The sequence below is a fragment of the Serinus canaria genome, chromosome 1A (assembly GCF_022539315.1).
Source record: "Serinus canaria isolate serCan28SL12 chromosome 1A, serCan2020, whole genome shotgun sequence".
Taxonomy (NCBI): Eukaryota; Metazoa; Chordata; class Aves; order Passeriformes; family Fringillidae; genus Serinus; species Serinus canaria.
Genome location: NC_066314.1, coordinates 23,498,503 through 23,605,499, shown reverse-complemented (window position 1 = coordinate 23,605,499; position 106,997 = coordinate 23,498,503). Strand labels below are relative to the sequence as shown.

The window sequence follows — 106,997 nt, the reverse complement described above, 5'->3', positions numbered from 1 at the left end:
TCCTTCCCTCTAATAAATCCCTAATATTTAAATGGCCATAGTCCAGCCTCCTGTGTGCTCATATAGAATCATGTTTGTACATAGGATCCTGTATATCTATCTGCAGCTTTTCCTTCCTAAGTCTCTAACCACTGACATAACTCCTTCATGCAAGTTGCTGTTGCCATAGATATAACAGTTCTCTTGTTACAAAAACCTAATTAGTTTCAGTGCATGAAATCAGCAGGCACTAGTATATGAAAAAGATACCTTCTGTCTAATAGGTGCAGTAAATACTCAGCAGTTCCTATCTACTTTGATACTGTAAAATTCCCTAAGTACTAATCATCCTATATACCAGCACTGTCTAGGTTATTGAAGACAGCTCCTTCTTGGTTAATGCAGCTGTATAAGCTGCCAACAACTGTTTAATATCAATTTCTTTCTCATAGTCCTTTCCTACAAAGCCTAATTTGCACTTAAGTTTTGGAAACCCAATTGCATATGAGACTCTGCAATAAACAAATTTGCCTCTGTCCCATATAGTTACTTTCTGTGCTTTTCCTTGAAATACCCATTTCTTTATCCAGATCATCCAAACTCATCATGGAATATGTCTGAAATCCAGATGTATATGGGGGAAAAATGGACCATATGGCTTGCACTAAAGAGCCATGATCATCGGTTTCCCTGTCCACATCAGCCAGTTGTAACAAACCTCCATTAACCCTTTGGCCAACTTTCTGCAAAATCTCCACGTGCTCCTTTGGCAGCAAGCTCTGACTGGTCATTTCAAGTTGACAGGATTTTGTAATAGGCAAATATTCTCACCAAAATGCTTCATAATTTGCTAATATCTCTACTTAAATAATTCATGATATAATAGAATTAGCTTGCAGGAGTGACACTGGTGGGATTCTTATTATTGTCAGGATCTAGAAGAACAGACAAAAGACATCGTGCTTTAAATAAAATTTTCCTGGTATCTGGAAATTTCATCTGGGTGTCAGGATATCTAACCTCTGATTCTGAATTTAGGAGAGTCCTTGGGAAATCAGTGGTTCTAGCTAGCATCTTTATTTTGTTTGGTTTGATTTCCTTTTTGTTTGACTTACTTCTTACTTCTTACTAGCCTTTGAATTTTTCAAAGTCAAACACTGTATATAAAAATAGTTATAATAAATCAGAAGACTTTCATGGAGAGAATAATACACTGCCCTTTCACCTTGCTTTTACCTAGCCTTATTTTCTGTTTATTCCTACTTTTAACCTTCCTTATTCCATTCCAGCTCTGAAGAACAAGGCATGCTATTCCACTTCCTCCTGTACATGGAAGATTTTTCTGCCTCTACAGTTTATCTTGCTTAGTTTTACCAGGAGCTAAAAGTATCAGAGCAAGCAAGAAAGAAAGCTGTGTTAATGATACAATATCAGTTAAGTTTGCACTAAGACTTAAGCAAAGGGGAAAAAAGACAGGGTAGGGATGGGAAGTAAGTTGCTCTTTGCAGTCATCACGGAGGTAGGTAAACCTGTGTTTTCTACCAGAGGGCAGAGAAAGTTCCTTTTGTCAGGAACAGGCCAGAGGACCAGGAAAACTGTGCAGTTCAGTAGTGCTGATATTTGGAAGACCTTTTGAGACTTTCTCATTTTTTAACAAGTCATCACTTTTTCCTTGAGCCCTTTGTTACATCATTAACTAACAAAATACCATTAAAAATGGTAGGCTTTGCTTTGGCTAAAATGAAGTGAGATCAATACTTTAAAAATGGAATTTTAATGTTTTACTAAGCTGTGTTTATACTGAACTGAGAAGGCCTTTACATACCAAATCTTTTACAGGAACAAGCACTAAAAGAAATACAATACTGAAAAAACATTTAAAAAATGTTCAATAGGTTGTGATGATAGAAATATTATGGGTACATACCTCTTACTCTGTCACATGTTTTTAAGTATGTGTTCTATTGAACAGGGAACTATTAAAACCATCAGTGTACCTGTTTAGAGATAGGGGAAGACATATTGAGAAAGAAAATACATTATTGAACTTGTTGTGTTCTTGGGCTAATAATTTCTTTGTAGCAAAAATTAGCTAGTGCTGAAAGTAACACTTGAAATGGCACATTACGTATAGGTTTAGGTGGCCAGTATGGGAAAGTTCTATTTTTCCATAAGCCTTGACTCTTTTCAGGACTCTTTTCAGTCAGTTTAAGTTAAGATTTGTATTTTTTTTCCTATGGATAGTTGGTGTTCTATGTAAAGAAGACATGATTGGAAAACAGGTTTTAACAGAAGTGTTAGATGGGACAAACCTCATCTAAGTCTCATCCACATTACCTAAGCAGCATAGCAAGAGTATTTACAAATAAATCTGTAGATGACAGTGTTTGTTGAAAGAAACGACTTTTTTAGGGAATTAATGTGACTTTTTACGCATATTTTATCTTGAGCAGCACTAGTCTGGGAAAAAAAAAGAAGTCAATTTCTTCATTACATTTGGAAGCAATCTTAAGTCTGTCTATGCTTTCAAGTAATTTAGAATGATTTTTTTTTTTTCCTCCTGCTTGCACTGTTTGTGCTTTTGGTACATAAATGCAAGTTCTGTTTAACATCAATTTGTTATTCTGGCCTCTTTATTTGTATGCAGTAGCAAAAAAGTCTTGTTTTATCTGCCCATGACACAGCTGATCATTTTGCATCACCTTCTAATGTTACACCTTTGAGCTTACATAGCTGTGAGTCACTGTGTGGAAGAGAGTATCACAGTCAACAGCAGAGTCACATCATGTTGTGTTGTGGCTATTAACTGGCAATGAACTGGCCAGAGCCCTGACAATTCGGGGACCATAGTGCTACAAGTGGGTATTGAGAATGTATATTCCCGCAGTGAGTCATTGCAACTCCACTTATTGCATCCCTCTTTAGATCTGTCAGAAGCATTTCCTGGATTGGTACCAAGATATTTTGCTTTCATCTGTTCTCAGGGTATGTGAGACAGAAGGTGCTGCAGTGATACAGAGTCATGGTAAGAGCAAGGCATTAATGATTGACATGGTGTGCTTGAAGGGCAGGATCCCTCTGAAGTAACAGTTCCTAGATGGTTTCTAGTGTGAATGCTTGATTCTAGTATCCACACTGTCTAAACTCAGACTTTTCATTTTTACTTGAGAAAAAGCAATAAACAATCTTTTTGGATTAAGGACAATTTTCTTGATTGTAGTTTTTGCTGACATATCTTAATTTATTTGAATACTGCCAACAGGAAGTCTTCTGCCTTATCTTGCTCAAGTGTGTGGCCTTTTTCATGCAGAGGCACATAGCTTTAATTCCTATACAAATTCTTTTTGTCTAGATGTCTCTGAAATTTAGAGTAATGGAGGAAAAAGTTTACAGCCTGGGAACCTGTCTAATCTATTACCACCAGGTCTTGAGGAACCATGTTAAATTTTATCATCTTTGTTAAAAGATGATAAATACAGATCTTGGCTTGGGGAGTTTTTTTGTGAAACAGTAGTAGCATGTGATTCATTACACTTTTTTTTTTTGGGAACTTCTGGGAAGGACTGCTTTTTATTACAGATTCTTGTAATGATTTTGTTATGAACATCCACTTGCTCTACTGAACTGTTACTCTCACTGCTGTACTTGTTGCAATAATTTTAGGAGACTGTTAAAAACTGCAACTATTCTTGAAATAGTGTTAAAAGTTTTTAACAGGAAATAGCATAAAAAAGAAATTTTTTTTTCCAGAAAACCTGAGGAATCGGGAAGAATTTTATACTAAGGCTTCTAGAAGCAATGAGTAATTATTAAGCCACTTCTAGTGATACAGTTAATGATCAAAACAGCAGTGACAGAGGCATAATGAGAACAGTGGATTAAGTATAAGGAAAGGCATTTGATAATGTAGCGTTCAGTTAATGGCATTGAAACTGCTGTTTGAAAATAAATTTAATCATGAGCATAGCATGTGGGAGTAGTACATCTAATTGATCCAGAGATGATTAAAAGGCAAAAAAAAAGATTTTTGATTGATCAGACAGATGGATCACATGCTTCATCCCTTACTGAAACTTAAGGAACATCCCACTTACTTTGGTTGGGCTGCTACTATTTACCTTTCTCTGCCTTCATTGTTTTAGCACCTATATATAAATAATTGCAGGAAGTAAGACCTGGGGGCTCTTTTAAGATAAGTGATATCTGAAGCATTCTGAGTTTTGCAAGCCTCTGATGGGTGTGGATCCTGGCTTGGGTTAGGCTGAATGATTAAGGAAAAAAGCCAACCTCCTAGAAGAACAAAAAGGATATTTTTTAAAATAGAAACTCAGTACCTGAAAATCATAGTTCAGACAGGGAAATATCACCAAGTAGTTACTTCCTTGTCAGGGCAGCACTGGTCCACACCAGTTTTAATTTAGTTTCTCATGAATATGTTATGGGGGGGCATCCCAAATGGGAATAAGTTGGTCTCTATGTGTGTACAACTGATATACCTACACAGAAAATTTTAGCACCCCCTTCTCATGAGCTCTGTTATATGGAGGATATTTCTTCTTCACTGTTCTAGTGATCACCTTTTATTCTGATGTTAACAAGGTTGTTGCTGGGGGTCAGCCAGGTCCAGATAGAGGTAAGTTACTCTTTCTGTGTTTCCTTTTTAAAAGGCTGCCTTTTTGCAATGCAATCTGTTTGCTGTTCCTGTCTGCCCAAGCAGACTATTTGTGACTAGCTACCAACTCAAGCTCATTGGGTATAGACAATGTGCTCTACTGGGTGTAGGCACTTGGTGTTCTAGCCTCTGTTTTGAGAGGGAACTTTTCCCCAGGCATTTGTAGAATAAGCATTTTTATAATTAGGCAAGAAGGTGCTGGAATGGTCCCATTGCTTCAAAAAGCTGCCTCCCCATATGCTCACTGTTCAGAATTCCTGTGCTATATCTCAAAACAAATATCTTGTTTGCCATTTTGGTGTTTGGGATTTTTTGTTTTACTATTTTTTTTAATCGATGCATACATAAATTGAGGTGTGTCAGCCATGCCAGTGGTTCCATCTGCATTTTTCAGCATGGTATCAATTTATAAATTCTCTTCTTATTTTCTTTCCTAGCTTAGTCTTTGAAGAATAAAATTTAATTATTTCTCTTAATTCCTTTTTCTAGTCTTCAGTGTTTCTACTCTCAGCTTAGCATCTAGAATTCAGGAAACACAATTTTTCAATTTTTTTTCCTAGTTTTTGGTTTTTTATTGGCATTCTTAATAATTGCTTAAGGAAGGGAGTTAGGAATCTCCCCACACCTCTGTTTAACTACTTATTTCTAAAAATCATAAATGTCTACTTTTCTTTCTGACTTCTCTCTACTTATAAACCCCTGCCCACCTTCTTCCCACCCAGGTATAACTGGGTGAACCTGCTCTTTCAAAAGTATGCTTGGTCTGCTTGACTGAGACAAGCAGAAAGAGAGCTGAGGTTGGGTAAAGGGTGAAAGAGAAGCCTTTAATATGCATGCTGGCTCTTCTTTTTACAGGTTTTATCACAATCTAAAAGTTTGTCTCACTTATATATTTTATCTTACCTTCAGAATGATAGCAGTTTGAGGAGAGTGACTAGAATCCTGATTTAGCTGACTTTAGGTAGCACTGCAATAATAGGGAAAACAGCTTACAAGGTAATAAAGTAAATAAATGGAAAATATATCTTATTTCTGATTTCCAAAATGAAATTATTTTACATCAAATAGATGCATAAGTGTTCATGTTATTTCATTTTCTTGTACTTGTACTTTTCTTGTACATCTAGTACTCAGATGTTGCTCCTTGTTTTCCAGCTCTAAAAGAAGCATCTAACACCATTTTACATTTTTGTCAGAATGAAATTGTCTTTTTTGTATCAATAAAAAAATATTTCATTTCCTGCTGCCAAAAGTATATGACAGACCTCTCTACTGTGGTTGCCTCCCCCAGCCAGGATCCTGTCCAGGATGTGACAGTGAAAAAAGTAAAGCTGCAGTAAGAGATGCTTTGTGATAAACAACATGTACCAGATTTTGCCTCCTAAATTCACAGAAACAGAGATTGTCTCAATAAAAAGGCATTTCAGATTTTAATTTTTTTAAATTTCAGATGTTAATAAATAATTTTTGTAAATGTGCTAAATATTTCTCTTCCTCTGTACATGTCTGTTTGTGTTCTGACTCCTTATGAGTTTAACAAAGCTGTGGGTCACTGACTTTCACAGCCTAACCATCATCAAATAAAAAAGCATTTCCCTTTACTTATGTATTAAACAAAAATGTAAACAGAAGTCTTGATATTGTCTTTCCTGATTATTATTTCAAACAAATAATTTTTTCATTGTTGTCTAACTTCTATGCTATTGTTCTGAGAAAACATGAATGAGACTGAAACAAATATTTGATGAGAAATCATTTAATTTCTGTAGAATATAATTCAATATTTTAATTATTAGTTTCTATCTCATAACTTACAGCTTGTGTTGTCCATTCTTCTTTCATTGTGCTGTTTGCAATTAGACCCACAGAGGGTTCTTTCCCTCAATGGTTATACTAATTTAGAATCTGTTAGTGTGCATGAATAGATTGCATTTTTCCTTCCACACAGGCACAGGGAAGTGTAAATTAAGTTTTTATTAGCCAGCAAGGTATAATACTATACCTATGTAAGGGTATAGTATTAAATTCCTGTTTTTAATTTCTGTGGTAAATGCGCTTAGAAATAAAAATGCAATTATTTTCCCTTTCTTAGGTAATAAGCCTAGTTTGTTAGTTATAACAATTTTCATGTATACCTGGCTTTTAAAACTCTGCTGTAAAAGTATTGTTGGTCAGTGCCAGCACTGACCAACTTAATAGTCCTAATTGTAGCTAGCTAATCATAGAAACCCCTGGGTAGGGAAATAAAATGGAACTTTTAAAAGAGCCTTTTTGATTCTAGAGTCTAATCTGAAAATGCTTTCTCTGATAACTCCTCAGAACTGCTTGAGTCTATCATTTCAGTGCTCAGTGTTGTTAAATTTGTCCATTTTTTCTTGTTTTCTCTCAGAACTCATTATTACCATGTCTCTCTCAAGCAAAAAAAAAAAAAAAAAAGAGGTTATCCATTCTCCCATTCTTCTGTGGGAAGAAACTGACACCTGAGAAGTGTGATGTATTTGGTTTTGTTGGTTGGGTTTGTTTGTTTGTTTTTCTTATATCAAATGACACATTTCCTTTCAGAAAAAAAAAGCAAAACCAAAAACCGAACAACAGAGGAACAAAACCAAACCAAAAAAAATACCACATTGTGCCTCATTTGAAAGATAGAATTCAAATAAAGGATTGCAGTTTGGGTTCCATAAAGCAGCTCATGACTGGGTGCTTGACTGTCTTCAAGTCAAATAACTTTAGCAGAACAAACTCAGAAAACTCATCTCAGAGTTATCATCCAGGCAGGTCTCTTACCAGACATGGGAGATGGTGGCACTAGTTCATGGGCAGAACTCAGTGGAACATGAATCTCATCACCAGTTTGTAAGTCTCTGTAAAGGGCCTCAGCCTTTTGTGGACCAGCTTTTTTTCCCTTTATATATGTTATTATATCAGTATGTAAAGTTTGGGGGTCTTTATTAAATAAGTCGAAAGTCAGGAACCTGAGTTGCTTTAAATGTCCTTATACTGCCTGCTCCTTTATTTTTGTAGTATTAACAACGACAGCCAGTATTTTACAATAAGCATTAATTTCCTACAGCCCTGGGAAGTATTTTTTGGTCTGCATCACCTAGGGGTGTGTAGGATTGAGTTGCTCTGCAGGTTTACTTGCAACGGTGCCAGACTAGTGATCAAAATTTTTGTTCTGTCAGTTTAGCAATTTTTATTAAAAAGTGTCATCTTAAAAGATCATTTCTTACATCTCAGGAATTCCTTTTTAAGTGGAGGAATGAATTTTTATCAGCCAGTTCTGTGGACAGCTTAAGACTGATGCCTGCTTTGTCATTGATAGCACACACCACTGTGCTGTGATTGTCTAGCATGATTCTTATCCTATCTAACATGATCCTTATCCTGTAGTATGAACTTTTTTCTTGCAGAGAAGTCATAAGGTAATTTGAAAATAAAGAGGGGGGAAAAAGGGAGTTCTCACCATAGCTGTACAATGGTGGGTTTCTCCTGCTGTCCCTTGTATAAATCACAGCTTGACATAAATCTACATAATTTCAAGAAGTCTTGCTTTTAGCCTTGAAATTCTCAGCTATTCAAAATACAGCTGTACCTATTTGGTTTAGCACAAGTACCTTCAAGGTGTCATTAAGAGAACTTTTAACCTCATATAAGTTTTTCACCATGTCCATTGTGAAAGGTTGCTGATTAAACTCAGTAACTCATGATATTCTGCTGACAACTGCCATTAAAAAAAAAAAAAAAAAGAAAAAGGAAAGACATCACTTCTCATTTTGACTGGAGAAAGCCCTTTGTGGAAAATGTCAGTCAGTAACCCAATCCTTGTTCTTTTGTACTTGAAAAGATTATTGGTTTTCTGAAGCTTCACTAAATTCAGGGTTTTAACCTACTAACATGGATCTCAGCATCGCCTCTGGAAATGGTCTGGATGTGGGCTGAGAAGGCTGAGAGGAGTGCATGGAAAAGAGGGGATTGTATGCTGCCCCACCCTTTGTCTTCATGTGGAGCCCTGTCTGCCCTTTCACCACACCGTCATCTCAAAATTCTTGGGCATCTTTAGGGGGAACAATTATCCCACATTTTATTTTATTTTATATTTTATTGTATATTTTATTTTATATTTTATTTTATATTTTATTTTATATTATTTTATATTTTATTCTATTTTATTTATTTTATTTTATTTTATTTTATTTTATTTTATTTTTTTATTCTGAATATTAAGGCAACTTCCTAATTGAAGAGGCAATTGCAGAGGCAATTTTAGACTATTTCAAGACTAGAAAAAAAGACCAAGTCATACAGTTCTTTTGCAGTTGGAATAATGGTGGTTTGCTTCCACCTTTTTCCATTAAGTTCAGAAAATATTTAGACCCACATTCAGTTGTTTTAGGCAAGAGTAGCATACAGCAAACTAAGCATATTTTCAAAAAGAAATGGCTAAAGGATCCATCGTGCTGCATGGATTCACATGGTAGAGTTTATACCGCATGATCTTTGCAGTAACATTCCAGTCAAGATGACTCCAGTCTCAGGGCTCTGACAGGAACTCAAGCTCTTTCTCTTTTAAGCAGTTGTAAATAATTAAGCACTTTTTGTTATGCTCTAGGTAGTTCAATAATCTTTGTTGCTCAGCTGTTTAAGATTGCTGGCATGTGTCTTTTATTGAGTCACTAAAGGTATCAGTCTTGGATTTTTGCCCTTTTAACTTCAATAATACCATTGTTCTGGGATTATTACATGACAGTATGAAGAGGAAGAAGTTTGAGCTGTCTTTGGAAACATAAACCTTGCAAGCTTGTCTGACTTGGATTTTCAGGCTCTTAACTCCCCTCACTACTTCTAGACTGAAAGCAAAAAATTCCTGAAGTTTTTCAGAAAACTATTTTCTACTACAACTTCCAAAGAACCAAATATATTTTATCAAGTGAAAAGTGGAAAAATGTACCCTACATTTGGTATCTGTTGTTTTTTCCATTAGCTTCAATATTTGTCAAAAGTTGTCTCTCTTTTTTTTTTTTTTTTTTTTCTAATGCAGACACCCTATCTGCCAGGACAATTAATTATTGTTTTCTGATTAAGCTGTAAATAAATGGTTAAAACCCACTACAAGTCTTGATATTATGAGAGTTACTAACAGAGCGTTTTCATCATTTTAAGAAATCTCCTAGAAAAATGAGCAGTATCATTTTCTTATGTAATCAAGGCCAAAGTCTGAACTTCCTCAGTTCAGATTCTAGGTCCTTTAGGACTTTATTTGACATAAACTTAGTCAGCAAGATTTCAGTCAGTACTTTGATAGATCATGAAGAAAGGCAGATCAGAATGACACTTCATTAGGTCTAAAAGTTTGTACTTGTTTTGAGGCATTGGAAAATAGATAAATAGAAATAGGTTCTCAGAGAGTCATGTGCTTCTGAATGAAATAATACATTTACATTTCCCTTATTGTGTGTTGACAATTTCAAAAGGCTTAAAAATACCTTCCAGTTTAAAAAGGTATTCTTGTACTAGTTATTAACTCCATAGACCAAATGACAGAAAACATGAACATATCTGACTTTTGTCTGGTGGTTCCATGTAGTAAGATGTTACAATTTTTGTTGAAAATTGTGTGGAATTTGAAGTGTTTTGGAGAAGTGAGTGTGTAGTGCCTGAAAAATCAACCTCTGCAAATTCAGTATGAGTTGCACCCTACTGGACACCAACACACAGCTATTCTGCTATTCCTTCATCAAGCCTGTGCTGTATTCTTCACTGTTTTCCCTCTTATTATTTCCATGTAAGACCTTACCAAAATGGGATCTGCCCATTTTACCTGTCCAGAATGAAAGGTCTGATACTGTCACAGTACTTCACCTCCCAGCTGCATGTGTTGTACCACAGAAGCACATGCCTCATAAAAGATCTGTTTCATTTCTCTGGAATATTAATCTGTTTTCCAGAATTTTTGAGACCAGGTACTGAATTAACATAGATACTGGTGAAGCATACTTAACTCTGCTTGCCAAAAGCATTCAGTGTGCACAGATTAAGAATGTTAATCTGCAAATGCTTGAAGCATTGGCTGAATCAATTTTAGTAGTATTAAGACAAGGTACTAGAATGCAGTTTTTGCTTGTGGAAATGGATCCAACAGCTGTCAGTCTGGCATTTTCTGCATGTCCATCTATATTCTAGAAGTATTATGAATGTGGACTCAAAAAATATTTGTCTGGTAAATATCTGAGAATAGTTTACTTTGCAAGTGAATGCTGCTATAGCTTTTATCTTGGTTAAGATTCAATTTTCAGTATATTTCCCAGAATAGAGAAGCTCTTTGGAATTCATGGTGGTATAAGCAAAACTGACAAACAGGATGTAAAGTAAGATGTTGCTAATTTGTCCATAGCTAGAGAATGCTGTGAGGACTTCAGCAAGTAGGAGTAGATAAAAGTCATCAGGTAGAATGCTTGTGCTGAATAATAAATTATACATTTACTTGAAACTGTAGTTGATCTTTCATTGTTGCTGCCTTGTTTTGAGTAGTTTATTAATGTGTGCAAGAAGCTCTGAGACAGAGTAATCAATTTTTTGTAACAGACAACTGTAAGGTAGAATAAAGCCCTACCTATGGAAAAGTGGCCAGACTACTTTCCCAGCTTGTAAGAGATTTGAGGACCTATACCTGACCCATATGTTAAAGTCATTCTTTTAAAAGGATTTGAAGTAAGGTTTCCCACCATTGTTGAAATGTCTTGGAATGATGAAGGGAACCCAGGTCCAACTGACTGTACAGGGAAGCTTGAGAGAAAGACAAGTGTCTGATTTGTGGATAAAGTTCTCTGCTTTTATTTTAAAAAACAAATATAGAAAATAAACCAGATTTCTTTGGGGTTGAATGAGACATTGCAAAGTAAAATTATTAATTACAAAAGAAGAAGTTTCCAGTGAATTAAAATATTCAGGAAAAAAAATGAGGGTTTAGTTAGAAATGTGATTGATAGGTCAGTGCAGCACTTTTTTTTTTTCAGAAGATCAGAATTGAGAGACTGAACAAAGAACTTTTTTATTTTAAGCAACAACAGAAAAACAGTGACTAAAAGTGTTAGTTTTGACAGTTCTTTAGCTTCATTTTCTGAGGAGATTGTATTTAATGTGAACATGCTGTCTACTAAAATATTCTACCCCTTTGTCCAGTAATAATAATAATAATATCCAAATAATTATATTTGGATATTAATCAAAAATCCAAATATAATTATTTTTTTTAGAATCATAGAATCATTATGGTTGCAAAAGACCATCCAGATCTATCAAGTCCAGTCTTTGAACAATGACCACAAATCAACTAAACCATCTTCTTTTCCACTTCTTGAAAACCAGTAGCTGGATTAAAAAACAAACAAACAAGCCCCAGACTGCCAGGGTATTGCTGTACCTAGGGAAGGGAATGCAAAGCTCCTTTAGTGACTTCATGGCATGTAAAGCAAACCCATGCCCTGCCTTTCTCTGCCTTGCCCCTTGCCATGGGTTTGTACTCTTACTCAGCATGGCAAAGAACTGAGTTCTCCTCCTCCTAAGTTCAGATCCCAGTAAAATGTTTCACTCTGGTGGGGTTCTCAGCTAGATCAGAAGCCTTACACAGCTTTACATGCAGTCTGGTGGCTTTGGAGAAGAATGGGAACGTGTACCCAAAGGCAGGAGAGAGGTCAAGGTACAGCCCCCAGGGCAGAAATCACTTTAAATTTGCAATAAACATGGAAGCATCCTAACCAGCCAGTCTTTTTCCCACGTGTGTGACTTCAGACTGCCCACAGCCTGTTAGTTCTCACCTGGCTGAGTTACCCCTGCACTAGTGTGGGAGCCAGGGAGCCAGCTCTACTCACATACTCATCCCTGCGATGGCACAGGGAACCAGCTCTACTCACAAACTCATCCCTGTGATGATGGCACAGGGAACCAGCTCTGCTCACATACTCATCCCTGTGATGGCACAGGGAACCAGCTCTACTCACAAACTCATCCCTGTGATGGTACAGGGAACCAGCTCTGCTCACATACTCATCCCTGTGATGATGGCACAGGGAACCAGCTCTGCTCACATACTCATCCCTGTGATGATGGCACAGGGAACCAGCTCTGCTCACATTCTCATGCCTGTGGTGGCACGGGGAACCAGCTCTACTCATCCTCCTGTTCTTGTACCTGGCTGTCTAACTCAGCCTCACTGTGTTTTCTTCTGAGCAAAGTCCAGTAGATGGTGGATGTGGATACATCTAAAGGATAAAATAGCTCTTGTCTCAGTGTATCAAGCTGCATTTCTGTAAAAGTGAAAAGTTCATTTAATTGAAATGCATAAATAATACTTAAGTTGGAGGCATTTCAGTCCCTAGAGAAGAACAGAAATATTACAGTTTATTCCTGCTCACAGTAATGCTAATGACAAGTTTTATGTTCATGTCAGCTGAGTATGTTCAAGATCCCTGGGAAGGCTAGGACTCTGAAATAAGCAAGGAAATGTACCAGTGGAAATTTTGTGGATACAGAGAGAAAAATGACAAGAAATATGTAAAGCAAAACCAAGAGTTTAGGAATTTAGGGATGTGTGAATGTGAAAGCATCTGATTTATTTGCAAAACTATTGGATCACAGGGCAGGGAAGTCATCACTCCATGGGTTTTGATGAACCATACCTGTACTTAAGAAAGTAGGCAAAGAAATATTCTAAGTTTAGAGAAGTAGTGTTCAAAATTAGGGAAAATTCGTGGAATTTTTCATGTAAGAAAAATTACATAATCAATGATGATTGATGGGATGTCTTTGTTAGTCCCAAATTTGCTACGTGTGCAAATCAGCTCTTATGGTAATAGCCACAGGGAGATACTGCTATGAAGAATACTTCATTACCAATTGACATTTTAACTAGTTTGGACCTGATCCACTAATGGTTTCAAATGACTAACATACCTCACTTTCTAATGTAAATTAAAAAAAAAAAAAAAGTCTAATCTCCAGCTCAGTTTCTGCTTTATTCACTTGTACCAGAGATCCAAAGGCTAGGAAAGGGAAGAGCCTAAAGCAGGTTAGTGTGTACTGTTTAGAAGATTGGGTTTCCAGTCTGACTCATTGATCTCAAAGGTCTTCTCCAACAAAGTTTATTCTCTGATTCTATCCTTAAATTTAACATTTCACCATTTTTTAGTGAAGGGAAAAAATTTGGTAGATTTGGATGGTCTGCATGTCAGGGCCTACCCAAAGAACTTCTCTCAGAGGCCAATGGAGCATGTGGGATCCCAGCCTTGCCCCGGCTCCTGCAGGGGAAGGATCTGAATCCTGGTTCGCGTTCCTACTTAAGCTCCCTGAACTCTGGAGGGGCTGGGGGCTGGCGGGTTGTAACTGCAGCCCCGGGCGCGGCTGGAGGTGCCTTTCAGGTGGCCAGCGCCGAACGCCGGAGAAGTTGATCCAGCCTTCTCCTGGCTGCCGCGGTGCGGTGCGGGGAGCTGTGCAGTGCGCGGTGCCCGGTGCAGTAGGGAGTGTATTGCGGTGCATTGTGGTGCGGTGCCCGGTGCAGTAGGGGGTGCATTGCGGTGCATTGTGGTGCGGTGCCCGGTGCAGTAGGGGGTGCATTGCGGTGCATTGTGGTGCGGTGCCCAGTGCAGTAGGGGGTGCATTGCGGTGCATTGTGGTGCGGTGCCCGGTGCAGTAGGGGGTGCATTGCGGTGCATTGTGGTGAGGTGCCCGGTGCAGTAGGGGGTGCATTGCGGTGCATTGTGGTGAGGTGCCCGGTGCAGTAGGGGGTGCATTGCGGTGCATTGTGGTGCGGTGCCCGGTGCAGTAGGGGGTGCATTCCGGTGCATTGTGGTGGGGTGCCCGGTGCAGTAGGGGGTGCATTGCGGTGCATTACGGGGCGGTGCGGGATGCGCTGGCTCCCCGGGTCCGACTCCACTAGGTGGCAGGATGCCGAAGGGCTCCGCGCTGCTGTCCTGGAGCCTGGGCGGATTTAGCCCTGCCTCTACGTATTGTCTGAGGACATGATAAAATGCGGACAGTTTCCTGGAGTCCTGCCTGCCCCGCGTTTCTTACTGGTTTTGTCATTAATAAAGCAGAATCGGGAAGGATTCGAGGGAGGTCTGAGACACAAAGGAGCCCGGTGAGGTGACAGGGTAAGAGGGCGCTTGTTTGTTCGGCAATCTACGAGGAAGAATTGCCAAGGCAAAGAGAAATTCCTTCGGAAAGCACAGCGGGGTGTAGCGAGAAACTTGAAATAAAAAGTGTCTGCAAAGTTTGCAAAGAGTAACAGCTGGTTAAATTGTAGCGCAAGCTATAAGTCCGTGGAAAAGTACGTTCGCTTCTCTACAGAGCCAGTTTAGAGGGCAGCGTCTGCATGATTAAGAATGCATGGTCTTTTCGATTGGTACTTTTTTTAAGTTACAGAAATGAAAGGACACTGGAGTGTGTAAATATCAAAATAAAGTAGCAAATAAAATAAAATCCTGAATTAAATCACATGTTCTTTTTTCTCTCTTCTTGTCATCTTTGTCTCTCTCAAGTATGCTTTCTGTTGTGGGCCATTAAAGTAGTGATTTTGTTTGTATGTCACACATATAAAGCTTCAGAAACAGCCTTAGTGTTAGATCTGGGTGTTTGAGCTAAACTTACTAGAGATAAAACTTCAGTTCCCATTCGTCTCGGTTCAGGTACGGGCCTGACACAGATCTTGAAAAACTGAAGCAAGTGTATTTTAAAGTTGATGGCGTACGATCAACTTTATGATCGCGCTTGCCCTGCACCCTTCCCTGGGTTGACCGCCCGCCCTCTGCCTTAAGCCCGTGTGCCGCTACGCTCGCCCTCGGGGCCGCGCACAGGCACAGGGGCGGTGAGCGGGGGCTCCTGGCCGCGGGTACCCACCGAGGCCAAAGGCCGCCTCTGCTCCCGCGGGTCCCGGTGGGCTGCAAGCAGCCCTGTGTACCGGGACGGGCTCTGCGGAGAGGAGCTGCGCGCTCGGGAGGGCGAGGGGGTGTCCACGCCCCGACGGGGCTGTCCTCGCTGCGCTGTCCCCGCTGCCCTGGACAGACGGTAGAAGGCCCATCTGGAGGGGTGCTTCCCCACCTCGGCACTCGTTCAGAAGAGATGTTTAGTGCTGGGAAGAGGCAGGGGACCGGGGTGGGGTGGCTCGGGAAGCTGAGTCGGCAGGTGGAGGTAACGGGCTGGGCGAGAGCCGTCGGGGAGCCGGGGAGGAGAGGGTGCGGGGGGAGCGGCGGGGCGCGCCCGGTGCGCGGTGCCGGGCGCGGCGGGGAGGCGGGGGAGGAGCGGCGGCGGCGGCAGCGCACGGGCTGGGGCCCCAGCCCGCCCGCCTTTGAACCGGGGCAAAGCAGAGGCGGGGAGAGGGGCCGGGGCAGGAGGCGGACGGTGACATCAGAGCGGCCGGGCGGATAAGGTGGGAGAGCCGCAGGAGCGGAGTGGGCGAGCGAGGCGTCAGCGATTAGCGGCTGCCTCCGGTTCCCCGCTCACCGCATCTCACCGCATCTCACCTCACCATGCAGAGATCTCCCCTGGAGAAGGCGAACATCTTCTCCAAACTTTTCTTCAGGTGGGAGCCCTGGTGCGGCGGGACGCGTGCGGGCAGGGGCAGCGGGCCGGGCTGGGCAGCGGCGGGCGGGGAGCTCAGCGGGGGCTCCGCGCCCCCCGCCCGGCCCACGCTGCGGAGAAGGGAACCGAGCACCGGGAGCCCGTGAGCTCTGGAACGGTCTGCGGGGAGAGCGGTGGGAGTCTCGCTTGTTGATGAGATCACTCTTTTTTGTTGTTGTTGCTGGGGTTTTAGCACCAGGAATGGGCTCCATCAGGTGTCATAAACCTTTGCTGGACCCGAACAGATGAATTTATGACATAATTTGAGCAACCTTTGGTAGTTGCTCAACTAGTTAATCTGTTATTTCATGTAAACTTTGAGAACACTGTGGCATGGTAAGGAGCAGAGGGGAAATGCTCTCAGAACAAGGATTCCTTCTGTTTGCCTCTTTGAGTGTTTAGCATTTGCTCAATGTGCAAGTGTAATATATGATCTTACTGGAAGCACTTCCTTGCAAGCCTTGAAAATGTTCTCTTACAAACAAAGTCCCTAGTGCCTTTTCTTTCTAAAATCTTCAAATGAAAGGAGAAGGAGCCAATACCAGTGCCTGGGCACAATGTACTTTGTAAGACAATATGGAAGCTGAATACGTCTTATGTGACATCACTAGAAATGACACTGTGAACTGGAAAGAACAAATAATCTTTTTGGCATTGGCCCACACTGCACTGGTTTTGCCAGAGTACTGGTTCCCCCTTTTGTTACTGGAGGGTCTCTTGCATGGCAAGGAAGGGAGGGAGGAAATCTTGTGTAAGATGTGAACATGATGACTGAAGTGAGAGCACATGGAATAAAACTGTAACATTGTCATGAAGTCTCTGCCTGAAAAACTTAGGGCTGTTAGCTCACTTTTAAATCCTTTTGGGATAGCTTTCAGCAGGTTGGTGTGTATGTTTTAAAAAGTTTCTTAATGGGACTCTGTATGAGTCACTGCTTGCCTGTCTCTTCCCCTTTGGCTCATTTTAGCCAGATATAATAGAGGGGAATAACCCCAAATATAACCTGTTCCTAAAGTTTTACAAACATCAGGTAAATGTAGTGGTCTTATCCGTTTTCTCCAAAGGTGCTGCAGTGGGAAAGAAGCCTTGCTTGCTGCCAAATACTGTTAAAATGAGAGAGTATGCATGACAAGGGTGTAAGCAATTATAAAATCTCCATAAGTGATGTTTCAGTCAGTGCTCCTGTCAAGTAAAAGACAGAAAGCTGTAGGAAATTATTCTGTATCTTAATGTGGTAGCTTGATGGGACCACTTTCTCTATTTAATTTTATTTATTTATAAACTTCTATAAATTTATCATCCTAGAACCTAGGGTGTTGAAGGTGTGAAGAAAAAACCCCAATAAATAGAGCAAATACACTTCTGATTCCTACCATAGTGAAAATTTCCATGTTTGAAACCAGATGCAGTTCATGCTCAGTAAGTACATAATTAACCATCCTGAGGCCTGAGCTCATCTTTTAAATCACAGTCTTTAAGTCAATTGAATGTTGTTTTAATCATGTTTATCATGCATGGTGCATTATACTGTACCAGCTTTGGTCAGGTGACTGTAACCAAAGTAATAATAATAAAATATGTGACGTTAAGGAGATATTCATGATGATTATAAACTAGAGCAAGGAAATGGAAAAAAGATGTATGGAGAGAGATTGCTTTTTTCAATGATAATGAAATAGATGTTATAAGTACAACACAGTACATGTTTCAGTGAAGTAACTTTTATAAGAGCGTGCAATGCATTTGTGTGTCAAGTACCAATGTGAATATAATGTGACAAGTTGAATATCATGTTAGCACAAGTGATGTTAAAATATTAGCTATGATTATTCCAGGAATCTTGCTGATAATATATTACTATTTAATATTGTACAAGCTGTTATCAGCTATAGGTGTGTAAACATATTGGCAAGGTTTTATTGCTTCATAATCTATCCTGTTTGGGTGGGAGAGATAGGTTTTACATGTATTAAAGTCAGAATGTATTTCTCTGCTCGTAAATGAATAGTTTATAAATGTTTCAGTATGGTTTGGACCTTTTTTCTTAATTTTGTATGCAAAAAAAAATTGAGAAAATGTCTTGGTATAGAAAGAGTAGTATCTTATAGAAAGTGTTAACTTTTGTTGTATTACTGATAGTGATACTACTGGGCCAAATAAAAAAAAGATAATTGCTAGGAGTGGTCATGATAGAAAGTATTTAAAATTAGAAATTAACTTTCACCCTAAATTTTAAATAGTTTTGGTCCAAAAACTGAGCTTTGGTGGTTAAGAAACAAGGTGTGAAAACAAGTGGTTTGAGATCTTCCATTAGGGGACACTTAGAAAACAGAAAACACTAGATACTGTGTTTGGGGTTCCAGAGATTCTTTTGTGTTTTGCTGTATTTTCCTTATTATATTTTCAGAGTTGATCTCTTTTGTTCCCAACCTCATGCAAAACATTCTTTCTGTTCATTGGCAACTTTTGACCTTGCTTAAAGAAAGCAGAGTTTTATGGAGAAGCACTCAGATCATCATGTGCTTAGCTCCATATTCATTGTGAAGCTTCACTTTTGTCTTTATAACCATTACATATTTTCTTTTGGAGTTTTGGGGTTATGCAGGGTCAAGGCCATACCTTCTGTCACTAACAATATCAGACAACTTTGTAGTCACCTAGTTTTTATTGAAAATTAACTGAGATGAGGAAGTCTTGTTAATTAATCAATTTTTATCTGAGAAGTGGCACACAGAGTTATTGCTGGAGTTTCAGAAATGGCTGCAACTATGAGACAATTCTGATTTTATTACTATTCTTTTACAAGCAACTTTAGATATAAAAATACAAGTTCTCAAAAAGTAATCCTTGTGTCCAACTCTTTAAGCACATACTTTTGCTTTGGTACCTATCAAACGTGACAACACTTGGCAAGACCTAGTACTTTAGTGCCTGGTTCATTATTAAATCCCAATGAGGAATACAAACTAACCCAGCTTTTGTGTCAAGTCTTCTCGTGGTCTTTGTGTCAAGTCAATCAGATCTGCTCTAGTTGCTTCTTACTTTCCAAACCAGAGAAAAAGAAATCTGTACATTTACACAGCTGTCCAGGGGTTCCTAGAACAATTTAGCCAGTATGGGGTAAATGTTGGATTCATTCTCCAACATGTGAGAGCTAGGAAAAGGAATTCAATCCTATACCTCACCTCTTCTTGGAAGTAGAACCAAGTGTTAGCATTGTTTGGCAGTGAAGATGTTTTAGTTACCTATCTTTGGCTCAGCTACTTTTTAGAGCATAAATCAAGAATTACTCTGTACTCTTCTGACTAAAAAACTTATTTGCAAGTCCTAATTCCTGGTGTGAGCTTCTTATGAAGTCTGTTAATAATCTTTAAAGTGGATAAAAAAATTCAGGAGTTAAGTTTTGAAAGTACTTAGCCTGTACACTACAGAAATGCCATTCTATCACTCTTTGTAGCTTATTTCAGTCATAATTTCAAGTTTAAGAGTGCCTTGTACAAGATAGTTTCTGACATTTTCATGAATTAAATTGATTCCCTTCAGAAAAAGGAGCTAAAGCCAGACCTTCCCTGGGCAGTCCCTAATCTATCCTTGAACTGTGTATCTTAGAATTCAATGACAACAAGTTACTTAGGATTTTCATTCTTGAATTGAAAACTCTTGTGTTTTCCTTGCAAAGTTTGGCATTTACTGCATACATTTTAACTCAAAGTTTGTCCTGACACTGTTTTGAATTCCTAAAAGTTCCAGATTTTGTGTAGGAAGCTTAAATACCTAACTCATGTCTATTCATTCCACTCTGGGGGGCAGGCGTTTGCAAATTGTCATAACCAATATATATTTGGACCCTCCCTTATCAATGCTTAGCTGTAGCACTTTGGTCATCTTTCCTGTTTGAATGAGGAGCCTCTGTGTGCAGTAGCAGGTGAGTGGCACAGTGTCATGCCTCTCCTTCTGGACAGCCAGCTTAGACACTTACACCAGGCAATGTTTCTGTGCTGTGTTCTTAGGGCCCTGGTGAGCTGCCTTTCACTGAGCCCAGGATTGTAAACCCTGGCTGTTTGTGATAACCAAGCACAGATGCAGCTGCAGCACAGGTAGTGGCTCTGTGAGGCTGCTGATCATTGTCTGGTGCCACAAGTGGTCCTTGGAGACCTGCTGGTCTGCCAGTCCTTCAGAGCTGTCGAAAACAGGAGGATGTCACCTCCTCAAAGTCACATGGTTCAAACATGTGCATGCAAGCTTTGGACTCCTCCTGAAAAATCTGACTTCTATTGCTGTTTCCAAGGTAAAATATGAAACTTGAAGTGATCTGGAGAAAGGATGTAGAGTATTCTACATTTCAGGTGATTTCAGTCAGGGGAATATCTTCTTTAACAATAGGGCTAAATTGTGTCCTTGGCTCAGCCTGGTACTGCATCCTTGGACTAATGACCAAAAAGGCAAACCTTGTGTTTGCCAGGGTTCTTCTCTGGCTGCTTTCTAGCTCTGCAGCACAGATGCCTAGATCAAGTTGCATCTGACTTCTGAAATATGTTTAAAGTCTGTTTTCTTCCTACAGGAAGAAGACTTACTATCTTGATACTCAAAATAAATTATCAGGCATTTGAAATATTTGCAGACCTGTCTGTACCTTGTTATTTTCGACATGCTTGTTTGATTTTGGTGAGATAGAAAGTAATCCATCTAATTCCTTGATATTTTTTTTTAACACTATAGGCAATGATATGGTTAGTAGATTTTTTATCTGTATTGTAGAGGCTTCTAAATGCACCAACAGAAATTTCAAGTCCTCTGTACTAAGCAAAATATTTGATAAGGAAGTATGTTTTGAAGATCTTGAAGTCTAAGCAGATAGCACAAAGGATGTGTTTAAAAGAAGTTTCCTTACTGATTCTTTAGAGAAGGAAGTGGGGTACACAAGGATTGTGGTTTGTCCTTGAAGCATGTGGTGGAATCAGTGCAATCTGCCTGAAATCTCCTGTCCAGAACTTTGATTGCACAAGGGTATTTCTGGTGTGACAAAGTTATTTCAGAATATTTTTGCAGGGAACAATTATCACCTCTTTCATACTGAAGAATCTGAGTCTCTCAGTATTTACATTTTTGGATATGCTACATTTCCAAGTGGTGGGAATAGTGTGACTTATTGCAAGAGGTCAGAGGTTGCTGTTATCTTGGTTTATGCTTTTTCTCTTCACCCACCTGCCACCCCCAGCTTTGCAGCATCCATGTGTAGGTATAGTTGTGGAGCCAGGATGGTGCCAACTTGACATCCAGGTAATGATGTGTCACTTTATGTCCTCTGGAATACATAAGTTGAAGGTGAAAATTAACCAGTATACAAAGAGACATTGAAACACTGCCAAATTTTGCCATGTGAATTTGTAGATGCAGTTCAACTGCCTTCCATGGGAGTGGGGATGTGCCTGGGTGAGACAAGCAGGAATTCAGAGGCTGTTTATGTACTAGTCCCTCTCTTAGAAGCAAAAAGATCTGCATGAGCTCTTTCAGTCAGCTAATAGCTAATCCAAAGATGCATTGTTATGAAACTGCTCAAATTAGGAGAGAATAAGTAGGCATTTAAGACGTATTTTGAAACAGCGTTTTTCAATTTAAACCAGAAGCTTCCAATTTAAACCAGAAGGAGAAAATCCTAAGTGACATGGTAAAGGTACTTTATTTTAGTGGCTGTATTTATCCTTTATTTTTTCCCCCAACTTTTAAAATAAAGGATGTGAACCTTGGTTGTATTGAAGTGATCCTGACATCTCACTTTAACTTTTGCCTTAGCTATTTTTAAAGTTAATCTGTAAGTTCTGGAATGCCTTTATTTCTCTATAGGTAATAAATACAAAGAAAACAAAACCACAGAGGTCCCTCAATGTTGCTTTGCTCAAAGCCCAAGATTGTTTTGGAAATCAAAATATATGAGGCATTTTCTCATTAATTTGCAAGGATCATGCTAAGGAGTAGCATCATCAAATACCAGGATAGAGAGAAAATGGCAAAGAACAAGTAGTAAGAGAAGCAGCACCTAATTGAAGGTTGATTCCATATTACTGTAATAGTAATTTACATTTTGACCCTTGGTATTAAAATTAAATAAATGTGACTGTGTTCACCTGTTGGTTTATACCTGACCAGATATCAGTCATTGGGGTGGGAACAAATCATAGTTTTGGAAAGGGCCATTGCCCCTGTTGATGTTATTTTATTATGAAATATATCTTAAAAATCCATGGCTAACACAGTGATGTGCTAAATTGGGTGAAATGTGTTGCTGTCACTTAGTGACACATCTGGAAGATTTTAAAATTCAATTAAATCATGAATAGCACTGCTCTGCCACAGTTTTGCTGATGCAAACTTTCTGTTATGTTCCTTGCTCTTTCAAAGGACTAGGAGAAAAGAAATCTTTCTCTTATTCTAGCTGAGCAATATAATTGAGAAAAAGAGTGAAGATGGATGAATATCCTTACCTATCCTCAGTCTAACTGTAGGTAAATGCTGAAATAGCCTTGCAAACCTTGTTTGTAGCACATTATCACCACTGTTTGTTGGCTTTCTTAAAGAAATATTTGAAACATATATTACACTTTACTTTGGTACCTGAACAATTGACAGGTCGCCATACAATTATTATATTCTGTCCTTCCATCTTGCACAATCTATCCCCTGATGTGTTTTTTTCTCTCAAATATGTCCCAGTACTTCTGCAAACTGAAATATTTTGACTACCTTACTAATTGTAAAGATTAAAAAGTATTTAATTTCTGTTAAAAAAACATTTAGCAATTAGATAATAATTTGAATAAAAGTCACTTCACAAAAACTGGGCATAAAAGACAAGACTTCCCCAAGAATTGCTGTGGCATAATCCTAATTAAGATTTGCTATTGAAATCCTGGGGTTTCAGCAGAACATTGATTATTCTTAAAATGGTGCTGCTCACAGCTAGTGGCAGAGTCAATAATATTGCAGCTAAATACTTTCCATGTCAAATAACCCCTCATAGGGAAGAATTGTTTATTAGTGAAGAAATTAAAATCTTAATTTTTGTGATCTGGGGGAAAACAACTGCAACAAAAAACCATAAATCAGGAGGGTCTGCATTTACCTTTTGTTGAGACGCTGCAATAATTATATTTAAATATTAAACTATATTACATTTTTTGTTGTTATTTACAAATAACAACATGCTAAAGTTAATATAATTGTCAGAACATGCTATTTCAGTATGGTTACTATTCAAACAAAATATCTGCAACCCTACTCTGTTGAGGTAACCAAGGGGCAGGGGGCAGGAATAAGGCTGTTGTGCTCCATGGGCATGCTGACTTGTCCCATCTGTTAGCAAGGATCACAACAAGCTAGGGCCACCTTTTACAGCTGCACTATAGGATGCTCAGAGAGGACAGCTGGTGGTGCAGTCACTCTTCTGGAGAAGCAATATTGGGTGTAGTAGAGCCACTTCCAGTATAAAGTAAGCAAGAATTTACAATTTGCTGCCCCTGGAGTGATGGGTATCTCTTTTGGCAGGATGGGAGTGCAGAGCCTCTGACATAATCTGGTCAGAGGAACTCTTTGGGAATGTCTGATATCTACATGGTACCTCAGTCTTTTGTTGCAGTTGGTTAGAATTCATGGCTCTACAAACATCCCATAAAACTTAGGCTCTAAAGCATCATAATTATGGCTTGATGATGTTCCTTCTTCCCTGGCCTTGCCCTACCTCCCCCTTAATTGTTAGGGGGAAGGATAAGTTAAAGCCAGAGGCACTCTTCTTGCTCTCTCCATTGAGTTTTAGGTCCAGTTCCCTAGAAATTGCAGTCACTATGCCCAACTGTATTTTGCACAGGTATTTATGCTTTGTAGAGGGGAGGAAACCACGGTGACCTCTGTGCTGCTCAGTAGGTGTTGCTGTGTTGTGCACAGAGCACCTGTTGAAATGGCACCAGTCTGGTCAGTCACCCTTGCAGGAGAGCTGCTCTCTTTTGCTGCTCTTGGGTAGCCCAGCACCACCGTTCTGTTACTGTCTCAGCAAACTGTGCTTCTTGATCTGAAAAGCCCGATGGAGCTGGGGTATTCCTGTGCTCAGGAAGAAGATCTGAGCAGTTGGCTTAGCAACACAGATGCTCCTGTCTTCAGTGACATGTAAAGCAGCCTTAAGGGAGAGTCAAATCCTATTGACAAATTGTCTGTGTTAATACTCTCTGGAAAGCCAAAGACATCTGTCCCATTGATACAATTTGAGTGGGATGAGTCTGAACATGGAGCAGAAAGCAATAGCTGTAATAAGAAATCTGTTGCATACTGCTTAAGTAAATGACAAAGAAATGGTCATTAGAAAGCTACCAAACAGTGTGTTATATATATGATACTTACATATCAATTTCATCATATATGTTTTACTACAGGCAGTAGTTGATAGATGAGGAACTTGCCTTCTTTTCTTTTTTCTTTCTGTACACCCTTGAAACTTGCTCCCTGCTGGGTTTCATACGTGTGTACCCATAATAACATTCCTAGTTAGTGGCAAAACTCTCACAGCACTACAGGTTTCTCTGTGAAAGGGTTCATTAAATGCCAGCAAGTAATCCGATGGCATTTGCCAACATAATGCCGTAAAGCCAATCTGTTTCCCTTCCTTCTTGCTCCCTTCCTTTCAGAATAAATTTCTCAACAACCTCAGGAAAAACCTCAGCATTAACACTGATAAATTGTTTCCAATAAGCCAAAAAAAATAGAGGAGCCATATTCATTGACAAACTCTAACTGAGCCATGTCACCTAGTGTTACGGAAAAATGGATAACTACAGATTATATTGCCAGTTAAAATAAATTTGTAGTCATTTTGAATTTCACATCTTTGCAAAGAATCTAGAACATAATGGCTATAGGAATCTGGCAAAAAATTTGTTTTCATGAGATATTTATGTGTTTTATGTCTAGTATATTCCTTCCAATAGAACACAAACTGTCTCCTGCAGTTCTTGACTGCACAACTCAAGCAGCTGTTGAAATTCCACCTCGAGACAAACATCACACATCAGGCCAACTCCTCCCATGATTACCACTCCATCCTGAAGCCACTTGGCACAGTGCACAAATTGGCCAGGTCTAGGTAGGGTGGAACTTCCAAGCAAGGCCAGGACAGCTGGGAGATGAAGCTCTCTGTGCTGGCCCTGGCAGCAGCTTGCAGAAGGAACCTGGCTGCAGACTAGGAGGTCCCCAGGGAAGGGGTCAGCACTGCTCCTTGAGCTGGCTGGAGGAGTTTATCTAGCACAGTTGCAGCTACCAGATGAGCAGTGAGATGAAGATGAGGACTGCATAAATCTGTATCAAACTCTGACTTGGGAGAGGAGGGTAGTTTAGGGACCACATAATTTTGATGGCAATGATAAATGCACCTGGTTATCACGGAGTTAAGCACAGAGTAAAACAAGAGACATTTCTAGAGATGCAGTAGATCTGCTAAGTGTGCTGCTTTTCCCAAATGATAATACAGCCACTCAGCTCTCTTTCTAAATGCAGTCACATTTTGTTAGTTCAGGCTGTGGCAAAATGCCAGGGTAGGTGCTAATCAAAACTATAAATAAAATCAAATATGTGGAGGGAAACAGTGCAATAAAAAATGTTTTCTCAAAACCTATAAAGTGAAACTGTAAAGCACTTATCTTTTGTCAGGTTGGGAATTGCTTATTGCAGTCTCAAAGCATTATTAAGGGGCTTAGGAAGGTTATTACTTAGCTACAGTGTTGTGAATTAAAGTTGCCTAGGAAGTACTGTTACTTCCTTGCATTAGCTGCAGTAGTGGTTTTGTGTCCCATAACTTGTATTCATTCTGTCATTACTGGAATATCTATGTACCTGGGACATAGGGGAAGCTGAGAACAGAAATTAATGAAAGTTTCTGTTCCTGAATGACAAGGATTAGCCAGCTCTCCACAAGATGTACACAAAGCCAATAAAAAAAAAAGAAAAAAAAAGCCAATAGCAGCTGGTCCTTTCTGTCTTCAGGAGCTGGTAAATTAAAAATCAATACCTGATATAGCACTTGCAGTAATCATGAAAGTCTTTAATGTAAAGTGTTTCATGAAACTCAAAGGTTTTCTTCTAATCCATTTTATCTCTGAAAAATATTAGCTCCTGTTTACAGTAGTTGTAAAGTTTATGGATGTTTTATCATCTCTACATGGTAAAACAAGAGTCCAATGACTCTCCAAAGTGGACTCTCCTAACTCCCTTGCAATAATGTACCATGAATCAATTGTTACTTCTCAGCTACAGTGGTGTGAAAGACTGAGCTACAAGTCATATGATTAAACTGAAACCACACTATTATTGCAAAAATGAAGGATACTCCTTCAATTTCTTAGAGCATGTTCTCTTTCCAGTGGGTGTGATATAACCATGAACTTGGGAAATATCTTGGTGCTTTACTGCATTATGGGGATGATAGACTGCTGTCTCATGCAATTCAAAACGTCACTAAAGTAAATATTAAAGTGTGCATGTGTGTACACACAGTTGCCCACAAATAGTTTTAATCTGTTTTGTTAAAGCCTTTTTGCACTTTTGTAGTGTTCAATGATGTTCTTTTACCCTTGTATCAACTTCTTTGCACCTTCAGAGGCTGCAATTGAGAGTGTGGATTACTTTGTGTGTATGACATTTGTTCTACAGGCATACAGGTAAACATGTCCAATAAGCTGTTTGCATTTTCTGAGTGACTGTGGAAAATGTTATTGCAAATATTTTGTGGTTTTTTAGCTGTTGTATACAAACAAACACAGTTTAAAACAAAAATTTTGAAATTATTGAGGATTTGCTGAATTTTGTCATAATCATGAACCATGCTGGGTTTTTTACAAACACTGGTTTACATATGGAAGTATGATAACAATCAACCACAAGCTACTTATTTTGCAGGCACTTAATTTTTAAGGAAATATTTTTTATTGATGACAGTAAAGCAGAAATTCAAGTAGTTTCAAAATACACCATTAGTATTAGTATACACCAGTAATTCAAAACAGTTTTTGTAGTTTAATCTAGTCCTTTGCTTTCAAAAAGATTTCTGAACAGAACCTGGTGAAAAATTTTGTATAAGTTGATCCCTGGGGATTCATAGGCCTTTTTGGAGCTGAATTGTTTGATAAAATTAGTCATGACTTATAAAGGTTTTCTCTACAGAGTAGCCTTTTGGAGTAGCCTTTTCCTGCCTTGTTTTGTCCCAGCATGCCCTATAAATTGATATTAAAATTTTAAACATGACCTTGAAAAAACAAATGCAAAATATATGTATATAATGGACACAATGAAGATCTCAAGAGGAGTCCTGTGCAAGATTTTTGTTGTTAAGTGCATATTTCAGTGTAAGATGTCATAGAATCAAGGAATGGCTTGTGTTGCAAGGGACCTTAAAGATTGCCAGGTTCCACCACCCCTACCATGGGCAGGGACACTTTCCAATAGATCAGGTTTCTCCAAGCTGCATCCAGCCTGGCCTTGAGCACTGCCAGGGATGGGACATCCCCAGCTTCTTTAGGCAAGCTGTTCCAGTGTCTGGCTACCCTCACTGTAAGGAATTTCTTCCTAATATCTGATCTAAACTTTCTCTCAGTTTAAAGCCATTCCCCCTTGCTCTGTCATTACATGGCCCTGTAAAAAGTTCCTCTCCAGCTCTCCTGGAGGCCCACTTTAGGTACTGGAAGGCTGCTCTCAGACTTTGCTGGAGCCATCTATTCTCCAGGCTGGGCAATTTCAGTTCTCCAAGCCTTTCTTCATAGGGATAGGTGCTCCATCTTTCTAATCCTCTTCGTGGCCTCCTCTGGACTTGCTCCAGCAGGTTCCTGTCCTTCCTGTGCTGAGTACTCCAGGAGGGGTCTCCCCAGAGCAGAGCAGATAGGAATGAAACTTACATGTCCACTTTACTGTAGTTCTGACTTATTATTCATTTATATGGACATAGCACATAGTGTATTTGGAAATACAGTACAAAGGTTTCAATCTTATGTTCATTTGTCTCCTGCTGACTCAGTAGGAAGTTTGGGGCATGATCCGACCTCAAAACTTATAAAAAGCAGGAGTTTCACAATTATTCTTTTAATATTATATTTGTCAATATAGTTTTGTAAATATAATGCAGGGCTGCACTATATTGTGTCGTATATGTGTATGTGTGTGTATGTGAGTGCATGTGCACTTAAACATATTCGGGTGCTGTGGAGAAAATATTCAGGGTGAGACAAGGTAACTCCAGAATTAATGCTAGACTATTTTTAATTCTAACTTTTTTTTTTTTTCTTCAATATTTTTTAGATGGACAAACCCAATTTTGAAAAAGGGTTACAGACGACGGTTGGAGCTCTCAGATATTTATCAAATCCCTTCTGCAGACTCTGCTGATAATCTTTCTGAAAAACTGGAAAGGTATGAAAGGTTAATTAAATAAATTTGTTTCAGGAATGACAATGCAATTTTCATTACAAAGTTTTTGGATGAAATGTTTAAATAGCGTTGTGTGCAAGCTGATTGCACACAGTTGTACTTTGGGCATGACTGTGATCCCTGGTGCAGATGGACAACCTAGATGCTCTAAATTACTATATACAGGTACCTGTGATATCTGCCATTGATCACAGAATCACAGAATATACTGAGTTAGAAGCTTGTGCTGTGACCACTCTCCTGGGGAGCCTGTTCCAGTGCCCAAACACCCTCTGGGTGAAGACCCTTCCCATAATATCCAATCTAAACCTCCCCTGACACAAATTCAGGCCATTCCCTCAGGTCCTGTCACTGGTCACCTCAGGGAAGAGATCAGTGCCTGCCCCTCCTGTTCCCCTCATGAGGAAGCTGTAAGTGCAGTGAGGTCTCCCCTCAGTCTCCTCCAGGCTGAACAGACCAAGTGACCTCAGCCACTCCTCACATGGCTTCCCCTCAAGGCCCTTCACCATCTTCATTGCCCTCCTTTGGACACTCTCATAGCTTTATATCTTTCTTATATTGTGGCACCCAAAACTGCCCACAATATTCCAGGTGAGGCTGCAGGAGTGCTGAGTAGAGCAGGACAATCCCCTCCCTTGCCTGGCTGGTGATGCTGTGCCTGATGCCCCCCAGGACAGGGCTGGCCCTCCTGGCTGCCAGGGCACTGCTGGCTCACATTCAACTGCCACAGACCAGGACACCCAGACCCCTTTCTGTGGTGTTGTTTCCAGTCTCTCATTCCCCAGTCTGTCCATACATCCAGGGTTGCCCCATCCCAGGCAGAATCCAGCACTTTCCAACATTGAACTTCATATGGTTGGTGATTGCCCTGCTCTCTGTGTTGTCAGGGTCTCTCTGCAGGGCCTCCTTGTCCCCAGAAGAGCCAAAAGCTCCTCCCAGTTTTGTACCATCTGCAAACTTGCTCAGTGTCCCTTCCTGTGCAATGTCCAAGCCATGTATGAGGATGTTGAAGGGCACAGGGCCAAGGCTGGAGCCCTGTGGAGCCCCACTAGTGACAGGTCACCAGTCTGATGTCACCCCACTCACTGTAACCCTTTGTGCCTGACCCATGAGCCAGCTGCTCACCCATCACATAAAGTGTTTATCCAGCTGTGGGATGGACATTTTGTCCAGAAGGATCCTGTGACTGACAGACAGTATCAAAAGCTGTGCTGAAATCCAAAGGGATTACATCAACTGGCTTCCCTTGGTCAGCTGGATGGGTTACCTTGTTATAAAAGGAAATCAGGTTTGATAGGCAGGACTTTCCCCTCATGAAGCTGTGCTGGCTGTAACCAATGACTGCCTTGGCTTTCAGGTGTTTTTCCAATACCTCCCAGAATAATCTTCTCCATAGTTCTGTTGGGCTGACAGGCCTGTATTTTCTGGGGTCCTCCTTCTACCCCTTCTTGAAAATGGGGACAACATTTTCTGGTCAGCTGCTTTAGATTCCCAAGACTGCTAAAAAATTGAGAGAGGTTTTGCAATGACAGCAGCCACCTCTTTGAATCCCATGAATCCCATGAATCTCCTATGAATCCCATTAGGCACCATAGATTTGTAGGGATCCAGCTGGAGCAACAGATCCTGCACAACTTCAGGGTGATGAGCAAGGCTAGACTCAGAGTATCAATGTTGGTTCCCTGAAAAGGGAAACAGCAGAAATGCTGTTCTTTCTTCCCAAAATAACCTTGCAAAACCTTGGTTTATTTTTCCTTCAATGAAATAACATTCTTAATTTCCTTTGATACCACTCTTGACAGACTAATTGTTTCTGCAGATATCATACTCTGACTTTCCTCATTTAGGTTTCCACTTTCTTTACCCAATTTCAGTGGGTCCTAATTTTGAAGTTGTGCTGCATTTGTGACTAACTCTTACAACAGAGGTGCCTAAACCCATAGACTCCTGTATTTGCTTCCCCACCAACTGATGTTGTAGCTTTCACTGATGTGCCAGGGCAGCTTACATGTGCACTCTTGTGCCAGCCCAGTCAATTTTAATTGCAGTGAGGCATAAGTATTCCAAACTATGGGAGATAAGAGGGTAAAATGGAATGGATAAAGCAGCCTGATATCTTAGGCCTGATTGAGCAGAAACCATGGGAGAGACAGACAGAGATAACTGCTCCCTGGGGTAGAAGTGACCCAGAGACATGTTATGAAACTTTGTCATGATTACCCAACTGATGTCCTGAAGAATATGTAAACAATGGGAAATTGTTACCAAAAGCAGAATCCTATATGAGTACCATACCTGTAAAACCATATATAAACACTTTGTAGTCTCAATAAAAATCGGCTTCTGATCCAGCTCAGTTGTCCCCGTCTCTCCAACACCCATAAAAACCAGTGGAAATTATAGAGAACGTTGATATGTTAAATGTGTTTTGATAGTTTATAAATGAAATATTCTGGTTATCTAATATTCTGTTGAAAATTTGATAAAATAGTGAATTGAGGCTTTTCTCTGGAGTGTTTTAATCTGTGAATTGAATTTTGACAAAACATGTTCTCTGTATGCAGCATTGCTTCTGGTCTACAAGTTATTATTGAAAAGAAGGTTATTGTCCCAGCAACAAGGTTTAAAATAGTGCTGTGCAATTGAAAAGTCACATTTTTGATGCCTAGTTGGTGCTTTTTTGCAGACTGGAAGAGCTCCAAAATGTTTATTTGCCTATTATTGTACTCTGGTTTTAAGTACAGCAGGTTTCTTTAAAACATACAATGTGACCTTTTCATGAAGTAATTCCCTGCAGGGTGATGTATGACTGAGTATTTAAAACTACCAAATATGTGGCTGAACTGGGTTTGAACTTTTATTGATCTATCAAGTGCATGAAGGCCAGATTCTTGGGGTTTCTGCAAAGCTTTCTTTCATTAGCCACCTTTGCTAAATCTCCTTGGATATATTTGAATCACTTGAAGTATGTCACAGCCATAGCCTCATGTATTTGCTCATATAACTTAATAGTTGTGGTTTTGGTTTCTTTTCAGAGAATGGGACAGAGAGCTGGCAACTTCAGAGAAGAAACCCAAACTCATTAATGCTCTTCGACGATGCTTCTTCTGGAAATTTATGTTCTATGGAATAATTTTATATTTAGGGGTAAGAATTGTTCTCCTCTTCAGTAAGCTTTTAGTGTTCCTTAAATAGATCCAAGTTTTAGGGACTGCTAAATTAATAGAGAGTCTTGTGAATAGCTACAGATTTTTCCTCTGTGTATTGCTTACAGAGGTGATAAATACAGAGATGTATTTTCATTTAAAAATGTATTTTCTGATAATATCTTTATATCTTTTTTAAATGTTTCCAGTGTTTCTAGCACTGTTAGTGCTCCCAAGTGTGTGATTAGAAACTTGATGTGAAAGCCTGAACTGATTATGTTTATCACCTTTCCAACATGTTAGGTAGGATTACCTTGACTTACCAAATGCCCCCTGTTTGTTTGACAATCCTATCACTGGGGTTAAGAGCTGTGAAAATAATTTATTGCTAATGGTGTCTCACTAGGCATGTGTAGCCAGACTGTAAATCTGAAAATTGCTGTTAACCAATATGCACAATAAATATCTGTGTTACTTCCAAATTTCTGTGATTTAGTAGTAAAAAAGAGAATGCATCACCTCTGTAAGGAGGGACAGGCAAACTGGGACCAAAAGGATGTTGTGAGGTTAGGTAGGAAGAAAATTAGAAGGGCTAAAGCCAAATTTTAACTAATTTGAGCACTGCAGTTTAAGACAGAAAAAAACAATTGTTTCTATAAATACATTGGCAGCAAAAGGAAGGCTAGGGAGAGTTTCCATTCTTTGTGGATGCAGGGGGCAGTGTAGTGTCAGGAGGATGCCCTTTAGGTACCCACTCTGTATTGTCTTTGTCCAGGTAAGGCAGTTACTGTCCAGGCCAGGGCCTCTTGCCATGTAAGGAGCTGCCTGGGAGCTGTTCTCTCTCTACTCCTTTGTCACTTTTGCCAGCTCTTTTTTGGGATGACACCTTGTATTTGCAGACCCCTACTCAAACGTGTCTTTTATGTGTTCCTGTGATCTCATCACTGCCTTTAGATTTTCTTTTACTCACCAAGCCAGCAACTCCTTATTCATGATTTCGAATCAGGTTTGCTTTTAAAAAAACCCACTGACACCAAAGCAGTTCTACAAATGTAGCCTACCACGCCCTGTACCAGCTGTTCCTGCAGTCTGCCAGCCAGAACCTTTGCACTAATGCATTCCTGCTAAAAGTTAAGCAGTGTCTGAGGGCTTTTGCAGGCACTCTTGAGGATAACACTCTTTCCCAAAGTTTAGGCAATGTGTGTGGGCATGCATGTGCAGGGTTGATTTCTCCTTATGCACTTTTTCAATGGAGTACAATTTTAGATGGGGTGAGGACAGAACAAGACTGCAGGATTTTGGGGTCATATTCTTTGGTTGTGGGAATTATTTTTTTTAAATTTCTTTAAGAAATCACAGATATGTGCAATTAAACACATAGTAAACGAAACTGCACCTTCCACAATGAACATGGAAAGATTACATCTTAGTTTAAATTCTTTATTCTATTATCATTATTATTCATTTTATTTAAAGCAGCTTCATTTTATTGAAAGAGGAATTGTAAAAAAACCAAATTGCTCCTAAAGCTGCTGGCATTCTTTGCAGGCCTTGCTCACGGAAATTAATGGGAGCTTTGCCATAAATTTGAAAGGGACAGCATGTAGTGCCGTGCTGGCATAGGTGTAACCAAGCTGTGTGTTCTTTTGAACTTCATTTTCCTTTTAGCTCTTTACTTGTCTAATCTCTGAGCCGTTTGCATGGCATCTTTCTTGGCCTGTGGTTTAAAGTGTGCTGACATCCCTGCTGTTTGTGGAGTTGTCCTTTCAGCTGGCATCACAGCTTTGCTCTCATTAAGTCTAGCCTTTTTTCCATCTCTCCCTTGTCCCTGATGCACTGTAGGTACTGATGTTATTGCAGGGTGGACACTTGTGCTCTGGCCCCCTAGAGTACTACAACTCCCCCTCATAAATAGTGTTATGTTAGGCACGTTGGGTTACTGCACTTAATGTATCTGCTCCCCTGCTGTTTGAGATGGTTTCCATCCTTCATCCTGTCAGAATATGAATCTTAGAATTTAAAGAAAAGGTGTTATGGTGGTGAAACAAAAATCTCGCTTTTAGCTTGGTACTAGTTAGCCAACTAGGTGCTTTGCTGTGAGGATCTATTGGATTCTATTTGTATTTCGGTCCTATATTTATTGCCATGAAATTTATATTTCCACTCAGGCACAGCAGCTGCTAACATTAACTTAGAAGTGGTTTTAGTATCATATCCCAAGGGACCCTAATGAGGATTTCCTGAAGTTCTCGCATATGGGTCACGGGTGTGAGTGAGGAGGCAGGGAGGGAAGTGCTCCTTGGCCATGTGCCAAAGAAGAGATGGGCATTATTGTCCTCAAAGGCAGAGTGTTTGAGCATATGGGGGATACACGTAACATAAAAGTTGTTGTTGCATAAGAGTAATCATACCAGGTCAGATTAGCAAAATATGCTGTGTCATAATCCTATTTCTCTCCAGATTTTACTCTTTTAATTAAGATCACTTAAGAGTGAGGGGGACACTTACGGGTTTCTGAGTGGCCTATGATGGGTGCAGGAGGGAAAATAAAGACAGGAAAAGGCAAAATATGAATGTTGAAAACTGAATTTTCTCTTAGGTGTACAAATGCCATTCTTTTTTTTAGGCAGGTTGCTTTAATCATTTTATTCATATCAGTGGGTAATTTTGAATTTACAAGAGAAAAAAAAAAAAACAGGCAGGTCTGCTTTGGTTTGTATAGACTAGATAATTGGGAAGCAAGCTGATAAATCTCCATTGTAAACCAGTGGACTTTTATGCCCCATGAGATAATGTATGACTTGGCTTGTTGCCAGCCACTATTCTAGTCTGTAAATCTTTTTTTCCAGCAAGCTCGGAATGTATACAATACATTTATAGTCACAACAAACACAGCAGCAGAACATGTCATTTTCACTGGAATAAAAGTAAACACACAAAAAAAATGTTGCTATTTTGAGCTGATATAGAAAAGCTTATCTTGGAATCTCCAAGAATATGAAAGCACTGTATTGTCCTTGAGAGGTGACTGGTGTGTATTTTATGAGTTTTGGGGAGCCTTGGTTCTATGCTTTGGGATGCATATGGTCTAAGCACAGCTGTCTTGGGTCATGTGTTTTTTACTAAACACTCCTCCCTTTGCCTGCTAATAACACTGAAGTCTTTGTCAAAGCTGGCTCCAGATTCACAGCAGAGTGGGTAATTTGAGTAATGTAGCACATAGTACAGGTATGCTGTTTGAGATGTAAAATTCTACATCTTCTGTGGAAAAAGTGAGTAATGAATATCAATCCAGGTTATAGAAGTACCTGCAATTGCTTTTGTATAAGAGAACCCAAAGGAGAAGAAAAAAAAATACAACTAAAGGGGATTTTCCCAATCTATTTATAACAGTAGAACTTTAATCACAGCTGAACATCACCAGTTCCCTTCTCTGAGTCTCTGTGGTGGTCTGTGTGGTTTTCATCTGGAAGGCAGTACTGGTAACTTTTGGGCAAAATTTAACACATCTCTGTACAGAAGAATTCAGTAATGTCTTGTTACTTTGGAAGCATCACATGCTTTCTGCTGCAACACAACAGAAGGAAGAATAAAGAGATTCATGCAAGTTCATAGCACTGTGTACTTTTAAACTGACCATAACAGTGAAGCAAAGGAGCCCATGCTACTTCATGTCCTTCTGAAGCTCATGCAGTAGATGAAGCAAAAGGTTAACCCCAGCACACAGGTGATATTTGCAGTTCTTTGGGAAAGACCGGGTAAGGAAAGGCAAGAGGCAGAGATGGGAAAAAAATGAGATTAGAGGAGTGAAAGGATGAGAATGATGAGGCAGGGAGGGAAATGAAAGGCAAAGGTGAGGTAACACTGTGGGATTCAATCACAATGGAAAAGGAGTCTGAGGACAAATGTAATAGCAGACTGAAGTAAAGTCAGGGCTTTAGCAAATCATTTGGATACCTTGTAGTTTAGTGGTTTGACCTTACCTCTTTCTCTTACCTCTCCTACCCTGGTTCTCTATCCTGCTGCTCATCCCTGGATGGGAAGGGCTGGGGCCTCCAGTGTAGGAGGGACTGTTTTCTCTCTGGGACCTTTATTAAACTTGCCTCCCCTACCATTTACTCCCTCTCCTTCTGCCTTTGTTACAAAACTGGATGTAGCGTCTAAAACTGTTGAGTAGATGATCCAATTATTTATACTTTTATTCTGTTCCTATTTCCATTTAGTTTTTGTTTTGGCTATATTCTCACTTCTTGTGAGAATGGTAGTGTTCATTTTGGTAGTTCTGAGGCTTCCCTTGTCCTGTAAGTCCCATAGAGTGCAGTGAGAACTGTTCCCTAGGGCCAAAACAGAGGTCCAGCCTGATAAACTAGATTCAGTCATATGATAGGGCTAATCCATTACAACTATGTAAAGGAAATGTGGAAGATAATTTCAATTGTCACTTTTGTGGAAAATGGTCAAACAAAATTTATGAGCCAGATTTGCTTTGGTGCAGTTGCAGGAGCATCACAGACTTAAAACACCAGTCAGTTGTCTGTTCTCCTGTGCAATTACTGCAATTTTCTGTGGTTTGCAGAGCAAATAGGTCTGATGTCCTCATTTAAGGTATAACATTTCAAGTCTCAGTTGGTGGGACTTTGAACTGAAATGTTTGCCATTTTGGAAAAAAATGAACCAACTGCTGACCAAAATTACTTTTCTTGTTTCTCTCTACAGGAAGTCACCAAATCTGTGCAACCCCTTCTGCTGGGGAGAATAATAGCTTCCTATGATCCAGACAACTCTAATGAACGATCCATAGCTTACTACCTGGGAATTGGCTTGTGCCTCCTCTTTTTTGTGAGAACACTGCTGATACACCCTGCTGTATTCGGCCTTCATCATATTGGAATGCAAATGAGGATAGCAATGTTCAGCTTGATTTATAAGAAGGTAATTGTTTCATGTACACCCCAAGCCAAGCCTCTGTCTGTAGTCTATGTAGATTTTAGGCTAGCTGGTTGAAAGATTGATAGTTTTGTTAAGGTACACAAAGTACATGGAAGAATATTGTGGCTAACAGTTTCTGACAGCTCTCAGTTTCCCAGCCCAAAGAATTAAATACCTGTCTACTGCTGGTTTGACTGAAATCAGCCTCTGTGACTTCAGACTTGCTGTGTGTGTTGTGAGATGCTTTAATTGCTTTATCACTGTGCTCCTGTTAAAAATGTGTACTGCAGAGGAAGAATAACATGCTGGTGGCCAAAGAATATCTTCAAAAGAGAATTAGAAGAATTAGAGAATGTGACATTGAAGGGATTGAGTTTGAATGATACTCTGTGACATTGCTACAGTATGAAGAATCAACAGATACTGACCTATCACATGCTAAAAAATACAAAGCTTTAAAAATGTCTTTGTTTTACCAATACCCAAAGAAGATAATTGAAACAAGCATGTTAGTTATTCTAGTATAAAGCTCACTGTGAAAGCATCTTTCAAAAATATTTGTCAAGAGAGGCAACAGTAGGAGATGTTTGAGGATACACAGCAGCACACAGCATGCGTGCTTAATTAAAACTTGCATTTGCATATATATCTATATCCATAAAATATTCAACAGAAAGCAAGAACTAAGTCAATACATCAATATTTTTAAACAATTTAATGGCTATATTGAATTCAAGTGACATAAATAACAAGTTTAATGAGACTTTTTTCCTAGCATAAACAAATAAGTGCATTATTACGTATATTACTGCATCATTGCCTATAGTTTTCATCTCTATTTATTGTTTTATGGACATAACTTACATGACAATTTTTTTATGGTTTGGTTTTCTTTTACAGATCCTGAAACTGTCAAGCAGAGTTCTAGATAAAATAAGTACTGGACAATTGGTCAGTCTTCTTTCCAACAATCTGAACAAATTTGATGAGGTGTGTCATTCAAATACAAATGTCAAGCTGTTCATGACAGATATTGAGGAAGGAAGGAGCATAAATGGAGAACTGCCCTGAGTGCTTATTGTAGACTAAATACTCATTCATTACTTTAAGAAAATGTGTTGGCACATAGTCATAGAAATGCTCATTCTGATACTTAGGACATTCTTTATCTCCTATGCTGATTAGAAGAGGAAACCTAAAAAGCATTTACATTATAAAAACATGTTTGTTCTTCAGTCCAGTGATACTAAGGTCGTTAAACAGCTCATTTCACAGACCTTGTTGGTTCAATCCTTACATCCTACTTCCTGATGACTGTATCTTTTTACTAAGGTGATCCAGCCCATTTCTGTCATTGAACAAATTCCTATTATTACTCAGTCCACTAAAAAGTGATTGTTCATGTAAGACTGTGTTAGAGTCACAGACTCTAACACAGTCTTAGAGAAAATCTTACAGAGTCTTCTGTAAAACTTCTTTCTGTTAGAGACTACAGCAAATCCCTGCTATTGCCTTTAGGAACTTCTGTTTTTCAAGTGTGTTTAATTGGCCCTTTGGTGTATGAGATTTGCCTCCCTTGAAAGACACAAGATCAGAGAGACTGTAGACACGTGGCTGGAACTGCAGGGTGCACTTGAAGCACTGCATGACTGTATAGGGTAATGTCAGCTGGTGCTGCACAAGTTAAGACAAGTGGTCTGTCATGGCAGCAGTGCAGCTGCAGTAACACAGACCCCAAAATCTCCTGAATGAGAACTGCATTGAACTAGTTGTGCTCATACAACAGTCATCTCTTCACCAAAGGAATATTTGCCTTCTATATCAGACTAAAACACTCAGAAGATTCTTAAAAGTATTTTTCTCCTCTTACAGTGGTTGAAAAAGCCAGCATTGATGCCAAATTCCATTTACAAAGCTGTGACTTTTCCTCATGCATATGCATAACAAAGAGACAGCTGCAGATTGAACTTTGCCTTAGAAAAATCAAAGTTTAGGCATGAAATCTATATGTATTGCTGCACTGTCATCATAATTAACACCCAGAATGCTATGTACTCAGAATCACAAGTCCTCCTTTATAAACTTGTTTTTTTGCTGGAAATATTTGTACCATTCTTCACTATCTTTTTCAAAGTGTCACTTTAATGGCTAGTTCCTTTTCATGTAGTTTTCAGAGCACACCTCTAACTTTCACTATTTTTTTTCTACTGTGGCCTTCCATAGGGTCTTGCTCTGGCTCATTTTGTATGGATTGCACCATTACAAGTGGCACTGCTGATGGGATTGCTCTGGGATATGTTAGAAGCTTCTGCATTTTCTGGACTTGCTTTTCTAATAGTTGTGGTCTTATTCCAAGCCTGGCTGGGACAAATGATGATGAAATACAGGTGACAAGAATGTTTTAAAATATTTCAATATATTTCCTAGAACACATTGGTTTTAAGAAGTTTATATCACTTGATTAAGGGACTCTGGTTAGGACATTATGTAGGATGAGTGTTCAAAGAGTGTTTTCTGTGTAGGAAAAGTTACAGACAACATTTCACATATTTAGGAGCAGGTCTAAAGTCTAAACTTAAAAAAATTGAAAGTCTAACATGGAGTAAATAGTGTTAAAATTAGATTTAGCATTAAATTTAGAATTTTTAGAAATAAAACTACTTGTTAGTTACTTAATCCATTCTTTTTAGAGCTTGTATTTTCTCCTTTTAAAACAATGGTTGGATTTCTACTAATTTCTTCTTAATTCTCCATAATAATTCTGTTTAAGTAAACATTTTAAGCAGAGGCACATATAGAAGCTGTTTTCATTACATACAATGGGATACAAGTTACCCATATGGGATGAAAATGGTGAAGATTGACCTAATGTCTTTTTACTTTGTAGGAATAAGAGAGCAGGAAAGATCAATGAGAGACTTGTCATCACCTCGGAAATAATTGAAAATATACAGTCAGTTAAAGCCTACTGTTGGGAAGATGCAATGGAAAAAATGATTGAAAACATCCGTGAGTAAGTGTACTCATTTGTCACACAAATTTTTTTATGTGCTCAGACAAAAGAATATTAGGTGGCTATGAACATCATCTGTGGTCATATTAGTTAAGAAGTAGAGCAACAACTATTAATCCTCAATAAACTCAGCATGCATTCCCACACTGCAGCTTGGGTTTTTTCCCCCTTTTTTTTTTTTAAAGTTTACTATGGAGGTGAGATTTTAAATTTTTTTTATTTACTTCCTCATTTGTTATAATGATGTTTCAGGGGTTAGTTTGCACAGGTAAAACAATTGTGGGATCTGTGTTTGTTTCTGGCCAGCCCTGTCCTCATCTTAAAATAAAAAGCCCTTTTGTGACGGTTGCTTAAGGCTTAACAGACATCCCTATTCTGTGGTGGAGGAAACAATATGAATCCTGTGCAGCCATTTTCTGAGAAATGCAATAAAGATGGTTATAAAATTTGCAAACAACCTGTGGAAGGAGTAAATTAGATTCATGTACTTATCCTGCACATTTACATTAATATTTATTGTCTGTAGATGGCCTTGTAGAAGGCTTATCTTCTCAATTAATATAAGGATTAAACTGTAACTGCCAGACCTGAAGGAGAAAGGAGGTAAAAGTTAGCTGAGACCTGTGAGAAGGAAGTCTTTGTTACCAGCAAGGAGTTCAGGGGAAAGGGAGGAGAAGTGACATATTTATTGATGGGTGATGCTGCATGAAAACTCTCCCATGTGTCCTGTGTGTTTGTTTAGTCTTTTACAGAGAAATAAAGTTCTGTGCCAGGTGTGTAATTGGGAAAATAAAAGAAATATAAGTGTCATATTATCATATAAATAACAGACATACAATTATATTGTTCCGCAAACACCTTCTTGTTCAGCTGCTTTCTGAAAGACAATCCAGGGAAAGTGAAGTGTTCTTTACCATTAAAATTTGTAATTATTTACTATAAACAATCAGAGAAACTCAGTCTGAATCCAGGTCATGAGTGCCTGCTGAAGGATGGAACCAGTTTAGTATTCCCCTGATGTCACTAGTCACATGTATTGCTTTTAGCAAATTTGAGAACACATCATGCTAGCAAATCCTCTAGAAATTAATTAAATAAATTGTAGTCCACAAGCTGGCCATAGAAACCTGGAAATTGGACTGTTATTTTATTAGCCATATTTACTATAATAATTTATAATAATTTTTGTAATGCTGGAGTTAATTTTTACTGTATGATGCATGGATTTTTAAAAGACAAGAATGGAAGCAATATTACAAGATCAGAGAACTTCTCCTATGAAGAGAGGCTGAGATAATTGGAATTACTCAGTCTGGAGAAGAGAAGACACTGGGTAAACCTTGTTATGGCCTTTCAGAACCTGAAGGGAGTCTACAAGTTATAAGTGGAGGGATGTTTTGCCAGGGTACACAGTGATAAGACAAAGAAGAATGGCTTTGAACTGAGGGAGGGTAAATTTAGATCAGATATTAGGAAGCAGTTCTTCCCTGTGAGGGTGTTGAGGCACTGGCAGAGATTGCCAAGTAAAGCTGTGGATGTCCCATCCCTGGAAGTGTTCAAGGTCAGGCTGGATGTGGCTTGGAGCAGCCTGGTCTAGTGGAAGGTGTCCCTGCTTATGGCTGGAGTGTTGGAATTGGATGATCTTTAAGGTCCCTTCCAGCCCAAACCATCCTATAATTGTATGATTCTTCCATTTTTTTAAAGTCATCCAGAGGATCACTGAGTGAAGACACCACCAGAGCAAGTCAACCCAGGAATATCAGAGTTTCCATTGAATTTGGGTTGTGGAATCAGCTCTGCAGGGCCTCCCAGTCATTTGGCTTGTTAAGTGGTAGCAGACAAGACCTTGTGTTTGAAGCATCCTAATTCACAGCCATTAGTGGCTTGCCATGCAAAAGAAAATGACCTTATAATCAGACTGTCTGTTGTAAGGTTTTTTTATGGAAACATACAGCAAATCTGGCATTTCAAAGTATCTTTTTTTTATAGTAGTTATGCATCTAAACGAGTATGGGATGAATGTTCTGGGAGCACATCACATACCACGGTGTTAGATGCTTGAGGTTGGTTGTGCCAGGAATTGTAGAAGCTTGTGGCTCATTCAGTATGTAAATCATGACAGATTATTGTTACTTTGTCTGACATCTCTGAACATTGATGTCAAAATTTGACTCTAACGACATTTTAGGCCCAGAAATAGTTTGGAGTCCTCCTTTTCAGTTGCAATTCTAGAAAAGAAGAAGGATAAGTGAGCCTCTGTGTTAATTGTTATGCCAGCAGTTCCATCCAAAATATTTGTAAGTTGTAAACTGTGAAGTCCTACACTAATTATTTGTACTTTTTTTTTTTTTTCCTAACAGAACTGAACTGAAGCTTACCCGAAAAGCTGCTTATGTGAGATATTTCAACAGCTCAGCCTTCTTCTTCTCAGGCTTTTTTGTGGTGTTCTTAGCTGTGCTTCCGTATGCTGTGATTAAAGGAATTACTCTCCGAAAAATATTTACCACCATTTCCTTCTGCATTGTCCTTCGAATGACAGTGACCAGGCAGTTTCCCGGCTCTGTGCAGACCTGGTATGACTCTATTGGAGCAATAAACAAAATACAGGTACAGTGCACAGACTAAAATCTTCCCAAGTACGTAAGCTAATTCTTTCGATCGTGTTATCTGGTCAGCTGATCAGCAAAAGCACACAGCAGTTATGCAGACTTTTTCAATATATGTTGCTTTGACTAAACACCATGAAGTGTCATTATAAATCTTGATATTGTTCCCCAGGCAGCATAACCACACAATCTCATGCTACCAGCTTGCTGATTTTATTTATTTATTTTTTAAACCATTTTTCTTTTTTTTAAACATTTAGTCAGTTATTCTCATAGCAGAACAAGAAACTTAATAAAAGCACTGGCTTGTGGTGCCTTAGAGATGTTTTTCCTTCAGAAAAGGAAGTTCAAAATTAGCACATGTTTTATATAGCATGGCTTCCAGGAGCTGCAGTCACAGATCTTCTGTTTTTCTGGACATTTGTGACAACAACAGCAGAAGACTGTGCATTTTATGCAAATGTGCATCTTGTTCATTATAAGTAGCAAACATAATTAAGGTATCAGTCAAATAATTATTACCCACCTTACCTACTGAGATCAATTGCTCATGTACCAGCATGAGAGGCTTATCTGCAGAGTAAAATCAGTGTGGATTCTTATTAACTCTATATATTTTACCTGCTGTTCTGAAATTACTCCCTAGGAAGAGGATTCTTACACTATTTGGGGTGAAACCTTAGACCTTTTTCATTGTATATTTACAGATATGGGGTTTTTCGTAGAACATAGATTTTATCAATTTTAATGGGGTAAAAATAACTAATACAGATCCTAAAGTTCTTAATCAGATGTCTGAACCTCAGTTTAGGATAAGAAATAGGTGTAGGATTTTTATGATTTTCAACTGGGCAGAAAATTTAAGAAATCTAGCCATAAACCTTTTCATTGGACATTCAGAAGGCTGCTTTGTTAGGTTCCATTGTAGGCTTTCCTTGTGCTCTCAAATTCCCTAGGCACTAGTGGAAGCATCCTGTCTCTCCTGTTTCCTGGAAGAGTGTGTCCAGTGCCCTGGACACAGTCACAGAACTGGCAAGCCCAGTGGTCACATTGCCCACACTGCACTGAATGCTTGTCTTTGGAGATATCAGCAAATGGGTGCTCCAGAACCCATAAATAATCATCTCTTTGTGGCAGGCTCAGTATAGCTCCCATAGACAGGCAGGATAGAGTCCCAGAACACCAAAGCCCTTTACTAGTCTTGAGAAACAAAAACAAGAATATTAAGCCACTCACACATCTCTCTGATTTAATTTCCACATCAGTTAGAGAGTTGACCAGGGCAGGTATATCCCCTGTGTTATTGTATTTTCATATGCTTTTTAGACCATGACATTTCAGAATCAGTGTGCTCTCTCTGACTACCACTGCTACAGGAGCTCCACTGGATGACCCCTTTGTTATGAAAGCATAGCTTCTTGGTTTTTTTTTTTTCATAAACCATGTGTGTCATGCCTTCCAGTTTTTCAGTTCCTGCCCTTTCAATCAGAATTGTTATGCCAACAGAGCCCTTCTTCTTGTTCTCCTTGGGGAATTTGCAAGTGTACTGTTGAGAGCTGATTTCCCCATGAGCCTGCTTAGGTTTTCCATTGTGTTGCCCATGTAGATCTATTTGCTGACACATAATTAAAAAAGAGTAGAATTTGGAGGAGACAATATTTACAGACTATATACCCTTAATAAAATAATGGAATAGAGAGGCTGCCTTTCCTACATTATCACAGCCTTACTCTTATTTCCAAATGCTATTCCCAAAGGCAACATGAGCGCCAGGTTGCTAACTTGTGTCATTTGAAATTACACTGCATCAGTGCTGCACTTGCCAGGATCATTATCTGCCTTTTATTTTTGTTGGTGGAGAGATCATTCCAAGTCTTTTAAACTCTTGCAGTTTTGGAAAAGGGAGGTACCAGCATGTAGCTGCTTTGTTTCACTGTTTACTAGAGTGCAACCCTCTACATCTTACTCCAAAACCAAAGCTTTATTTGTAAAGGGATAAACTCAGAGGGATGATCTTGCCAGATACAAGTCCTGAAAGCAAAACAAGTGCCAAGTTTCAATATCCTTTCTAAATCAGAACCAAATACCTTTATGGCTATGTTTTCACTAGCAATGAAAAGATTGGTAGTTTCAAAAACATTTCCTGTTGCATCAAAAAATGTTGTATGATTTATATTTATGCCTCTTGTTGAAAGCACTGAAATGCAAAAGTGCCAGCTGAAATATTAGTGCTCTGTGTAGGCAAATATAGACTGCTTTGTGCAATATGACCTGTCCCTTACTGTTTCATCTGCTTTTATGGTGTTTCTAGGATTTCTTGCTGAAAAAAGAATATAAAGCTCTGGAGTATAATCTAACAACCACTGGGGTTGAGCTGGACAAAGTAACAGCTTTTTGGGATGAGGTTGGTACCTTTACCCAAACTATATTAAACCACAGAGTGTATATATGTATTTATATGTATTTTAATATTTGCCATGATGCTCTCTAAAAAGAGCAGCCTACACTCTTTCATTCTAACTAACTTCAGCTTTCAGCAGGTAAGGAATACTTAGCAAGTAAGTAATGCATGATGTCAAATTATGCACATGGAGAAACTTGGGAAGAAACATTTTAATAAGTGTTAAGGCCTGTATTAAGTAGTTATTACTGACTTAGGCCAGCCTGAAAACAGGATCAGGCTATGTCATGTATAAACACTGGAAAACAGTTCTATAATAAGCAAATTTTGTCTGTGTCCACAGATTTGGCACAAGTCCAACACAAACATTTAAAAAAATATATATTCAATAATATAATTAGTATTTTATTGACAGGAAAAGTAACATGGGAGAAATAAGTTTATGTTTTCCTAAATCCATAGTATGATATACATGATGTATATCTGTACATATATACTCTGTATATGCATGCTTTATTTATTTTTTTATGGACATCAAATATATATCCACGTATGTTGCAGGGAATTGGAGAGCTATTTGTAAAAGCAAACCAGGAAAACAACAACAGCAAAGCTCCTAGCACTGACAGCAATCTCTTCTTCAATAATTTTCCCCTTCATGCCTCTCCTGTTCTTCAGGATATAAATTTCAAGATTGAGAAGGGGCAGCTATTGGCTGTTTCTGGATCTACTGGAGCAGGCAAGGTATTTCTGTTTCTACTTGTTCAACTAGAATCCTAATAACTATAAGGAATAATATTGTGTTATTACCTGTATTGTTACCTCTATTTTTACTGTATTTTTGCTATCCTGTGCTTGCTGCAGAAATGATGGCTGCAGGAAAAAATATGGATAATCTGCAACTTTCACTGAAATAGTTACTTGAAGTTTTATACTGTGGCCACTATGAGGTAGAGTTTGTTGGATATTTTTTGTAATAGAAGGTTACAGAATTATAAGGAAATAGCAATTTAATCACAAAATTTTTTCCCCATTGGAAGTAAAAGGAAATTTTACAGGAGTAATGCATACTGAAATCTAAAGTTAAGGCTCATGGTGAGAATCTCCTGGCCTTTAAAAAAATTAAGATTATAGGATAGATACACTGATGGCTCAGTGTGCTAGAAAGCATTTTTTTCTCTGCCTTGCTAACATTTTAAGGAAAAAAACTGAAGACAAGATGGTTTGTAACCTGAAAAGGCTGACAGGAATATAGCCAGGCATGTGTGCCCTGGACATGTGGTGTACCTGATCACTCAGCTCTGGTTCCTGCAGTGCCTCACTTGGGCTTCCTGAGACCCACGTGGAAGCCTGGGGAGATGCTGCTGAAACTGGTGGCTTCCTGTGAAAAGCTGTGGTTTAGATTATTCATCATTTTACTACCCCAAAATATTATCAATGCATTTAGTTTGCAGATGACACATCCAATTAACATCATTAATATAAAATGAGTTGAACTGTGATACTCTTATTCTCTTTGAACAGCAAGTAATTAGATGAGTCTTGACGAGTCTTTCATCTTCGCTGTGACTTTTGAGGAAATGTGAAAGTTAAAAAAAATGCTCATTATGCTTCTCCTGTTTAATAAATTGTAGGTGAAAATTTCTTTTACTTGCATGGGGTAAAACCTTTGGTCTGTTGGAGTCAATGACAAAGGACCCATCAATTTCAGTATGATCAAGGCTTCTTCTTTTTCATTAATGATCCCCACAAGAGAGAGCAGACATTCAGACCATGAGATTGTCCTCAAGATGATGTGTTAAGGTGCATTTTAGTGTGATGATTTTGAATTAGCAGAATAGTTTATTGCTATAGCTAATGCTGGGAATTGTAATGTAGAAATGTGAACTGGAAAATGCTGAAGGATGTATGTATATCTCCTTTAATCTGCTACATAGGAAATTGTGGAAAATTCGGATTACACTGAACAGTCTATGGGAGTATATGCGTACAAAAAATTTGCACTTTCCAAGACAATAAAAACAAAAGCCTTGTAATGTTAACTCAAAAAAGTTAATATTATAAAAGTAAAAAAATAAGGTTCACCTCCCACCTACCACCCCCCCCAATAATGCTGCCTTTCCTTTACACATTCTTCATGTAAGGATTCCTTCATGGTGCTTGAGGCTGTTACTCTATGTTCCAGGAACTGTCAGGCCCATGAAACAGACTGCACAATTTTATCTATATTAGCTATTTAATCTATAACAGGTATGAAGCCTGACATCAGCTGTTTAATATTGCTTCAATATTAGATAGAGTTTGTTTCAGTTTTGTTTTTGTTTCTTAATTTGTGTTATATGGCACAAGATGCAGTGGTTTAACATCCAGAGTGCAAAATGTACCCAACAGCTGTCCTTTGCAGGATGGGGAACTTCTCACTCAGCATTTTGGAAAAGTCACATTCTGGTATAAGGGAAGGAATCTCCTGAGATTCCCCCAGGATATTGCATAACTTACAAAAGGATCTCTGGGCTTGACAGCACAAAACTGTGGCTTAGACAGATTTTTTAGATCTTTGGCTGTTACGTCCCAGCTTTGTTGACTGTTTATTAATGATAAGAACACCACTGCAATGGCTCTGCAACAAAATTTTCCGTGTATTTCTCAATTCCATTCTTTGATCTAGTAGCCAATGATGTGTGACAAGGTTACTACAAGCTACTCATTAACTTTGAAATTATAACATGTCAGTACTGAAATTGCAATCAATTCTTTTATGAAGGGAAATAGTAAATATACTTAGGTCATGCATTCACGTAAATGAGTTAACAGTTACAGAGGAAAATTCAGATCATACTGAGTAATTGTATATACATACACAGAGAAATTGCATTTTTCAAGGCAATGCAGATAAAACACTTATAAGCACTAGCAAAATAATAAACATGAATTATGTTGTAGAAAGAACAAACAAAATAGTCACTGATAATGTGAAAATCAAATAGAACTCTCTATAAATACTAGTACCTTATGTCTGTATGTATTTCACAGATAGATTTTTACCTTGTAAGATTATTGATAACTTCATTAAAATGACATACTTTTGCAGCAGCATGCCTTTTTTACAAGATATCATACACAATTTTTATCATTTATTAAATTAAGTTTCTCTTCTATTAGAGGCCTTTCAGAATCAGACATATCAAGAAAGTGTCCACTAATTGTAGTTTGCACTAATTGTCACTTACAGGGACACTCTTGATGGGACAAATGTGCCATTTAAGTGCCTTAGCAGAGTGACTCTCACTATGTGCAACATTTCTTTTTGTTGAACAGATATCTGATATATTTATCAAGTGTTAATGTTTTTTCAGACTTCTCTTCTGATGTTGATAATGGGAGAATTGGAGCCTTCACAGGGCAAAATTAAGCACAGTGGAAGGATATCCTTTTCACCTCAAGTCTCCTGGATCATGCCTGGAACAATAAAAGAGAACATAATTTTTGGGGTATCCTATGATGAATACCGGTACAGGAGTGTCATCAAAGCCTGCCAACTAGAAGAGGTTAGTCATCTAGGACTTTTAAGACCTGTGACCCAACCCAAGTGAAAAACCCCAAAAAAAGGTATAGGAATGGGGCTTAAAGCAAGTGAGAAATTTCTGATATTTAAGGAACTCAGCTTGACAACCCAGTTTTGTGGGATTGCAAGTCACCTAGTTGCCAGCTGCCTGGGAGATACACTGACAGTTCTGGCAATTTGCACAACAGAAGCTGGGTAAGCTGGCTCAGCTATTATATTGTGTCTGCCTTCTCAGCCTTCCTTGCTAGTTAAAAACATGAGTAAACATACTGATGCTGAAGAAATTGTGTACAAATATATTATTCCTAATTTTTTTGTCATATTTCTTCCACATAAAGAAGCTTTTCCTTGCAGTTTTGGAAATTAACCTGTTTTTCTCCTTTCTTTTGCATTTCAAAAATGGCTGCAAGGGTAACCGGGACGTTGTGGCAGAAATCTGAATTATTTAGTAGAAAATCTTGACTAAATTTGGGAATTTTTCTATGTATACACTAAAAGTTCTTACGCTGGAAATAATTTCAGGATTGATCCTCATGTGTTATGTAGTACAACCACATTAAAATGTCCCTGTATATGTTTGATGCTGACAAAAGGTAGTATAGTGAAATATATTTTACACATGGCAAGATACAAAAGGAGCCAGTATTTGAGATCTTTGCAAAATCTGTTATGGCTTAAGATTTTGTCTGTAATACACAAATAAAACCAGTAAATATTTAACTGTGCTGAACAGGATTTTTCTTTTGGCCACATAGTGAAACGTATTTTTCCTCAGCACCGTCAAGCAAGAAACCTTAAGCAGTCTGTTTAAAAATAAGGTGATTGCTGCATTTTATCTCATTTAAGCAATAAAGAAATATTTCCTTGTATGTTTCTGGCCATTTAAGCTTATGTTTGGATTTTTAATTTGTTTTGCTGGAAACCTCTTGGGAAGCTCCTGAAGACGGGAGAATTAACAACCTCTGTGTCAGGCTTTCTGTAGAGCTGTCCTTAACCCTGGTTGTGAAAGTTAAATCCAATGCCAAAGCTCCAAGAAACAGCTGGCCTCAGCAGCTCAAACCTGCCCTTGCTCAAGGAGGCTTCCCAAGGCAGGCCCTTCCTGGGGCAGCAGGTGATTGCTGGTGGCTGTGTCTCAGTGCTGGTGGCACAGCTCGGGGTCTCAGTGCTTGGGGCATGGCTCGGTGTCTCAGCAGGCTGCAGCTCTTTTTTTCTCCAGGCAGGCTCAGTCAAGCTAGCTTTGATCTGTGTTGGTCTGTGCAGAATGATATGCTTCACCTCCTAGCAGGGCTTATTATTTGAGATCAGGCCTGATACTTAGGCATATTTTTTTCTCCTGGACTGAGTAAATTGGGCTGCCCTGAAGAGAAGGCAGAATAGTCTGGAAGGAAGCCAAATGCCTTACCTTATTGCTATTATTATGCTTTCTTGTCTTGCTAGCTTTCATGTGTTAGTTACCAAACAAGACTCAGTATGGCAGATTGAAGGATAGATTTCAAATATTAATTCCCTGTTTATTCCCAAGTGTGACCTTTTAAAGATTTATTATGTTAGTGCTTTGCATTGGAGTTTGTGTGTGTGTTTTCTTGTTTTCAGAGAGGAGAAACCAGAGGAGTTTTTGCCTCACTGAGTTCACTCTGCCCCCTTCTCTGCAGCCTTCCTAGGTAGTTATATATTCCACCTGAAAACAGGCCTGCTGAGTCTAGTTCCTATGTGGAGCCCTCAAGAAACCAAGGGTTGGTGGTACAGAAGAGTTTCTTTCCTTATTGTGCATATGCTCCAAGTCAGTTTATACAGAGCTCTTAACTATGGATAATTCATATTTATTTCCAAGCTCTATACTCACCAAAATGCTTCTGGAATACAAAGACTTCTTCTTTGACCAAGTGGGCAAATGGATGTATTAGTAGGATGAAAAGTAATACCTGTCAGGTGCCCTTTTAACTTTGCCATTTCCTCCATGAACCTATAGAGGAAGCAAACTGAAGATCTAGCCCAGCTTGAAATATTGATGTCTTTTCCCCTTTTTCTTTATTAGTGCCAATGAGATTCTGCAGGTCACTCTGTGTGGGTCACAGACAAACTCATTGAGGTGGGTTTGAGGCTCCCAGGCACACAGGGAAGCCTGTTCTTGTAACACACAGCCTGCTCCTGTCTGCTGCAGGACAGGATGCTGAAGCCAGCTGATGTTGCTCAAGGTGTCTCCACTTTGCTTTAGAGATATGGAAATGGTATTAGAGAAATGTAACTTATATAATTTGGGGTGCATGAGAATGTTCACAAAATTCACTGCTACATTCTCCTGCCTGACTTTTTTGATTTAGTATGTGGTTAAATTACTAAGGAGGTATCACTTAGACCCTCTTTAGAGTTGCTAAGTGTGCAAAGTAGATGTATCTCTAAGCAACCGTGAAAGATGGAAAGAGCAAGTAAATATTTCCCAGAACTTTCCATATTTTTAAGTGTCCAAGGATAGAATTTTCCCTGTATGGGAAATCAGATCTTCAGAGGTAAGAATGTGTCTTTTGGTAGATTCTGTAAAGTTGAAGAGAATGGCAAACCTGGTTCTTGTTAGCCATCATCTAAACAGCAGGTTTGCTTTGGTAGGTTTATCTGGGAGGGAAGAATTTTTTATGTTGCTCTAAAAGGGTGTTCTCATAGATTTGCATTTTGTTCTGTTTGTGTATGGAACCACCAAAAAGAAAGTTAAAAAGATGATTTCTTCTCCAAGTAAATTTGATTAATCACAAAAAAATATTACTGAAAAGCAGTGAAACTATGAGCAACAAAAGGACTTTCTTTTATTTCTTTTCCGAGCTTACACAAGTTTATAGGAATTTAGAGCACTGAAATGGGACATTTTTTTGTCCAAGTAGTTCAGGTACCTACATTTGTACTTCCTTAACTCTCATAAGGGAGTTCTCCCTTCAGCTTCTTGATCTTTATGCCTTGATGCCATTCACCTACCCTCCAGTTGTGCCATTGTACCTGTTCATGATGTACTGTGAAACAGAAGATAGATGAAGATTAGGGAGAAAATTGTAATGCTGTATTGGAGATCTGCACACTTCAGAACTGCTATGCCAAGATAGTTTGACAAAGCATGTTTGTGTAGGGCACAATGCATTAGGGTGTCAGTCTGTGCCTCAGCTCACAAGCCTAATTAGGGTGTACATGTCTCTCAAGAACCCTTTTTGCTCCTGCACAGCGTGGCTGTTGTCCCAGCCAGTGCCCCTGACATGGCTGTGTGACTGATGGGCAGTCAGATGCAGGGTATGCCTTTGTGAGTCCACAAAAAGTCCCCATGTGTGGGAAGCATGTGTTTTAATGGTGCTCCTTGGAGTGTAGTCCCACTGGATGACACATGTGACAGCAGTGCAGAGGTTTCATTCTTGGTCCCTGGTCCTCACAGCTCTTCTCTGTAGTGTTCTCTGGCACACGGGGAGAGCAAGGGCAGGGACACCAGAGTGCAACCCAGCCTGAGTGCACGAGATGTGAGCTGTAGAAATGATCCATGATGAAAGACAGTCACGTTTTGAAGGCTCAGTGGGGGAAGTTTGTCAGATCCAAGTACCACTGCTCCCCATCATTTCAGGCTGTCACTCACATGTACATCACACTGAAGAATCACGAGAAGGGTTCTCAACTGCATCTCTGTGCATCAGTGAAAGTATGCCTAGGATGCTTTTTAAGCTTATCTTTTAATCTATATTTTTATGGTAGTGTAGACGGTTTTATATGTGTAAAATGATTCAGAACTTGATTGCAATCACATTTCCTGATTATATTTTTCCTTTGAGAGTAAGTAGAGCATCAGAAGAGTTAAAATCATGTTTTACAATGTTGTTCTCATTACTGCAGTTCGTAAGTGGGAAGAGGTTAAGAGAAAAGCAGGTAAAGGAGAAAGAACAAAAATTAGTGCTTTGGGGTTGAGATAAGGGGACTGTAATTAAGAGTTTCATTAGTGTTCTTGATGGCCAAAAGAAACAACCTTACAGGCAAAAAAATTCTTTCTGAATGCCTGGCACACACTGAATATGACTGCAATGAGATGTAAGTTGTGTGTAGGCATTGCCCATATTTTTGTATGGTGCTGAATTCAAGGGAATGCCAATGCATTTAAATTACATGACACACTCTCCAAAACATCACAGTAAGAAGTTTTCAAGATGCATAGGAAAAGGGCTACCTGTTTCTTCTCCACTACCTTCTTGCTTTCTTTGCCTTTTCTTGACAAACAGGGATTATTTTAGCAAGCAAGAAAGCTGGATGCATGCTTAATTTAATATGCTCGCTAAAATTAAGGTCCCAGTAAGCAAATAAGAAGGTGAAGGTTTTAACCTCATAGGTTAAACCATTCCAGCACAGATCAGTAGTCTTTATCATTTGTCCTTTATTTAGGAGCTTTTTTGATATGAATTGTTTTAATACTAGTACTTATGAGTTTGTGGGTATTACCTCAAATCGATTACCTCTGTCTTATATTGGTGTGCTATAATAAAGAGTAGACAAGATGTAATTGGAATGGATTCTGAGCATATTTTCTATAGGCAGTCCCACAGGCAAGTTTAAAGGAACTCAAAAAGCAAGATAAAGTGAATTGGTGCTGCCTCAGCAGCACTTTTGACAAAGTGGTTTACCCTTTTTATCAAGTACCTTTCATCACATTCATAATAAAAAATCGTAGCAACGGAGTCTGAACTTTTGCCAAACACATCAAGTTAAGGACCAAGCATATTGTAAAAGCCACAGAGAGATGTGAATTTCCAGAGTTTGTATGCCAGTGGAAACTTGCCACTAAATTTGAAGTAATTCTAAAAATGCAGCTTCCCTAAAGATTGTATTAATTGGAGTTGTATTAATGTAATGGCAGGGATAACATGGATATAAATTGAAATTTGTAGGATTTAGTTTGTAGGTGGTATTTGGGTTTGCAAAATCCTTTTTACTGATGCTATGAAAAATGGGAAAAGAATGGGACCTTAATATTCAGATAGATTGAAAAATCAACATTAATAGTCTGCTATATGCAGGGTATGGGATTTTTTGTTTGACTTTATCACAGTAAGTGGTAACTTAAATAATAACTTGAAAAGTTAAACAGATAAAACGTCTGGACAGTTGAAATGGGAATTTTCATGTTTGAATGCTTTAACATTGAACAAACTCATCCTAGGAGAAGGCATTCCTCCAGTCAAGACTACAGCAGCAGGCCTGTCACAGTTATTTGTATTTAGAAATTAACAAGCATTCTATCACATTTGAGTGGGTCCAGTAGTTCATGAGTTTTGAAGTCATACTTCCATAACTTTCACTTTTACCTTTTTGTTATGTAAGATAGATATTTTTCCACCTAGTTGATTCATGTGATCCTTCAATAATTACTTGAGTGTCCATAAACACATAATGGCAAACTACCTTTGAGAGATTACCACTCTTTAAGTAAACACATGCTCTGATTTGAGAGACACCAGCTGCTCATGAATGTAATGTTTAACATGGCAGGCAAATAGAGGAAGTGTTTCCCTGTGAAATTAAATTATACAATAGTACCAAAGAAGTTTGTGGTCAGATTCTGTAGGGTTTTGAGCTGGGTTTACTGGGAGTGCAGGAGATTAATTTTCATCTAATAACTAGGTTGTGGAGAGATTAACTATAGAAAGAGACACTCAAGGGCCAAGTCCAGGTTTGTGTTCTCTTGTGTTCAACATCTCTTCTCCCGAGAGGAGAAGTTGACTGCAGTGCTAAGAATGCTGTAAAACAGAAACACATCCTTGCATCCCATATACTGCTCCAGCTCCTTTTATTTGTGCTGATTTTGGGTTGGTTTTAGTTTGGTTAGCTTGGTGGTGTTTTGGTTTTTTTGGTTTTTTTTGGTCACATGACGAGGGAAATGGGCAGATTACAAATTGTGTGGAAGAGGAACAATAAAGGGTTCAAGTGTGGAACAGAGTCCCTTGTGGTATGTAATTCTCCACAAGAGGTATTAAATGGTAACTTGCTTATCTAATCAGGTACATGTCTATGGTGTAAATTATGTGAGAGCAAGTGACTTAACCTGCCTTCACAGCTGGGGAGAGCCACTGGCATGTCAAGGTGAAGTTTATCACATCCTAATATAAACAGCTGAAAGAGTATAAATGCCTCTTTCAGGCAGAAAGCCCACGTAATATGTCACAAATTCACAGAAGGGACCCACAGTGACCACCAGGTCCAACCCTTAAGGCCATCTGGGGGTTGAACCCACAACCTGAGTGTTATTAGCACCACATCAAGCCTCCCACTACCACTGCACATCAGACATGTGGCCCCCACAGCTGCCTGCCTTTGCTTTTTCCATCCCTCACTGGTGTGATCTGCTGGCTTGCACAGACTAAAATCCTTCTCTGTGGCCCAAAATCACTGGCAGATCAGCTGTGAAGCTGCAGACAGTGAGTTTTCTGGGTGAACTGGAAATTAAGAGGCTAGCACGGTTTCTTCATAGCAGGGGAACTTCTTGATTGGAGACAAACTCCCAAATAAACTTCAAGAAGTTTATCAGTGATCACATAAATACGTATAACAGACCCACCCCCCTCTGCAATGTTCTCTTTTGATATAATTTTGTTAAAAAACTGTTTCAGTAAACACAGGTCTTCCCACCCCTTTCCCTGTCTTAGGTACAGGGCTCTGGGCTGCTTACCTTGGGTGTTGTCCTGTCTTCTGTGACTTTTCTGGAATCATGTTTAATTCTCTTACCCTGCATTTAACCTACATGCAGTGCATTGACTACTTCACCTTTCAAAAATCTGTTTCAAGGAAATATTTTGCCATAGAGAAAGCGAGTTTTGCCAGCATTTGTCTGAGTTTTGGGTGAGCCTGACACTCTGTTTGAGGTCACAAACCACTCAAAAAAACAAAGTGTATGCTTTTGGATCAGAAATCCTTCATAAATGGTTCAGCTAAAGTCTAACAAAACCCTTGGCTTACAGAATCATGGGCAGAGAGAAGAGAGTTACCTAAATAAAATAAAATTAAAAAAACTTATTTGAAAATAAATAAATCTGGTTTTCTGGGTTATTCCCAGGAAAATGAGGATTTCATTATGTTCAGGCTGGTTACCTAAAAGCCAAGATACAAAAAATTATTGAAAATTATTCAATTCTTCAATTAAAATTGAAATTTTAAAAATTCATAGAAGTATTCTGTAGTAGGTATGAGTCTGCAACACAAGTCTGGATTTCAAAACTTTAAAGATTCAAAAGATGATGATGATGATGAAAAAGGAAGTACTTCAGTAACAATGAGAGTAGGGAGATTTTTTGGGAACTGTGAAAAAAAGCACAGGGAATGTTAATGTCAATGAAGAAAAGGAAGGGGATAAAGACTGCTGTAGAGGTGACTAAAATAAAAACAGAAGGTAAATAGAGAACTGAAATAGAATGAAGATGAAATGCAGAGAGTCAAGACTGCTGCTCTGTTCCATCAGTTTCATGACTGTTTTGTCTTTTATGAGAGAAGGCAGAAGAGAGATGATCAAACCCCACACAATTAAGGACAAATTTAAGTAAGAAAAAGAAGTCACATAAGGAAAATACTTAGGTTCTATCATTAGAACTGCTTGAGTAGTTTGAGTAACTTTGGACATATTAAGCAACTCTTGGGTCTTAGAGACCATTTTCTGACATGCTTTATTATCTTCATTGTTGCTAATGATTTATCAAATGATTCTGATAACAATTAATCTCTACAGAAAAGATTTGGAGTGTGAAGTCCATTCTGAGGTTTCCTTTTTTAATAACAAGATCATATTTCCTGTTCACCCTGAACCTATCCTGGCTGTATTCTTCCTTACCAAGCCCAAAGGTTTTATGAGGGCCATCCCTTTGCTGCTGAGGTAGATGAATATGGCATTTTCACTGCAAAAAATGCAAATAGGTATTAAAAAGGGTGCCTTCTCCTTGAGTGTGCAACTTTTTAGCTCCTGCTGTTAGAAGCATCCAGTAAAGTAATTAATGCCTGTGAGAACTGTAGGGGTTTTCATAGATGACTACTTAACAACCTGTTTCCAAATTTAAGCATTTAGAAATAGATGTGTTAAAGAAAATCCAGTGGCTAGCTCCTATTTCATTAATATGTGAGTCTTGTGCTGTTCAGCATCGTTGCATTAGGTTTGTCCCTGGCTTGATTTCACTTCCTGCACAGAATGACAGCAAGGATGTGCTGGGACCAGCCCTATGTACTTTCTTACAATAGGTCATGAGTGTTCCAACAAATAGCATTGTGTGTCTATTGGACTTCATTGCTTTGTTTACGCCTTTGAAAGAAATTACTAAACATTTCTTAATTAGTATAATTACAGCCTGAAAAGTCCTTTGTCTGTTCCATGCCATATATTATTTTGAGGTGAAGGGTAGAGGAGAGCAGAAGGGGAACTCATTAAAAGGCTGATTAAAATTCCATGTTGACACACCTGCAAAGAAATATATCTGATGAAATCCCACAACATTTAAAGCAGTGGGAACCCTGGAATGAATTTCAGGAGAGCTGAATTTTTACCCCGTTTGCAGGAGAAGACATGCTGGGCCCAGTTCTTCACCTGGGTTTTTTGGGAAGGAGTAGAATCAGGAAACAGCAAGGGCACCAGAACTTTCACAGGCTGCAGTACTGCTAGAAATGGGAAGCAGCTTAAATCAGCTTGGAGAACTGGATACTTAATCATGCAAACCCCTATGTTAAGGCCAAATTTACAGATGGTCAACATGACTCCTGCATACATAATGAGACCACGAGTGATCAAACTGGGTTGTCTCAAAGAAATGCCAAAAAACTTTTTATGCCAGAATTTCACCTGTTCTCTCAAAATGCTTCATGACTTATAGAAAGGTGATTTTGTCACATGTAGAAAATTTTTCTTTGAAACTGTTGCTGGCACTGTTTTTCACATTCCTCCTCTTCCTGCAAATACTTGAGCTGATATGTTAATATCAGGGATTTGCTTGTGTGACTCCACTTACGAGAGGGAAAGAACTAGTTAATGTGAGAATAATTTAAAAATCACCTGCAATAGATTTTCCACACATAAGAGCATCTTGATTTTAAGGTCAGAATCCTCTAAGTCAGGAAGCAAATGCTATTACCAAATTAAAGACTAGTGAGAATCTCCCATTTCCTGACAGACCGGGCAGTCAATTTCTAGCTCTTGAGCGGCTGGACCCTTCAGCTGTCACTGTTCCAAGTCTGAACAGCATTGTTCACTCTGTTCCTGAGGTCAGGGCAATTTGCAGGGGAGGAAGAAGGAAACATTTTTTGGTAGAACTTTTATTTATTTATTTATTTATTTATTTATTTATTTATTTATTTATTTATTTATTCTGCAAAACCTCAAAGGCCTGGAATGCCAGTAGGCTGCCCATTAGAGAGTGATTAACCATCAAAATCACAGCAGGGGCCATCAAAATTGGGTTGTATGTGTCTTTGTATGAAATACAAACTTACAGAGAGCTTACTTAGAATCCCAGACAGTATTGCCCTGATAGTGCTTTGTGTGTCATCCAGTGTGGAAGCCGTAGGATTTCTGTGGGTGCTGCAGAGAGCATGCAGACAGCTGAGCTCCTGCCTGCCTCTTGGCTGCCTGCAGGATGAGACCCCAAAACAGGATACCCCCTCCAGATCACAGCCAAAGGTCCTTCTCAGAAGCTCAGGTTCTGAGAGATAATGCATGGCACCCTTTTTTACCTGAGAAGCTGCACTGAAAGGAAAATATGTTTGGTGCATGAGAACACTGGAGCTGATTTTGTCTGGCACTGGATGCCTCAGTCAGCTTCCCTGGCTGGGGGGGGATCCCTGCCTTGGGAGAGGGAAGGTGTGCACAGGCAGTCTGGTGCTGCTGGGCAGTGAGCACAGGCACTGGGAGCTCCAGGCACAGTCAGGGATGCCCACTCACTACATGGCAAACTGCCCTGAGACTGTATCCCCTGGAAGCCTGGGTGCCCTGGCAGCTCATCCAGCCTGTGCTTTGGGGAAAAGCCTGCTGAAGGTACACCCACCACAGTGACAGTGGTGTCACTCCACTGGCTCACAGATGTAGGCCAGGTAAGGCTTGAAGGCAGAATTAACATTTTTTGTTAGAGCAACTCTGAAAGTAGAAAAGCTAGACAACTTTCAGGCACATGAGCCATTCTCCTTGTCTCCACTTCCATGAATTTCTGTGGTTGACATGGATCATCCATTTCAGCACTAAATTCTGCTCTCAAGAAAATTTCTGACTACCCTGCTACCCTTGCCAGTGGGACACAAGGGTGTCCTGTTCTCCTTTCTGTGTCTCATACGAGACAGAAATGGTATTTTCTGCTTTTATCCCTGGCTAAAGATCCATTTTTAACTCACAGTCATGAGTTCTAAATAACTTTCAGCCCAAGCAGTGCAACATGGCTCCCAAACTTTTTGCAAACCATGAGCATCCCAGGCAAGGAATGCTTTTCAAGCCTTTTTAATGAACCTGCCTAAAACATATATTTCTCTGGTTTTGAACACCTCAGAAACAGAGTTTGCTTCTTGCTTTCCCTAACTTCAGTAGCAAGTGCATTTATCATTACTTGGCAGAACCCTTGAGCAATTAATGTCTTGGACTGACATTGTATGAAGGTACATTCTCTGCTTTTAGGGAGATTAACTATTCAGACAAATATTTGTTCTTAAGATCTTGCAGCTTGTGATTCCTTCTTGCAATAGAATGATAGGTTTTCTCTTATCACCATTTCTGATTATATAAACAAGTGAAATTTAAAAAACCACCATGGGATTTTTTTTTTTTACAACTGCTGTCCAACAGGTCTGTAGACAATTGTACACTATGTTTCCATCAAATCTATAGCTTGAGTTTCTAGGATATTGAAAATACTGATTCTTAAAAAAAATTGTTAACAGGATATTTCCAAGTTCCCAGACAAAGATTATACGCTGCTGGGTGAAGGTGGAATCATTCTTAGTGGAGGTCAACGAGCACGGATCTCACTGGCAAGGTGAGTATTTTGCTCTTCAAGTAGTGTACTGTTTCACAGATATGGAAACTGTTATGACTAAGCATGTAAACACATGTGGACTATGTCCTGCTAAATAGTATCTTCCAGATACACCAGGAACATGATTTTATTATCAGAAATCTGAGTTCAGCTATATCATTTTGTTGATGAAACACCTGCATATTAATTTATTGAATTTTAAAAGTTTGATGTCAGACAAATGCTATGGCTTAGCTCACCATCAATCTTTCCCTCCCTGATGCAAGATGTCTTTGGAAATTCTGACCTCTAAGTGTAACTTTTTATGTACTGAAAATACAAATAAATATTCCAGGACCTTTTCCTGCTATGGCATTTCTTCAGAGTGGTTTATGTGTTGATCAATGACATACCGCCTGTCTACAGGTAAATGGAGGGGAAAAAAAAGCAGCCATGTTCCAAAACATTTTGTGCTAACACTTTGGGCTTCCCTCTGTCATAAGAAAAAAGAAAAAGTTGAAAGCAGTGACTAGCTAGTACGTATGAATAACTGCCTTGTCTGTTTGACCTTCCAATGTTAGTAAGTAATTCTGAAGGTCTACAGAACAATAACATAGGTGTTTGTCTTATAAATTAGCTATGTGTTTCAGCAGAATCACTTAGCTATTGTGAGAAATCCAGTAATGACAGCTCTGATGTGTAAATGGCCCCATTTATTTCTGTGCCAAGTGCAAATTGTGTTGATTCCCATGCCCAGAAACACTGTGTAGAAGTAAAATCACATTATAGTGATCTGTACTGGCATCCCATGAAAGATGTGCACGTCTGTGTGAGGCTAAAAATGGGATCATTAAAACAGAGAATCTTTCAGTGTGGGCTTGTGAGACTGAAGAGACATATGGATGGTTCTGGTTTATGCAGTAAGAGGAAAGAGAAGGGGAAGATCAGGCAAAGCTTTCAAAGCATGTAACCCCAAAACAACAAAAACCACTTAGATTTTAATTCAAAATTCAACATTTACACAGACTATTTCCTAGATGTTATGGATAATCATGTCTGTCACTTTTTGGGTGGTCATAGCTTGTTTCTTGGGGGGGTCACAGAACTTATGTATTTATTGTCAGCTGTAGAAAAGTAATTTTAAAAACAATTACATGTGACTTTATAGATTTTGTTTGGGTTCCAGTCCAAGCTCAATGCACTACAAGGTGTGTGGGTACTGAGGTGTGGGTTGCAGACGAAGCTCTGAGGAGTCAGGGGCGTAAATTTAGGTTTACAGCCCTGGGTTGTACCTAGGTAATAAACTGGTGATAAACTGGGCATTATGTTCTTGGACTGGCTGCCTATCTGATAAACCTATCTGGTATAATCTGTGCAAGGTCAAGTGAAATGACAATCTGTGACAGAGGTGACATCGACCAGCCATCATGAGAAGCAGGTGGAGATTGCATGAGCCTGTCTTTCTTACAGAGCACTGCCAATGCCTGCACCTGCAACGGGGGGAAAGAAAGGACCAAGGGAAAAACACAGTGTGTGTCCTGGACTTGAGTCAGCTTGCTGGCCTGGTCCCCCAAAGCCAGGAGCTTTGTAGCTACTAAGTGCAGCACACAAATTATATCAATAAAACCCTGAAAACTTCTTGCTGATAAAAGCACACAGAGCAGTGTGAATTTTTGTTGCTGTGCAGCAAAAAATGTAAAATGTGAAGTCCATTGTGTTAGAGGATTTCTCAACAAAGTTGCTAGTTTCATTAACATAATGAGCTAATACTGAGGGCTTTTTCTCTTGGTGATTAAATATTTTCACACTGATTAACATGCTTTAAAAAATACATAAATGCAGCTGGCCAGATTTCTTTATTACTTATACTATGATTGATCTCACATAATGATTTTTATTCTCACAGAGGAAGGCAGGGGGTCTTTTTGAACTTCTATTCAAAAATTTTTTTTAAGAACCCTCTTAACCAGAGCTTTAGGTCTCAGTGAGCCATATCCAAGTACATACAGCTTAAGGTCCTATTTGATGTCTTCAACTTGAAAACTGTTCAGTCCCATTGCAAATGTTGTTTGCAAGATCATGCCTCCTTAATATGCTTTTATTTGCTCACCATTTGGTTCTAAGTACTTTTGAAATTAAGTGCTGAGGACTAAGTCTTTTCCCATGTTTATTCACATATATGCAATATTCCCGCAGGCACCAGTAGATGTTACAGTAGACATTAAATTCCTATTGAAATGGTCATTGTGCATCGATGGGGACAGTCAGATTCAGGCCATAAACAGATTTCTTTTTACACAGAGTAACCTGTGTAAAAGACAGCTTTGTTTCATTGCACCAAAATTAATGGAAAACTGAGTTAGTTTGTAATGTGGTCTGCAGCAAGAAAAGGCTTAATTAAAAGATGTCTCATAAGCACATTTCATCTTAAACTTCAGCTCTATACTGATGCTGTAGAAAGCCTATCAATTGAAAGATTTGAGGCATTCTTCTTAAATCATATTTATTTAAATTAATAAGAGATGCAAAAGTTAATGCCATTTCCATTTTTTTCTGTTCAGGGCAGTGTACAAAGATGCTGATTTGTATCTCCTGGATTCTCCTTTTGGACACTTAGACATTTTCACAGAAAAAGAGATATTTGAAAGGTATTGTATGTCACGGTAGACTGTATTTAAGAATCTCACCAAGCAGCACAAAGTAAAGGGAAGAGTTTTAATAGCAGTACAAAAATATAGAAGTGATCAAAATTATGCCTGTTGGGATGTTAATTTTTAGGGTTTCTCATAGTATTAAGTTGTAGTACTATGTATATATTTTGAGTATTTTTAGTTAATAGTAAGACAATGCACTGTGTGGGGAACAAGGCTGGACCAGGTGTGAGCACTGCTGCTCCCTCTTCCATCTTAACAGATTGAGCCTGCTGTAATCTCGTACTCCCAGTGCGTGTGGCTTTTTATCTGACATGTCTTTGTATCAGAAAGGCTTTCACTTTAAAACAATTACCTGCTTTGTAAGTATAATTTTTTACAAAAAGCTATATTTTGACCTGTTTTTCTAATCACTGAACGTTGAATCACCTGAAACTGCCTGCTGATGATTGGTGCAGGTTGGCCCAATTCAGAGATGTTTTGCTTGTCCTTTTGATGAAATCAGTAAGGACACTCGCTGTCATCCATGACTTTTTCAGCCTCTGTAATTTTGAAGTTTTGAAATTGGAGTAACACTCCTAAGTCTCAGATCAGCAGATCTGAGTAACCCTAAGATGAAAAGAAATACTTCATGATGAAGTGTGCTTTTTGGGTTGACCTGAACATGATTAAATTTTACTTCTTTTTTGGTTCCTGCAATAAAGTACTCACCCTTTACACATCTCAGCTTTACCGCCTCTGTAGTTTGAGGGAGCACCCAAGACTGCTCATACTGGGAGCAGGACAGGTAAAAGCAAATTGAAAGGGATAAAATCATCATTTAATGATGGGAACAAAATAATCTAAATGTTCACACTTCCATCTTTTACAGCTGTGTGTGCAAGTTGATGGCGAATAAAACGAGGATCTTGGTTACTTCAAAATTGGAACACTTAAAGATTGCTGACAAAATATTAATCTTACATGAAGGGAGCTGCTATTTCTATGGAACATTTTCTGAACTTCAGGGTCAACGGCCAGACTTCAGCTCAGAGCTGATGGGATTTGACTCTTTTGATCAGTTCAGCGCAGAGAGAAGAAATTCAATCCTTACTGAGACTCTCCGACGATTTTCCATTGAAGGAGAAGGCATTGGATCACGCAATGAAATAAAGAAGCAATCTTTTAAACAAAAATCAGATTTGAACGACAAAAGGAAGAACTCTGTAATAATTAACCCCCTGAATGCAAACAGGAAGTTCTCAGTGGTGCAGAAGAACGGGGTGCAGGTCAATGGGATAGACGACGGCCACAGCGACGCCCTGGAGCGGCGGCTCTCGCTGGTGCCGGACGTGGAGCAGGGGGACGTGGCCCTGCTCAGGACTGGCATGCTCAAGGCTGACCCTCTGCTGCAAGGGCGCCGCAGGCAGTCGGTGCTGAACCTGATGACGAGCCCCTCTGTCAGCTACGGAGCAAACTTCTCCAAGAAGGGAAGCACAACCTTTCGGAAGATGTCCATGGTGCCCCAGACAAACCTGTCTTCTGAGATGGACATCTACACCAGGCGCGTGTCTCGAGACAGTGTCTTGGACATAACCGATGAAATCAACGAAGAGGATTTGAAGGTGTGCATTGATTTGAATTCATCTTGGGTGTGGTCGTAGTGGGGGTTTAGTGTAATACACTCCTCATCTGTTTTTCTACTGGACTATTTCCTTCCTAATGCAGCATTTCTCTGCAGTATTTGTGTTTTCAATACCTGTGAAAATTTTTAAACTCAAGTATAGTCTTGAAATCATTGAAATCCTCACAAAATTGTATTGCCTTATTTTTGGTTCATTTTTCAGTGCTAAGTGTAGGGAATTTCAATACAAAATTTACATCTCCTGCACTTTACCTTTCAGATTACTTAGGATAAAATAAAATTTGAAACCATAACTTGGAAAAACATTGTTTTAAAGCATTTAGGTGAAATTCGCATTTGAAACATTAAGGCTCATGGAAAAAATAAAATACATTTGAAGTACTAGCACAGTTTTTGGAACTGGAATATGATAAAATTTGATAAATTTGTCAGACTTTAGTTCTTGTGTCCTGATGCAGATAATGAAAGGAGGAATAAGCTTGATTTTACTCTGGTTTTATGGATGTGCAAAAAACCCCAGAAGGTTGAGTTTTATACCAAAAACTGGACCAAAATTTCTTTTTTTCTGATAGTTTCAATTGGTCATGGTGGACGAGTTTCATTTTCAAAACAGTCAGCTGATTTTCTCAGGATAGGAAAATTTTCTGGGGAAGTTTCCTTGGTGGAAAGAGATGTCCAAGGAAAATTTAAATTCAATGTTTGCTGAAGCACTGCCCATTTTTGTTTTAAGCTCAACAGAAAAAAAAGAGCTCAAAGTGCTTACAAATTTACTCTAAAATCACAATAATAATTCTCCATTGAAAGAAAATAGCTATTGATTAATTGTTTCTGATTCTGGTAGTACTGGACAAATCTCAGCCTCTCATTGTTGAAAATTTCAAATAATCTCTTGATTTTATTTTTATATCAAAGGTGACTCAACCGGTCAGTACCTTCCTCTCTAGCCTTTATCAGCCAATTTTATGCTTCAGCTCAATTATTTGCAGTGAGTTGGCAGAAAGAATGACAGCATTCTTGTGTCAGAAATTCTCACACAGAGATATTATGAGGATTCTTACTATTATTTTCCTGCTTTTTTGACAGGAGTGCTTCAGTGATGATGCTGAAAGCATGGGTACTGTTACTACATGGAACACCTATTTCAGATACGTCACTATCCACAAAAACTTGATTTTTGTTCTGATTTTGTGCGTGACTGTCTTCTTACTTGAGGTAAGAAAATCTGTGCTTGGTGTCATGTTGCAACAAATGTTTGCAACATGTTTGTTCAAACTGTTCTTTGTGAATATGGATAAAGCATGAAGACATAAGCTCTTCTATGTATCACTTATTGAAAACTGCTGCTAAATTAAATTGCAGGGACTTTTCTACTGCTTAGATGAGCACTTCTTCACCTAAGTTAATGGTTAGTGCGCAGCAGCAGAAGACCCATCTTCTCAAATGATCCAGGTTATTTTCTCTATATGGAACTATAAATAAGAATTATTACCCTAGGCAAGTCTCTTGTTCACAGGTGAATAATCTTCCATTTTTCATTAAAAATTACCTTTGCAGAGCCTTAGGTAGTTAACAACAATAATTCCATTATTTTTTTTTTTTTTGATCAGCACATGCATAAATTCTGGAAAATTGCTTTGAAAAATGAGTTACTAGCTTTGCTCCTAGCGAAAGAAGAGTGGTGAGTAAGGCAGAGTGCTGAATGCCTGTGGCGGCAGTGAAGGATGGAAGGGGTGTTCCTGCAGCATGCAGAGAAGACTTTTTCCAAGGATGGTGTAAAACACCAGAACAAGTACTGAAGAACATCTGGCTCTTTGAAGACATTTGACTCTTTTTCATATATCAGAAATTGCCTGCTTTTTGTCTTGTCTCTCAACTTAGAAAAGACTTCAGGCATATATAATCTCTTAATGTTCTCTCCTATAGTAAATTTCCTAAATCAAGTATTTTTTAAAGGAAAGGAAGATGTTTCATAGGGAGAAATCAATGACACTGTATTCATATGTCAACTTACAAAATATGGTGCCAATTTCTCTTGGTATTTTTAAACATGAACTGAATGAAAAGATGAATTCCTCAGGAATATAGGATTATTTTCTGGCTGATTGTCAGCAAAGGGTGTTAAGCAGTGAGATTCAGACTTCTAGTATCACCATAGCTGGAGAAAGATGTGGCTGATGGTATTCTGAATTTACAGTAATGCTTATTGCAGGTGATTTAAGTTACTTCTCTTGGACCAGGAATAAATCCTGGAGCTAAGATCTAGTTTAACACCCTAACTTTTAAACCAACTCCAGAAGCAAGGCAGTACTTAGATGTGTAGCTCTTCTTATCATGTAAGTTTTATTTTCATGGTTGTGGAAAATGGCTTTGTAAACAGCAGCAAAGCTGAACGTGAGTTTTAGAGGTAAAGAAAATTTAAATTTTAAGATATATCAGATTTTTTCCTGTATATTCAGCATACATTTCCAATGCTGATTACACATTTTTCCTTTTATTTTAGACTAAATCTTTTTTAAATGGTTCAAAAAGCCTCATCTTCCAACTGAAAAAAAAAAAATAATCTCATGACAAAGAATGTTTCCACACAATTTGAAGTTTCCAGTGTGACTCTCATTGAAGTAAAAGCCTATTGGTAAATGAATAGGCTGGAAAATACCCAGCTGCAGCCCAGTCTTGAGCACACCTCTGTGTGTGAGCTGAAACACCAAGTGTTTGTGTGTCCTGGGCTAACTTGAGACAATGAAGAGAGGCTAGTGATGAACATCCAAGTGAAATGAAAGTGGTGGGTTTACACCCTTCAGATCTGGGTGGAACTACTGTGGAAATTCAGAGATGCTGTTTTAGATTTGGAATTGCTTGCTTTTGAATGGATTGTTGCAGATTCCAAGGTGAATTCACACAGGTCACCATAAATAGGACATCAACTGTACTTATTTCCTAGGCTTGTGAGGTGTATGTTTTGCAGCCCATTTAAGCAGCTCAAAACTGTGTCTCATGGATGTAATACCCAGAGACTAGGGCTGCTGAACTGCAAGAAGAGCAGTTTTGGAAGGAAACACAGAGAAAGGCTTTGTGAAATTATTCTGTGACAATATTACTTACCATCATCTTCACAGCTGAAAAAATTCCTCTGTTGTGAGGAGTCAAGATGAGAACAGAATTCTGTTGAGAGATGTAAAAATATTATTGTGAAAGAAACCTGATTCTTACAAATACTTAAATTCAGGACCATCATGGTCAATCTTGAGTTATTTACTGTAAGACCTGCAGAAGTTGGTGGCTACCATAGAGAAGACTTCAGTTATGTGTATCAGTTGGGGTGTTACCACAATAGATTTCTGTGCCAATTACATAAAAATGTATGGGAAGAAAATGTAAAAACTGTTTCAACCCTTAGAAAAATAATCATAGTCAGGAACAGAGCAAACTAAAATGTAACAGACTAGATGAAGCTATCCAGTGTCTTGGTAGACAGACAAGAATTTATTACAGACTAAATTCTTGTTAAATGCTGAACCATCTCACAATGAAAGGGTTTAATTCTACATTTTAAAAATGTTACAATAGATTATGTGGGAAAATATGTAAAACTAAGCAGCAAAGCAGTATCAGTCAAAAGAATATACCAAATGTAGATGTCAGCTAGCAAGAGCAAAAATGCAAAAATAATAATGTTAAAGGTGTGTTAAAGGTATAACATTCATATTTGCATAGATGCCTTTGAAGATAATTACTCTTGAAGAGACTTACTCTTCTAGGGCAATAAAAATTATTAATATTTAAAACATAAAAGGCATACAGTTACCAGTAGGAAGACATTATTAAGCCTTTGTTAATAGTATGGTAAAAAAGAACACAAGAATTTCTAGAATTCAAGAATCTCTCGGGCACTTGAGAGCCTGATTGTAATACAAGTCTAAATGTAGCTTTCCTGGTGGGATGCACTAAATTGTTTCCGTGGAGAGAGAAGCAGATATTACATGGTTTTTGCTTTAAGTAGGTTTGACTTCAACCCATTTGTTATGCTCCCTCTAAAAACAGGCATAAATTCAATGAAAAAAGATAAGAGAGAAAGGTTACATAAAGTGATAAACCAAAATCTGACTGTGTTTTCTTTGGTCACAGGTAGCTGCTTCTCTTGGTGTGGTTTGGTTTCTTCAAAAGTAAGTAGTGGTGATAATTTATTGAGAAACTGGGGTATCCCTTATATTATTTTTTTTCTGTAAAGAATGAATAAATTCTGCCAGAATTCTATGTGGATAGTCACTACTTTATAGTCAACAAAATGGTTCATAGATGGATAATTTAAATACCTTGTGTAGATGGTATCTGGTACGTCTTTAAGTGCCAACAGTTGAATGGTTTATGCCTTGTTATTGAATACACAAGAGTGTACACAAGATTTTCCTGGGTCAGCTCACTCTGGAGATGCAGGGACCTGATTATCTTCAGTATACAATGATTCAGAGGTCTGGTAAGACTTGCTAAAGAACATTTCAAGGGAGCAGCTTCTGTATAACCCCTATTTGTAAAATTTCTTCTGGTCATCTATGAAGAATTCCCAGAAGTTACAGGGTCAGCAGTTGTAAGTTAAAATGTACTGAGCAGTGGAAAAGCCAGTGGCTTTTCCTGGGTTAATGCTTTTAATCCCTGTTTTCGTCCTGCAGCAATGAGTGTGTGTGAGTATAGAAATCAATGGTGACATAGGTCTCCCTGGAGGTGGAGTGATTTAAGTTGATTTCCATCTACATTAATTCACTAAGGGCTTTGATTTTTATAGCATACCTAAAGAATTTTACTTCCGTAGTAATGCAGTTTTTTCAAGACTTAAACTAATTTTTCTGTTTAAAAGAAGCAGGTGTATTTTCCTGGATTAGGTTATGTTTGTCAGTGATTAAATAGGCAGCAGATTTGCAAGATACTACCAGAGCAATTAATAATTTATATTTCGTACATTCATGAAAATATTTTTTAAATTACTGGAAATATCTATAACCATTAGCATAGTTTTAAAACAAATGGACACTGGAGTACTGTTTGGTTTTGTTTAGTAAAAAAAAAGAGAAAAAGCACATGATTCCCATAATGCATTTGTTTTTCATTTCTATCACACAGGACAGCTTTGGAGGCAAATTCAACACAGTCAGAAAACAGCACCTCTGACAAACCTCCTGTGATTGTCACTGACACTAGCAGCTACTACATCATTTACATCTATGTGGGTGTGGCAGATACCCTGCTTGCCATGGGAATCTTCAGGGGTTTGCCCCTTGTGCATACACTTATAACAGTGTCTAAGACTCTTCATCAAAAGATGGTGCATGCAGTTCTGCATGCACCTATGTCAACCTTCAACTCCTGGAAAGCAGGTAACTGAAATGACTCATCTATGCATCTATTTTCCATTTAATGGTTTTCATTCTGTTAAAGGACCCATTAAGTGTTACTTCCCATTTACATTTTTAGTCAAGCGGAATGTTAGAAGTTTGCCACATAAGGTAATTTGTGAATCTTTTAATGAAACTTGATTGCACTTAAGTGTGACATATTTCAGTTGTCAATTCTGGTTCTGAAATATCATCCTGTAAGAAAGAAATTTGGAGAAAATAAACCATTAACTGTTCTAGGCAATAAAAGCTGAATAACTTCTAAAGAATAGACTTTGTCAAAAACTGCAATAGAAAACATATTGTCAGCTATGTCATGAGTGACAAGGAATCAGATGTGGATGATAAATAGTGCTTTTTTTTAATGAATAGTGCTACTAAAATGGCATAAAACATCAGTTAGTGTGAATGATGGTATGCATATTCAAATTTGGGAGTTGATATAAAGCTCATTATATAACTGGTGCAACAAGTTCTATCTCCCATTTAACAAGAAATTCCTATATCATGTTTCTTACTGATAAGTACTAGATCACAGGAGACACTGCTAAATGATGATGCAGCAATGATCTTCTCCTTAATTTTCCCTTATATTCTTTGTTGTTACATAATCTTTAATACAGTAATTCTACTCGAAAATTAAGAAACAGGTTACAAACCCATGCAAATGCTGATTTGTAAATTACCTGTGTATCATCAGGGCCTGCTGAATAAGGGGTACTGACCCTATGCTTTGTGCCTCTGTTTTTGCCCCTTTTAGTTGTTTCTTTTTTTAAATTACATTTTCCTGGTTTTTTTCCCAAGTGCTAAAAAGAAGTTGTGTAGCTGAATTCTTGAGGGGGACAGAAACTGTAGCTCCAATAAACTGTAATGGAATTGCTGATACTTAAAAAAACTCTTGTATTTAATATTTTGTATTCAGAAAAAATGTACCTTTTGTTAAATTAATAAACGTGGGATTTGGGGGGTATTAAAATGTTTGACTTTTTTTTCTCCCTTAATCCATAGGTGGTATGCTCAACAGATTCTCAAAAGATACAGCAGTACTGGATGACTTACTTCCACTCACAGTATTTGACTTCATTCAGGTTTGTAGAATAAAAGTTGTAACTTTTGCTGTCTTATAGCTATGTGATATTTCAGCTTTACGTCTTGCAAAGGAAATAATGTGAATTTTTTTCAGTCTATGTATCTACATAGCTGCTTATCCTGTAGTTCAACTTATGGGTTCATTTTTGAATGCTTGCCTCTCTGTGTACTTACCTCCACTGTTTATGCAAACCACTCAGTACTCAGGCTCAGAAATATTTTTACCCTGCAGACCCCTAACAGGACAAGTATCCCTGCTGCTGCCCAGATTCAACTGTAAGTCATGAAGGGCTTTCCTTAGTTTTTTTCTGTTATCTTGGGTCAAGTAAACTGGTTTTTAAACGCTATTTTTTTATTGCATTCAGTCACTTTTATAACTTCCCCTCCTTAAGCTCTTCTGTTCCCAGTTTGCTAGCATAAATCTTAGTTTACTTCTCTTCTGTTGAATATATTCTTGACTTTTCTGTTCCTTTATCTTCTACGGAAATGCCAGCTTTTCCTTTAAAAAGACAGAATTGGTTCCCAAAATATTTTAAAAACAGAAGTAAATCTTTCCTGGTGCTTCTGTTCCTCTCTACATTATTAAGGTGAGATACAGGTCCAACTTGATCAACCCAAACACTCTGCTGTACAGATTGTCTGTCTCCATCTGTGAATTTGCCTGCTTTACAGTCCCTACCAACATGATTATCTGATAAAGACAGAATTTCTTTCCCTATATATTTGTGAGGAGTTGATAACTTTGACTCATGACTTCAGATGGGCCAGTGCATCTTGACATGAAGAGGTTCAAGTATATCACACAGCTTAACTTCATGTCCTGCTGATGTCATGAGGACTTGCTGAATGAGTAAACATGGACATTGGGACTCTGAATCAACAGTATAATCTTCAGTGTGAGCAGGAGTCACTACTGTCTTTTCTGACACAACCACTTTGTTTCAGATATTTTGGATCTACCTTGGGGCTGTTATTCCAGAAGCATGGTAATTAGTCTGTCTCTAAATTTCAAACGTTCTACAAGAAACTGACTAGTTTTTCATGTTTTCAAGAATAAGGAAAATCCCAGTATTTGGCTTTTCTACTCTGATGCCTTTCAGAGGTTTAGCTATACCCTGTTGTCCCATAGATTCGCCCCTCTCTCCTCAGTCTCAGCTGCAGAGGCTTCTAGACATGCATGATAAGCTGCCCTCTCTTTCCAGGTTCTTCAGATGAATATCATTGAACCTACCCATTGTCTGGAATAATTTTAACAGTCATTCCTTCACAGCCAATTTCTTCTGGTCCTCCACAGAGGAGGATTCAGACTTACATGGACTCTGCTAAGGAACAAAGTCAGATTCCTCTGAAAGACACAGAGGAGTTTAGGACTTTTTCCTTCTGATGATTGTTGAAGGGTCACAGAGTGTGGAAGGGATATGTGGACCTAGAACCTGGAACCCCTCCAACCCCTCTGTTCAAAGCAGGTTCAGCTAGAGGAGGTCACTCAAGGCCAATCTGGGTTTTGGATAACTCCAAGTTCTCTGAGTAACACATTCCAGTATTTGACCTTCCCCAAGCTAAAAGTGTTTTTTCTTATGTTTAAATGGAATTTTCTGCCTTTCAGCTTGTTCTCATTGCCTCCTGTCTTCCCACTCTGTGCCATTTAAAAGAATTTGGCTCAAGCACATATGGTCCACAAGAAATACCAACTATTATTTATATAAACAGAATATCTTTTTAATTATATAAATAATAACAAACTGCATATACAGAAACATTTATAACTTATGTAAATATAATAAATACCACTATATAGTCATACAAAGTTATGAGGTCCTCCTAAGCCTTGTCTTAAGGCTAAATCCAGTTCTATCAGCCAGTTCTCCTTTCTTGAAGATCCTTCCTGTGAGATGCTGCTAGCACATATGCTTGTCCCTAAGGTTTAATATAGTCTCACCCAAAAGTTCATCGTGAACTCCCTGAACATTCAAGCCTGTGATCATGCCTGTGATCATGATCATTCATGCCTAAATAATAAACTCCTGTTGGTTAATCAAACTGGCTGTGGCAGTCATTGCTACCCTGAACACTTGCTGAGTCGCTTTGTCTACTACCACCTGCATTTTCCAAAATGGGAAACAGTGGGACACATCTCCCCATCTGGCCTCTGTCCCAGGGCTGAAAGCTCAGCATCTGAGGCACTGAACTGGGCTGCATCAGCCCTCTGCTGCCACTCCTCAACTATATGCCAATACAGCTGTCTTGTGGTTTAGAGTTTTGCTTCTGCCTTTTTAAAGAAAATACCATCTTCTGTCTGACTTTAGTCTTACTTTGGAGTTTATGAGATAACACAGATTTTCATATTCAACTTTTTAGTGAAAGAACTGTGGGACCAGCAGTTAGAACAGTATGACTTCATGGTGACCTTTACAAAATTGGAGTAAATGACAGAAGTGGGAATTTTAACAGTCACTGAGTAACTGTAATCTCAAGCAATGTGAGAAATTTATAACTTGGCTCAATATCATTGAATAGCTCATTTGCTTCTTAACAATTAGAGGGAGATACAAGTGTTACTAATTTCTGCAGTCTGAAGTAATTAGTAAACACAAATCCATTCTTGCATTGCTGCAGACCAGTGCTAAACAGCCTGCACAGGCATAACCCACACCTATCACCATTCCTTTAAGAGAAATGAGGAAAATAGTGAAAGAACTCACAGGATCATAAAATTGTTTGGGCTGGAAGGGACATTAAAGATCATCTAGTTGCAACCCCTCTGCAAAGGCGGCAAGGACACTTTCCATAAGATCTGGTTTCTCAGAGCCCCTTTCAACCTGGCCTTGAACACTTCCAGGAGTGGGGCATCTACACCTTCTCTGGGCAACCTGTTTGTATGCCTCACCACCTGCATAGTAAAGAATTTCTTCCTAATATCTAATCTAAACCTGCTCTATTTCAGTTCAGAGCCATTCCTTCTTTAGCTAGTACAGTTGCAATGCAATTTTTTTCATATAAAGTGATGTTGCTACTGCATTGCTCAGATTTCTGATAAAAAAAAAAGTTATAGGAAACTTAGTACATGCTTACCTGTTCATGAAATACCTCTGACTTGGAATACTGGGAATTTAAATCCTTCCTTGAATTTATGTGGATGTAATAGCAAAAGCACCCAGTACAGGTTTCTTCCTAACATGAAATTAGTTTTGCTTTTCATCTGTTTATTTGTTGACTGGTCATTTGCAGTGATGTTTCAATGCAATGTTCATAATTTTGCCCCACATTGTCCATTTGCAGTTGGTTTATGCTGGTAAGTTTGTAGCATGAAGTAGTTGTTTAGTGTTAGAAGTAACACCCTGACACAAAGCAGAACTTTGCTATTCTATGTACACTCTTATAATTGATTTTCTATAGATTTAGACACGAGAAAAAAGCAGTCTACTGGCTTAAGTCTCTTCTTAAAGATCAAGACCAGATTTAGCTAAATCTGTCTGGAGCTACTGAGAATGAGGTCTTAAAATGGTAGTAGTCTCTAGTAGGTTAAAATAGATTAACTCTGAAACAATTTTGTTCCTTTTGTCATCTGACACCATAAGGACATTTTTATTTCTCCTGAAACTGCTAATTTGTCATACCACAGATTCTCATACAATTTATTTCCTGTCTTCTGATCAGGACGAGCAGTAGTGTTAGTTTCATGTATGAATTACAGTCCCTTGACCAAAGAAGTACAACTTCCCAGTTTTTCTGATCCTCAGCAAGACTGCTTTGCCCAGAACCTACAGGAGGCTGTCCTCAGCTCCTGAGAGTCTTGCACACCTAGTCCAGCAAGGCAGGGACAGCACTGGTAGGTTTGGTAGGTGGCTGCAGATACTGTAAGAGTCATTCTTATATTTTAAGTGGAGAATGAGTGCTTAGCTGCCATTGCTTTTTTTTGTGGCTTCATATTTTAGAAGCCTGCAATACAGATTGTACTATAGAAAACACTTTTCCCATCCATTAGAAAAGATGGCAGCTTCTTGCAACAGGTTATGGATCTGGTCCGAGTTATTAATCATCTTTTCACAGAGGTGCAAATCTTCTTAGGTTAGCACTTCATGTTTGTTGAAACAATATGTAGTTGCCATAGGAAGGAGATTCATCACCAATCTCTAGTCTATAAAATTACAAGTTTACTATATCAATAGTATTTTTCTTTCATTCTACAGTTAATACTGATTGTGATTGGCGCTATAACAGTAGTCTCAATATTAGAACCCTACATCTTCCTGGCATCAGTGCCTGTGATAGCAGCCTTTATTCTGTTAAGGGCATACTTCCTCCACACTTCTCAGCAGCTGAAACAACTGGAATCTGAAGGTAGGAGCAGCAAAGTTGGTAGACTTTTAAATCCACAACAAATCAATTGAGAAGTGATTCATTCTTTCTCCTCTTTTTTGCATCTCCTCTTGCATGATGACATTGTCTTTGGGAGCAGAACACATATCTCCTTAAAGCCAGGGCTGTTACTGATCCAGCCAATACTGAGTGCTCTGCTGCCAAAGAGCAATAAAAAAGGCCTTTTAAAAGATGGGCTTTATCACCACTGCAGCTGAAAAGTCCTGACATACAGTTTTCTTGAGAGTAAATATAACTTGCAAAATTGTGGTCAGACTTGGTATGTACCCTTGGAGTTTGTTTCTTTGCAAGAAAAACTTTCAATAGATATATCTTAATCACAAAGAGCTCTGATTTCGGAATAAGTTATTTGATTAAATTTCCTTTCTTTCCCCTCATTAAGAGACTAAAGTGTTCCAAATAAAATTGAAAATCTCATTTGGAAGTGTGAATTTGCAGACCATGCACTGCTGCCTGGCTGTGCATCAAACTGGCAGATCCTCAGCAAATCAGTGAATCTGATTTTAAACAGTGGTGATCCTCTTCCCTTTTACTTAAATGTAATTCTGGAGTTCCTCAGACCTGAATTTAAATTTCTTTGATGTTCACAGGGATCCAGCACTGGCTCACCACTTTTTATGTAATGCAAGATTTGCTTAAAATTACCATGTCAGTGCAGTCGAATCCGGAGCATTAAAATACTCTGTCTATGCTAAGAAAGCATTAAAGTACTCTGTCTATGCTAAGAAAGCTTCATATATTGGAGTTATCAAAATTTCAGGAATTAATTTTGGCTGGGGAGGAGCAGTCTTTCTCTTGTGGCATCCTATAGAAGGCCAGGAGCATCCCCAAGCAGATATGAGACCAATAGTTATGGGCTAACTATGGAGAATTATTGTGATCCCTTCCTGTCAATACACTGAATGCAATTTCAACCCATTCTTGCAAGGACTGTTGTTGTATATCCTTTGTTAGGATTATTTCAGTCGTGTAGTTTGACAACAAATGTAAATTGCACACTGGCAGTAGGTACGCTGCTGTGAGGTAGAGCATGGCGGGATGGTTGTATTGTATCAAAGGCATTTCCTCATGCATGTTTATGTTGTTCTAATTTAAACACTTTGCAGCTCGGAGTCCAATTTTCACCCATCTTGTCACAAGCTTGAAAGGGCTGTGGACACTGCGAGCGTTCGGGCGGCAGCCGTATTTCGAGACCTTATTTCACAAAGCGCTGAACCTACACACGGCAAACTGGTTCCTCTACCTGTCAACACTGCGCTGGTTCCAGATGAGGATAGAAATTATTTTTGTTGTCTTTTTTGTTGCTGTGGCATTTATCTCTATCATAACTACAGGTATGGTAACTTTACCTGAACACTGAAATGGAAGTCGGCTGCTCCTTTTTAGAAACTCAGCTTTAGAAAATTCTGAGAGAAATAAGCTGTTGTGGAATTTAGCATACACTGGAGTCATTGATTTAAGCATGTCATAGTAGTAAACACAATTTAATTAAAGTAGAAATAACACCATTGTTGCCTGCAGTCTGATATTGTAGAGGACTCATTAAGGGGATTAATCTGCAAATAATAACTGAAGGGACAAAACTTTCATTCTGTAGATAGTAATTGCTGTAAAATTATTCTCCTGTGTTTGAAAGCACATTACTGTTCCGACAAGCTTGGATGTTGATCACACCTGTATAGCTCAAAGATTTTTAGTAAATAGAAGTTAATGTTCCTCTCACTTGCTAAAACATGAAAAGTTTTAATAATCTTTTAAAGCCCACACCATTAGGAAAAGTTGTCACCCAGTTCTTTAATTCCCAACCCACTGACCCATTTTCCTATGTGAAGTTTTGCAAATTGCATTCAAAATTCCCTGAAAAATGACTCACCACTCCTAGTAAACACAGAATATGAATGAGAATCACACTATACCTTACTTGTATTTGAAGTGGTGCCCATGACTTGCCAGGTGTAGCCAGCCTCACACAAGCAAAAAATTAGGAGTATGATGTCCCCAAAATGTTAATAATTCATTTATGTGGAAAAACTCAGCTAGAGATAACTTCAAATACAGTTTTTTATTCACTATGCTGTTGTTATGTTTGGACATGGTTCTACCTCTCCAAGTTTTACACTAAACTTTGTGTGCAGGATCTATATGAAGTTTCAGTACTATTGTCGCTGATGAACAAGAGCTTGATGATTTTATGGAGGAGGTTTTTAAATCTAACAATATTCAAATTTCATTCAGCCATACTTCAATGTTGAAAAGGAGTTATATAAGAGCTTGCAATTTATCAAATATTGTACAGTTTATGAAATGTTATCCTTTCTTGTAGAAGGAGCTCTCGCCCTCCTTACAAAAGGAAGCACCACACAAATACTTCTGTATGAAAATAGGCACTTAGAGTTCTTTTGTTACTAAGGAGACTTCTAGTTCCCTTACCATTAGTGGGAAACAATGCTCCCTGTTGTCCTTCTCCTTTCTCACTCTGTGTCCTTAGTAGTTTGGGGTTTTTAGGAAAATAATTTCCTTTGTTAGTTGTCCTGTATGTTTTACTTGAGAACAGGAGTTAAAACACTTTGTCATCTTGGCACCATTATAACCTTTACTGTTATAAATAACAGGGCCTTGGAGCAACACTAAACTCCTTATCTTAATCTATCAGCTTTCATGAGGAATATTTTGCTTTTATTTCTTACTTTTACATTTACTTATGTAATGAGACATCTATAAGAAAACAGGAGGTTTATGAAGAAAACTATGTAAGGAATGGAGAAATCATAGAGAGGCATTTGGCTTAAGTTCTCAATTCCATTTAACATGTAGTGAGGTGAAAAATCAAGTGTGGTAGATTAAATGCTTATATTGTATTGTATGAAGTCATAAAAGAAAATCCCTGGAAAATCCCATGCTTGTAACAGCCAACAATTAAAGCAAAAATATTCACATCTGCATCTTTGTGAAACACTAAGGAGAATGTCCTCTATTTGTCAAAGAAGTGAAAATGTAAGCCATTTTGAATTTTAGAGTTGCTAGCTGTTTGTGGTGTTTTAGTTAGATAAGAGTAATTTCACAGATTCATGTGTGTTGAAAAAAGGAAAGTCAAATCAAGATTGCAGAGACCTGATTCTATTCACAGTTTAAGTTGCCAAGCAAGATTGGGGTTTCTAGTGAATTCAGCACCAAAACCAGGTGTTAAACTATGATTGAGCTCTTAGTCCATTTTATGATTTAGAAACCCATGTTTCCTCCATGAAGTAAAAGAGGCGAGAGTATGAATATGCATCTTAAGATATACACTTTAATTTTCTGTTTTCTACAGGCTTTTTATTAGCACAGAAATGGAATGTGTTTTTCTCTCCACAGGTGAAGGACCAGGCACAGCTGGAATTATTCTTACTTTAGCTATGAACATCATGGGAACCTTGCAGTGGGCAGTAAACTCTAGCATAGATGTTGATAGTTTGGTAAGCAAAAAATGCACGGCGCTGTGCTTTCTTTTGAGGAATTGCCTTATTTTGTTGGTTATGGTTGTGCAGTGAATTATCTTCAGAGTTGAATAGTATGCAGATGTGTCATAAGTTTCTCTCATACCTTTGATAGCAAACTACTGGCTTTGGGATGGCACAGGCTGAGTTTTTCCATTATCAGAAGTTTTTCTGGCCTGGAATAGGCAACAGCAAATACTTGAACTTGAGGATTCAGATTGCAGATGTAGCAATGATAGGAAAACCTCAAAAAGGCTTGGGGTTGTTTTGTTATGACATATTTCCTGTATTTATATATATAAAATATACCTTCCTTGGTCTACTTAACAGCTTTGCATAGCAGATGACAATGGATGTTTTTGAAATCCTTTCACCTATTATCAATAGTGATTTAAAAATCTGTCCTTGACTTCCCTGGCAGTCTTTTTCTGGTTTCATGTAAAATGCCCTCTGACATAAGACTTTGCAGTCATGCATAATTTTCATAGGTAGGAGTGGCTTTAAAACAGAGCATTTCACAAGGTTAGCTTCTCACCACCTATTTGTTGAGATGCGTGAAACAGACAGGAAACTCATAAAAGAATATGTTTGTTCTTACACTTTTCATCATACATTAGCTCAAATGTATGAAAATTTTCGTTTTATTTTAAAATGTAATAGTTCCTGATCTCTTTCCACTTTATTCATCCTAGGATTTATTTTAGACAGAATTTGTGTAACAAAATACCGTAGTCTTACAAACCAATAAAATTTCTGAGAAAAAAGATCTCCAGCATCCTGTCTTACCCACTCTGAACCCTAAATCAGCTTCTCAAGCCCAACTGTTTCAGTATTGGAAAACAAAATTTTACAGCGGATTTCAGAGTCCCTTAAATCCTGATTATTTAAATTAATTTTCATATTAAAAATATATAATGGGGGCAGATAGTGACAGTGAAGCAATATTCGCAAGTCTAACAATAATTTTATTTTTTAAATAAATTATTCAACTAGATTCACCCCGAGAGAAATCATTAAGAGCCTCAGAACAAGGAATTAACCACTTACAGCATCTAAGCTTTTGTTTGTACATGTGACTGCTGATAGTTGAGAAGGCTGATGGCCATCCAGCAGTGTTTCCCATCCACCAAACGTTCTACACCAGCTCCTTCTTTGCTTTGTTATGAGCAGCCTGTCTCGAAGGGCAAGCACTTTGTGAAAGGGCCTCATTGCTGTAACTGCAAGACCTGCTGAATAGTAGTCACGTGACTAAAAATGAAATAAAATGTCATGTTGGTAAATCACAGAATTTTTAGGATTGGGAGGAACCTCTGGAGATCCTCTTGTTTAACTCTCCTTACAAGACAAGGCCATCAGGAGCAGGTGACACAGGAGCTCCCCACAGCTGGGGTTTGAATGTCTCCAGAGAGAGGCTCCATGACCTCCCTGGGCTGCCTGTTCCAGGGCTCTGTCATCCTCAAAGTGAAAAAGTTCTTCCTTACGCTGAGGTGAAACATTTTGTGCTTTAGTTTCTAGCCATTGCTCGTCATTCTGTCGCTGGGAACCACTGAGAAGAGCCTGGCACGATCCAGCTGACAGCCGCCTTTGAGATATTTATGTGCATTAATGTGATCCCCTCTCAGTGGTCTCTAGACTAAACTGGCCCAGCTGCTGCAGTCTCTCCTCATAAAAAAGATGCTCCAGACCCCAAATGATCTTTGTGGCCCTCACTGGACCCTCTCCAGTAGCTCTTTGTCTCCTGTGCTGAGGAGCCCAGAACTCAACACAGCGTTTCAGATGTCGCCTCACAAGGGCAGAGGAGAGGGCCAGGACCACCTGCTGGCCAAAGTCCTCCCGATGCACCCCAGGTTACCACTGGCCCTCCTGGCCTCAAGGGCACACTGCCAGCTCACAGTCAAATTGCCATCAGCCAAAACTCCCAGCTCCTTCTCTGCAAAGCTGCTCTCTAATAGGTCACCCCCCCCCAAAACCACAACAGCAACAACCATGTTAATTCACTTGGCTCTCATTTGTAGACTCCATCCCCTGTAAGGCAGAATGTCACTTTAAATACAATTTCAATTTAAATCACTTTAAATACAAAAATCTGTATACAAACGATGTGTGCGCATCACATGGCTTAATACAAACTGAAGGCGTTTCACAAGAGCAGCAGGAAGTCCTAGTGTAGGATCAGAGTGTGCTGGACACAATAGTGTTTCAATAGAGAAGAACTTCCCCTTTTTAAAAGTACAGTCATGTTAAAATGTCACCTATTAGTAGCAATAAGAAAGGAACTCCCTTTCCCTTGGAAAAGGAGTCTCAAGTTGCTCTAGACATTTCTGGGTACTTTGCTCTGATTAAGACAAAGGACTGTGCAGGAGCACTGGTTATGTTATGTTACATTGTATTATTGACAGCCTTCTAAGGTCCATCAGGTTACAAATTGGATCATCTGGACATCTTTTACCAGTGGATAACTGCTCACCCTCACGACATGAATTTTTAGGTATCCCAGAGGAGAAACTAATAGATATTGCTGGCAGGATGGTTTTCTTGACATTCAAAAGCTGCTCCTGTGCAGAAGCAGATAAAAATAGCTTAATGGTGTCAAGATAATAAAACTGCTTCACTGGGTGATACAGATGTATTATTTCCTACTCTGTAGTCTCTGCATTTAGCACTTCCCTCATCAAAGTATTTTACAATTATTTGGCTAAAGATGTTCTGCAGAGGGTTGCCTGACTTAGTAGCCTATTTAGTTATACTCTATTTTTCTCTCTAGAGATAGTTTGAAGCTCCCCACAGGACCAGATTGACTAGAACTGACACACCTCCAGATGTCTCCAGTTACAGATACACACACACAGCTCTAGCTGACATCATTCTTGCCCTTCCTTGAGCAGCTACAATATCTGTGTATACAATCCTGCAGACAAGCATGCCTGAGTGAATGGCACATTTGTAGGTAGCAGTCTTTGGTTGTCATATAAGCTGGAGTTTTCTGCAAGTGGTTGAAAGCCACATCCAAGGGAGTAGCTGGCCAAACAGATGGGTAGGTGGCAAATTTGACTTTATTCCCCACAATCTCCATCTTGAGCTTTCCATGGCACTGGCACACAGATCAAAGAAATCTGAGTTCCTAGGTTGGTTTTTATTTCTACATACACAGATACTGTCTTTGAAGCAATTTTTGTTGTACATGTTTGGCTTCAAATGAAAAATCCCTATTGTCTCTTAAAACCCCATTATAGTTTAATGGTTTTGGCATTTCATTCTCTACAGCCCTGATACTTTGTCTGCTCTGCCTTTATTTAAAAACAAACAAACCCCCCATACTCCCCTTCTCCCCTCCAAACATACGTGGTCACTCTGACAGCTACCTGTTGCTGTATTTAATGCTACAAATGAGGCTAGATTGATTGTTTGACTTTCATCATTTCTGCTAATATCCCTTTAGCTGGTTTTCAGTCTTTTTCTTCCTATCCTTCTAGGCAGTCTTGGAGTGTTTTGAATTTTTTTCCTTCATAAAGAAATAGAAAATATTTTTTTTTCGGTAAGTGCTGCTTTCATAGATAAGCATTAGCTAGTCCCAGTGGGCAATTTTAATGCTTTCTAACCTCTTCTTTCACTGATGTATATCCTGCAGCAGCAGTGCTTCAACTGTGAAGGACAGTTCCTTTTTAAAGAGAAAATGCCATGCTTTTACTGTTGCCAAGATCACTTATATAAGGAGATACAAAGAGAATCTCCCAAGGAGATATTAAAATCCAACTTGCTAAACATCACAGTGCATCACTCTGTACATCAGGGATGCTGAAGAATAAAAGTAATGCAGTGTAAAGAAAAGGACCAAATTTAAAAGTACAGCTGTGAAAAAGAATGGTGCTCTTACAGATTATTTTTTTGGCTTTTTTTTTTTAATCCAGGACATAATCTTAATATGGTTTTTACTACTGTTGGCAGAAAATCTGAGAATGCTTAAACACAAGTTTAAGTAGAGTAAATACTTGACTGTAAAATCTGCATCAGAATGGCAGTCCTCAAAGTGAGGTGTTAGTCTTCTGGAAAGGAATGTAATGAAGAAAGAAATCTTTAGAACATTCTCTTTTCTGCCTGCCTGTACAGCACTGTGAAAAAGAGAAAACCCCCAGTTTTAAATGAGCTAGGTATTTCACTTTCACAGCTCAGAAGAGAAGCACACATCCTATAAGTGCACCCAATGTGTAATAGCAGATGATGTGGAACCTCAGTGAAACCAAGTGTTCTGCCTGTAGAAGGAGTTTTGGCAGTGACTTAATGCACAAGTTTTTTTACAACATGAACCATTGGACCAATCTCTCACAGATCCCCTAGCTGCACAGTGCACCTTCCAAGCAGTGTTTTTGTGAGGAGGGGATGTCTGGCAACACAGCCACTGAATACCATGTGTGTCTGGTCTGAAAAGGGTGACTGCTCTCTTTTTAGTAGAAGATAACACAGAGCCTGATTAAAGTAATTCTGTTAGCTTACTTGTAAAAGAATTACTTCTTCCACCTTCAGGAAATATGAATAATTATGAATTCTCCTTCAAAGTTAAGAAGAGTTTAAGTGATATTAATGAGGAAATAAATAAAAGAATTTGCAGTGCTAATGAAATCTCAGTAACATACAATTAGGCAAGGCTAAAAATAGTGTACTATGCTATAGTCTTAGGGATGAAAATAGTAAATATACCCTTTTATTCAAAAGCACTAGTTAAAGAACGTGAGGATAGCTGGCACAGTACTGATGGGAATAATGGATAAGAAACTTGCTGTCTCCTATCCTATACCTGTCATTATGAATGACAGAATATTTCTACCTGTGAAAGAAAGAATGGATATTTTTGTCAAATGTTCCTGACATGGTACATCCTGCCCAGATTTAAATCATAGTTCAAGCTATAGAACAAGGAATTCAGAATTGATTTAAAATTATTAAACTGTCTAAAATACATAACTGATAAGTCTGTCAGGGGAGCTAGGATGTTGGGATGAAATTTTCTTCTGTAGAGAAAGGCTTTTCATCCAGCTGGCTTCTCAGCAGACATTAGACAGTGTGTAGTGGTATGGCCCCTTGGGCAGTTATGGGGAATCTCTGCCCATAAAACATTCACAGCTCTTGATGAAGCCAAGAAAGATCTGCATTTCTAAAATGACCATATTTCTATAAAGCTACGATTTCTGAAGACAAAGGTACCATCAAATACCAATTAAAATACCTGCATGGTCATTGTGGGATTTACTATTGTCAGTCAGACAGGGAGAAAATTGTCAGCATGATTCAAGGTTTGTATCTCCAAAAAGAACTGGCATATATACATGAACATGATGATGACCATGCTTTTCCATCTTGCACATTGATTGAGATGGAAAGAAGAATTGATAGGCTTGTGTGTTAGCACGCTTTTTAGAACTTCTGTCACAATTGTTTTTCAAGATGTTGAGATAAAAACTATGGTCCCAGTATTCCCTTGCATTTGCTTCCACATAGAAAATCTGCCTAACAGCATTTCAATTGGGATTGAAGAGCAAAAGGGAATTGTATCTAATATGTCAAGGAGAAGCACTTTTCAGAAAGAATATAAAAGTAGTAAAACAAAGATGTATAAAGGGTTTTCCATGATACCACTAAATAGAAATCTATTTCTGAGAATACAGATTAGAGAACAAATGCTGTTTACAGGAACAAGCTTTCGTAAAACAAGGAATCTAATTAATTCATTAGTTGGACTGGGCCACTTAGGTACCTGAATGTAAAGGGAAGTCACGTCTTCTTCAAGTAAGGAGCTGAAACTTGTTTCCTGAACAGGAGAAAAATAGGACATTTTGAAGACTCTAGGACTGACAGCATGAACAACATTCTCTGCAGTATGTCAGGAAATACAGCCCATAAAGAATGGACTTTAATGTTATAAACAAGCTATGAGTTGGAGATCAAGAAGCAGACAGAGAAGAGAAACTTGAAAAAAATCATAGGCTTGCAAAAGGCTCAAAAGCTGAATAAATACTTGATCTTAATTTTCACTAAAAAGGCAGTGTTTAATCTGTGGACATAAAAGTGGAACAGAAGGTAGAAACGGGATTTATAATATCTAAGGTGGGAATTACTTGAAAATCAACTAGAATCCTGGTTTTCCTAAACTGTTCAGTTTGTGGAGGGACACACACCTGTGACCTGTGACTGACACACACCTGTGAGTCATTCCATCTAAAATCAGAATCTTCAGCTAGGGGTGATTTAGTTCTGCAGCTGGACACTTAAACATGTGCAACCAGACTGGTACAATGCCATCCATACCAGGTAGAGCAGACCTCACAACCAAGTGTGGAGAAAGAACTGGCCAAGAAGCTGAAAGTCTTATAACGGCCACTTTAAATAAATAAACAAGCAGGCAGTGGTGGTAGCATGTGATAAAATAACAACTGTTAAATTTTTGTTGAGAAGGAGAAATGAGAAGTCATTGATACCATCATCAGTTTGTTCATGTGATAGCAACAGTCTTTAGAAACTATTTTTAAGAATGAATTAAAAATGTGATGCTTAGAGTTACTTAGGTTTGCTGACATTAGGGTTGCATCACACTACCTTCATAACTGTGACTGATGATTTATTTTCCAGACACAAGTAATGCAATAGATCTCATTTGCCTTCAGGAAAGCATTGATTAGGGCTCTGTTTCAGGAATTATATAAATGAAGGATATCAGGATTATTACAAGAACTGTAAACTAGTTAATGAGTGGGTCAGAAAGGAAATGTCATTAAGCTGTAAGTATTAACCTGTTGGGAGGTTACTCAACAAAGATTAGATTGCCGACTGAGCTCTTTTTAATCTTTTTTAAATGCTCTCAACAAAGTAAAAGAGTGTTGAAGAAATCCACTAATGACACAAAGCTGAAAGGCAGAGTTGGTATAAAGGATCCTGTGAGTTTAAATGTATAAGGTGACCTCAAATGGCAGATATTAAATAGATTTCAGTAACAAAAGTGCAAAGTCCTGCTAAGAATAACCTCAGTTGTAAGTGAGGATCTTGGTTAGAAATGGCTAAAATGGAGGAAAGCTTGGCTGGCCACCTCTCACTCAAGGGCTGACTGTAAGATGTGACTGTGAAGAAAATAGTGTACAATCCTAGCATGTGTTAATGCAGACATTCCTAGCATAGATAGGGGAGTAACAAAGCAATTGTATAATGTCCTGGTTAAACACCATCCAAAATGCAGTGTGCATACTGGTCAGACAGGAAAGCTTAATTTGAACTGGAGAGTTTGGAGAACAAATATTAAGAAAGAAGCTTAAACCTGGATTTTCTTTAGTCCTGGAGAACAAAGGGTAATAGGATCTAAGGTGTCCCTCCATAAATGAATGGGGAAGCAGCTAGCAAAAGGAGCTCTTCAGATTTTAAAAGTAAAAAAGTTATTACAGCAAGCTTGTCCATAAAGTAAAAAATAATTTTTCTGATGACATGAGCAGTGAAGTTGTAGTGGAGGAGATTAATTATTCATTGACCCTTGACCTATTTAATAAAAATATCAAGAGGATACTTTCTAGTCCCATGTTCCCTTGAAAATGCACCAAGACTGCTCCTAGCAACTTTGGTCTAAAGTTCACGAATTACAAGACTTTATTATTTCACCTAATATATATAATTACTGATAAAAAATTCATTATCGTGGAACTTCCTACAATTTTTTTTAAAAACTATAGTTACTCATAAGTACTCAAATGTTCCTGTTTAATGATTGTTCCTTTTTTATTTAATGCTACTGCTTTGCATTTTTCAAATCCCATGCAGTCTACTGATCTTTGGAGATCAGTCATTATTCAAAGAACTTCAGGTCTTGGGCAACCCCATACCTTTCCTGTAGGAAAGAGTTTAGGTGAGCCAAAGTATGATTATACTTTGTTTTCCTAGATAAAAGTCATCACTTTTCAAAATACAATTTTTAAGGTAGAAAGAGCTTCTGTGAAAGAGCAAGCAAGAGGAATCACATGTTGGACCAAAGTCAGCAGCACAAGTGCAATGGAATCTAGAGCTCTAGATGAGAGGCAGCCTACCTTTGAAGATTATATCATGGTACAATAAAGTTTCAGGTTACTTATGACAGTAGCTTACACAGAAAAAAAGATTCACTGTTCTGGCCAGGAATTAGGAACAATTTAATTTCATTTGTTTTGATAGTTTAGTATGAATCACAATTAGAATACCGTTTGTTTTGATTTGCAGATGCGGTCTGTCGGACGAATATTTAAATTCATTGACATGCCAACAGAAGAGACAAAAAGCATTAAGCCACAGAAGAATAATCAGTTTTCAGATGCCCTTGTAATTGAAAACAGGCATGTGAAGGATGAGAAGAACTGGCCATCTGGGGGCCAAATGACTGTGAAAGACCTTACAGCCAAATACGGTGAAGGTGGAGCTGCTGTACTAGAAAACATTTCCTTTTCCATAAGTTCAGGGCAGAGGGTAAGACACTGTTTTATTGTGGCTTTTTTCTGACTTCTATTAAGCTTAAGTATAAAACTGCCATAAACCTATTCAATGATTAAAGAGGATTTTGAGTCCCGTAAGATGTTCTAAATGAAATTGTTGCAAAACAAAACATCTTCTAAACTAACTGAAGAACAGAAATGACTTGGGATAAAACACATGTGCAACAGTTTCCCAAGCTGTATCCCTGTGCCTGAAATTCTGCTGCTGTGGAGAGGGAAGCTGGCTGGTGAATGCAGGTGCTGAGGACGGGCTGACCCGATGGGGCAGGGCACAAAAGAATATGGGCAGCCGTGCCAAGGGTAACGCACCGCTGGCTCCGGCGGCCAGAGGGTGGAGGTGCCGTCTCACCCATGCCATGAGGGCTCTGCACCACCCTGAACTACTGTTCTGCACACCACAAACAGCTCCATTCTTTACAGGAATGACAAACCTCTCTAATCTTCACCTCTGTTTGGAGCTGTGTTTAAGAAGGGCTTTAGCTTCAGGGCAGCATTTAGGTAGAAGTTTAACACTTTGCTTCAAGATCATCCTTGGTGGAATGGGAAGAGAGGCTTGTGATTTCCTGAGCTGAAGGCATACAGAGGAAGAGGAGATTTTAGCTGTCCCACATAAATGAGAAAACAGGTTCAGTGAGAGCTCTCTGGCCTTGACATGAGGTACATAGTCACTCCTAATTTGGATAGCACCAGTCTTTGCCGGGTTTGGTTGCTTTGTCTTGGTTTACATGAACTGAATGTTTCATCTACTAAGTTTGAGGGCACCAAAATTTTGAACCCACAGTTCTGACTTCTTGTAGCACCATCCTGAAGGCAAAGTCTGCCTTTGAAAGAGAGATACCTGTGATTCCTGGAACGTTGAGATACAGGTGCTGCTGTAGCCTGGTAGATTTACTTCCTCAAAGATCCATTGAAGCAGTGCTGTGAGGGAAATGAAAGACACTTTTGTACTGTACAGAGAGGGGGAGAGCAGTAAAAACAAAAATCCTTTTCTCAAGGGCTGTGATTCAAGTTTGGTGATCAACCCCGGACTCAGATGCTCCCTAAACTGGAAAGAATTTGCCTCTTCTGCATAGGTAGTGCACCAAGAAGGAAACAGGAGCTCTCCTCTGCTAAGGAATGGAATGGAACAGAATAATCATCTAGTCCCACTGCCTTACCACTTAATAGCTGTCCAGAAGTTAAAGCCTATTATCAAGGGCCTTTAAGACTTACAGACTTGGGGCATCAATCACCTCTCTAAGAAGCCTGTTCCAGTGTTTGACCACCATCTTAATAAAGAAATGCTTCCTGATGTCCAGTCTGAACCTCCCCAGTGCAGCTTTAAACCATTTCCATGTGTTCTCTCACTGGATCCCAGGGATAAGAGATCAGTTGCCCCTCAGCCTCCTCTCCCAACCAGACAAGCCCATGTTCCTGTCCACTCATCACAGGACATTCCTCTCAGCCCTTTCACCAGCTTTGTTGCCTTCCTCTGGATGCATTCACTCATCTTCACGTCCTTCTTAAACTGTGGAAACCCAGAACAGCACACAGCACTCCCAGGGTGGCTGCTCCAAAGCTAAATAGAGTGGCATAATCACTCCTTTTGCCCAGCTGGTGTTGATGCTGTGTTTGATCACCCCAGGATGGAGTTTACCCTCTTGGCTGCCCAGGCACACAGAGCTGACTCACGTTATCCTGCTGGCAGCAGCCCCCTCAGATCCCTCTCTGCAGGGCTGCAGAGCCACTCCTCTCCCAGTTTATACTTGTGCCTGGCATTGCTCCATCCCAGGTGCGGAATCTGACAATTGGATTGCTAAATTGCAGTTAAATACTGCCGTGTTCCAAACTATCAGATTTCTCTGCAAGTCCTCGTGTCCTCAAGACAGTCAACAACATTTCCCAGTTTGGTGTCATCAGCAGCTTTGCTAATGTTGCATTTGACTCCTGCATCCAGATCATTGCTGAATACATGGAAGAGAACTGTCCCTAGGATTGAGCCCTGAGGAGTACTGCTAATGGCAGTCACCAGCTAGACATAGCCTCATTCACTACAACCCTTCAGCCATTCTTCAGAATGGTCACACTACAAAAGCAGCCCACACTCAGACAGGACATTGTTAGCTGTGTAAACCCAGATGCTGGAAAAGCAGCATCTTGGAGTTTGTTGGTGCTTACTGTAGATATTTGCTTTTTCTGGCAATAGGTCGGCTCCCCTACAAGGGAAACACAACTTTTAAAAAACTCCAAAACCTATTTATTATGTTTCTTCACACCCTAGGGATAAGGAAAATCAGCATCAATGGGCAGGTTGAGGACTTGCACCTATGCTTAGAGGTGTCCAATGGGATGATATCTGCTGTAGCCACTGCCTCTGCCCCAAGCTACCCCACTAATCAGAGTTAGGCCTTTTGTTTTCAGTCATATGAGAATGAAGTAACTTACTAGGGTGATCCAAATGCACTCTCTACTTAGTTTTTGGTTTCTATATGTGATTTTGCTGATGAGGGCTTCATAACAAAGTGAAGGGAAAAGTCACAAAGAGCTGGGCTGATCAGTGCAAGACAATACAAAAGCAAATTTCTGTCCTTCAGCTAAAGGTAGGCTAAAAGATTTTTCATCTAGTTAATTCTAAAAAACAAAGAAGAGTCTCCCCAGTGTTTGATTCCACCCTTGCTGTAGGCTTTTATCATTCCCACATAAAAGACATTTACTATCCCATTGAGATCCATCTGGACTGTTCTTCCCTTCTGAGAGCTCTAAGGATTTTGCTTCAGTCTGTGATTAATATGTGAAGAGTATTAAATGTTTGCTTGCATGATTTGCATTGCAGGTGGGCCTTTTAGGAAGAACAGGTTCAGGAAAAAGCACTTTACTTTTTGCATTTTTAAGACTGCTGAATACAGAAGGGGATATCCAGATTGATGGAGTCTCCTGGAACACAGTCAGCGTGCAGCAATGGAGAAAAGCATTTGGAGTGATTCCTCAGGTAATGAGATTATTGAATATTTTTGTGCCTTTATTTTCATTGGTTCTGTATCTGTATGTACATAGTTGCTCTTAAGATGTTTGTTATTGTATGCTGAGAAACAAAACACCCACAGATTTTGTGAAAAGAGGAGTGGCATGGATGGGTACAAAGCTGCAATGATTCACAGCAAACTTTGCATTTTTAGGGTTTCTCTGCCTCTCCTACAAGAACTCTTCTAGAAATGGGAAGGTACAGCAGGCTCCAACAGAAGTGTTTCCAGCCTGCTTATCCCTGCCTCTCTGAGACAGTTTGCATTTTGATTCAGGATAAGATAGTGCCACCTGAAGAAAAAAAAAATACAATCAGTGTTCTCAGCTACTGTTTTCTGAAGCTCTACATCACATATTATGGGTAACATGTGGACACTGCACACTGTGTGTTTTCCCTGGCAGACTGGTAGCAAACATGTAGACCTAGGGCTCCGAAGTCTCTTGCAAATGTTCCTGCCACTGGACAGCATCTTGTATCAGTTTCAGCTGTGGATTACGTGTCTGAAAAATGAATATTATTGTCTGCATACAGTAACACTAAAATGTGATTGCTCACTGTAAAGGTAGAAATGACAATTGATGGAATGAACTGCAGAATTTTAACTCCTTTGTACTTTTGATGTCTATTCTTACCAAAAACACTGATACATGAGTAACATATCGACCATCTCTTCCTTGACAGTTATACATCAGATAGCTCTTCAGTTCCCAAACAAACACAATTTCCTCCATAACAGTATTCATTCCTTTAGAAATCCTGTGACTGTGGCAGACTAATTCAAGTAACTCTTGATGGCAATATTACCAATGAGTTGCTCATCATATCAGGCAGCAGTGGGAGACTGACTGCAGATCAGCCTGCCACACTGTGAGGGGCCATGCAGACTCTCCTGCTTTATCCATCCATCCATCCATGCTTAAGGGTGGCTACTAGCCCCAGACAAAAAAATATGGTTTGATCCCCAGTCACCTTGGATGATCTCCTCATTGACACACCCACAAAGGAGTGGGCCAACCAAGGTGCCCAAGCAACCCCTTTTAACTGTTGCCTGTGAAAACCTAATTGTGTGATTCCCCATCCTGTCCCCACAGTAAAGCTGTTTCCATCTTGTTGCTGTAAAGATTTGATGTGTTCCCTGATAGTTTCCCATCTGAGAAAGGTGGGTTTTGTCTTAGAAAGCTGGTGATTGTACATGTAGTATAAAGCTGTTGTAGCAGTGACTACATGAGGAACTTTAAAATAGTTGGAGAGACTCTGGGACAGTTAAACATAAAAATATCCAAAGTTTTACAGCTTGGCTCACTGTTAAAGGACACTGAAATATTCATGCTGGAAGAGAAATGGCCTTGATTTTGCAAACACAAGAAGGACTTAGAATTCAATTTTTCTATGGGAGGATCAGTTTTGATAGCTTCCCTTTCAAATATGTTATTCCATAGTAGCCCAAGTGCCAGTTATTTAGAGCAGGTATGCAAAGCAGGCACAACTCTCTTTTCTTTGTGCATTTCATGCTCTGAAATTTTCTAGAGGCAGCAATTTTTTAGCACTTTGACCTTGTCAGAACAGACTCTTTCTTCCCTGCCACGTTACACCCTTAACAAACCAAGCCTAACAGAGTGGTATTGAGTCCATGGGTTGCATTAATTTCTTACCTGAGCTCTGCCAGTCACCCACTGCCTGCAGAGGTGAGGCTTGCTTGGCAAGCTGCCATTTGATAACTGACCTCTTGTCACCACTTCTGTCCTCTCTTCAACATTTTCATATCTATCTGTTCCTTTAAACTTTTATTTATTATGGCTGGTTCAGTTCTGCAGAGTGATTGTTGCTTGCAAATACGAAAAAATTCAGATGCCCCATTCAGATCAAGGCAGCTGTGCAGTGAATTGCATGTGCAGCTGCTTGTATTTAGTTTGGAGGACAGGTATGTTATACAGCTGTCTTCTGAAGCATGGCTGTACAGGATGAAAGATGCTTTTATCAGTAAGGTATGTCTGCACTGGAAAATTTTCCTATACAGCCAAGTATAAATTTCTGTATTGGAAAGGGCTTCCTTATCCCTCATAGTCATCTTTTTGTTCTCATCCTTTTGCCCTTTGGGGTGTGGTTGCCCAACAGAATTTCTGTGTTCCATCTCCAGCAGTCATTGGGAATGCATGGACTGAGAAGTAATCTGAATGCTTGGTAACAAGCAGTCTTATTGTCCCAGTGAAAATATGAGGGATAATTCTCCTAGCTAAGCACTCACTATGGAGTCACTAATGGTATAGAAAATTCATTCTGCAGCCATCAGCAATATGCAAGAGACATTTATTATATGAGCACATGACTTGCCCTTCTGCTAGCGAGGTGCATTGTTAGTTCATTGTTAAAATTACACATTTAGTTCACATTTGGAAGTCCCTGATACATGGATCATTGCCAAATAATCCCAGCCCTCCATTCTCTGTAAGGTCATGAGAGTTGCCAGCCTGTTTGCATGCTTCAGCTCACAGCACTTGTCCCAAAGCCTTGGCAAAGAACTGCACATTATTCCTGAAAAGTTCCCACATTCAGAACAAAATGAAGTTTTCAGCAGCACTTTCCCATCAGGAAAGAGAAATTGCATATGCCACCCTGCCCTTCCCAGCAGAACAAAGGGAGTCTTTTGTTCTTTGCCATTCACCTAAAGCTTCAGAATGGAAAAAAAAAGTTGCCTTTCCTTTCCTTGGAGGCTCTCCTACAGCAACACCTGGATATTCACTGTTTCCAGGAGAGGCTTCACCAACAAAAGGAGAATGGAGCTCTACCTGAGGCATGCTTCCTCCTGAAATTTTTCCAACACTCTCCTTCTTTTCCTTAACCCTAACTTTCCCAATTTAGTAGAAAAGAAGTGCTTTTCCACTGTGGGAACTTCACTAAAGCACAACCACATAGCACACACAGAGTCCTAAGATTCTGCTGTCTGCTCCATGCAGGCTGTGCTGGAATGACCTGCAGGGTGGTCAGAAATCACACTGAGCAGAAGCAAAGGTAAACCCCTTGTTTCTTTCAGTATCTCAAATCCGGCTGTCAAGCCTTGTAGAGGTGTGAAGGGTTAAATCATATAAAACATATTTCCTGAGGCACCCTCAAGGAAGTTCCTTGCTGTAGCTTCTTATAGAGCTGTTGCTGCTGAAGCACAGCCTGCCCAACACTGCTCCTACAGGCTGTTTGTCATTCTCCCAAAAACAATTGCTCCACTGACACCAGGCTGTACTTTTGCACCCATTATCTCTTCTTCCTGGACAGGCCTTTCTGATGATTCTTCTGCAGGTATTTGCCCACCACATTTCCAGAGTGAGGATTTCCAGATGCATTTGGTTTCAACACAGTAAGGCTTTTTGCATGGGTCCTCATGCAGATTGCATCCTGAAGTATTTAATGGAGTCAGATTGAGGACATGCCTTCAGAAATTTGTCTTTGAATGGAGAACGGGAGACCTGTAGTTGATTTCCAGTAAAAACAAGTATGACAGACTTGAGACCTATGAGGTGCTGCTAGCTCTGAGAAAGGGGATGATGTTTTATTTAGTGTTATTCCATGCATCCTAGTGAATCTCACACTGTTTTCTACATGTAAATACTCCATATAGACTTAAAATCAAGCTTAACATGGAGAACAAGTTTTCTAGAGCTTGCAGGACAGTCAGCTGACAAAAAAAAATTGTTTTGCTCCTTTATTTTACTGAAGAAGTGAAATTTTGCAACTTTTACCTTTGTAGTTCCAGTTTTTCAGCAACTATCACATTCTGTTCATTGTATATGTCTGTCTCTGTCTGTCTGACTGTCTGTCTGTCTCCAGCACTATACCTTCAGGCCTGCTTAATTTTGGAGGTCATGGCTGTCTGTGGTGTGCCAGCACACTCCTGCCTGGTGCAGATGCTGAGTGGGGCCTCTTCCCAAGGTGCTCCCACAGAGGGTCCTGCAGGGATGAGGCAGCATCACCATGGTGGGGAGTGTCTGCTGCATCAGACCCGTGCACAGAGCAGCTGGGGATGTTAGGTAACCATCCCATATGCTCGTGCTCAATTTGGGCAGCACAGGTTGGACCCATACATCATGGCTTCAGTGTTGCCAGGGGCACAGCACTTGTATTTACCAGTAAGCTCTATGGGATGCAGGTGTTTTGTCCCTAAAGGACACTTATGAAAACAAATCCTCTAACTTTGCATCTAATGCTAAAGCACTCACATAGTAACGTGATTTTACTTCATGTTGATATTGCTGCTATAACACAGGCAAAGCAGAGGAGGCTACAAGGGGTCATGCTGTTGTTACTCTTAACTTCTCTGTGCATGGAGCTGCTGCTCCAGCTGATGTTACATTTGTCCTCCAGCCATGGGGTATGTGGGAAGAAGGGTCCATGGATCTTGCTGAGGATCTGCACACAGGTTGCAGCAGCACCTACTCACAGCCAGGATACTCTTATTCCTTAGCAGCCTCTTGTCAGCTGATCCTTAACTCTTCTGTGAGAATTTTCTTGGGAACTCTGGGATCTTGATTCTCCACATAATACATAAATTGCTTAGGAAGCTTATTGCCACACACACCAATACACAGAGGCTGTAGCCACTAATGGGGATTAATGCCCTTCAGAAGGGTTGATTTGCAATATTTGGGGTGGTCAGAACATAAACACGACCATATTTATGTTTCTGAATGTTTTGCTTCTGGGTGGATGTCAGGTCTAAGAAATTGTTTGTTGTATAATCACACCCACTGTCATCCTGTGGGAACTTGAACAAGTGACCAAGAAGGAAATTATTCCAGATTTGCTGCCAGTTTACCCAGCCATCCATTCACCCTTCCAATTCTCTCCTTATTTCTACTTCTTCCATATTTATGAACAATGTAAGTCCTTCATATTTACTTTTGGGTGTTTTTGTTTCACTTTAGACTTCAAGTTTTTAAGAATGTGGAGAGATTTGTTTCTGCTTCTCTTCAAGCAGACCCTTAACTGCCCAGGTGACTCATATGGTATTTACTTAAGTGAACCCTATATGGTTTGGGAGGAGCTAATGACCTATATGAGCTGGGAGGAAGGTGGTGTTGAAATGGAGAGAGAAGTACCAGAATTCAGGACAATGAAATATTTACTTTGTGGGGATGAAAAACCAACCCTGCTTTTGGGAATAGCTTGCTTTTTGTGCCCTGCTTCTTGAAAGCATGGTTATTAGAAAGAGCAGCAGCTTCAGAGGAAAGTTGTACCCCTTATTACTCTGCCTGGTGCACTTCAGCAGGAATGTTATTCAGCCCTATCTTCTTTAGAACTGGTTTGTTCAGTTAACTATTCTTTAGCACTGAGAAATGAAAACATGCATTCCATTAGTTAAATGCATGGGGCTCACAGTGTGAGCAAACCCACATCTGACACTGTTTCCACAGCATTGCTGTTTCCACCACACCCACTCTTTGGAAGAACCTAATCCTGCTGCAAATATGTCACCCCACTCATGCCACCTAACCAGTGCAGGGCATGGGAAAAGGACTGTGCTGTACTTCACTAAAGCCTTCACTGTTATTAACAAAAACAATTATTAGGGAAAGAATCTACTTTTTCTCTGTTGTCTCTACAAAAATTAATTCAGGGATTAATTTTTAGCTGAGTGTGGTTCTGCAGCTCTCTCAGTGTGTTGTTTGCCATGTGCTGAAGGTATCATTGCACTTAAATCCACCCCATTCAGTGCACAGCACCCCAGTGCAGCTGCTTTTCTCCTCTGGTTTCTTAGTTATTTCCTTCTCTTTTACACCAAATATGTTGGCAATGGCATGCATATCTTAATCGAGCAAATTAATTAATGTAATTTATTTTCCTCTGCAATGTTTACACTTTTAATTAATCATAATTAAATGATTAATGTAAATGGGTGTATAAATCACTTTGAAATATGATGAAAGAATGCCAAGTTCCCAGGTTGGGTCAGATGGAAATCGTGGTAGACAGGCCAAACTCTGGGAGAGCACTTGCTAAGTGTATTCTGGTATTTTCTGCTGGTATTTTCTGCAGCCCTTCTCTGCTTTTGGTAGTGTTTGACTACCAAGACTCCAGGAACTTAAGTGGTGTGAATCACTGGCATTTCAACACATTCCCTCTAAATAAATACTTTGGTTAGAAAGATGGGAGAAAATGATAGTCTCAATTTTTTCCCCTTGGTATTTGTTATGTACACAGCAAGAGCAAGCAAATGGTAATATTTCTCAACAAGGCACTTAAATTTTTTGAGAGCAAGTTCTCCCTGCTACAAGCAGCGGGTGTACCTTGCAGCATAGAAAAAAACAGTTTCTTAAATGTCCTACAGCCTCAATGTCCCTTGAAGAATCTAATTTCTCTCAGAATCCGCCCCATGTAAAAAGAGATTCAACAAATATTTAATTTTGTCTGAGTCACTGCTTCTTGAGCTACAAAACGTGCATCTAAGGTATGATGGCCAAAATCTGCTTGCCTGAACTGATGGGGAAAGCAGAAGGGAGTAGTAAACTTCAGCAGAAGGGCGTGTTCTCTCCCAGTGCCAGGAAATGTGCATCCTCCTCATCTCCTGCAGCGGAAAGGGGGCAGGGGCAGAGCGGGGAGCCAGCACAGCCCGCAGTGTCCGGCGGGAAACACCCAGAGGGCTGGGGCTGCTGCAGCCCTGCTGCCACCGTTCAGCCATGGGACAGTGGGACAGGGACTGCGACATGGTGAAATGCCTGGGAACAGAATGATGCTGAGACCTCTGTTTGGCTACAATTTATTAGAAGAAGAAATTCTGTGATGAAAAACAATTTAGCACAATGTCCCTGAATTTTGACAAATAAGCAATAGTTTTTCCTCCCTAAGCAAAATTGTGGAAATATACACTTTAGGTTGACAATTTTCTTTTGGTATGTTTGAATATGTTTCACACAGTGAAGAATCAAAAATAGTTTTTAAATGTTTATTTCAAAATGAAAATACAGGAAATGTTTTATTCTGAAAACTGCTGAAATCTGGGGTTTGCTGGTCTTCAGACAAGTTTGGCTAAGATTTTCTTAAGATAATTGCCAAAATCATAATATATAACCATTTTCAAAATCACTTTTTTTTGGAACAATATTAAAAAAACCGCCCTGCAGTTAGCTCTATCTGGTAATTGCAGAAGGTTATTCTTTTGTTTGTGTGCTTCACAATTTCCAATGCTTTATACAATGTTTCGGGCTATCTATCTACAAGTGTCTGTATGTCTTTTTTCTTGCAGAAAGTGTTCATATTTTCAGGAAGTTTTCGGATGAATTTGGATCCTTATGGGCAGTGGAATGATGAAGAAATATGGAAAGTTGCAGAGGAGGTAAAGCTGTTCAGTGTTATTTGTCTCCCTCTGGTGATGTGGTTACAGCAGGGTGCAGTGTAGGTCTAATGATTGTCATATTTTACATTTATGTAGAATCTTAGGAAAAATGCAGGGAAAAGATCATGCTGTGCTACAAACCATATCTATTATGTTTATATAAATAGTTATTTCAATTCTCAGGCCAATGGGAAGCCAGCTGGGAGGAGCTCTCTCAGACAAGGCATTCAGGCTTTTGTTCTACTTGTGACATGGAGCTTCCTGTGCCATGGAAAATAAGAGTCATGGAAAATGAGAATTCCTAACTCGAAAGTTGCTTTCTAATATTTTGTTGAGGTTTCCACAACTTTTTCTTTCCAAATCCCAAGCTGAGGGGCCAGATTCTGTTTCCATGTTGCACAGGTGCCACACATGGCAGTTTTCAGGGGCCACCTCTTGGCTCTGAAAGTGCTTCATGGGTTGCAGAGGTGTCCATAATGCCCAAGTCAGGTGAGCACTACAGGAGGGAAAGGGCTGCAGCCCAAAAGGTGGGTACCTCTTCCCAAGGTACAGATTAATAATACAGACCTAATTAATACAGACCTAAGCACACATTGGTGCCACTTTCCTTCATTGCAAGTCTCAAGTATCAAAATGTCCTTACAGGTGCGGGACTTAATCTGAAAGCTTCCTCCTTTCCCATCCAAGAGGTTAACTCTGTTTCTGCTTGCTTTCTTGGGTTTTTCTAATTTCTTCCCTATATTTGGAAAAAGAGGAAAGTAGACACGTTCTGTGAGTAATTTACTGTCAAATGAAAGTATCATGACATTTTTGTTTAGATGGTGTGACAGCAGCTTTCCAGACAGGCCTAGCGGAGGAACAGCGTGCTCTGTGCTGTTTCTCTGCTTCTCTGAGGCTCAGGAAAAAAATTTAGTTGATCAACATCCTCTTTCTTGAAGAAGAGAAGCTCTCCTGCTTTGGAGGATTGTTTCCAGTGTGTGTTTCAACTGAGCTTGGGATTTTAAAGAGCTAAACCTCTTACACACCTTTTTCACACCTTTACAATGGTGTGAAAAAAAATTATTTTGAAGTGTTTATCATTAAAAAGTTGGCAAATCTGTATTTGATACTGAGGTTTTCATTGCAAGGCAAGAATGCAAAGAAAAAAAAAAAAAAGAGCTGTAATTGTTTTTACTAGGAGTGTTTGGATTGTTTACCAAGTTCATGCTCTTGAAGTCTGGCTCAGCAGTGAGTCAGTGCAACTTTGGGAGCACAGCACAGAAATGAGCTGTCAGCTTATTCCAGACCCATGTTGAGTGCTGAGGATTTCGAGGATCCTCCTGAGATCAGCATCAGCTTTTTACACTCCTTGTAATCAACTGCAGAGAACAAGTCTTTGTCTGATGTTCCATTTTTTATTGCCCCCACATTTCAGCACCTGAATCTGTCAGACCTGTGTCGACTTGTGAGCTTAAGTCTTACTCCTGCAGTCAGCTGTCTGAACCCTGCATGGAGGGTACATGGAGAGACCTTGTGCAGTTTTAAGAAGAAAGGACCTTTTCCATCAATGCAAAATTTCATTAAGGACAAAATGTGTGTTCAAAAAAGAATGAGGAAGAAAACACTGGCCCTAATTTGCATAAAAATTAAAGCACGAGATCTTCAGAAACACAACACAAATACCCATACACAGTTTAATATTGTTTCCATGCAAAGTGAAAACACTTTGTAGGAATTCCAATTTTTTGTTTTCCCTGGGATGCAAATTAGTTGCAGATCAGTAATATTGAAAAAATCCAAGGGAGGTGGCCTTTATAAATTTCTGAAGTTTCATTACATTTTTATAGTGTTTTATATATTTCCTAGTTTTCATATTTTGTAAAAATGTCTCTTGAAACTCTGCTGATACGGCCAAGGACCACAGTAGGTTTGGATCTGTGGAAGATGGAAAACTTTGCCTGGAGGTGTAAATTTCCCAAGGAGAGTAAACAGAAGCACTGGAAGAAATAGTCAGAGAACATCTCCTGGGCTGGACTCTGATTTCTGGTCCAAAGGCAGCAGCTTCACTTGGCATGGGCACCTCTCTAAACACTTTGTCACCCGTGCCAGAGGGAAGACCCTCATGCCTTTAGTATAACCAAAGTGCACAAGAGCTTTAGGATGGTAAAAGGAGAACCTGGAAACACTGTCAGAGCCATAAAGACAGTGGCCATGGTGACTGGGGTTATTTTCTGTTGCTATAACGCAGCATAGAAATTTTGGTCATTTATTTTTAAACTCCTAGTAACCAGAGGCCTGTTTTCCTTTCAAAAATCACTTTCCATAACTTTTACAATGATGTAAATGGTTACCACAGTCAGCAGTAATTATGTTTTACCAACATTTTGTGTCCTTTTTTTCTCTGGCAGGTTGGGCTGAAGTCTGTAATAGAGCAATTTCCAGGCAAGCTTGATTTTGTTCTTGTGGATGGAGGCTGCGTCCTCAGTCATGGCCACAAGCAGCTGATGTGCCTTGCCCGGTCAGTTCTCAGCAAAGCCAAAATCTTGCTGCTCGATGAACCAAGTGCTCACCTGGACCCTGTGTATGTTTTGTTCATTTGTTCTGCTTTCTAATATGGAATAAGAAAACCCATGAGGCAGCACCATCTAAAGAGATCTTTTGTAAATTGTCTGGCCTATTGCTAAGCCTGATTTCAGTAATGCATATCGGTAATTCTGTGCAGGGGGTCAGGGAAGCCTGGTTACAGCTTTACTCTATGGCTGATAGGTACTTTGACAGCAGAGGTGCAGCTGAGGCACCGCAGAGCTGTGTCCCTGAGTAAAGCTCTACAACCCAGAGCCAGGCTGTTACACACGTGTGTTATGGGCCTGTGCAGTTCTGGGCATGCACATTGCATTGTTTGTTTGCCTTTCAGAACTTCCCAAGTGATCAGGAAGACCCTGAAGCACGCGTTTGCCAACTGCACTGTGATACTCTCTGAGCACAGGCTGGAGGCGATGCTGGAATGCCAGAGATTTTTGGTGAGCATTTCTCATGGGCTCACTTACTGCTCTCTCACCACATCTGATGAACATGCAAAACACACCAAGTGGAAATAATGTTTTCTGGATTGATGGGGGTCATTCAGGGCAGTTAAGCAACTTATTCACTGGCAGAACTGCAGCAGGGTCCTGTTTGCTCCTTCACCTGATCTGTGACAGACATCTGTGTTCAGATGAGCTGGGTCATGCTCTGGAGGAGCAAGAAGGAAAGTTTCAACCAGAAGGAAAGTTGTGTAGGTTATCCAGCTGCTGATCCAGGTGCTTTATATTTTTGATTGGCTCAGGAGATTCAGAAAAGTCTCAGCATCTCACAGAGTTTTACAGCTGCAAATGCAGAATCAGCTGCACTTGAGCAATAGGAGGCTGCCTGGGGAAGAGGGGTTTCCTAGTATGTGGTGGTCAGAATTGCTGATTTCTTTAAACAAGCCATGTAAACACTCCTTTCACATGTAATCAAGGGGACAAATTACTGGAGTCCTGGGGTATTTCCTTTGTTACATAAAAATGGTTAGGAAAGAAAAAGCAAGTTATGCAAATTGTTCTTAAAATAAGATTCTTCTCTCTGTATTTTTTTCACTCTTCTATGAGAGGGCATCTCAATTTTATTAGCAGAATGAAACACGGTTTTTGATGTCTATTTGACTGGGTGCAATAACACAGCAGGAGGAACAGTGCCTGGAGTTAAAGCAGACTAGTCAGCAGGCAGGTTGTACATCCTTTTGGATGTGCTGCTCCTCGGTGTGTGCTGGACTCAGCCTTGCCCCCAGCAGGCAGGCAGCCTCACCTCTGAAAAGGCTTTCCACCCTCCAGACCACGTTTTAGCCACAGAGATGCTAAAAGTTCTCTCCTCTCAGACCTGTGCCCTTACCAGAGATGTGCTGACATTGCAGTGCCAGCAAAGGAGCCTGATTTTTCTTTGGCTCCTGCCTGGCAGGGGGAGACTGGCACAACCCCACAGGGTAAACTTGTTGTCTCCTTCAAACAGCGGTGAGCAGTGCTTCCTTGTTTGGTGAGAAGAAAGCAAAGAAAGACTGGCACCTTGATGGCAGCCTTCTCTCTCTGCTTGTGATATAAAAATTAACGCTTTCTTAACTGGGCGGTCTACAGTGCCAGGGAAATGCCAAGATACTGGGAGGCTTCAATAAAGGGACTCAGAGGTAAAACCAAGTCACAAGGAGAAACCAGTCAATGCAGCAGCACTTTGTAATTTGGGCAATAGGCACCTTTTCCATGTGTTCAAATTTTAATGCATTTTTTTGTGGTTTTAATTAGAAACTGCAGACTAGAAATTAGAAATTGTAAATTGGGCTTTTTCTGTTGGAACACATTTGCCATGTCTTCATGTCTCTTCCCTGCTGCATTAGTTGCATTAGCTGAATTCTGTCAGCACCACCACTGCTCATCTGATGGAGTGATGTTTCTCCAGGTGATCGAGGACAATAAACTGAGGCAGTACGAATCCATTCAGAAGCTGCTGAACGAGAAGAGCTCCTTCAGGCAGGCCATCAGTCATGCCGAGCGCCTTAAGCTCCTGCCAGCACACCACAGAAACTCCAGCAAACGTAAACCCCGACCCCAAATCACTGCCTTGCAGGAGGAGACAGAGGAAGAAGTGCAGGAGACAAGACTGTGAGATGCTGTGTAGAGAGAGACCTTTGTGGGGTGAATGGTCAGCAGTGCCCCATCGTGACAGGACCAGCACTTCTGAAGCTGCCTCAGCCATGCACAAATTCAGCCTTCCGGGAGGTGTTTACTGAAGCGACCACATGAGCACGTGGGAATTGCTTCCCTTCTGTGGTTAATCATGTGCAGGTTAGCACACTCTTTAAGGTTTTGCCACTTATAGCGGTGAAACCAGATTTCCTTTGGAAAGCTGCTCTGATTGGAAACAAATGAGATGGCAAGCAGAAGTAACCTGCCTAGCCTGACATAATTGTTTCAGAAAACTTTTAGAAAGGTCCTTACTGGGGTGAGAGGACTAGACAGCAGGAAGAATGTGAGAAAAAAAATCAAATCTGGGTGGAAAATAGAAAAATCAGTATGTAAAAAACTTCTGTGGATTCACTTCCTGCAACTGAATTAAGGGACAATATCAGCAAGGCACACAGAAAACTTCCTCCTCTTTGTTTTCCATGCAGCGACTGTAATTTCAGCTTAGCAGGAAAGGCCAAATGCCACATGCATAGGTGAAAATGAAGGAAGAGAGGATATTGTCTTGGAAGCCAATCAACATCTGTCATGTCTCCACAGTTAAGGGAGAATTGGTATTTCCTTTAAAACCTAGGAGACTGTTAACCTGACCCTGCACACACTCACAATTGGATGAGTGCAGGCTGACACCAGTATCTAGCACAAGGTAGGACTCCTGGCAGTGGAGCTGTAATAGTTTGTATAGGTCTGGCATCTTTATATGCTTTTTACTTTGGCCTAATGAAAAAAAAGGGGGGAAGAAACCTCTCAGAAGTAGACTTTATTAATGAAATTAATTTTTATACTCTTCTGGTTTGCAGTTTTATTATGGAATTGAATGTTCTCTAGGATATTTTATTTATTTTAATATTGTTGCAAACTTTTGCTAAGGAAATTATGTATTTTAAGAGTGATTACGTACTATAAAGAAAAATATATTTGTACAAAAAGTTTTATATTTGGATTGTCGCAGGGATATTTTGCTACTAGACTTTGATGTCTCATTATGCTAGAGCTGTTGAAAACGAGGGCAGCCCCAGAGTTTGGCCAGGTACTGTCCAATGCTGTCTTTGTGCACTAAAGTATTCTAGTGATATAAAGGTGTTTTAGATTATTTTTTTCTTTAAATAAATTTTTTAAAAGAGAAACTGCCTGTATGACACATTACAGCCCCCCCTGCCCCCCTTAATGAGGCAGGCACTGGGGACCGATTCTGCTACTTCCACTTCAGTCATCGCTGGCTATCAAAACCACGGCCACAACTTTTAGCCGCCGCTCTCTCTCCTTCCCGAAGGCGGCGGCTCTGGGGGCTGCCCGGGCGGCACTAGGTGGTGCTGCGGGCCTCCAACGCTGCGGCGCGGCCTGCGCTCGGCCCTGGGCCCGCTCACAGCCCGAGCCCTGCAGCTGCCAAGAGCAGCACAGGCAAGGCTCGGACTAGACTCCTTCAGGCTCGAACTAGACTCCTTCAGGCTCGAACTAACCTTCTTCAGGCGTCCTGGAGCAGCAGCCGGCCTGGGCTGCCCCCGGCTGGGCGCTGGTGCTGCCGGAGGCGCCGCTGGGTCCGGCGGAGCCCGCAGGCCCTGGGGCTCGCTCTGGAGCTGCTCAGCCTGTGTCACGCTGGTTTCCCTCTAGCTCTGCCCCCCTCTGCATACCTTCTGGCCTTCCTTACACATTTCCTTTGCAAATATTTGTCGGTGTTTTTTTCATGCCTTGTCCCTCATACTGTATTTTTATGCTTGTCCATCTTTAGCACTTACCTGGGTCTCTTTCCCTTTTTTCCATGAGGGACACCTTGCGCTGCCTGGTTTTCTCCACAAAGCAATGCCTCTTGCTCACAGAGCATTCTGGATACCCTTGGGTCTCAATTTTGCCATGCCACTGTTCCTTTGCCACTAAGCTCTGGTTGATTCATAACAATGGAAAACCAACTGTGTATTGAAGTAGCATCACTTTTGAATGCCATCTCCACTCCCCTTATCCCCTCAAACTGTTCACCTCACACTGTTTGTCCCTTTTCTGACATAGTCAGCTCTCCATTTGTACAAGTCTTTACAGAGTACGTGGCCAAGGCTGGCTGGGAGGCCAGGGCTGCTGAAGTGTGGCCAAGTCTAAGGAGGCATGCCAAGGGTCACTCTTTTTCAGGATGTTACTCAGAGTTACAGCAGACACACCAAGTGGGGGAGTTTATAATCTAAATAAACAAGATGATCAGAAAGATCAGCAGAAAAGAACGACTGTCATTAGAACTAGTGCATGCTTCAGAGCTTGCGAAACTGTTCATGTTTTGTGTCGTGGTCAGAGTTAAAAGGTGGTAGGTAAGCTGGATTCAGCAGATGAGGACACATTTCAGGGAAGAAAAAAGATAAATACAGCAGGATCATGTAGCACAGGGGACATATGGAAGCTGCTGATACAAACACTCAGAAGGAGGACTTTGAAAGAAAAAGGAAATCAGTTGACTGATGGCCTCCACCATGGGCTACAACACTCACCGAAACAGCTTCTGCCATCAGTGCCCAGCTACCACTGTCACACTGCCAGTCCCAAAGAGCCCAAGGCAAGATGCTGCCCTCTCAGGGCAACTGAGAGAAGAGTGTGCTATTTCTTTCAGTCCCAAACCACTGCTTCAGCTCCTCTGGAGCTCAAGCTGGAACAGGAGGTAAGTTAGTACCAGCCTCCATGAAGAGGATGACACAGCCTCTCCTTCCCAAGACAGAGCATGTTACCTTCTAGAGTAGATGTTCTTGTACCTGCTGTCAGAGGGTGACAGCTCCCAGGGATGTTTGCCTGAAACTAATCTGGGAAGTTGCACATCCTGTTCGTGATGGAAAATGGAGCACAAGAGGGAAGGGAGAAAATAAAAAATAAGCAAATGAGGCCATAAACGGTGAAAGAACAAACAATGACCTTCATAAACACAGGCTAAGCAGTACTTAAGGGAATTTTTCTTCTCATGTGCTTTGCTTTGCATGTATTTGATAGAACAGATTTAAAAAATACTCTTACCAGAGCACTTTGTCATTAAAACCAAATTATACAGAAATGTAGGTGTGTACAACATACAGACAAAGAAAAGAGCATGCTGACTTTAATACTCCATGTGTAGATTTAATTTTGCAGCCTGCTAACAAAAAAAGTTGAAAAGAGATTCTGTAGCTATCCTTAAGTACCGTGGAGAAAGGTGGCCATACTGCTATTACAGCACTGAGAAGCTCTTGGGAGAGCAAAGGATAAGCAAGGATAACATAAACAAACTTGAACTATGCACTTATCAATTTTCATAAATCTTATATACAAAATAACTACCCAAAGTAGCTCGATATTTGTCATTAGTGGGAACTGCCCAATATCTCACTGGAGTCAAACAAGCCTGCTATTCCAACAAACATTTTTTTTTTTTTCACAGTTGCTTAACTGGTGTCTTACCAGCTGTGCTTTATTCATTAAATACCTATTTCCAAAGTCTTTCTTAAAGACTCCAGTTCCACAAGTCTCAAATCTCTCAGGCTGTTACATCAGAGCTGGTAAACACCTGATGACATCTGCACTTTTTGAATTCTATCTACCCTGTTTAAGCAAGAGGCTTAAGTTATTTCTTAGCAACTTCAGGCCTTTTAAAGCAGTTTCCTCTATTAATTGGTATTAATTACTGGCGGTAATTTCAGAACCACATAATTTATTCAATTTTATTTACCTAAAAAATGTTCTGGTGATTATTTTTTTCCTCATTTTCTATTATAGATTTGGTATTTTAGGTCTATAATTACTTGGCTATGATTTAACACTTGGAAAAAAAACCACACCACTTTAGAACTGACGTACAACTGTTCATTAATGGACCATTACTTGCTGTCTAAAAACATCTTGCAAATTAAGCAATACAATGCAATACAGTAATACATTTCCTTTACAAACCCCCATGTTCTCTAAAACCAATTTCCTGTTCCTAGGATAAACAATATTAATACTAAGTTCACTCCCTAGGGCTCACTTCAACCTCAAAATACAATCCTTGTAAAATGCAGCCAGAGGTTTCTGAGTGATACTACAGCCCAGTACCACCACCCCTTGTGCTCCCTTAAAGTCACTTCAAGTTTCTTGAAGGACAGCCCACTTAATAATTCTCATGTCTCTTACCTATGGTTTGATCACCATAAACATCACTTTAGCCAGAGTTAGGACCAGGAAAATGATCCTTCATCCTTTCTTCAGGCAGAGGCTGTTTTGCTTCTCCAGTTCTCCTGGAAAGCTGGAGGGTTTTGGATGTATTTTGTAAATTCCTTGAGTTGTATTACAGGAAGAGATGTGCCTTAAACCTGCTGGTTTTGCTGTTGCTGATCAGTGTTGCTGGCCTTTGTTGAATGATGGAGAAGGTTTCTTCATGGTTTTAATTTTGGAGTTCATGCTCAGCAACCCAAAACCAAAAAAAAGGTAAATATTGTCTGACGGACTCGGACATTCACTTAAGGAACATAGTCCATGTTCTTGTCAAGAAAAAAGAACCACTGGAGAGATGCTGAAAGCTTGCGTTTTCAGGACTGGCTTGAAGTGAAGAGCTGGAACGTTTAGTACTTACCAGAGCAGATGGATGAGAAGTATCTTTCATTGTTTCTCTGGTTGAAGACATTGAGATGTATATAAAGAATATACAGTGTAGTCAGATGAGGGCTAAATTAAAAGTCTTTCACTGCCCCAGTGGCTTGCCAAATGGATTTTCCAGTAGAAGCTTCCCTATACCTTCTGAGATACTCCTCCATGGAGATGGGGTCTCTCTCTTCACTTACCTCTTTCAAAGTTATGGGGTAATAGCTGGGGGCAGATGCAGCATGGATGGGTGTGGCCCACCACAGCACACTCCAATCCTCTCTGCTTGAGACACAGAAAGCAAGGAAAGAGAAAGGATTTTGCCCATTACAAACCCAAAGTTAGAGTAGCTGGTATGACAAGTCATTCATGAGGAGTGCTGTTTGTAGCATCATGGGAATAACCTGAAGACACAAGTGAAACCCCGAGTTCATGAACAGAGCCTGGTCTTGCTTCAGCACAACCTATCACAAACCAAGTGATAAGCCAGCAGAGAAGTCAGCATGTCCACAAGCAAACTGTGTCACGGCTATGTGGTGCTCATTCTTTGAGGGCAGGAACTGCTGTGGCCTAACAAGAGAGATTAGCACTTAGTACAGAAGAGACCCACCAATTAGGGGATATGCAAGATACTGTGAGATTAAAGCTGCATGGAGATCACAGACTGTGTTGAACTGACAGACAAACAAAATTACAGCAGAAGTCAAAAAGGTGAAAGATGCAGATGGAGAGTTTAGGACAGCAGGCTGAAAAAGGAAGGCTAATGAGGGTGTTGAAAGGCAATGCTAAATTTAGCAAGACACCTGACTTTCACACCATGACCAAAGTTACTCTGTCCTCCACAAATTTTCATGCACAGTACAGTACTGATTAGTTTTTACTCCCACAGACAATATGCAGTTTTTAAATAGGCCTCAAAGC

The 106,997-nt window shown here is 39.5% G+C and overlaps 1 protein-coding gene across 1 annotated transcript; it reads left to right on the top strand.

Annotated features, from left to right (window-relative positions):
- The first annotated feature begins 16,080 nt into the window (after positions 1-16,080).
- Positions 16,081-102,478, top strand: CFTR (CF transmembrane conductance regulator). Its single transcript, XM_050986868.1, has 27 exons — positions 16,081-16,226; positions 28,592-28,702; positions 31,756-31,867; positions 36,583-36,798; positions 37,696-37,785; positions 39,019-39,182; positions 39,683-39,808; positions 42,169-42,415; positions 44,726-44,818; positions 45,377-45,559; positions 48,172-48,363; positions 59,286-59,380; positions 61,921-62,007; positions 62,882-63,614; positions 64,718-64,846; positions 67,760-67,797; positions 68,750-69,003; positions 70,030-70,109; positions 74,301-74,451; positions 75,597-75,824; positions 77,845-77,945; positions 86,193-86,435; positions 89,274-89,429; positions 96,694-96,783; positions 99,171-99,343; positions 99,677-99,782; positions 101,230-102,478. The coding sequence occupies exons 1-27, from the start codon at positions 16,174-16,176 to the stop codon at positions 101,434-101,436; spliced, it is 4,458 nt and encodes a 1,485-aa protein (XP_050842825.1). The 5' UTR covers positions 16,081-16,173; the 3' UTR covers positions 101,437-102,478.
- The last annotated feature ends 4,519 nt before the right edge of the window (positions 102,479-106,997 follow it).

Excerpts from the sequence above, each read along its gene's own strand:
- CFTR (XM_050986868.1), top strand. The coding sequence starts at position 16,174 with ATGCAGAGATCTCCCCTGGAGAAGGCGAACATCTTCTCCAAACTTTTC. Across the intron at positions 36,799-37,695 it reads TCAGCTTGATTTATAAGAAG|ATCCTGAAACTGTCAAGCAG; the intron begins GTAATTGTTTCA and ends TTTCTTTTACAG. Across the intron at positions 39,183-39,682 it reads CAAATGATGATGAAATACAG|GAATAAGAGAGCAGGAAAGA; the intron begins GTGACAAGAATG and ends TTTACTTTGTAG.